At 39.4% G+C, this 144,179-nt stretch overlaps 5 protein-coding genes across 5 annotated transcripts; all 5 read left to right on the top strand.

Moving 5' to 3' along the window:
* The first annotated feature begins 8,010 nt into the window (after nt 1-8,010).
* LOC139733297 (tripartite motif containing 13-like) lies at nt 8,011-8,901 on the top strand. Its single transcript, XM_071644133.1, has one exon. It carries the CDS (start codon nt 8,011-8,013, stop codon nt 8,899-8,901), a length of 891 nt encoding a protein of 296 aa, XP_071500234.1.
* A 29,501-nt stretch (nt 8,902-38,402) lies between these two features.
* Nucleotides 38,403-61,880, top strand: LOC139733307 (beta-galactosidase-like). Its single transcript, XM_071644143.1, has 14 exons — nt 38,403-38,533; nt 39,854-40,026; nt 40,765-40,915; nt 42,070-42,130; nt 46,895-46,989; nt 47,632-47,812; nt 48,684-48,742; nt 50,249-50,370; nt 51,824-51,980; nt 53,167-53,331; nt 55,439-55,546; nt 56,372-56,503; nt 57,133-57,390; nt 58,188-61,880. Exons 1-14 carry the CDS (start codon nt 38,462-38,464, stop codon nt 58,497-58,499), a joined length of 2,046 nt encoding a protein of 681 aa, XP_071500244.1. The 5' UTR covers nt 38,403-38,461; the 3' UTR covers nt 58,500-61,880.
* A 17,732-nt stretch (nt 61,881-79,612) lies between these two features.
* LOC139733285 (uncharacterized) lies at nt 79,613-93,825 on the top strand. The gene is made up of 7 exons (XM_071644119.1): nt 79,613-79,901; nt 82,220-83,236; nt 84,247-84,385; nt 84,994-85,158; nt 86,785-86,936; nt 89,775-89,881; nt 91,770-93,825. The coding sequence occupies exons 1-7, from the start codon at nt 79,778-79,780 to the stop codon at nt 91,986-91,988; spliced, it is 1,923 nt and encodes a 640-aa protein (XP_071500220.1). The 5' UTR covers nt 79,613-79,777; the 3' UTR covers nt 91,989-93,825.
* A 722-nt stretch (nt 93,826-94,547) lies between these two features.
* On the top strand, nt 94,548-120,262 carry LOC139733295 (uncharacterized). The gene is made up of 7 exons (XM_071644132.1): nt 94,548-94,671; nt 101,349-102,365; nt 103,020-103,158; nt 112,374-112,538; nt 113,294-113,445; nt 118,633-118,739; nt 120,068-120,262. Exons 1-7 carry the CDS (start codon nt 94,548-94,550, stop codon nt 120,260-120,262), a joined length of 1,899 nt encoding a protein of 632 aa, XP_071500233.1.
* A 14,392-nt stretch (nt 120,263-134,654) lies between these two features.
* On the top strand, nt 134,655-143,634 carry LOC139733294 (GH3 domain-containing protein-like). Its single transcript, XM_071644131.1, has 6 exons — nt 134,655-135,084; nt 135,883-136,021; nt 136,907-137,062; nt 141,762-141,913; nt 142,195-142,301; nt 143,416-143,634. The coding sequence occupies exons 1-6, from the start codon at nt 134,655-134,657 to the stop codon at nt 143,632-143,634; spliced, it is 1,203 nt and encodes a 400-aa protein (XP_071500232.1).
* Nucleotides 143,635-144,179: the final 545 nt, after the last annotated feature.

The following is a 144,179-nucleotide window of genomic DNA, read 5'->3' as shown; positions in this document are numbered from 1 at the left end:
TAAAAAGAAAAGTAACAAAGCTGCAACAAAGTTCATGCTGTATTCACCAACGGTTTATTTCTTCACACAAATTTTCGAGCGTCTCGCCGCCCTTTCTCAAGTGTTGATACTTTTAAGTATCAACACTTGAGAAAGGGCGGCGAGACGCTCGAACATTTGTGTGAAGAAATAAACCGTTGGTGAATACAGCATGAACTTTGTTGCAGCTTTGTTACTTTTCTTTATATATATATATATATATATATATATATATATATATATATAATTATATATAATAATTATAATATAGAAAAAGGATGTTGCCATGGGAATGCACTGTTTGATATTGACGAAAGAAATACTTTGAGCAATTGAATTTGTATTGGTATTATGTGTCAAATCTCAAGTCAAATCCTACAAACTGCTGGGTTTAGCTATTAAAAATCAACTAACAATTTGTATGATGTTTAATTAAAAAAAAATGCTGTTATCACGTCAATACATTGACCACCAATGACAAGAGATGAAATTTGCATGTCTTCACTTTACAGTAGCAGCCACATATATGCGACATTTCAATTCTAATGCTCAATAAGTGAGGGAGTTAGATAAATCCACATAATTCTGTAATTGTAAGATAATACTCATGTCATGGCAACAGACAGACTGAAAAAAAAAAAAAAACACACACACACACACAACTGTCTTGCTAAAATGAAATAGTAGGCCCTATTAACATGCAAGAGTGATCATTATAGTCTCTCAACTTGCAAATTAATTGTTCAAAAAGTGAGCAGTTTGTTCCACAAAATTTTGTATGTTTTTTTTTATGAAAATGCTGCTACCATGGCAAACACTGTTGACAATGACAAAAGCTAAAATTCTACAATGGCGGCCTCAATGTCATGTGCCAAATTTCAAGTCTAATGCTCAAAAATCGAGGGAGATACAAAGTGTAGGTCAGTTCATGTGATTTTGTATTTATCCATAAAAATATTGTTTAATGGAAAGAGGCATATTGAAAATTCTATATGTATCATATCTAAGTGGTTGTGAAAAATAACATTAGGCCTACTATAGAGTGGTCATAATTCCCAAATTGCAACTCAAATCCAAAAATACAACTGAGCAAAAAGTTTGATCCACAAAATTGTAAATGATTCAAAAAAATATGAATGATGTTGTAAATCATGGCAAAACATTGGACGACAGTGACAAATATTACGTTGTTGCCAACATACTGCAGGTTCATTTCCAAAAAGCACTTAATTAGATTATTACAGCTATGACACAGTAAATTCAACTCATTTTGAGTGAACACATAACAACTAAGTATTAGCTCTTTCAGTGTTTTGCACTTAATAAAGATGGAAAAAAAATTGATGGCAACCAGCAAATGATTTTAACTAGTATAGAATAGAGAATTGCAATCAATTGCAAGTTATGATCAACTGCAGCATCCAGGAGATTTTACATTGATATCTATCAGTATCACAAGTTTTAAAAGACGTATGGATACATACATTCACTCTGGAAATGTATTGTTTTATCAGACCAATGAATAGGGAGGAATTTACAGTGAATTTGAAACACTGTCGGAACTTACTAGGAGAGAGATCAAACTAGGGAGAGAAGTTATACAGAAGACCATCTCTGATTCCACTTATTAAAAATTCCTCCTGGAAGTAGAAAACCTCTTAGAAGTAAAATGTTTTTCTGGGTCTGGTTCCTGCATAGGCACAAGAACTGTTCTTTGCTTTTCAGCATTGATTTTCTCAAAATTAAGGTTTCATTCAGAACCTACACATAATGAAATTCAAGGGTATCAATTTTAGATTGTCATATACACTAGGTTGGTATACACTTACAATGAACCTAGGTTTGTGTTTATTTAAGGGCCCATGAGTACACAGTATACCAGCGAGAAAAAGAAAACAAGTAGGTGTTAAAGGATGGTAATTTTGGTTGAGATGATGATTCAGCTTTTGACATTTTGCAAGATAGAAACTACTCGAGATACTATTATCAAACAGAAGTTAAAATTCTATTTGATGAAAGTCGGATTTGGAAATATCCAAAAACAAAGTAAAGCAAGGTGGTCCATATAAAAGAAATTTCCCACATTTCATTAGGACCACTCTGTTTTGGGATATCTCGACCATCTCAAATTTGATTTTCGTCTCTTAGAATAATATGTATGCTCTTTTGATAGTCATATAAGGGGAATCTCATGAATTGTTGCAAAAAGTTATAACATGCCTTGAAATCTTGTTCAGAATAGTAAATAATGCCCCCAAAATATCTCATTACATTTTAGTCATTTCATGGTTTACACGTGAATGAATCCACATATATCTGCATAATATGTTACTCCATGGTTTACAGAAGAGCCAGATTAAGGGGGAAAGATGACAATACGGACTACTGTGCAGAGTAGGAAGAAAAGGTCACCTGATACACCCCTTGGAATTTGGTGCACTGGTATAAGGGTTGTCTGACCAGGGAGGTCACCTCCCTGGTCTGACCAGTGTTGTTTTTATTTCACCCATGGACTGGTGATATCTGCCTAATCTGCCTTTCTAATTATCCAGTTACTGGGTGCTGCCAGACAAGTCCCAAGAGATGGTGATGGACATTGGAAAGCAACCAATCACATGGGTGGAGTTTGATTTTCACCGTGAGAAACTGATTTTAGAAGTCTGTACAAACCCTTGTTGGGAGAGGCTATCAGTGTGCTGGCTGGTTTTTGTACGCATGCGCGTGGACTTTCTTAGGTTCCTCGCGAAACGTGTATTGAGTACATTGCAGGCTAGTAAATTATTCATCTCAGTAGTAGCTATATATTGTACATGAATCATATTTTTGTGCATATGTTTCAACCTTTTTTGTGCATTTAACCGTTTACATACATTAGTACGTGGCAGACAGAATAAAGAATACTGATAATGTACTTCTAAAGTGTTCATTTTCATTTTTACCATACTTATGATTGTGTATCAAAGTTGAATGGATGGAGTGTTGGAGTTTGGACATATAAATGCTGCATGATTGCTTCTGATATAAATTACACATCCACCACAAAAATAACACAGCAAGTTTTTCACACTGTGACATTATCTTTTTTTTCCTAAAAAAGTGTCATAATTAGAACATAAAAATTTAAAATTCAAACGGGGCACCAAGAGTGTTCAACCTATTTCACTGGGAAAAAAGAAACTGGATGAAGTAGACTTAAATAACAAAAAAAAAAAAACTATAACTAGTAGTAGACCAGTTGGGAGTAGACTAGTTGGCAGTAGACGAGTTGGCAGTAGACTAGTTGGCAGTAGACGAGTTGGGTGTAGACGAGTTGGGTGTAGACTAGTTGGGAGTAGACGAGTTGGGAGTAGACCAATTGGGAGTAGACGAGTTGGGAGTAGACCAATTGGGAGTAGACGAGTTGGGAGTAGACCAATTGGGTGTAGACCAGTTGGGAGTAGACCAATTGGGAGTAGACTGACTGGTTATTAGACTAATTGACTATTAGACAAGGTGGTTGTAGACTAATTGGCTATTAGACAAAATGAACTGTAGACTATTTTATTCATAGACCTAATGATTAATAGACGAAATGGTCAATAGACATAATGGGTGTTAGACGAAATGTGACTTAGACAAATTGGACATTAGATAAAATGGCTAGTAGACGAAATGACAATTAGACTAATTGGCATATAGACAAAATGGTTGGTAGACGAGTTGGTAGTAGACGAAGTGAGTTTAGACGAGATGGCATTAGACTAGGTGGACAGTGGACAGGGTGGGTGTAGACGAGGTGCCAATTTACCGGAAGCACGGTAAGGTGCCCCGAATGCCGCCAGGAAACGATAATAGACGTGACCTGCGGAGCGGCGGCTTTGAATCCGAACAGCATAGTTAACAGGATGGCAAAAACACTGAAAAATAAGAATTCCAGAGTAAATGACTCTGTGTGCGACAAGCATCAACCTAACCTGAGAAAGTATTTCTGTCTAAATTGCGAGGAGCTCATCTGCAGCGAATGCACCATGGAAAATCATCAAGCACACTCCAACCAAGTTATTCTCGCAAAAACAGTTGTCTTCCAGATAATCGAAACAATGCGGCAAATGTTCGAAAACTGTGAGACAGCACTTAAAATCAGAGAAAAAATAATGATGACATTAGATAGGGAATGTCAAAAAGGTATCGCTATCTTCGATCTATCAACACAAAACTCTCTTGAAAAAATCAACGATCTTTTTGCATCGCTGAAGTTTCGTAAAAGTAACTTAAACGACCAAATGCAGAAAGTAGTCAATGCTCAGAGAGAACAGGTTGCACATTACAAGGACATGACCCAACTTGGAAAGGAGTTGCTTAGCAACGGGACGGATGAGGACATCATCGTTACTTTTGACCAGTGGTTCAACACCATTGCTATGATTGAATCTTCCACAGACTCCCAGATCCCGGTCAGCGATCTTTGCGAGGTCAAAGGAATATCTGACATTGCACAAAAATGTTTGACCCACCTTCAGCAACTTAAATCAATATTGGAAGGTAAGCGCCAGAATTGAATAATGATCCAGTGAACTAATCCTTAGATATCATAAATAAGATATTAGATATTATTAATAACTTTTCAAGACTGTCTTGATAAAGGGCAGGGCCCGAAAGCTCGAAGTAAAATCAAATTTTGAGCCCTTCTTTACTCTCGTTTATATGTATATGTATATATATAATTATATATATATATATATTATATATATATATATATATGTGACAGTGCACCTCAAAACAAACAAAAAGTCGCCAGACATGAATTTTTAGTTAAGTCCACATTCTGAAAGTGCAGACTTTAAGCTTTAAAATGATGTATAACTCAAATCAAATGGACTCTCCTAACCTATCTAAATATTGGAAAGAAAGCACAAACTCAGGAAAAGTGTGAACTGAGAAAAGAGGCTCTGAAGTACAGTGTCTATTCAAGCACTTAATCTTTACTAAACCGTGCTGGCTGTGCGATGAATGGGACAAAAAACAGGAAGTAAACCACCAGAGTAACAACAATGAAGGGATTATCAGATTGAACTGAAATTGAGCATGCCTCATTAACACATTCTGTCCATAATCAATGTCAACTTTCAAAGCAGTAGCACTATCCTTTCAAAAGTTACTAGAGTTGAAAGTGAAGAGTGTGGACAAGGTTTTTTAGAAATGAAAAAGGGATTCTAAAGACACACATAACCACACTATTCTACCAAAAATGTTCCAGATAAACTGCTAAAAAAACACACTTTCCTGCCCGTTTTATGATACCAAATTTTAGCATAATGTAAAAGAAGACCCGCTCTTTCAGAAAATATGAAAAAGTAAAGTTCGGCTAGATTGACCCATTTCACTTATTTTCAGTCCTCACGCAAAATCAGTGTGTGCGACTTTATGTTCGTTTTGAGGTGCACGGTCACATATATATATATATATATAGGTATATATAATCTTACGCTGTATTTTGAATTCACAACCAGTATTATCCTTTGTTATCACGCCAACATCTGTGAATGTCAGTGAACATGAAAAGGATGACGTTCTTGGATCATTCGGACCTGTCGGCTCCTCTTTCTAATTCTCCTCGACTCTCCTCTCTTCGTCATTCTCATCCTTCCATTCTCTCTGAACTTGCTCTTAATAATATCCCTTGTCGCCCTTCCTCTGTAAATTATAAATTCAATTCAAAGCAATTATACTCTCTCTTTTTTTCAAACAAAACTTAACGTACAATAAGTCAGGAATTGCGTCACATGCGTACATTCGTCTGTTTGAGAAATAAATGATAGTTAACAAATATCACAATGTATGCATACCAGCAAAGTACAAACTTTTGTTTCGAGGAAAAAAAAAAGAACTGAGAGGTCCTCTAAAAAGCATGCTTGTATACTTTAAATTACTTTAAAAATCATATGAAAATATTTCATTACAAATACTTAACACAAAAATAACTAAAACAAGACGGAACAAAACAAGGGAAACACAACAACATAACACGCAATAATTTGAAAGGCATGAGGGCAAGACAGAATAAAGGGAAAGAGAGAGAATCTATACCTATCGACATGCTGAACAAAGGAAATGGAAGATGGAATTGAGGAGGTGCTTTGGACAGTTGATGGCTTGACGCAGCTGAACAAGGATTGTGCAGATAAGATTGCGTATTTCATTTCTTTAATGACTAATTAATGATGTATTCTATTAAATGATAATGATGGTGGTGATGAACCTTGAAGTTGTTCTTACTTAGCTACTGAAAATGAATATCCCAGAGGGAATTTAACAGAAAACATTTAAATCTTATTTCAAACATATCCATCCTCAACATCTCGTACTGTCTATTTCTGTCTCCTCCTCCTTTCTCAAGAACTGTTTTCCTCTCATTTCTTCGTCCCTCGTCCCCCCTCTAGTTGTCCTTCCTTGTTACCCCGCACCTTCCTACCCCATCCCCAACAAGAACCGCACGTACCCAGTACTCCAGATTTTCCTACACCATGTACACAGAGAGTGTATTAGGGAGCTTTGGATTTTCGCGACGGGCACGTACAGAGAGAGAGAGAGAGAGAGAAAGAAAATGTTCTGAGCATGCGCTAAACGCGTTTTTCACGACGCGTTCTGGGATATTTTTACGTCCGCTCAATTCACGACGGAGAGAGCTACTTGATGCACCGATCCTACGGGGGCGCCATTTTATTTTTTATAAGTTGCGTCCCAGCGTAATCTAAAGCTACTTTTCAACACGACGCAGGGGAGAGGAGAACGTCCAGCTTAAGCGTCGTCTCAAGCGTCTGCATTGCAAATCTAAAGCTCTCTAATAAGAGAAACGAGAAGACGCAACCTTTAATGTCACCCATAATCCTCATTATCATCTCTTTAGAGAGGAACCATTACATAGGGGTTGTCCAGGGGCTATGACACTTTTGTATACGATGATCACTACAAATGTGCGACATTCTATCTTAATTTTTGATAATGTCACTTTACTATAAGTATGTTAACCTAATCTGTGATGTAACCGAAAAGGGGAAAAGAACTCTGCAAACCATCAAAATGAGAAAAGGACGAAAGAGACGCAATGCCCGTATGTGTTGACTTTCGTTATCACGGGTTTAAATATTGCTCGATATAGGTATCTGCTAACGTATGATTGAATTAAACTTAATTCTTAATTAAACTTAATACTGGCTTTCATTTTCAAAAAAAACTGCTTAAATTAGATGTAATGAAACCATGAAGTTAGAACAGCTACTATATTCTTAGTGTCTATTGTCTGTTGTATCTGAATAATTAATCCTATAAACAGTCCTGTACTCTGGATGGTGTCTTTTACGCAATATAAACATACATGATATGTAACGTCTATATTCCGTTTGAATCATTAATGATTATAAACATTCCTATACTCCGAAGGGTGTGCTCTATTAATGCAAACCATACATAGTTATAACGACTTCCAATCCATCCAATCTAAAACACAACATGTTCATGTTGCATGTTCACATACTTACGATCAAGATTGTACAACATAAGTGCAAAATTCAAGTATTTATGCAAACATTTATTGACATTCAAAGCTTGTTGACATTACGCCCAATAAGCTTTGAGTGTTTTAATAAATGTTAGGAAGTGGAAGGGGGAAATGTAACGTGGTGGTCCTCATGGTTCTAGAGAAACGGAACAGTAAGTGCCTACACTCAGAAATCAAGTTGAATAGGCAACCTTTGATCGACCATTTGAGCTTTGTGCAATTTGTCCTAACCATAAAGCCATTAATGATATCAGTGAGTATAGGGAAAATCACATCAAAATCTATTCGGCGGTGAGTCGCTGGGAGGAACGCCGTGTTGCATATAGACTGTATAGAAACAGAGTATTTACCTATTCTTCGATCACAAGTACAATTCTTCAGTCGTGTATAAGTATAGTTTAGTGAGTCTTCTCATCTATTTTGGAGACCGGACTCCAAAGTTGTATTATCACAATATGGCGACGAAGGACGGCGCAATGGAGCATCATCTCGAGTGTCCCATCTGTATGGATATCTTTGATGACCCTCGATGTCTGTCGTGTTCGCACACATTTTGTTCGAGTTGCATCGACGACTTGGTCGACGGTGGAACCACGGTAAGGTGCCCCGAATGCCGTCAGGAGACGATAATAGATGTGACCCGTGGAGCGGCGGCGTTGAATCCGAACAGCATAGTTAACAGGATGGCAGAAACGCTGAAAAATAAGAATTCTAAAGTAGATGACTCTGTGTGCGACAAGCATCAGCCAAACTTGAAAAAGTACTTCTGTACGAAATGCGAGGAGTTCATTTGCAGCGAATGCACCATGGAAAATCATCAGGAACACTCTTCACAAGTACGTCTAGCAAAGACAGTTGCCCTCGAGATAGCCGAAACAATGCGCCAAATTTTTGAAAAAAGTGAGACATCACTCGGAATCAAAGAAAGAGTAATGAATGCATGTGATGAGGAATGTAAAAGAGGCATCGCGATCTTCGAACCATCAGCGCTTATTGCTCTTGAAAGATTAAACGATCTCTTTGCTTCGCTAAAGTCTCGCAAAAGTACCTTGAATGAGCAACTGCAGGATATGATAGCCTTTGAGAGGGAACAGGTGGCACAATGTAACGATATGACTCAACTTGGAAAGGAAATACTAGACAACGGCACGGATGAAGACATCATCGCAACTTTTGAGCAATGGTCCAACGCGATGTCAAAGATTGACTTTTCCACCAACTTCAAACTCCCGGCCATTGTTCAAGAAGGGGTCAAAGGAATATCGGACACGGCACAAGAATGTCTTGACCACCTTCGACAACTTGAAGTGATCTTGTCGGGTAAGCACCTGAGAAGCCAACATTGATCCAGTAAAGACCAAGCCCCAGACATCATAACTATAGAGAGCATTATGTTTATGTTATATTGACCGGCACAGAGCACTACATGCGTAGCCTATAGTAGAACTGAGCATTCCTTATATGTTCATTTCTGTTAGTTGCTATACGTTTGAATTCGTTGTTATGTATTTCATTTGTTACTGTAACTGGAGGAAAATCATAATGCTTGATACGAACAAAAAAAAAACAACCAAAGTGCCTCATACCCATCAAGATTGGTAAAGAGAAGTGAAATGACTGCTTGAAATTATCACACATTATCAGAATCCTTACTTTTTTCATCCACTCTTGGTTGCTTATTTTTCATTAAGGCATGACTGGTGTATCACCCTAAACGTAATATCAACGCTAAATGTAATATCGACCCTAAATGTAATACACTTTAACGCTAACCGGAGACAACCCTAAATGTAATACATGTTAACCCTAAATGTAATACCAACACTAAATGTAATACATGGCAACCCTAATATCGACCCTAAATATAACACGTTTCAACCCTAAATGTAATATCGACCCTAAATGTAATACATCTTAACCCTACACGTAATAACGACCCTAAATGTAGTACATGTCAACCCTAGATGTTATAACAACCCTAAATGTAATAACGACGGTAAATGTTATACATCTTTACCCTTACTGTAATAACAACGCTATTACACGCTAATTGTAATAACCTGAAACAACCCTTACTGTAATACATTTTAACCCTAAATGTAATAATCGGAGAAAGCCTTAGTGTAGTACGTGTCAACACGTACATGTTTCATATTAGATTCGACTATGTCACAAAACTGTGTGCTCTTTAATCGGGCTCTCAGACGTAAGTGTTCCGGAAGGACAACAATGTCTTTTCCGACTTGCTGGAATCCTGCACTATCTGATAAAACCTGTATTGCTGTATTCTTTTTAATACCCGACCGAATACCTTTTGACCTCAAATAATCATTGTTATCAATACCAAACTCTTCTAGTAAAACTCGAAAATCTTTAAGATAACCTTCAGGGTTAATCAATGGTGTAACAGACATAACTATATCCTTGTACAACATTTTCTGTAAAAAAAAAAGAAATCATCTTTTTATCAGTCTTTAAAGCGGCATTTTTCCATATTATATGTAATCTGAAAGCTTACATCGAGGTGTTGTATACCAGAGAGGTGGTAGCGAGAGTGGAAAGATGATGAGGGCAACGAATGTCCGGAATGCGGAGTAACAAAAAAGAAAAGAGAAAAGAACAAGAAAAAGACAAGTATATTAGAAGTGCCAGTCGATGGTTGGAAAGGAAACACAATAATCAAGATTGACATGAGTTAGAAAGTCAGCTCATGCAGATGGTTCAAAATGAACATAAGAAAATGGTTTTACACAGAGAGAGCATTATAAATTTGCAGAGTATATTCCTCCACTGGTTTAAAGACAATGCAAACCGCACAGAAGATGAATTGTCACTAAAAATATGAGCTCACAATCGTTACAGTTTAATGGATTGTTGTCATGAATCATATGGGGAGAACTCTCTTTTGCATGTTCTCACAGGGCGCTGCCGCCGCACCGCCCCGTAACTGGATCAAAGGCTTTCTCTTCTGAGAGTCTACAAAGTAGGCGAAACAAAATAATGCTTCTTCAGTTCAATAATTGCGTGGTTTATTGTACTGGATTTTGAAACGTATTTACAACATTGGAATAAAAATGGCGATTAACAATCATTGACAAAACTGTTGCCAATTAAGAGATACATTTAAATGTTATCGCTAAAGTCAGTTGGTTCTTGTTCTCGGGATGAGATCATCTGTCCTCTCCCATCAGTTTCATCAAACTTGAGTCCCCTCTAGACGGAGTCCCCTCGATCCCTCTCTAGTAGACTCTGCAGTCCAATACAGTTGGAGCTTCCTCCAGCCTAAAACTCCTTGCTCCCACCTTAAACTCGGATCCTTGCTCCGACATTAACCGCCCTGTCAATTACAACGAGTGACATACACTTATAAGTTCAGCAATCTTAACAAAACACTAGTTTATACAATTGCTCAATGAAATTGTTCCTTCATGAATGAAATACCTACATTTCATGAGTTTAAGCAGGGAGCACCTCCCTGGTTTAAGACAGGTTTTGGCTGGTATGTTTACGTCAACAAATCTGTCAACGCTGGGTCAGCCAGCGAGGATTAACTGTCATGGAAACTGTGTTCCCAGTTATGGCCCTAGGCCTCTGGTGCAATAAATCTTTATGGCCTTTTAGCTCAGTATTCTGAAATGGCTTGTAGTAGTACTGGCTAAACTATTAAACATTCCCTCACTCTTACACTGATGCATGTAACAAAATACTGTGAGGCAATAATGACATTAAAATATTATATCTTGACTCTTCATCTTATGAAGGATTACATGATTACATGAAAATTACAGTGAGAAAGATTGGTCAACTTATACAACTTTCGTTGGCGTTTCTGCCCTTTCTGTGCAAGTTACTTTCTCCCTGGCCCCTGCCGCAACCTCCTTCGGGTTGATGAGAGATTTCTCTAGTGCTCGGACTGTCAAACGTACACTGAATGTGGCCTTTTGCCACCACAACCTCTTTCTCCTTGTTCCAAACCCATCTACCAAAGGGTAGACCAGTATGTCGGCGACACTGATGTACACCGAACCCTCCCAACGAACTGGATACAAACGTAGTGATTTCACAAACAATTTTGTGCTCTGGTCTGAAGAATTTTGGGTTTTGCATCCCGCTCAGAAAACTTTCTACCAATGGTCAGAATGGACACACCCCTATGAGTGACTTTTCCTCAATTTCAAAGAATTGTTTTGGAACATGATTTCCAAAGAAGGAGGATATTCCTCTGACATTAGCTGACCACTGCAGCTGGGTGTGACTATCAATTTCTTAACATATGCCTCTTCTGGGCTGTCCTCCCACTGGTGGACATTTGGCAGGTTTATGACCCTCGCTCCTGGTAGCGGTCCCCACTTGGTGTGAGTCACCCTCTCCCTTTATGTTACGCTTTATTACACTCGTGCCCCTGACGTAATGAAGGGCTGAGGGGTTACTGCCCTCTTGCTTCCTGTGCAGTGTAAACTCATTTTTAGTGAATGCCTTGCACATAAACATAACTTTGATGCAAAAGGGCTGCTGAGATTATCAGTAAGACTTTCACATGGACAATGTAACCTACCATGTCGTGACACATGTATTATTGTAAAAAGCAATGTCTCAAACTTAGTTTTCGCACAGGGAGTCTAAACAATATTACAGTAGGAACAATACAGCAAGGAATGTATCGCATAATTATCCTTCCCCCCCCCAAAAAAAAAAAAAAATCGTATATATGATATTCCATAACCTCTGTGCTTATTCTAATCGATTTTGATCAATTCGGACTCCTAAATACTTTGTACAGGGTGCTTCAGTTGGGGTCATACGGACCGTAATGGTAAAGCAAAGTACAGCAAAGTACAAAGTTTTGTTTCGAGAAAAAAAAAAAGAACTGAGAGGTCCTCTAAAAAGCATGCTTGCATACTTTAAATTACTCAAAGAATTGTATTAAAATATCTCATTACCAATACTTAGCACAAAAATAACTAAAACAAGACTAAACAAAACAAGGGAAACACAACAACATAACACGCAATAAATTGAAAGGAATGGGGGCAAGACAGAATAAAAGGAAAGAATCTATACCTATCGACATGATGAACAAAGGATACGGAAGATGGAATTGATGAGGTGCTTTGGACAGTTGATGGCTTGACGCAACTGAGCAAGGATTGTGCAGATAAGATTGCGTATTTCATTTCTTCAATGACTAAATGATGTATTCCATTAAATGATAATGATGATGGTGATGAACCTTGAAGTAGTTGTTACTTAGCTACTGAAAATGAATATCCCAGAGGAAATGTAAGTGAATTTAACTCTGAATGATGTGTAAATGCAAACCATACATATATACCGGGTGTCCCAAAAAAAAAAGAGGAACGGTGGATTTTCAGTACCTTTTGTTCTAAGAGTGATATATTTTTTGACATCATTAGAAAGAGCATCTTCCCAAAAAGACCATGATGCCAAAATCATTAAATTTGGTTCAGTACTTTTTATTCTACGCAAATTTCTGTAAATGCAGTCAATTTCAATTTTTTGCAACTTATGAGATTATAATTTGGGTGCGACACGCGTTCCATACGGTGAATTGTGTAAGCTCGTTGATCCATGCAACAAAAGATAACGATTTCATATTGGGCGCACACACACACACACACACACACACACTCTGTTTTTTTCCTGGCCCGTGCCCAATGTGAAAGCTGTATCTTTTGTTGACATGGATCACCGAGCTTACACAATATTCACCGTATGGATCGCGTGTCGCGCCCAAATTATTATCTCATAAGTCGCAAAAATCCGGCGAAATTTGAAAATGACTGCATTTATAGAAATTGGCGTAGAATAAAAAGTACTGCACCGAATTTAATGATTTTGGTATCATTGTCTTTTGCGGAAGATGCTCTTTCTAATGATGTCAAAAAATGTATCACTTTTAGAACACAAGGTACTGAAAATCCACCCTTCCTCTTTTTTTGGGACACCCGGTATAACAACTTCTAATCCAAAACACACCAGCACAAAAACGTTTTTGTTACGTGAACACATACTTACGAACATGATTCTACAAACATGAGTGCAAAATTCAAGTATTTATGCAAACATTTATTAACATACAACGCTCGTTGACACAAGGCCCAATAAGCATTGAGTGTTTTAATAAATTTAAGGAAGCGGAAGGGAATAAATGTAATGTGGTGGTCCTCATGGTTCTAGAGAAACAGAACAGTATATCTATACTCAGAAATCTTAAGTAGGCAACCTTTGATCTACCATTTGTGCTTTGTGCAATTTGTCCTTACCAGAAATCCATTAATGATATCAGTGAGTATAGGGAAAATCATTTCAAAATCTATTCTGGGGTGAGTTGCTGAGAGGCACGCCGTGCTGCATATAGACGGTATAGAAACAGAGTATTTACCTATTATTCGATCACAAGTACAATATTCGTCAGTAGGTATAGGCTAGTGAGTTTTTTTTTTTTTTTTGAGACGGTACTCCAAAGCTATAATATCACAATATGGCGACGAAGGACGGAGCAATGGAGCATCATCTCGAGTGTCCCATCTGTATGGATATCTTCGATGACCCTCGATGTCTGTCGTGTTCGCATACATTTTGTGCGAGTTGCATCGACGACTTGGCCGACGGTGGAAGCACGGTAAGGTGCCCCGAATGCCGCCAGGAAACGATGATAGACGTGACCCGTGGAGCGGCGGCGTTGATTCCAAACAGCATAGTTAACAGGATGGCAGAAACACTTAAAAATAAGAACTCCAAAGTAGATGAATCTGTGTGCGACAAGCATCAGCCCATCCTAAAAAAGTATTTCTGTATGAATTGCGAGGAATTCATTTGCAGCGAATGCACCATGGAAAATCATCACGAACACTCTTCACAAGTACGTCTAGCAAAGACAGTTGCCCTCGAGATAGCCGAAACAATGCGCCAAATTTTTGAAAAAAGTGAGACATCACTCGGAATCAAAGAAAGAGTAATGAATGCATGTGATGAGGAATGTAAAAGAGGCATCGCGATCTTCGAACCATCAGCGCTTATTGCTCTTGAAAGATTAAACGATCTCTTTGCTTCGCTAAAGTCTCGCAAAAGTACCTTGAATGAGCAACTGCAGGATATGATAGCCTTTGAGAGGGAACAGGTGGCACAATGTAACGATATGACTCAACGTGGAAAGGAAATACTAGACACCGGTACGGATGAAGAAATCATCACAACTTTTGAGCAATGGTTCAACGCGATGTCAAAGATGAATTTTTCCACCAACTTCAAACTCCCGGCCATTGTTCAAGAAGGGGTCAAAGGAATATCGGACACGGCACAAGAGTGTCTGGACCACTTTCGACAACTTGAAATAATCTTGTCGGGTAAGCACCTATGAGAAGCCAATATTGATCCAGTAAAGGCCAAGTCTCAGGCATCATAACTTGAAGAGAACATTATGTTATGTTGAGCAGCAATGGGCACTGCGTAGTACAACTGAGCATTCCTGTATTGTTTATTGCATGTTTGAATTCTTTAAATGTCATTTATTTCATTTTGTTACTGTAACGGGAGGAAATAATGTATCAAGTGAGCAGACACTAAGGAAAACATGCCAAAAAGAAGCGTTCCAATTCAGGCCACTTTTGTTCTGTATAGATTGCCTTTGCTGAGGGCACAAGGTCTGCCAAACTTTGCCTCATACCCATTAATATTGATGGAGAGTGTATGTATTGCCCATATGCCCTGTAACCACATAGCAGAAATGGAAGCACATGAAATAGGGGCACAAACCCTGGGAATACTGGAGGGGGCTGACCACTGCCAGACAGCACCTGTCCCCCATATTTCATTCTGACCAGGGACCACTCCTGGCACTCATGAGGACGAAGCCATGTGCTTCTGGTAGAAAAATATTCAGTCTGTTTCTGTACTCCATACGATAAACATGAAGGTTGGTTCCACTCCACATTATAGTAGTCTTTGTTGAGTACTTCGGTATTTTCTACACTGGCGACGAGGATTATGCGGACATACGCAGGACTATGGCTTTGATCGGGAAAGTGGATGAATTTCGTCCCGACCAGGAGGGGTGGGACCAATAAACTGAGAGACTTGAGCACTATTTTGGTGCTAATGGTATTACAGACTCCGGTAAGCAGCGGGCCATCCTGCTTACCGTCATCGGCGCAAAGGCCTACAGCCTTTTAAGGAATCTCGTGTCTCCCGCGAAACCAGGAGATAAATCATTTGACAAACTCTGTGCCCTTATGAAAAGGCACTATACCCGGTCCCGAGTGAAATTGTTCAACGCTGTAAGTTCAACAGCCGTTTTCGGAGCGAGGGGGAGTCTGTGGTTGACTTCGTGGCATCCCTCCGTTCGTTAGCCGAGCACTGCAATTATGGCCAGCAGCTCGACATGATGCTAAGGGATCGCCTCGTTTGCGGCATAAATGATGACAATATTCAGCGTCGCCTCCTCTCCGAACAGAAGTTGGATCTCAAGGGAGCGATCGACATCGCTCAGGGGATCGAAACGGCCAACGCCAATGTCAAAGACCTGAAGCGTGCGCAGGCGTCTTCGGCAGCTGGGCAGGGGGAAGTACACAAATTCCAATCGACATCGAGTTCGCCGAAGTCCAGTACTGGGCGTGCCCCGGCGCAACAGCCCCGCGGAAGGCATGTTACCGATGTGGTGCTAATCACTCTCCTGACACCTGCAGGTTCAGAAACAACATATGCGGGAAGACAGGCCACATCGTACGAGTGTGCCGTAGTCGCCGAAACGACAATGTGCGCATGGCTGATGAGGAAGACGCACCAACCAGCGAGGACTGTGTGGACCGTCCTGAGAAGGAGGGTACTTCGCAAACATATCCGCTTTTTAATGTGAAGACTGGGTCTAACCCTCCAATGACAGTGACAGTACTGATCGATGACGTCGAGACGGAAATGAAGGTTGACACAGGGGCGTCGCTGTCCCTGGTTCCCGCCAGCAAATTTGAGAAATGTTGGCCCGGAAAAGCCCTCAGGCCGTCGTCAACAAAACTTCGCATATATACGGGAGAACTTCTCGACATCAAAGGGGAGATCCACGTCGCAGTCGAATATGGTCAGAAAACATACAATCTGACGCTGATAGTAGTAAATGCTGTCGGACCGTGTCTTCTCGGCAGGGACTGGCTGAGACAAATTAAGTTGGACTGGGCCCAGATCCACGCTGTTCGTGCTACCGACGTCAACGACCTCCTCCATAGGCATGAGAACGTCTTTAGAGAGGAGCTGGGCTGCCTGCAGGGGAGCGTGGCGAAGCTACATGTGGAGGCTGATGCACAGCCTCGATTCTACAAAGCGAGAGTGGTCCCTACGCGATGAGATCACTGGTGGAAAAGGAGCTTCAAAAACTCGAGAACGATGGCATCATCGAGGCAATACAATTTTCAGAGTGGGCAGCGCCCATTGTACCGGTACTAAAAGCAGATAAGAAGTCTGTGCGCATATGTGGTGATTTCAAACAAACAGTGAATCGTGCGGCAAAGTTGGATAGATATCCAATACCAAAGATTGAAGATTTGTTCGCTTCATTGAGTGGGGGACAGAAATTTTCGAAATTGGATCTGTCCCAGGCCTACAATCAAATCGTGCTTGACGAGGAATCGCGAAAATATGTGGTAATAAATACACACAAAGGCCTGTGTCGTTTCAACCGGCTACCGTTTGGAGTAGCATCAGCACCGCGAATCTTCCTGCGAGTGATGGAAAATCTTCTTCGTGACATTCCACGCGTCACCGTGTACCTCGATGACGTGTTGGTGACAGGCAAGGATGACCACGAACACCTGGCCACCCTCGATATGGTACTCAACCGGCTGGAGCAGGCCGGGCTGCGCCTGAAAAAGGCAAAGTGTCAATTTACGCAGCGTTCTGTCGAGTACCTCGGACACGTGATCGATGAGCAGGGGTTGCACCCAACCGCGAGCAGAGTGCGAGCTATCCAAGAACCTCGTGCTCCGGGAAATGTGACTGAGCTGCGTTCCTTCCTCGGTCTCTTGACATACTATGGGAAGTTTCTGCCCAAGCTATCGACGACGCTCGCACCCCTTCATGCCTTATTGAGAAAAGGCAGTGCGTGGAAATGGGGAGCTGATGAACAAGCAGCTTTCACGGAAGCGAAAGAGCTACTTCTCAGCTCTCAAGTGTTGGCCCACTTCGACCCGACCAAGGAATTAGTTGTATCCTGCGATGCGTCCCAGTATGGGATAGGTGCCGTGCTCGCGCACCGCATGGACGACGGTGCGGAGAAGCCGATCGCATTTGCCTCCCGCACATTAGCCCCTGCTGAACGGAAGTACGCACAGATTGAGAAGGAGGGCTTGGCGTGCGTGTTTGGGGTGACGCGTTTCCACTCTTTTCTTTGCGGTCGAAAGTTCACCCTTGTAACCGACCACAAGCCGCTCCTCGGTCTGTTCAATGAAAATCGACCCATTCCCGCTCAGGCATCAGCACGAATCCAACGGTGGGCCCTCACACTTGCGAGTTACGAGTACACGCTGCGTTTCAAACCGACGGCAGCACACGCCAATGCCGATGCACTCAGCCGGTTGCCACTGCCATCGGCTCCATCGTCGATTCCGATGCCGGCTGAAACAGTACTCCTGATGGAAACGCTCGAGGCCTCCCCAATCACCGCGGCAGATATTCGCCAGTGGACGCGTCGCGACCCAGTATTGTCGCGTGTGTATCGCTATGTGGAAGGTGGGTGGCACGACGTCCATCAAGATATTGACGATGATTTTGAAACCATTTCGGCAGCGGAGAGATGAGCTCTCCCTTCAGGATGGATGTCTGATGTGGGGAAATCGCCTCGTCATCCCCAAACAAGGGCAGCAACGCGTGCTGTCCGCACTTCATGATAGTCACCCGGGGACCGCACGAATGAAAAGCTTCGCACGAGCATTTGCATGGTGGCCGAAAATGGATAGCGACATCGAAGGCGTTTCGAAAACATGTACGAGCTGCCAAGAAAATCAAGCGATGCCAGCAAAAGAGCCGCTTCATCCATGGTCATGGCCCTCGTGTACGAGGTCACGTTTTCACATCGACCATGCAGGTCCGTTTATGGGGAAATTCTTCCTCATCGTGGTCGACGCCCACTCGAAGTGGATGGAGGTAGTTCCAGTCGCCTCAATGAATGCGACGACTACAGTTGATGAATTGCGCAACATGTTCGCAACGCACGGCCTGCCGGATAAAATTGTGTCGGACGACGGTCCGGCATTTGTGAGCGAGGCATTTGGAGAGTTTTTGAGGAAGAATGGAATTTCGCACACGACATCGTCCCCGTACCATCCCGCATCAAATGGCCTCGCCGAACACGCCGTCCGGAGTTTCAAAGACGCGATGGGGCGCATGACAGAGGGATCCATCGAGACTCGAATCGCGCGATTTCTCCTCAAATATCCACAACGGGCGTGTCACCATCACAGCTGCTAATGGGACGCCGGTTGACAACGGCCCTCGATCGCATGATACCCGATGTCGCTTGGTGCGTTCACGACCGGCAGTTGAAACAGAAAGCAGGGCATGATCACGGCACAAAGCAGCGTTACTTCGTGGTGGGACAGGAAGTGTGTGCCAAAAACTTCTCGTCAGCTACGCCAAAATGGCTGAGAGGAAAGATAGTGGGCTGTAGAGGCCCCGTGTCCTTCGACATCGAGCTGGAAGACCACCGAGTTGTCCGTCGGCACACAGATCACCTACAGCAGAGAACGACGAAGCTTAGCGATGACCGCGTGACCAGCGACGACGCCGGGGGGATTGACATCGGCCATGCTACCCCCACAGTACCGACAACCCCACCATTGCCACCGCTGGGGGTTGGACGCGAAGTAGCAAATGATCCACGAGAGGAGGAAAGCCCTTCTCTGAGAAAAAACATATCCTATTCGTGACCGGCGACCCCCAAATCGATATGGGTTTCCGCTATGTCACTAAATAATAATAGTGATAATAAACAAGACTCATGAACGGATTGGTATATTGACACACACACACACACACACACACAAGTGACTCATGGACTTATTTGTCAAGAACATTGTTCATGAGGAATTCATCAATGATGTACAACTAATGTTAAAATGTTAAAGCTGGTTTCTGTCTTATTTACATGTACACAAATCCAAACTAGAGAGGGGCCGTCAAAGGCGGCAGACCCACGCCTAAGTACAAAGTCGGGGTAAACATAATGTGCATTCGGTCATCTACCAGAATTCGGCCACTTAATTGCCAGTGTGCTTTATCACCAGCCAGTGAGTTCTACCAAAGATCGTACACTGAAGTGTACGATCTTTGGTTCTACAGTCACATCACACGCAAATCACATCATTACACATACGGTATTAACACTCATTCACGTACAGGAAAGTCCTTAAGTCTCCTCCAAAAATCCATCGAAAATCCCAAATTCCACCGTCAAAAGTGCAGAATCGGAACTTTTCCAAGCGCGCGCGAATTAAGTCCAGTTTTAAGAGTATTGTCTACGCGACGGGTCGCGGAAAAAGCGCTAAAAATCGAGAAATACGCCGTTTTCTTGCGGGATATTTTGATTATAGCAAGCCGAGAGTGTGATGATATCAAAGGTCGTATGAGTGTACGATCTTTGATGGTATCCACAAAAGCAAAAAAGAAAAACAAAATTTACGTACCCCCTAGGCAATTACCCCTATGATTAGTGTCTACGGGAATTATTCAATGCAAGGGTTGAATGCAAATGTCTACTGCACCAGTATTCGGCCACCAACGAGCGCCGCAACGTCCCCGGTGCAATTTTGCACCAACAGTGTAGAGCGCGATGCATTTTCAGCGGCCTTGCACACGCATTGACATTGAGCACGCATACCGTGCAGTGTGACTGCGACCGAGCAAAATGCTCCTCCAACGAAAAAAACAATCAATGTTAATTTGAAAAATCATCAAAATACGGGCCAGTTTGTGATGACGGAGAACGAACTTTCATAAATCTAGAAGGACATAGTCCCTCAAATAGGCCTAAACGTAAATTTCGGAATTCTTACGAACATTTGAGCAGCGAAGTCGGATCGTTGGGGAGTTTATGTTTTCGTATGGTAGCGGAAAATCGCAAAGTGAGAAACGGGAAATTTTCGGAATGGTCACTATACCATGGGGTCAAAACTTCAAGGTCACACAGAATTTGCAAGGGTCAACCGATTATCACCAAAATCTAGTCGATTCTTTCCTGCCATTATCCAAACATCCCCATAACATTTCGTGCAAATCCGTTTACCCGTTCTCTTGTTATCTTGTACACAAACAAACAAACAAACGAACAAACAAAAAAAAAAACAAACAAACAAACATACGGAACCCTTTACATAACCCCCTGCCGATTTTCATCGGCGTGGGTAATGAGGTGTAATTTGGTAATGTGGTGTAGCCTATACACCAGGGTGGTTCAGAACTGGATAATGTGAAGTCAGAATAATACAATTCCAGAACATTGAACACTAACAGTGTTAAACAAAACAAAAAACAAAAAACAAAAAACAATACTTTTGGAGTTTTACAGTTATGATATCGGTTGTTGGGTAATGTCTGACTCCACTCACTCATTCTAAATTCCATTTGATCATTCGTTATATTATAATTTATTATTCTGATGTCACACTTGTCGTTGTATACATGTATTATATTGTTCAAACATTTGTTTAGCCAACTGTAGATAAGTATGTACGCCTTGTACGGTGTGTTGTAGTTACATGTAATACCAGTTACATTATGGATGTTGCTATGTTTGTATACTGTTCAGGCTCCTATACTATTCAGGCTATTAAGTGTAGGTTGACTGTATGTCTATTATTCGGTGACACTGCCTGAGAGTTAGGGGGGAAGGAATGTAATGTATTGCCCATATGCCCTGTAACCACATAGCAGAAATGGAAGCACATGAAATAGGGGCATAAACCCTGGGAATACTGGAGGGGGGCTGACCACTGCCAGACAGTACCTGTCCCCCATATTTCATTCTGACCAGGGACCACTCCTGGCACTCATGAGGACGAAGCCATGTGCTTCTGGTAGAAAAATATTCAGTCTGTTTCTGTACCACTGTGTACTCCATACGATAAACATGAAGGTTGGTTCCACTCCACATTATAGTAGTTTTTGTTGAGTACTTCGGTATTTTCTACAGAGAGATTTGAAATGACTGTTTGAAATGATAACACAATATCATTATCCTTACATTTTGTCATCCATCCCTTGATGTTTTTTGTTTGTGTTTGTGTGTGTGTGTGTGTTTATGTGTGTGTGTGTGTGTTTGTGGTCATTAAGGCACGACTATTTTCAAGCAAAGGGCTCTTTAGCTCTGAAAACAATTGTTCATCAAATTTTGCCAAAACAGATCATTTGGAATCACGTAACCAAATTTAGAAATCAATTAGTGTTAAATGTAAGAGGTAAAATTATGAGAAGTAATCAGCATTACAAATGAAATATCAGTGACGAAGACTGTACCATCGATAAAGATAGAGTTATTTTACGGAAGAGATAAAGCAGTCAGGTGTAGATACAATGTTTGGTTAGTATGCTCAATTTACTTTACCTCTCTTTCTTCAACCTTTTATAATGATAATCTTAGTTGTGATACTTTTCCTGTGGCATTTGTAGTCTTGACATACAATGTATTAGTATGACACATTCTCTTTTGATTTAAAGTGTATGTATTTGACACCGGGAATTAACCTTTTTTATTTGCAATACTCTCAGTATCAAATGAACCCAACATGACAGAAAATGCTTTGAGTTAAAAAATAAATAACATCAACAACAACAGAAAACATAATCTTAATTCTGCACCCTCATGTTTGTGTTTTAGGAAATTTGCTTACTTTTTAAAATTTTCTATATAAATTGTAAGCCTCTGGTGTTCTGTAAACGATTATCTGCCTTTGTTATCATTAATTATTTTGAAAGTCATACCTTTATAATCTTACCGTTGTGTCACCCCTGAAGTGATTTCTTTTTCTATATTCATTGTTCAATGATGTTCATGTATTCTTAAACCATTTCTTCACAGTGTTTTTTTTTCTCTGTCCAACTGTTAGTGAAGTGTATAAACATGAAACATGAAAGCATAACTTCCATTGAATCTGCATGAATAGGGGTGTTATAGTAATATTCATAATCTGATGAGAAAGTAATGCTACCTCATAAAATCGCACATTTAATGCTGCAAGGCCCTTTTCATCTTTTGAATTCTCTTTCTTTCTAGCTATAAGGTGATTCAAGTTTCTTGAGTCATAAGACAAATCATTTCGTATTGATATATAACTTATGTTAACTTCAGACGGACAATATTCTACCCCAGTGAAAGTTTTTTTTATACATATATACATCCGCAAATACTCTTAAATTTGCATACAAACCCACAACATCTTTATGATCTCTCTCTCTCTCTCTCTCTCTCTCTATATATATATATATATATATACACACACATATACATATGTAAATGTTATATATACATATTATGTAGATAGATAATAGTATATAGATAGATAAAATATTATATATATATATATACATATATATGTATATAATTCTAATACATACCATATCTTCTCAACTCTACTCTTTATATTATCACAGAGATGACTACATGAAAATCATTTCTCTTGATGTCTTTCAGAATTGGCCAGCCAACCCAACTTCGATACCATGGCACCATCCCTTCATATCGGTGACCATGGAAACGAAGATGTTCTTGAATCACATAGCGACGCGGACCAGTCAGATGCCTCATCTCGCCCCCAAGCTGCCTCCCACTCTTCTCCTTCAGCAACAGATTCTAGTTCTCCGTTTCGTCGTCGTTCTTCATTTTTCTCGTCACTATTTCGAAGGCGTCGTCCCACTTCTTCAGGAGATCCTCCCTCCTTAACATCTCCTTCTTCCTCCTCCACCACTTCTTCTTCTTTTTCTCCTCCTCCGCCTCCGATTGCCTCTTCATCATCATCTCCACCTCCCCCTCCTCCATCTCCTCCTCCTCCTACAGCTGCTGCAGCTGTGCAAACCTCTCGTTCCATGTCCTATCCTTCTCCAGATGCCAGTTCAACCAAGCGTAATCCCCAGTCTCGTGCACAATAAGCAAACAGGAAGAGAGGGCGTGACCTTAGAGTGACCCCATATCATCATCTCAGAAAGAGTTGAATCATCGCATGTGTCTCGAAGAAGCAGGAGTCTTGGTATACTTTCATAGCATAAAGCGATGGCTATCATAATTAAGCCACATGACGTCTGTTTTTACGATAATGCATGTCCCCAAGCCAACTGACCTAATAATCTATACGTTACACCCGGATTGAAGAAAACGAACTGGGCTGGTGATGCCGACCTCTCTCGATGACTTGCGCCAGGTGACTGGCAGGGGTCAATAAATCATATCAACTCTGCACATCATTTGATCATTCGAGATGAAGAAGAACATCCAAACAGGAAGGATCAGTACAGAATACAAACGAATGATATAGAATAAAACGGAAAAGAATAGAAGATTATGGAGGAGGTATTGACCTTCGTTATCGTGGGCAAATATTGCTATGGTTATGAAAAGGTAACTATTCTATGTAACGGGTGACGAGACGAAAGGAATGCATAAAGTTAAAGCAGCTCCGTCGAACTTGCATATCACCCATATCTATTGTCCATATAGACCATGGCCCTTTGTTAGTTTTGCCTTCAATTTGTAGCAAGCATTCTATGCCATTATGTGATAAAAACAGCCTGTGCGCAAATACTGTTAGGCAAAGTGTAATGCATTCTATGACAGAAGGGGATAGTGCTCTGGGAATGTTTATAGACCCCTATAAGCCCTTTGATACCATTATCACGTCATTTTTGACAATTAATTTTATTGCATAATGGCCTTGTTTTGTTTTTGTTTTTTTGTTTTTTTTTATTGTTCCATATTCCACATTTCAACAAATACATAAAACATAAACATCACAATACAAAAGCCTGGATGAATTGTCAAGTACAGCTTATAAGACAATAAAACATGTGAAATATGAGGAATCTACATAGAAGCATTGCTTGTAGAGTGTAGATTCCCAGATGTGGATGTGAGATTATTTCTTACTTGGTATATGTAATTAAAGGAATGACAATTTGTGAATTGGAGAAATATAAACGCCAAAAAGTAAAAAGAAAAAGAAAAAACAAAGAAAACAATGTCCGCGGCACAAGACTTCTTGAGAGTTGCGTGATCACCCGAGCGAGGTACAAGTCAGATGCAGTGTACAATAGCAGAGATACCAAATGTGTACAAAGGAAGTTCAGGAGATAATACAGAAATCACGAGCGAGGCACATGTTACAAAATCGATAATGTCAGTAATGTGAAGTATGAACAGAGAATGTCGAGGAAGATTGAAGAATAGCTATAGATATGAATTCAGAAAAACTAGTCTAAGTTGATGCTTAAATGAATAAAAAGACTGAGATTGGATTATTTCTCTATCCTTTAAGTCGTTCACTGCATAACTGTTTGAGGGGAAACTCCAGTTGGTTGAAGTCAGATTTAACAGGTAAGGTCACGCAAACAGACCTAATGGCAAAAAAAAAAAGAGTTATATTTGTCATCGTATCAAAATCAAGCGGAGTTAAATTGTTTATTCTGGCGTCGACTGTCTTTAGTATTTAACATTAATTTCATGTGAATGATGTACCAGGATGACTTCATCTATAAAGATCATATAAAAAAGTAAATATGAAACTGTGTGCGCAAGAGAAGCAAAGAGTTAAGTGTACCATGCCATGCGAAATACCCCTGTTTTTCAAAATTGCATAATCGTAAACCTTCAGCCTATGTTCGGCAATGTCTTTACACTCATTGATTGTCCAATGGTGTAATAGAAAATCAATACATTTTCTCATTATTTCACTGATGGTAGTGTAAATCAATGTAAACATGCAAAAACGAAAACAACGAATCTTACTTAAGGGCTCAAATTTTCAATTCAATTACTTTATTTTCATCGGATAAAAAGCGAAACATAACATAAAGTATACAAACAAAAACGTAAAGAAGTAATTGTTATAAAGTATAGTACAAAATGTATGTACGAATGAATGTCTAATGATATAAGACAAACATAAATGTATACTTTGCAGGAATGATATCTAAAGAAGTAAATAAAGCGATGGAAACAAGTGATCCACGAAAAAGCAGAGCTTGTTGACGTCGATCACTCGGTTAATGATATACAAGCAACATCGAATTATGTATCCAGATTTGTCTACGTTGAATAAAAATAGGCCTATTTATTAACTGTTATCATAAGTACATATTGTCAACAGTACTTAGTACAGAAGAAGTAGAATAACATGTCAATATTGCACACAGACAATATCCATTGATATGTGTTTACAAGGAAGACATGCTGACTAGAAACAATACATACATAATACTTACATGCACAGTGGTCACGCAAAAACAAAGTAGGCAAAATGCAAATATTTGTAAACAAAAGATACAATATTATGGCAAGAATGAAGAAACAATGACATTACAACAAAACGAAAAACAAAGAGAAGGGAGGATGAGCGGAAAAGAAGAAGAAGGAAAGAAGAGAAAAAAAGAGATGTCTGTGAACATCCCATTTCTTCGTCAGGACAGGAGAATGTACGAAAGTCATGACATAAACAATTCGATTATCAAGTATTGCTAAATCCAAAGTATCGCTAGATCATGTTGTGAATACACGGTTTAGTCATGTTGTTCAAACAGGATTGAAAAAGTGGATTCTTTTCAATTTGCTCTTACCCAGCTGTATGCAAATGCTGCTTAATGCCAAATGCTATCCATGCAAAACAAAAAAGATAGGTCTAGTTTTAAAGAAGAAAGACAAACATAGCAGTACACATTCATATCATTATAAAGAGATGTCTTGCATTATTAAGATTCATTTGCTTCATAAGGTGGTGTTATGATCACGACCATAAAGGTGAAACCAGCTGATACAATCTCCCAACAACTCCCATTTTTTGGTTTGTGCATGTAACAATTACTGCATAGAATTATTACAAATTTCAGAAATTGTTCAAGCCATTGGTGCTGAATTGGTCAAAGCATAATAATCCATTTTCAGATGAAACAAAAATCCAGCCAAAGTGCTTCAAAATAGTTCTAAAATATGAGATATATGGATAGAAACAACCAGTGTAAAAATTTGAATCAATATAATTAATGTTAAGTATTGTTAGATATACAAATTGTGAACAATACTTATAATGAAAATGTTTCTGGACTAAACCGTCTACATTTAATGGTCTATTGAGAAAAATAGCGATAACTCCTTATATTCTAGGGTGTTTTTTTTTTTTTTTTTGGGGGGGGGGCAAAATTATACATGGTAGGATGTTTTGTTGTACAACTGGCCTACTCATATGCGTCAAATGTGATATTTCAAACACTGCTCCCAATGGTAAACAGTACCTTTACGTTTCAATCACTTAATGCTGAATGATTCAAACTGTTTATTTTCTCATGAAGAGGAGAATTAAGGAATACTCGTGTCATTGGGATGCCCTCACTGCAAATAGTCCGGTGTTGAATAGTGAACACCGAGCTGGTGTTAAATTTTCGGTGCTCATTTATGGTGTTAAATTAACACCTCCGGGTGTCATTGTTTTTTGAAGAGTTTCTTAGTAACTGCACTTCTTGTTGATTTTTAATTTAAACAAGACAATCATGAATTTTACATTAAAATACTAGATTTTTGAAAAAAATGTGAAAATAAATTTACACCAAAGTAACACCAGCTGATGTGGTCTCTTATTGAAGCTGGACGGGTGTTAAACCATTGATATTAACACCAACAAATATCAAATCAACACCATGTGGTGTCATATTTGAATTAACACCAGTACAGTGTCAAAATAACACCAGGTACAGTGTCAAATTAACACCACACCATCACAGTGCATTTTCAGCACCTGTGGGTGTGGTCCTCTATTGAACTTTGATCGGTGTAAGATTTAACACCCGTGGTGTTAAATCTAACACCGATGTTTTTACAGTGCTAAAACAATGACATTATTACCTGACGTAATTTGAGAATGCTTTGATGACATGACCAATATTGCTGTGTTTAGACTTATACTTCAGTCTTTCCGCATCTTTCATAAGTATATTGTACGTTCGATCGGTTTTCCGAAAGGATGGATTGTCGTTTGTTTGTTTTTTCAGTAGTCATTTGATGTTATGCAATATATTGTAATACGTTTACCTTGTATAGCATGAAAATACTGAGCAACAAAATAATCCGGTACCACTTTGCGAGCAGAACGTATTCGTGTGAGAGAACAGATGATGTTCCCCAGCTGGCTTCAAAACTCGTCACGCCTTTCTTGGGTCAGAGCATGATGTGGTCATGCTTACGTGTGCGTGCACGGTTTACACTGCGCAAGAGAAAAGAAAGAACTACTTGTAGCACACTCTGGTGTTGAGCAAAATAGAGTTAACGAGGACCATTTGGTGGTTTGTTGCGTCCCTGTGGTTATCGCGTGCCCGTTGCTAAACTGAACTCCTTTCTAGGTAAGATGACAACGGTATATTGGTACTTTCTTCTTGTTCAAACGTTAAATTTTTTAATCAAGTCTGGAAGCTGAAAATCCATAGTTGTGTTGAAGTTGTATTGTTTTATGTGGTCCTTAAAACTTGTGATCTTCATTCTCAGTGCTATAGCACTGTATTAAATCAAGGTAAAACGGTAACAGAGCAGTTTCGTTTATCTGTTTATAAATCTATGTATTTCCTTGACATTTATTTCTACATCAAGAGTTCCTTTTGCTTATTCGTTTGTCAGCCGATAGAGACACATAATTATTTTGCAACCGACGTAAGCTCTCTTGAAACTATCTTAAAAGATTTGACTTGTTCAATTATTAGTCACAACCTTTTAGACGGTTCATGTCATGTTTGATTGCTCTGTTCCACAGGTTCCGCTGTATTATTTTGATACATAATGATATAGATAATGAATGATATGATAATAATACAATGAATAGATAACAATGACGCAAATAGAATCAGCCGCTAGTGGTATCTCTAACTTTTTCGATCACGTCGGTCTTGTAGAGTATATTTAGTTTGAATAAAATCTGAGATTTTCAGATATAAAGTGCTGCTTATCCGTCAAGAAGTTTTGCACTTTTTTTTCATTCACACGTAATACTATGTCCTGTGCATTTTCCTCCCCCCCCCAAAAAAAAAATATATATATATACTGTATATATATTTCCAATTTGGGGAGATAACTTTAGAATATATACCAGTCCTTTCCATGCTTAGTATTTAGCCCTTTGATATACGTACATAGACATTTTCCGAGTATGTCCCCCCCCCCCAAAAAAAAAAAGAAAAAAGAAAAAAGAAGAAGAAATGTTATGGAAATTGCAAACTCCTATACAGGATGTTATCGAGAAAAATCGTCCAAGTTGTATACCTACACAGCAGAGTACTACAACAGTAGGTGTTTATAGTGTTATTCTCCCCTTTGTTTTACTCTCAAACGCTCGAACTCTCCTTCTGGCTAACCCCACACAGTAAGGAGAGCATCATAATTGATTTTAAGTAAAAAAATGAGAGAAATCGAAAACTAGTGCAAAGTGTCAGTAATGCATACAATTTAGTTGACTGTAATCATGTGAGAATAGAAGTATACTCATGGCTAACATACATCATTACTCATTATATTCTATGAATGATTTTCATACAACCATTTCGTTGAACTGAGCGTCGACTTCTACCCAACAAATACGCGATGTATAGGTCTATACATGTCATGCCTATAATCACTTTACTAATATCGTGCATTATTATTTTTATCTTCTTGTCTTGCACATCAACTTTTATCCTCAAAGTAACGTGACACTGCAAAATTACATATTTGTGTTTGGCTATGGGTTTTTTGCAACTATTATACGCAGTTTATATTGTAGTACGCATCGTAGGTGCAGAAAATAATGGTTGGTTCCTAAGTTAAAGATGTCTCTATGCTTTTGTAGTATGCAACAGACATGTAAAAAGGGATGTAATTATTAGATACATATTCCTACAGAGAAAAAAAATATGCACTTCGGTTATTCTTTTTTGTTGTTACGGTTGCCATAAGAATGTATTCTCTTGTTTCCAGCAGATACTTGCCACAAAGGCATAAACCCTCTGAAAACGAGACTTCAAACGCTTCATATACTACAAGGGACTCTGATTTGCAGCATACTGTGTTAAAAAGAAACGTTTAAAAAGAGGGAATTTTTATTTTTCCAGCTAACAATCAATCGATGCAATGAAGGCCACTCTCACCCATGTGTTGCTCCTGCTGGGCGTGGTGTGTTTCCATGCATCTGTTCGCGCCACAGACAGCCAAGGCAATCCAACCGTAGTCCATACTGGAGACCCTGAAATAGGTGAGAAGTAAATTGATTTACACTAATATGTTCTAGAAAATCTACTAGAAATGCATTACAATTCAATTCAAATGAATTTATTGGGAATTTTCTGCATTGAATATATATTACAAATAAAATGCAGTCATTTCTTTTTGTTTTCGAGACAATAAAACATACAGTGTGTACATCCGAACATAACTGAGATATACGTGTACAGATTAAAGAAAAGGATAACAGAACACGTCAATTGGGAACCACTCGGGATAAAGTGAACCAAATGATCTGACTGAAGTATGGCGCATGTATTGGGAGTGTGATTGCAGAAGAATGTCGTCAAATAAGCATATAGCTTGAAGATACGATAGCCTTTAAAAAATTACCAAGAACCCCCGGAAAAAGTAGGCCTATATACAACTTTGTTTTTCGTTTGTTGTTGTTGTTGTTGTTGTTGTATTCTTCAACTTTCTTTATGCTGACATGTTGTTTGTTTTTAATTCTAGGTCGTTGTTGAGACATCATTCAAACCCGGAGTTCAAACTCCTTTTTCCAATACGTTTGTTCGTCTGGCATAGGTGTCATGGAGAATATTGCCTCACTCCAAAGAAAAATGATCGTGCGCTGTAAACATCGACAAAGTAGACACTTCTAAAGACAAAGTTTGAAAGCTCCACGTACCTATATCAGTGAGGTCTAGTCCATAACACATTTCAAATAGCGAGGCCGCATTGAATAATCAGTATTATCATGTCGTCACCCTATTTAAAATCTTGAATGGCGTTCTAGACTATGACAATAACCTACAATTTGTTTACCTAGCAAAGTTCAAAGAAATAATATCAAATTTCAGTCACGTGTAAGAGAATTTCAAAGATCTTGATGATATCATTATCAGATAATAAACTTTTCCTCACTAAAAGTAGTATTCCATGACTTGGTAAAGTCGTCCGTCACGCAAGCGTCCTGAAAATGATAGCAATATTCAGTAACCTGTATCAGCTTGGATAATCATGCCACTTGGATTTAAATATGAATAAAAACGCGTCATGCAGAGTCAAAAAAGGGGGATTGGGAGTATAAACAGAAGCTTGTATTAAACAATGTTTGCACTGGTATAATAGGGAGTTTTGGATTTGCAACGCGAACATTAAGACGACGGTTGCGTTGACCGTGTGCGTTGACCGTGTGACCGTGTGTCATGGACCCCCTTCTTTTATTGCATTAACGTATTGTATTAACGGTTGCCAAAGGGTCAAGCTTATAGCTTATTATTGGTAACTGTTCTGTAGGGTAATTCATAACACATGTATTGTAATTTTGTCTTAAATGTATTTGTAATCAAAATTGTTGAAATTGTTGAAACTAGCTATAATGAGTTTCATATTTGTATATCATTATGTTTGATTATGTTGAAAACAAATGTAAATGTTGCCATACGGAGAAAGAATAAATCAAATCAAATCAAATCAAATGTTGCAAAGTTAGCTTTGGATTTCGCTGAGACACAGCTTACTCAAAATAAAGTAGCATATTACGTCGTCATAAAGGCAACAAGTAGCTCTCTGCCTTGTGAATTTGAACGGACACTAAACTGTCACAAAACTGTCAGCTGACCGTCCTGGAAACTCCGACGACGGGAGATCAATTTTGATTAGCAGTCGTGAGCATGCGTAGAACATGTTATTGTTTTTGTTTTGTGTTTCCTCTTAACGTCTGCGTCGCAAATCTAAAGCTCCCTAATCAATCATAAGGGTGTGCTTTTGGCACCCCCACGTAACAACCGAAGTGACTGTAACGTTTCTTAAAGAGAAAATCTCATCGCTGACATCTTGACTGAAGTAGTTGATGAGCTATGCAAAACATATCGAAGGACCCTGGTAAGAGGAGCAGCACATGGAGGAGACTGAGTTTTACTGCTATGAGGTTTTCTTTTATAACGTTTCCAACAACAACAACAAAAAAAACCTGAGGTGCATGCTCCTATTAGACTTTCTGGTATCATGTAATGACATAAACTTTTAAGATTTGCCTTTAATTTTTCCAAAAAAAGTGCAGTCACGGCAGTAGGTGGTCATGACATTTGCTACTGCGGCCTTATTGCTTCAGTCTTATTTTCTTTAAGGGCGGAAATGGTTTGCAATTATTGTGGTTATGCTTTAGGTTAAGTTTGATATGAAGGTTCGGATTAGGGCTAGGTTTAGGTCAGTGGGTATAATTTTTGTTTGGATTAGCGTACAGTTATATTTCATGGGAGTAGTTGTCGCAGGAGCAAATGTCATGGAACCACAGTAGGTAAATAAATCGTCAAAAATAATTTTGTTTGCCTCCTTTTGTTTGCAGTCCCTCTCGACTCCTTCCCGAGGTTACGAGACCTGAATTCCGGGTCTTCCCCTCATTCCGTGTACATCAGGACCGACATACTGAAAGGAAACCCGCCAAGTGGAGAAGGAATTTTCCGCATGGGACAAAATGGAGGGACCATCGTGAACATTAAGAACGCCAAAGGAAAATAGCGAGCAAACTTCTCCGGTGTGCCTTATAGGGACTAATATTCATACTGGCTGGGAGCCTAGACATGATATGTGTTGACTAAACCCCCCAAATATACCATACTATTAATTATCAAATCAGTCATATTTACCCATGTTTCTGGAGCAAGGAATGTACTCATTCATCTTAATGTGTAAGAGACGGTAAACAGCTTTCACTCGTCTATCACAAGTGTTGTTTTCTCATAGAAATTAAAATTGTCCCCAGTATATAGGCATGTTTGTACTTGACGACGGATAATCTGATCACGGAAATAATATCAGTTTTTATCTCGTGGTTACAGGGCCCGCATAGCTTTGTTCCTAAGTTCTCACCATGCTAACGTCTTTCTTTCCCCCAAGATAGTATAAAGCACGTAACAGAATATCTATAGTTTGAATAACACCACTTCACAGTTTATCAAATTATGAGTAATATTTTGTTTTGAAATAGTGTTGTTTATTAATTTTAAGGTATTATAACAAATGCAGGTCACTGTCACATAAATAACTGATTTATTTGTTGTTTCTTTTGTATGAAGAATTCTGTTTCATAATGATCTTTAATTGACTATATTATGCAATTACTAAACGACTGGATCTGAATTCTTGCTAAGATAAATCAGGACCCTATTTCTATCATGTACCAAAATCGAATGCATAATTACATCTACAATATCATCGTCCTTTTTCAGACGCTCAGTATCATTTGCTGTGGAAATATATATAGATAAGCTAAAAATTATCTGAAACCAATATTTTTGTTTACGAAATTGCTGAATCCTATAATTCACATGTATCAGTTGTATTTGTATTGATGGATCAAAATCCTGGTGAAGGAGGTTATTAAGGTGAAGGGAAAAAAATGAGGTATCAACAAAAGCAACCATTTAGAATAATCCGCTTTTAGGAATGATCATGATTTAATCTCGTGTATAAATTCTAGATCACTCAATTAAAAACACTAATTAACTCCAGGCGATGACAAAATATGCTTCACGTATGCTTCATTCATGCTGCTCCAAAATAAGAGTCTCCTTTTCACAGACAGTAGAGTTACTAGTAGTAACTGGAATATGATATGATGAATATTTATATACATATATACATATATATATGATTGATATATATATTTTACACATATATGATATACAACATGTATATATATATATATATATATATATATATATATATATATATGTGTGTGTGTGTGTGTGTGTTATGTTGATCTCCCGTAAGATATATATATATATATATATATACATATGTATATATATATATATATGTGTGTGTGTGTGTGTGTGTGTGTGTGTGTGTGTTTGTGTGTGTGTGTGTTATGTTGATCTCCCGTAAGACTCGTAAAAAGGTAGAAAGCTCGATATTGATATTGAAGGCATTAAAGTGAACGACTGCAACATTCGCTGGCTCTTCGTTCCTGTCACAACTATATGACCTTCCATCACAAAAGCATAAACTCGCAAGACGTGGATTTTTTTCTTCTTTTTTTTTGGTTTTTTTTTGTTAAGAGCAGATACTGAAACAGCAGACTTTAAGCTTTAAAATGATGCACAGTGTGTAACTCAATTCAAATTGACTATCCTAACCTATCTAGGTATTGGAAAGAAAGCACACACTCTGGAAAATGTTAACTGAGAAAAAGGCTCTGAAGTGTGGGATCTTTTCAAGCACTTAATCTTTACCGATCCGTGCTAGCTGTCTGATGAATGAAACAAAAAATATGATGTAAACTACTGGGGCAACAACAATGAAGAGATTATCAGATTAAGCTAAAATTTAGCACGCTTTATTAACACATTCTGTTATGTAGTAATGATAAATGTAAACTTTCAAAGCAGTAGCATCATCCTTTCCAAAGTTACTAGAGTTGAAAGTGAAGATTGTGGACAGGGGTTTTATCAAATGAAAGGGGGGCTCTACAGAAACACCTACTCACACTGTTCTTCAAAAAAAAGTGTTTCAGAAAAATTATTTAAAACACAATATTCTCTTCGTTAGTGTAAATGTTAGTGTAATGTGGAAGATTTCTCTTTCAGAAAATATAAAAAACTCAATATTGGCTGGGTTGAACCTTTTCACCGATTTTCAGTCGTCACACAAAATTAGTGCGTGCGTGCAACTTTTTGTTGGTTTTGTGATGCACGGTCACAAGTTCAGTTGAAAAGATCGAAAGTGAGGAACAATGAATGGAGAGAAAGCTTACTCTTACATCAGAAAAAATAAAACCTTGGTTAACCGAGTTGCTACGCGAACAGACAAGACGGCATCAATTCTTTCAGGAGAATGTTTCAGACAAGTTAAATGAAAACGACACCTAAACAGTAGGAGACATCAAGAGTGAAATTTTGCATTGTGATAGAATAATGTTGAATATTGGAATTAATAATTTATCTGTTTTAACTGTCATGACTGTCAGATTCAAATAATTCTGTTCTTAATTAGTACGTTCAATTGACTTCGTATTACATTTATGTATGAAAAAGAAATTCAGAAATCAATTCAAATCAAATCAAATCAAATTAAAACATGATCTTTCTCTATCTCCTCCCTCCTCTCTCTCTCTCTCTCTCTCTCTCTCTCTCATCTTTCTGTCTCTGACTTTCTTTCTCATTGGAAATTCAACATAAAGTTCATGTTTTCTCCATTAAACCAGGGTTACAGGAGAATGAAACCCAAATATTCTATGTGGATAAAAAAAAATAATGAATGCAGAAATGATTAGAACAAATTAGTGAAGCTTAAGCACAACAAACAAACAAACAAACAAACAAACAAAAAACAGACAATCCGTTCAAAAGTTATGACTCTTAAAATTTGGTACCGCGATCGCTGAATAGTCACATGCCTGCAATAATAGACCTATTCTTGATGTCACATCAGGAAAGCAATATGAACGAAATAAAAGAAAATTCCTCAAATTTTGATGTTTTATGAAAGTACAAATTCCTTCCAACTTATCATTTTTATGGTTGAGGGCAATGTTATACCACCTGCCTTCTGAAAGAGGCAAATGAGCGCCTTTTTATCATGCTGTATAGAAAAAATTTACATCGTTGTCCATGTTTGACATCACAAAATTACGGGAAGCATGTTATGTCTAATATTGCATATTTTGATAACTAACTTCGGTGCACGTGCAAAGAAGTGAAGGAACGCAAGGCACACAGATGATGAAATAAGCTAGGAATGATATCCCACTACACATGACTACAATATCTTCGAAAAATATTACATACCATTTTATAGTATACCAAAAATCAAAAATGTTATTTTTGCATTTTTTATACAATTAAATGATTTACATTGTCTTGTTTGATATCAGGTCTATCCAATCTATTTATTTATACGAAACATTTCAAGTTGGCCTATAAGATGACAATTTTGATACACAAATAATTGTGCAAAGCTTGCTCCCCCATCCCCTCCCCCATCTTCATTCAACTCTCGTGACGTGTCTGCTGTCAACGCTATCATTGACCTTACTGGTGTGCTGCATGAGCTCACCTTGAGCCCATCTGAATTAATCCTAATCCCACCGGGTTTTTTGAGGGACTTGAAACCAGGGGGGGCTTTTTGTCCCCCCCCCCCCCCCCCCCTTCAGACCTCGGTCGTGGATCGCGAAAATTTGCACTATTAAGAAGGTAGAGGCCAATGTAATCTACAAGACTGTACAGTTATATTTTTCAAATGTTAATTTATGTATTTTATATTGATTAATCTATGCTAATTTATGCAAAAATATGTTTTTTGCCTATGAATACAGAAATAAAGCTCCAAGACTTCTAATTTTTGGTGAACATATTCTTTCCAATATCCTCAACAATAGTATTGAAGCAAAAAATCGTCTTCATAATCATTTCTTATGTATTAAATTGTTTATTGAATTTCTTATGTATTTCTTTGTTTTTTACTTTTTATTTTGTTGTTTTTTGTCTAAATTTGTCGCAGAAACTTTTTAAAGCATAATCAGGCTAAAATAAATCATTATCAGCCATTAAAAGTTAAAATATTTATTTGTATATATACGAATTCATTGCAAAAACACAATTTACATTGGATTTGTACACAAAATCATGTTTTTGAGCAATTTTTGGGTCGACAATTTTTTTTTCAAAGGGGAGTGGCTTCAAAACGGTATGCTCGGGAGCAACAAATTTGGTCTCAAAAGTTGCGCGATACTTGATCCCAAGGAAAAAAGTCATAAAATGTCGCGGCGAGCATCACGCATTGCGGAATAATCACGTGAAACGACGAGGGGGGGGGGGGGGGTGGCCAAAATGCCACCCCCCCCCCCTCCGTGAGAGTAGGGTTAAAGCCCAAACTACCAAAAAGAAAGAAAGAAAGAAAAGAAAATGTAATTAAATAATCTATTTTTATAAAAGACATTCATTTTGCCTTCGATCATCAGTCTATAAACACGCCTAAGTGGGAGTTGCAGCCTAAGGGAAGTTGCGCAATCAATAATTGCAAATTCCCCCAAATCAGCTGGAACTCTTGTAAGTTGATTGCAAGCTCGCGCTTCTCGCTATGGAAACCTGCCATTGCACTATTACAAGATTTGCAATTCAGTAGATGGCAATGTGCAATCGATTTCAACTGATCGACTCTCTTTCAACGCCCCATTAGTTATTATGAAATCCCATATAAGGCCCTACATCACACGATAGGCCTATATAGTTCTTAGAGTGCTGTATAAGGAAAACAAAACCCGACAGAAAATTGGACAAATAGCTTATTCAAACATGATATCTTATGATAGGCTCGTAGGCCTACTAGCTGGCAAGGGGAACAAGATAGATCTAAAGATTAAAGGTATTAGCCCACATTTGTAAACCTGCAGCAATTGGTCTCATAGTTAGCATGGAGTTTGGGTATGACTGCAGTAACACCTGTGCAAAATTTCGTTCCAATTACTAGTAGTCCATTACTTTCATAAAAATAAATGAAAATGCACCGTATGCATGCGTATAACGCTCGCTAGCTCCGGTCCACGTACGTACTACATGCATGCGATATCTAATGTGTAAGTTAGATGTACGTAGCTAGCCCGCGCTCGTAATTCGATTTTGGGTCGGGTTGACCCGGTTTGAAAATTGATTTTAAAACGATGATTTTCTCTTTTATCGAATGGTATAGACAAAGAGCAACAGGTGAGGTATGTTACTGTTATAACTTGTACTTGAAGTCATATTGGACCTGTTTTATGCAGTTTTGATTTTCGTGGTTTGCAAATGTGGGCTAATACCTTTAATGTTTGATATGACCTCAAAGGCTCATGAGCAATCATAATACATTGTATGTATATGTATAGGCCTATATATATTTTTTTTTTCATTCAAGGCATTTATATATGACAGAAACATTTCTCATCGTTTCCAGGGCTGCCAACTCTCACGCATTGAGCGTGAGACTCACGCATTTTGGTCCTTTCTCACTCTAAAACTTTATTTCATTTGCATGCATTTCTATTGATCTCACTCATTTTGACTCCTAAATTATAGCATTGGCCTATGGGAGTCTCACTCTCAACTAGTTTCCAGTGTTGGCAGCCCTGCGTTTCTGCACATCGCAACCATAACGGACAAAGTTGCCCGTAATTTCAAGGCAATGTATCTTTGAAATTAACTCGGTTCTGAATTCTATTTAGTCTAACGAAGCCCCGCGATTTCTTGAAACCCTATGGCTATGCATTTTTTTTACTGCCTTATCGAAACAGACTTTGGGAGTAACTGTTGCAAGCAAATCTCAGTGCAGTGAAGTCTCTCACTCGGTGTTGGTGACTGTTATTGTCATCACGTGACATGCATAACCATCATGTGATTTACTCACTCTTTGCATGGTGAACCCACCCACCGAAACACATCAGCTGGCATCGACTCCTACGTTACTAAACTTAAACTCTGAAGGGCAGCATGGGTGCAGCAAGGTCACATATTCCGCAACTACTTATCTGCATCTTTATACTTGTTCTAGCTGTTAAACAGGTAAGAATGTCCTGAATATTTGTAGTTCTTTCGATCAAGGAGGAGCGCGTAGTCCTACCCCTTCAATAATGTGTACTGTATCCAGTAATGCTCACTCGAACTCATCACCCCCCACTGCTCATCGAGCCGCTGCCGCGCCCGCAGCTAGCACTGCAGCTGCACACTCCATTCTACTATAGCGCAGCAGCTGTGTGTCGTTTCCGCTACTAGATTCTAGTCCTACTGTGTAGAGTAAAATACCCAGTTTTTGGCAGGATGCCTAATTGTGACAGGGACACTTTCATTCATCAATTTGACAATATTAAAAATCAGCGAATGAACATTGATCATGTGTATGTTTGCTTATAATTTAATTCCCACTGACACTGTGTAGGAGTGTAGAACACAAGCAGGATCAGGAGTTACTCATAGGATGAGTCGTATCGCAAGTGTTATTTTACGGGAAGTGAAACGTTTCCTATATTGGGCCTTTTCATTAACTCTTTATGTGCCACGTTCGCACGTCCGACTCAGTCGACGGCATGCCAACTTTGCATATTCTGCTCAAACGTACCAATCCGCCCAATCTGATCGATAAATCGCCAAATGCCGCAGTACACACTACAATGAAAGCATTTCTCGCGCTTCCGTTCCTCTCACGTATAGCTTGCATTTCATGTAGTACGTGATTGACTATCACGAGATGTTCTCTAAGTACTGGATTTGAGAGGTGCAAGTTTCTGTCACTGTTTTGTGTGCAAAAGTCATGCCTTTGCAGTAATGTAGCTACTGGTCATGTGAAAGAAAAACAATCATAGATTTGTCATACAATGATACATCATAGCAAAGCTTGGCATTTTTCTCTACAACTTTACTCACTATTTGCCCAGCTGAATAGAAATCTTATAGAAGTTACATAGACTTGAAAAACAGAATGTTATCTCAAAGCATGAAACAGGTCGTGTCTCAGAATGATGTGGCACAAAGGGGGTTTCCACCATGGCACATGAAGAGTTAATGAGTGAAATGGCCCCTGCCACAAAATAGGCACCCTGTACAAAGCCTATGGCAAACAGGGTAAATTTATTTTACTCTATTGTTAGTAATCTACCTTAAGTGTTGCAATACGTCTAGGTCCTCCTACTTCTTCTTCTGAGCTTCTTCTTCTTCTTCTACTACTGCTACTATAGTACTACTACTGCTACTATAGTACTACTACTACTACTACTACTATTTATTTACTACTTATTCTATAAAATACTACTCTAAGTCTTTCCTGTTTGTTTGATTTTTGTATGTTTGTTTGTCATTTGTTTGTGTGCTTCTTTGTTTTTCTTGCAGGCCTCACCAGCTGGGCGATCTTTCACCATTGACTATGACACCAACACATTTCTGAAAGATGGACAACCATTTCGCTACATTTCGGGGAGCTTTCACTACAGCCGGGTTCCAGCATTTTACTGGCAAGACCGACTTGACAAAATGAAGATGGCAGGTCTCAATGCTGTGCAAACGTAAGAAAGCAAACCAAAAATGCATTGAAATAAATTGAGCTGAAAATTCTGCAAAATGAATGTTTTATTAGAGAATGTGATAGTGGGTGCTGTTGATATGTCTATCTTAATAGTGTTGATGTAGAGGGTCTATCTTTATATCTGTCAATAATTCGGATTGTGTATAGCTGCATCTATCTATCCATCTCATTTTCCCTTGTTCTCACTCCCTACCCCCCATCTCTGTTCTTTTTTTTTGTCACGTAGAAATTTTAGATATTCACATATTGACATTCATGCACAAAATTAAATGATGTATAAAACAAATAATATGGGCCGTGACGCGAGAAAAGGGCCCTTAGCACCGCTTCGTGCAAACGCCAGAAAACAGCGCGGAAGTTAGACAAAGCAATACGCGCAAAATAGATCAACTAGAAAACTGCGCGCACATGCATAGACGCATTAAAAAGTGACAGGATTTGGGCCAAACATGCTGATTTGAATGTCGTAATTGGGGCATTTATGAGTGGAATTTCAGAAAAAGGTTTGCATATTTAAACGCGTTAGAGTTCCTTCTACAATGTGAAGGTGAAAACTCATTTTCGGTATTTAATGCCCCAAGGGCCCTTTTCTCACGTCACGGCCCATATGATTTGACAGGTAGCTACAAACAGTCTAAATATTCTGAATACGATTCCAGTTAATATTGGATATCCATCTCTGTTCTTCCCCTTTTATGTGTGGATGTGTGTGTACCAGGTACGTCATGTGGAACTACCATGAGCCCTCCCCTGGGGAGTACAATTTTACCGGGGACCGCGATCTCTTCGCCTTCTTGAAGATGGTCAACGACACTGGCCTGGCGGTCATTCTCAGGGCTGGACCATACATATGTGGAGAGTGGGATTTGGTAGGCTATACAGCTTAATTATAGAGATAGTTACCAAGAGGCCCCTACAATGTACTTGCAATTACCATCTACATAATACTTGCAGTGTATGTATCAAATGCCAGAGGCCATGCCAGCAGATTCTGGATCCCGCACTCCAGCTCACAAGTTTTCTCTTCATCTTTCTTTCCTTGTACCTGCAGAGAGTGGAACAACCTAAAGAAGAATCCTGCAATCTTCCTGCCACTCAATGTTTTTAATAAACAAAGCATTGAGGGAAGCCCTCATCTAACATCCAGTCATGCCAATAATATTTAGTGCCTCGGCACTTCACATTTACATATTACTGCACAACTTATTGTTCACATGTACATGTAGATATGATTTGCCCTAGAAGGTTTGTTAGTGCCATGACGGCATGCACACCACTCTGCAGGGCGCTGATCTTCTATGGAAGAAGAAGTATATTGTAGTGGTCTCTGGTCTATTGGCATGGCTTGGGAAAGACAGGGCCGGCCGAGCGTTTTCAAAAAGGGGGGGGGGGGGCACTTCCGGGTTTCATGAGCTAACAAGCAAAAAAAAAAAAGCCTACTAGTGCACTAGTGGCATGCTTGTCCATAACAAAGAACAATGTAATCATTTCGACGACATATTTAAAATGGACTAGTTTACCTTGATTATCATCTATTGATGGGCTTTTGAATCTCTGCAATCTGATTTCATTGTTAGTTATCGTGCATTGATTTGTACTGATCCACACTAAGCCATGTATCTGGTAAAATTTGAATGCATGGCCATGCATCTGGTAAAATCTGAACACATGGCTCAAGCCTTGTGTAGTATTGCAGGTGTACTGGGTGCATGATGGAGAAAAAGGTTGAATTTCATTAATTTACAGGCCCCTCTTATAAAATGAATCATGCACAGGCCTACATGCTGTATTTTGTGGTTCAGGAAGGACTGGACGCTGTCATTTAACTTTGGAAACAGTCTGGTATCTACTCGCTGCACTATAAACAGTTTAAACAGTCGCTCATCCAATTCTCACCAATCCACTCTGTCCTGTGGATCATTTGTACGATCGAGTTTGAACACATATTGGTAGAATAAAGATGGATGTTTTTCCACTCTCTTTTAATACCATTTGATTTCTCTCTTCTTTTTTTCCATCCCAGGGCGGTCTTCCCGCTTGGCTTCTGAAAATACCAGACGTTGTCTTACGCTCATCAAATGACTGTAAGTGGACAAAATACATATGAGTTCTATTTGAATATGATTGTCAATATTTTCTTGTAAAGGAGCAGTTTTGTTTGTTTTTTTAAATGTTTTTTTTTTGCCAATGGCATGTCAAGAATCTGAATTGAGTACGTGGACTTTGCTATGGTGTGATCAATAATGAATTTGATATTTGGTGATCTTTGACTTTCATATATCAAAAGCATCATCAAAATATTCACATCGATAGATGTGGACTGATTTACTATTGTATTCAAATCTGTGTGTATCTACTAGTAGACTGATAGTGTGATCTTTTACTTTATATTAAACACATCATCAAAATATTCACATGGATAGATGTGGACTGATTATCTTATGTATTCAAATATGTATATCACATATCTATGCTAGTAGACTGATAGTGAATACCCATTCAACTTAACTATTAAATAGTCAATAGTACAATCAGGGTATGCAATTGCATAACAGGGTAAAAATGAGAAAACTTAGTGAAAATGTGCTTTTTGCTGTTTGTTGTAGCTGAGTGTTCAAATTTTCATTTCATGTAAAGAAAGAGTCAAAATTTTGCATTTAACTGCATAAATTAGCATTTTAATTGGGGGTGTCAAATTACATTGAAATGACTAATATCTTGGAAAAATTCATTTAAAAAAAAGTGAATGTTTTTTTCATCTGAAATTGCTTTTAGATATTCCTAATAGATACCCCTTTCATTCACCACTAGCACAAAACCGTGACATATCACAAAATATGAATTAATGTCATATTTTCACTACTCAAAATGGATGATCAATTTTGTAGGCATTACTTTTAATTCATATAAAACCACTTTTATATATTTCATAATATTTCACTTTTGCAAAAGAGTGAAGAGGTGAAGCTTTCAGGAATAGGTGACAGACATATACTGGCCATTATCACAAAGTTTCATGAATTTAGGGCTGGTATTTTGAAAGATATGATATTTTTCATCAAAAAGTTATCTGTACAGTTTGACCTTGAATGTGCGCATAATGTTTGGATCCATTCTCATATTTGAAAACACAGATAGAAGAATGAATATATGATTTGTGATGACTTGAGTTGATATCCAAGCTGTGACACTCAAACAATGACATATTTAGCCAAAATACTATGTTTTTACTTATGATATCTTTAAAAATTGAAAAAGCATTGAAATGAGAACACTGAACACTTATCATATGACCTTAATGCAGTAGAACATTGGCGTGGATCAGTCTTATTTTTCCTCAGCAATTTGTAAAAATATAAAAGAATAAGTTCTTATTGCTCAAATTTGCTAAAATTTTCACACAATGGATTACTACATATATGTACAATTCATGGCTAAAAAAAGCAAGAATATTCAATAAGGGGAAAAGATTCTTTTAAGTAGTCAAATTAGGATATACCTCACTGAAAATGATAACAAAAATGGCTGCACTTATTCTCCTCAGCATTTGAAAATGGCTCAAAACTCAAAACTGGCTGAACATTTATTGGCAAACAGCACACCATATTGTAGTGTATCTGCAGTACTTCAAGGAAAAGCAGAAAAATAAGCTGTTTCTCCATGTAATGATGTATAGCTGTACAGCATGGGTTAAAAGGTCACAATGTCACAAAAATAAGCCAGCATTACACTCCTACCATGACGGGACCTCAGACCTCATATTTTTTATTGCATGCAAGCAATGCAGGGAAAAATCCATTAATTTGATACCTAACACATAGGGGTAGACTTAAAATTCGGACCTCAATTCTTGATTTTACATAAGTTGTAAATCACTTTTTTTGATGCGTTACATGGGTTTTTGGCCATTTTTTGGTAATTAATCTTTAATGATTAATAGTAAATGAGAAGAAATTAGCCATTGTATTACCACATGTGATTATTAATGTCTCAGCATGCTGCATGTGAATTTTGAAGTCAGTTGGTGCATTCTTTTAGAAGTTACAATTTTTTAAAGTGAGAAAGTTATGATTGCATACCCTGATTGCGCTTACCACCAAATGTGGACTGATTTTAATACTAATGTATTCAAATCTGTGTATATCTATGCTGGTAGACTGAGAGAGAATATCCATTCAACTTAACTACAGTGCATTAAATGTGGACTGATTTACTAAATGTATTCAAATCTGTGTGTATCTATGCTAGTAGACTGATAGTGAATATGCATTCAATTTAAAGGGATCGTATAGTTTTGGTTGAGACCTAATTTCAGGTTTCTAACATTTTTTGATGAGATAATGAGAAACCTCTCATGAAATATGAAAGAACATGTAATTCTTTGAGGAATTCAACGTTTGTTTGATGGTCAATAGCACAATCAGGGTATGCAATTGTGTAACAGGGCAAAAATGAAAAAACTTGGTGAAAATGCTTTTTTTGTTGTTTGTTGTAGCTGAGTGTTCAAATTTTCGTTTCATGTAAAGAAAGAGTCAAAATTTTGCATTAAACTGCACATAAATTAGCATTTAAATTAGGGGTGTCGAATTACATTGAAATGACTAATATATTGGAAAAATTCATTTAAAAAAAGGAGAATGTTTTTTTCATCTGATATTGCTGTTACACTGTAGATATTCCTGAGAAATATCCCTTTCATTCACCACCAGCACATAGCCATGACATATCACAAAATATGAATGATTTTCATATTTTCACTTCTCGAAATGGATGATCAATTTTGTAGGCATTATTTTGAATTCAAATAAAACCACTTTTACATATTTTATCATATTTCACTTTTGCCAAAGAGTGAAGAGGCCAAACTTTCAGGAATAGGTAACAGACATATAGTGGCCATTATTACAAATTTTTATGAAATGAGGGCTGGTACTTTGGAAGATATTATATTTTTCATCAAAAAATTATCTGTACAGTTTGACCTTGAATGTGCGCACAGTGTTTGGATCAATTCTCATATTTGTAAACACAGATAGAAGAATGAATGTGAGATTTATGATGACTTGAGTTGATATCCAAGCTGTGACACTCAAACAATGACATATTAAGCCAAAATACTATGTTTTTGCTTATGATATCTTTAGAAATTGAACAAGCATTGAAATATGAACACTGAACACTTATCATATGACCTTCATGCAGTATAACATGGGCGTGTATCGCACTTTTTTATGCTCAGCAATTTGTAAAAATAATAAAAAATAAGTTCCTATTGCTCAAATTTGCTAAAATTTTCACATAATAGATTTCTACATATGTACAATTCATGGTTAAAAAAACAAGGATATTCAATAAGGGGAAAACATTCTTTAATGTAGTCAAATTAGGATATACCTCACTGATAATACTGAAAAACGGCTGCACTTATTTTACTCAGCATTTGAAAATGGCTCAAAACTCAAAACTGGCTGAACATTTATTGGCAAACAGCGCACCATATTGTAGTGTGTCTTCAGTACTTTCAGGAAAAGCAGAAAAATAAGCTGTTTCTCCATGTATAGCTGTACAGCATGGGTTAAAAGGTCACAATGTCACAAAAATAAGCCAGCATTACACTCCTACCAGGATGGGACTTCAGACCTTATAACTTTCTCCAGCTGAAAGAACCACTGTTTTGTATTGCATGCAAGCAATGCCAGGAAAAAATCCGTTAATTTGATACCAAACACATAGGGGTAGACTTAAAATATGGACCTCAAATCTTGATTTTACGTAAGTTGTAAAACGCTTTTTTTGATGCATTACGTGGGTTTTGGGGGACTTTTTGGTAATTAATCTTTAATAATTAACAGTAAATGAGAAGAAATTAGCTATTGTCTTACCACATGTGATTACTGATGTCTTAGCATGCTGCATGTGAATTTTTAAGTCAGTTGGTGCATTCTTTTAGAAGTTACAATTTTTTAAAGTGAGAAAGTCATGATTGCATACCCTGATTGTGCTTATCACCTGATGAAAATTGGTTTTGAATTGGCTGAGATATCCAAAACAGAGCAATTCTAATAAAGTGTGGGACCCACACTTTATTACGATCGTTTTGTTTTACCTTGTTTTTGGATGTTTCAGTCATTCCAAACCCGATTTTCATCAAATAAACTTTGAATTCCCCTTAAAATGGTATGCTCTGCACTATATCATAAGTGTTTTCTTAGTATCTCGCAAGTTAAAAGCCCAATTTTCATCTCCACCAATACTGTACCATCCATCGGATTTGGAGAGTGTCGAGATAAGCCCACAGAACTGTGTAAGAGTTCTGTGGATAAGCCCCTCGATGTTCAAGCGGATCACAAAAACCTATGTACTTACGTTATTACTATACATGCTGCAACCAGCAGATGGCGCTCCACGTTTTACGTTTGAAATCAGATTGCTGTAACCGTCGGTGCTTGTGTTTCTCAAACCAGAGATCTCTCAAATGAAATAGGGGTTGGTTTTTCATTTCTCACTAAATAATTACAAAACATTTGACCATGATATTTACTACACATAATCAGTATAGTACAATGTTCATTCATGTAAAGTTTCATGAAGTTTCATGATGTCTGCAAATGGGATTCCATACCTTTAACTATTCCCTACTAACCAAACTGTGATGACGAGTTGAATTCAGTGTGCATTTCCGAGTCATGGCTGTGACTGTCACCTTAAGCTTGCTTTCTGGTTATGAAGAGCAACCATTGTTTATAATGTCATGAATAGAGTGTGAATATGTCAGTAAGCATGTAAGCATGTAAAACATATTGATTTTTTGTTCTCCATATCTCATATTTCATGTATGAAACGTGAAGTGTACATGTCGCAAGTCACCGTTTGGATGAATTACCTCCTACCAAAGTTGGTGCCATACCTGTATGCGAATGGAGGCCCTATCATTATGGTGCAGGTGTGTATAAATTTTAAAAGGATTTCTATCTTCCAAAATCTTTTCTGTGCTTTTCTTTTCTGTCCATTACCATCTTTACTACTACTACTTTACTACTACCTGTATGTGGGGCTGAAGAGAAAGCAAGAAACAGTGTTATCGGGTCCAATGTGTTGAGGCAAGCTCTCAAGCTGGGAAGATCGGTGACCACTGCTGAAGATTGATAACGATTAATATGTTACCCATGGGAGTAGCAGATCTGTAGGGTATGGGTTAAATCTTGGTTAAATCTTGTCATTTTTAGATGAAATATAACAGATTATAAAGAAAGTGATTATGATGCCACATGAGTTACCTTTTTTTTTTTTTTTTTTTTTTTTTTTTGGGGGGGGGAGGGAGAGCTGGGGTGTGGGGCCAATAGGGGGTCACCCCCACCCATTCAAGGAACCCCTGCTTTGATAGTCATTTGAAGGGTAGCTTTTTTTTGGGGGGGGGGGGTATGTATTTTTTCATTCTTCTATAATTTAGAGCCACAAAAGTTGGGGATGGGAGCTGCCGCCATGTTTCCACAGCTCCTAATTCATGCAGCTTCCGTGTATTTTCTCTGCTTTTTCATGGCAATGATAATTCTAAAGAAACTCCACCCGTCTGTTCTCTGTCCAGGTGGAGAATGAGTATGGCAGCTACGAGACTTGCGACCACGAGTACCAGCGCATGCTCTACCACCTCTTCCGCACCAACCTTGGTGACAGTGCTCTCCTCTTCACCACCGACGGACCGGGCGATCACATGCTGCAGTGCGGCACGCTGCAGGACATGTATGCCACCATAGACTTTGGCGCAGGTAACAATGATGATAGTAATAGGGAAGATGATAAAGATGATAATGATAAAAATAGTAATAATAATAATAATAATAACGATACTACTACTACTACTACTACTACTCCTACTAGTAGTAATAATGATAATAATAATAATGACAATGATAATGATGATGATGATAATAAAAATAATAATACTGATAATGTTGACTATAATAATAATAAAAGTAATAATAATACATTTATATTGCACATTTTCCATAAATGTACATGTTCAAATGCGCTTTACCTGTGGATTATTAACAGTAATGAAACAAGTGAGGTAAAAATAGCCTTGTTGTCTGTTGATGCTCATAAACACAAGTGTCGTTTCTGTATTATGGCTAACACTGTGTATGTGTATGTATTTCTCTGCTTTGTTTGCCAGTTGGCATGCACACAGGAATGCTTTCTTTGCAGATGAACAGATTACAGACAAATCGTCAATGAATAGCGATTACCTAATCCCCCCCCCCCCAAAAAAAAAAAAGAATTCCTGTTATGCCACCATGACCTTCATTTTGGACTATCGCTACTCCCGAGTGGGCTTGCTTACTTTACTATTAGGTCAAATTTCGATTGATTACTGAAAACAGATAAAAATGCTTGACACTAATGACAGTTTTAGTGCAGTCATTAAAAGTCATTGCCATCACTGTCACATATGTCATGATGTAAGCAATACATTTGGATAATTTGGGTTTTGTGGTACAAAGCTGTCATACAGTGTCATACAGTCTGTTTGAATTCATTTTGCTTAGTTTTCATACAAATTTATATTATCATGCATTCTCTAAGAAACCAGAGAACATGTAACAATTTTTAAAAATCTCTTTATTTTTTTCTTGTTAGGCACAAATGCATCTTCAGCTTTCAAAGAAATGAGGAAATTTGAGCCAAAGGGTCCTTTGGTAAGTGAAAATTCAGGTGTATTTCAAGTACGTCAAGGAATGGGTGTTTTAATTTAGTATTCCCATACATCTTGAATTTTGATTACATTTCTGCGTACAATTCACACTCCAACATTGCAAATTTCAGAGACTTCAATGCTCAACACAATGAGTAAACCTGCATAAAAACATTTTTGTGTTGTTTTGTTGTTTTTGTTGGGTTTTTTTTGCAACAGATGATGTGTGCAAAGTCTCACACAGCTGTAACAGTCTTGTGATCAGTATTGCCGAAATAAACATACATATCTAGTTTGAACAGTTCAGTTTACAGAACTGTAATTTTGAGACGGAAAAAACAAAAGACGAAGATTGGTCAAGTACCTTTCTCCATGAAGGAAGACAAGTTTCTTCATAGTGATAACATAAGTAAGGAGAAAAAATGATTATCCTGTTGAGGGCAAGTCCCGAGTATAGTTTGGCAGGTGTCTATGGGAAATGCGTGTTGTAGCAAAACCAGTCCATCAGACAAAGTAAACTAGAAAAGCACTCTGAAAGTGCAGACCTCCACCAAGCAGCTAATTCCTACCTATAGTGTATCATACACTCACGATGAAAATCGTCCAGTTTCCCATTATAGAAGCCTCTGTTTACATCATCAGCTTGCAGCTGCACGGTGCCTCCTACAAGTAGATCAGGCACTATGTAAAGAGCGCATATGCAAACCTCAAATACATGCAGCGTGACCTCTCAAGTTCATTGACCCTATCTGCAAAAAAGATACAAAATCCTTTGAAAATCCATGTAAATTCCCGAATCACTACCAACATCTAGTCATTTGTTTCTTTAGTCATTATAAACTTTTCGCACAAGTTTCAATCAAATCTGTTTAAAACAACTTTTTGAGTTATTTTGCAAACAGACAAACCAATGGCAATGATCACTTAAAGGGACTGTACAGTACTGGTTGAGGTAGGGATTCATGTTTTGAACATTCCTAAGTGAGATAATGAAAAGCCTCTTATGAAATATGAAAGAGCATGTAATTTTAAGAAGGATTCAACGTTTATTTGATGAAAATTGGTTTTCAAATTGCTGAGATATCAAAAAAAGTGCTAATAATAAAAGGCAACATGCCCCAACTTTATTAGTATCTCTTTGTTTCACCTTGTTTTTGGATATCTCAGCCATTTCAAAACCGATTTTCATCGAATAAACTTTTGATACCCCTTAGAACTGCATGCTCTTTGACATCTCATAGAGTGGTTTCTGAATATCTCACAAAACGTTAAAAGCTAAATCTTCACCTCGACCAGAACTGTACACACCCTTTAACCTCCTCCTTCCTTGGAGGAGGTAATAAATTTTCCACGCATCCATACTGTTTTCACTCGTGTGGTTTATATAGAATAGTAGAATATCTTTTTTGTGTGTCTTCAATAAGATTCTGGTCTATAATTTTGTTGTGTCAGTAAAATTGTAATGTTGTGTATTGACAGTTTGTTGTCTTACACCCTGCTGCTTTTCAAGGTCAATTCAGAGTATTACACTGGCTGGCTTGACCACTGGGAAGGCAAACACCAGACAGTCTCATCATCTGCAGTGGCCAAGTCACTGGACGCTCTCCTGAAGCTTGGAGCCAGTGTTAACATGTCAGTACTTATTATTATAACCAATGAGTAGAGGGGACTTTGCTGTGAATGATGGAAGAACGATATATTTCATTTTGATTATCTAAAAATTTTCTTATTAGCTCTAATTTCTACTAGTCATGATCAGTGTGAGAGAGAGGAAAAGATGATGTGTGTAGTTTTATTTGTGTAAAATCTGCAGATTCATTGTCTAATTACTTGACTGACACTTCTTAACCCTAACTAGGCCGGGGGGGGGGGCCTCCGAGGCCCCCCTCGACATTTCGCGCGATGTATCGCTATCGCGAGAAGATATCGCCGTGACGTTTCATAACTTTTTTCTTTCGAGTCTCCCGCATCTTTTGACACCAAATTTGCGATGCCGGGGCACGCGGTTCAGAAGTTGCGCATAAATATGCACATGCATGTCAGACCAAAAAATGCTCAAAAACGTGAATTCGTGTACAATTTCAATGCAAACTGTGTTTACAGGCAAATTTCATAAAAGCATGATTATTTTGGGGTTTTATTGATAAAAATCAATTAATAACATATTTTCTTGTTCGGAACAATGTCGCGGGCAAATTTCATCGAAAAAACAATGAAAAACATAAAGTAAAAAAACAATGAAATACATAAGAAATTCAAAAACAATAAAATACTTAGGAAATTTTTTCTGATCGCGCAATTTTTTTCTCTTACATTTGCTAAGGACACTAAAAAGAATATTTACACAAAAAATGTGCCTGTTTTGAGGTTTATTTAGTGATTTATACCAAATTATCTGATTTCATGCATCATTATGCATAAATTAGCATAATTTAGTGTAAATTATAATTTTTGAAAAAAATAACTTCATGGTACTTTAGATTACATCATAGGCAATGTGTGTGCCAATTTTCGTCGCAATCGCGCGGTAGACGGCAGAGATCTGGAGGGGGGGCCTGGGAGGCCCCCCCCCCCCCCCCCCCCCCTCCCCATCTACCTAAATAGCCGGCCTAGTTAGGGTTAACTGATGTGAGTACAACTGTATATTGTATACTTTGATACATGTGTATTCAAGTGCATTACATAACCCTAGCTCATGTACTTTATTTTCTGATATCCAATTCACTGTCAGTCAACTTGATAGAAAGAAAACTCTCAAAAGGAAGAACAGCATACCTAACATGTTGTGGCTTTACTACAGACGTTACATAGTGGGAGGGGCTTAGTGTGGCGAAAGTGAGTGGAACAACACAAGACATAATATGTGGTGCCATGGAATCATAAAGGCTACGGCAGTCATGGCAGGTTGTAACTCCTGACTAGTGAGAAGATTCTACTCGTGTATCAATACAAAGCTTTGCTGGACACTTTTGTTTGTGATTGATGCATATAATTTCTATGACTTTTGAGAGTATGACCATTTGCTGGGTAATCTGCAATGTAAATGCAGTCATTTGCTTTTATGATTCTGCTGCTTTTCGTACAGGTATATGTTTGAAGGTGGCACCAACTTCGGCTTTTGGAACGGCGCTAACTACCCGTCCTTCCGGCCCCAGCCCACTAGCTATGACTACGATGCCCCGCTGACGGAAGCAGGTGACCCCACAGAGAAATACATGGCCATCAGACAGGTCATCAGTAAGGTAGGATGCTACTCTGTGTATCATTCTTTACACCGTGTAACATTTCTCATGTAGACACCATGAGCTGGTGTTTTGTAAATTTGAATGAAAGTACAAATGCAACATGCTATTACACTGATAGCCACTGATTAGCTAAAGTTCAGTTATGCTCCTAGCCTGCACTTCTCAACCTTTTTTGACCTGCAGCCCACTTTCGCTCCTACAAAGTTTTTTAGGCCCAGTTACATGTGTATATTTGATAATGATCCTTTTATTTCTATTTTGCGAAGATATTGCTGTAAGCTTTGTGCGTTATGGTGTACCTAGAAATAAGGTGGACTTCTACCTATTTTACAAATTGAAAAATAAAAATAAATTCAGTTTTATACAGCTTTTATTACTTTTAACTCTTTATGTGCCACGTTCGCACCTCCGACTCAGTCGACGGCATGCCCACTTCGCATATTCTGCTCAACAAACAAAGCCGCCAAGACCGATCGATAAACCGCTAATCACTGCTAATCCCGCGGCACAATGAAAGCGTTTCTCGTGCTTTTGTTCCTCTCATATACGGCTTGCATTTTATGTGGTGATCAACTATCAAGCGATGTTTCCAACTAGATTTGCTCGTACATTCTAAGTTTCTGTCACCGTTTAATGTGCAAAAATCATGCATTTACAGTAATGTAGCAACTAGTCATTCAAAAAAAAATTGAAAATAGAGACGTCAAACAATTTATATCGAAACAAAGCTTGGCATTCCTCTTTAACTTTGCCTACTATTATGCCCATCTTAACAGAAATTTGTAGAAGTTATACAAATTGGAAAAACAGAATTCTTTCTCAAAGCATGACTACCTTCGTGTCTAAGAATAACGTGGCACACAGGGGGTTTCCACCATGGCACATAAAGAGTTAGTGAAAGAAGCTCGTATCTGTTTGTGATCGACCCCATGGTATTTTTTTTTTTTCTGTCTTCTTTGAAACATATTCTATTTCCTTGCACAGGTGTGAATGTGACTTTTGCATCTGAAACTCATAAGTTTTTTAATTTAACGATTTAATGTCATTGTAGTGTCTGTGATAAAATGAAGACAAAAAAAAGGTAGAATTTGTCAAAGCACACACATATTTTACATACATCGATGAAGCCAAAGTTGCAGGAACAGCTCAAATTTTACTCTATTGATGTCTTTTTACATTGCAGTACAGCCCCATACCGGTTGGACCCATACCACCGCCTACAAAGAAGTACGCCTACGGGATGATTGACATGCAGTTTACTGCAACCATTTTTGATGTTTTAGACCAGTTGTGTCCATACGGACCCATCTCGACTGACTACCCTATCACCATGGAGGAGATGCAACAAGTGAGGGCGCTTTTCTATTTCTTTTCTCTTTTTTTTTTTTTTTTTTGGGGGGGGGGGGGGGGGGGGTGCAGGGCTAATTTTCTTAACCCTAACCAGGCCGGGCTTTTTTGGGTGTTCTGTGGCCGGCCCCAACCCCCCCGAGATCTCGGCCATCGATCGCGCAATCGCCATGAAATTTGGCACGTGCTTTACCTGTGGCGTATTCTACCAAGCTATACAAAAAGAAATGAAAATTTTCGTCATAATAATTAATAATGCTAATATATGCATGAAATCATACATTTTGCTCTAAATCAGAAATTAAAGCTCCTAGAATCCTAATTTTTGGTGAAAACATTCTTTGTAGCATTCCTAACAATGTGCTTGAAAAAAGAATTGGTATCAAAATCAATTTCTTATCTATTTTATTGTTTTATGAATTTCTTATGTATTTCTCTATTTTTTCGACCTTTTGTTTTATCAATCTTTTTCTGCAAAATTTATGACAGAACCTATTTCAAGCATAATTATGCTAAACATAATTAGTTTCAGCCTATGAAAGTGAAAATAATCATATCTTTATGAATAAGAAGAGAAAACTCCATTTGCATAGACTTTTTACACAAAATCACATTTTTGAGCCATTTTCGGTCTGACAGGCATGAATAAAACATCATGCAGCGTCGTAACGGTATGCGGGATTTTCGTGAAAATGGTGTCAAAAGATGCGCGAGACCTGAAAGTAAAAAGTCAGCGAACGGCGCGGTCAAAAAATTTCGCGTGGCGGAGTAGTCATGAAAAATGTCGAGGGGGGGGGGGTTGATTCAACCCCCCTGCCTTTTTAGGGTTAAAGTCAAAAATATTTGTTTATGAATGTATATGCTCAACAAAAGTGTTTCCCTCTTAGTTCATACAGTGTACTCCCATTATAACAAGCACGCTACCACAAAATTCTTTTTGCGATGTAGTATTACGAAATCCAGGTTCCAAAGTTATCATCTACATGTAAATATGCTTTGCTGTTCGGCTATAATGAAATTGTGATATACTTAGAGAAAACTGCTGGTCCTGAGGATTTCGTTACAAAGGGGGTCCACCTGTATTGTATGTCTTTCTGGAGGCTCATTCATCAGACCAAAGAGAAAGAAAAGGAGGTGGAGGCATTGCAGTAAGGGTTCAGAGTTCATTGTGGATCACTACCACAAACTGGCTTTGACTCAGTTAAGTAGTAAAACTGGCTGGTACAAAGTAGGCGAAAAATCCAAAGCTGGTTCCTTCTCATTTGGTCTATTATGATATATAGCGATTCATGCAAACCTACAGTACACTATGTCCCCCAAAAAATTACAATCAGATTTTCGCATTAATAACACCCAATATGATTGAACTGTCTAAATGCTCCATGTACTTCAGGGTCTTAAAATATAGCATCTTAGCTCTAGTTTGCAGAAAACCCCATTCAATTTGGTTAAGCGGTCATAGAGAAATGTGGATTCTTGTAAAACATGTCATGAGTCTGATTCTTCCAAGTTTAGCACTTAGATGCTCCTGTGTGTGAACACAGCAGACAGAACTTGGAGGGAAGAGATTCCTGACATGCTCTACAAAATCCCTCATTTCTCTTTCACCACTGAAGCAAATCGAATGGGGTTTTCTGTAAGATGTGGGCCATGAGTTATAGTTTTGTACCCTAAAATTGTATATGGATTGATTCACAATTTTTAAAGTTATCATTGCGGAGGGTACCGGTGTAATTTTTTGGGGGGACATACAGTACATAGCTAAAGATAGAGAGAGAAAAAAACCCTGTGTAAAATTACTACCGTTCATTTTTCAAGACTAGGTCTCTTTTGTATGCATATGATCATAAGTGAACATATCTGGCTTTGCAGTGTATGTGTAACTGCCTTAAAACATTCTGTTAAAGAATCAGCACCTTTTTCTTTTTTAATAACAGCAAAATGTTCCGTGAAATGTCAACGACTGAGAACTGAGTTCTCACATGTAGCTAATCATTTGTACTCCAGAGTGACCATGAATTGCCAAGGATCAAGAATTCAATTCTCACACTTGGCGAATCCCTGAACTCAAAGCAACAACTGTACATCTCAAATCTTATCACTCCCAGTACCAAGGCTTCATGCTGTATCGGACTCAGCTCCAGCAGGACTACAACAACCCAACGAACCTGTCAATCGAAGGCATCAGAGACAGGGGTTATGTAATGGTGAATGGGGTAAGTGACCTTTCCCTCCCCCCTTTTAGTTTCCTTTTCTTGCCTTTTTCTTTCTGGTCTTTTTGCTTTTCTCTATCGTTGTCTGTTCATTCCCTTTGTATTTTTTCCCCATTCTCCTACTCTTGCTCTTCTACAGTGTACCTTAGGTATTCTCCTTTTTCTTTTACTTTGTCTTCTTTCTCCTGTTCATTTTTTGCGTCATGCTCTTGGACTTCTCTGTTTTCTTCTTCCATTTGTCTTCTTCTTTGTCTTCATATGTGCAATAATGCACGTCTGGCAAGTACTTGAAAATGTTGACTTGTGCATGTTACACAAACTGTTATACATCTCCAACGCGGACGCACGCACCTGCTTCATGTCATTTCATTTCATTTCATTCATTTCATTCCATTCCATTCCATTCCATTCCATTCCATTCCATTCCATTCCATTCCGTCCCGTTCCATTCCATTCCATTCTGTTCCATTTCATTTCATTTCACTTCACTTCACTTCACTTCACTTCACTTCACTTCATTTCATTTCATTTCATTTCATTTCATTTCATTTCATTTCATTTCATTTCATTTCATTTCATTTCATTTCATTTCATTTCATTTCATTTCATTTCATTTCATTTCATTTCATTTCATTTCATTTCATTTCATTTCATTTCATTTCCACATCTGCTTCAAATATACTTACACTTCCCAAGGAAAACATTTGCATAAGCATCTTTATATCTTTGTGTGATTATCTGTATATCTTTGTGTGTATATATATATCAGCAGTTTCCATGATGCTGACACCATATGTCCATCCTGTGTATTGACTTGTTTTATTGCAGACATGGCTTGGGACATTGAACAGAGTGAACTGCACAAGGATCACGATCACAGGAAGTACAGGCATGACCCTTGACATTCTTGTAGAGAACCAGGGACACGTCAACTATGGCTCAGGCTTGAATGACCCGAAGGTAGGAATACATGTATTAATAAAAAAAGAACTTGTAAAACCATGTTCATACCAACTCAGTATGTACAAGACATACATAGTCAAGTACCGTATATGCCAATAAACCATATTTTGTGAGTCTAAATTTTCGCGAATGGGGAATTCCTGACGATGTTGCGAGTGGTTAAATTAGCGATCGTGGAGTAGAGTACTGAACAGAGAAATGTACACGAGTACGTCACATCCACATCGAGATCAGAGTCAATATTTTCACATCTTTAATTTTGTGAATAGCACCCAACTCGTGAAATTCACGAAAGTAAAAACCTCACTAAATATTTGGTGTATACAGTAATCCTCTGCCCTCTATTGTGTGTAATTTTTTAAGGATACTGTGTGAATATGAGCAAAGAAAGATGTCTTTTGAAATAACAGGCAGCATTAGTGTCTTTCTTGTTGAAATGAACAGTGCTCTGTAAATATAAAATTTGGTAGGGTTCAAGTTAGAATTCCCCACATGGTCAAGTTGTTGAATTAAGATTTAGTTGAGGTCACACACACACACACACATACACGCAAAAAGAAAATCATACAATTTTGAAGTCCTTTATCTAACTGTATCCATGTATCTCCATGTGTGCTCCTTTGCAGGGCATTGTGGGTAATGTCACTCTCGACGGCGAAATCCTAAAATCGTGGAAAATCTACTCCCTTGATCTGGACAATGTGCTGCCCAAGCTTGTTAGCATATACGACCGAATACACCACAAGTCAGGAAATCTGGTGCAGGAAAGGATGCTGATTGGTAGTGACAATAACACCTTTGTCCCATCGTTTTATGTCGGGGCCTTTCCCAACGTGACGTCACCACCAATGGACACATTCATGAAGTCCAATGGGTGGACGAAGGTAAGATTGGATGGTACATTTTGTCTGCATAGCTATATATTTATTTTACTTTTTATATCTCTATTGGATGGATCGAAAGATAGACCGATAGATAGATAGATACATAGATAGATGGATATATAGATAGATAGATAGATAGATAAATAGATAGATAAATAGATAGATAGATAGATAGATAGATAGATAGATAGATAGATAGATAGATGGATAGATAGTGACAGATCGGTATACTGAGAAACACATGTGAAGTTTACTACATAGTCTGAATTTCTAGCTTTGAATGGTTTCCCAGACATCTGTGTGGTTCCCAGTTTCATACCCTCCAATATCTGGTCTACCTTTTGGTAAAATGTATGTAAGAATGTTGGCTTTTACTGTATTTTGCCTTAAAGATGTTAAATATTTCAATGGTGAAACAATATTGCAAAAGTACAAAATGGAATGTCTGCATCATAATCATTGCCTTGCCATGGCTTTACCTTTAATCTGTGGGTAACTCAGGGTCAAAATTTTAATTGAACTTTCACCACATGCATCTTTGGATGCAACTGCAAAATGACAGCTAGATGTGCATGTTGCATGATGTACCTTTCTGTGTTAAACACATTGGCTGTTTCGGTATCTACAAGATACCCATCCTTTCGCAAAATCTGCACCATACTTGTTCTAAACAAATATGATCAAATGCCCCGACCCCTGTACACAGTTTTCAACATTAACTAAAAGATCTTATATAGTTATTACAATAGTATTAACTCTCCTTTCTGTCTTGTGCATTCATAACTAAATACGATCAGGGCCAAGCTTTCATCAACAACTTCAACTTAGGCCGCTATTGGCCCCGAGCTGGCCCGCAAGTCACCCTCTTTGTCCCCGCAAATTTGCTCCAAGTGAGTCCCGCCACAAACCATGTGCTGCTGTTTGAGCTGGAGAGACCTCCCTGCCTCGGGCAGACCACCCCCTGCACCCTGGAGTTTATTGATAGAGCCGTCATCAATGGGACGGTCAGTGCAGAGCATGACACCTTGTGGGGTCACCATGGCAACGACCGCATCCACGAAGGTCACGCATACCAGGATCTAGAAAGGCCCGTCTTGTCAGTAGAGTGAATGGTCTTCATGTGCCAAAGGGTAATCATACATCAGTACTTAATAGCCCGCTAGGAGCAGCGAGTTAATGAGATTCTATTGGGTATCGTGAAGAGATGAGATTGTGGATGAGATTCCTGAAGTACACTTGTTACCTTCAAAAATTGGGCTTGTAACATATTGAATGTTACAGTTCCATATGAAGCACCTGAGGGAAAGACCTGTATCGATCACCTTGCCACAATTTGCAGTCTTGAGACCCAGTGGTGGGGATGAAAGATCACTGAAAGTGATAGCAAGAACATGTCATGGCACAGGTTGAAATTGCTGCAGGGGATGTGTTCTGAACTCAATCAATCATTTGCCTGCACCTGGCCAGCTGATTGCAAAGAGGCATGTACAATGTATAATCCTTTTATTTCACATGTCCTTCTTGTGCTTTCCCTTTTTACAGAAAATCACCAAAAGTTAGTGTAGTGTTACTGTGTTGGTATCCTGAGGCTTATTAAAAACTTCATCATTTCATTACATCTTTACATCCTGATACACATGTTCTACATTCACAAATCATCTATACTATTTGATATCCTTTCCATGTCAGATTGCTATTTTCTTGCAGTCAACCTACACAAAATTTTGAACCATTTTGAATCTTATCATTTGCTAACAGCAGACAAATTAGATAAAAAATGCATTTGAATTTCTAATGTTGCAATTTTGTTGTGTATCAAAGGTCGTAATATTGTAGAAATGTATTCTACCTGATTTTTTGTTTAAGTGAAATTGTGTCAGCTGTAAGTATCATGTTCATTTCTATAAAGAATTTTATGTTCATTTTGTTTCAAACAAATGTCATTCTTGTGTTAAAGTTGTTTATGAATAAGTTATGTTACACTTGAGCTGTTTGTGTTGCATCAATTATAAACACTGCAGTTTCAGTCAATGTTGGTGGAAATTACTTGTTTGCTAAGTTATTTGATGCAAAACAGAATTTCCACAGTATTGAATTTTATTTAAGAATATCAAAGATATCTGAGATTTTCTAATGTTGATTTGTGTATCTGGAAATTTGCATACATATGAAACTTTTGCAAATTTTGTGAAGAGCCAAGCTTTGCAAAAATTAGATGCACACGAACGTTTTCTCATCTTCACAATGCAGTGAATGCCAGCGGCAATTCAGGGAAGTTTAAGAAAAAAAATGCTTTCTCCTCCAACTTTTAAAAAGTTTTGTGCTGAGAATGACTTTGATTTTACTGTCTTTTGTTTCTACATTTGTCACTTTTCACTCAAAATAAAGCATTACAATCTGTCTCCTCTAGTTAACAAGATTTTTGTTTTCATTGTCATATTCAACAATTATTATGGTAGTACAGTGTAGTATCAAAATAGGCTCTTCCAGGTTATGAAAAATCAAACTCTTTGTTTCCTCTTTTCAAGTCATACATTTAACCTCTGAATCCTTAAAGTTGTTATTCTTGTTTCCTGTCGTGGTTTTTGATAGAACAGATATGCTGCTACATTAATTTTGGTAGTAACAGAAAAGACTGATGTCTCATGAAACAGTAATTGAGGCAATTCAATGACTTTTCTTTATTGCATTAAAGATTTTCAAGTGAAAAAGTTATAAGGCGATGCAAGTAATATCCTAGTCGTTCTTTTTTTTTCTCTTGTCATTTTTAGCAAAAACAAAACAAAACAAAACAAAACAAAAACTTGTGCATCTTTGTGTTATGTTGACCCTGTCATTTGCTAAGCATTAACCCCTCAAGGGAGTGAAGAATTTTGTGCTCCAACTCTTGTTTGAGATTCTAGTAAATGTTATTTGTGTAGCGACAACTTCTTCATCAGCTTTGCTACATTGTGTATTTTTGTTAACATTAATTTTGTCGTTTTGCCACATGAGAAAGTGTTTTGACATTGCTTCACTTCATTCTCATACTGTCAGGAATGTTTTTTTTTTTTTAATTTGTGCGGGCTTAGAGCCTGGTTTGTCTACATGGTTTCTTTAATGAACTACCATAATGTCAGGGGTTTTTTTTTTCCACATACAAGATCAGCATCTTCTTTATTTTTGCAGCTGCTCTGTGAAAATTGGCTGTAATTGTTTCAGATAACATGAAAAAAAAAAGACTGCTTGAAAGGTAATATTTAATTTATGCATGCTGAAGTGTAATGTTTATTACGGTAACAATTTGTACCCGTATGATGCATGACATTTACAAAAAAAAAGTTTCATGCCATTGCATATTGTAATCGTAGCGGCACACCCCTCCCTTCCCCTTAAAAAAAAAGAAAAACAGACAAACAAATGAACAAGCAAACTAAAAGGAATCAAATTCCATAATGACGTGTAGCCTGATTTTAGTTATGTAACAATGTTTCCTTGTCAGTAATCAGCGTGCAATATTTATGTTATTGAAGCCTGATTTCCCTGCAAGTGGTGGTGAGTAGAGTTACTATATGTTGAAGTTACAACTGCTTTTGAACAGAGCTGTTACATTATGGATTATATTGTTGGGTGTTAGGGGCAGGAATAAAGGCCTGATATATAAATCTAATTATTACTTTAAGAGTGACTGACAGATGTCATTGACAGAATCTTGGTTTGAAAGTTTGTTTGTTTGTTTTTGTAGGCATATTCATGTAATCTGACAAAAAAAATCTAAGAACGCTTTTCTAAAACATATAATGTCACATAATCCTTTATTTTATTTTGGCCACGTAAGTGATGAAGCATTATGAATATTAAAGTCAACATGCATTTGCAATGTAATACTTCATTTAAGCTGGTGCATTATGTATACATTATGTTACAAGATATTCTGAAGCTGAGAATAACATGTGCAGATGTACCTACATACATACTTTGCAGTGAAGAAGACAACTACAATGTATTCAACCTCCATTGCTGTATTATGTTATGCATGTAGATTTCAAAGCGTTTGGTATTGTTGAAATGCCTGAAAATCCATAAATCTTGTTGATTTTGACTAGATATAATTGACTACTTTATAAGCTTTCCTGTCAGACTCGACTTTCTTCAGCAAATGAACAAGCAAACAAAACGGAATCAAATTCCATGATGACGTGTAGCCCGAATTCCCATACTCTGGAATGTGTGAGATTTTGTTTAATCCAGCTTTTACCTCATATTCCCACTAATAGTGACTATTAGACTTCCGTATTAGACATAGGTATGGCCCTCATTTCATGTACAATCCAAATACATTTCCTAATGATATATTTTGTCAGCTGATCATAAGAAGTTAACACAAGATCACGGTGTTCTGTTTATGTATTTCCTGCACGGAAACTGGTAACAGATTGTAGCTAGAAGATAGAATCCAAGCGATGGGCAGCAAGCGAGAGAGAAAAGAGAAAGAAAGAGCTCTGTTTTAAAAGGACATTAATGAAATGTTTCAGGTACTCTATAGATTTCATTGTCGCACTGAAACCCACAGAAGCCTACCAGCCACATGCACTCTTAAATGTTTTACTGCTGCGATGTGATTGAAATGTTAATAATGTACACAGTACACACGTAGACATCTTTGTGAAAAAGGATGAGGGTTTGCAACTGATTGACAAATTGCCCTACATCGACGTAAATAAGCACTGCATTGATCAGTGTTTTAGTAGTAGCCATGATGAAAGAAATCATGGGCATACATACTCGAGCAGGATTCGAACCTACAACCTCCTGATCTCCGGACAGGCGTCTTCTCCACTAGACCACCGAGCCTCCGCCCAACAGCAAGTGTTGGACGAGAGTTTGTGGAGATGTTACTTGATATGGTGATACATGTATGACAGTCTCAGACGAATCAACTGTGTTATTCAGAAAGTGTAAATAAATCTATTTCAGCAACAAATACAATCTCTCTAATTGCTTGCAAGTACAGTGGTCCACCTTTTTTATTCATTTTTAAATACACCATCTCCATTAGTATTTGCTTACTTCTCTGATAAAAATGTTTGTCTTCATACGCGCTCAATGCAGTCACATAACATGTGGTAGTGGTAAAGTTAGTATTCCGTACAGCAGTGATAGGCCTACTCGTAATGGTAATAATGATGATGATAGTGATAAGAACAGTCAAAGATGAAGGCTGATGACAATGATAGTAATGAAAATGATTATAAAGTCAGATAATATAAAAGTTAGTCTGGAAAGAAAGTGGAATTCTGCAAGCATTACAATGAAAATTTTGATCAAAATCAGAGTAACAGTAAAAACATGAAATTTTACGGATTTGCTGATTTTTGCAGAACAGTTCTCAAACGCTTGTTATGGATATATAAAAGAGTGAACTAATGATGTCATCAGCTCACAATTTTCCGTCGTTAGTGTACCAAAAGGGGAAAAAATCTTGGCTGAATAACTTCAAAATGATGGTCTGTCAGACGCTGTATAATGATTTTGAACTGGGGCATAATTGTGTTTAAAAACAAAATGGAATTTTCAAAATGTTGTGTACAAACTATATTATGGCAAGTTGTTAGGTGATGTCATCATTAACTCACTATTTGCATATTCTTGACTGCTCTAGAACCGTTTTGTGAAAATTAGCGAAACTCCACGATTTCATGACTTCCCTAATTTATATCCAATTTTCATCAAAGTTAAGCTGTTGTGCTTGAAAAATTTTACTCTTCATTTTTTTCAGACTAACTTTCAACTGGTCCTGAATTCCCCCTTCTCCAACGATGATTCCATCCGCAATGCTGGATGTGAATGAGTAAACATGTTTTGTTTTGTCTTGGTTGTTTTTTTTTTCTTTTTCTGAAGTTAAACTCTTCTTCCTTTGTTCTTATCACTTTGTATAGCCGTATGTCTTTGTGAGTCTTTTTATTGTACTCCTGAAATGATTGTGAATATAGATTTTATCAAATAGAAAAAAAATGAATTAAAATTCGATTTTCGGTCTGCATCTTTTGTATGTTGATTGACACTGGGAAAAAAGTTAATCTTGTATCCATTCAGTTGGCCACCTTGACACCCCCCCCCCCCCCCCTCTTATACCACCCCTCCTCATCACCTCCATTTTCGGTATTTTTTAATCATTTTGTTCAGAAGTCGAATAGAGTGAGCAATGCGTCCCTACGTATATTACATATCCACAATGTCGTGTACACTGTATGTATAGTTTTATTTCTACGCTATTAAATAACATTCCTTACCTTGCTTCATTCATACACTTATTTTGGACATGACACCACAATAAATCACATACAAGTCGTATACACCATTTATTTACTTTTATTTCAATGCCGTATACCAGTATAGCCTTCTTAACGTTATCTTGCTTTATTCGTGCACCTATTTTGTCGTGACACCGAAATACTGAAAATAGCAAAGGGCCCTTAATATAATCTTGCCGAACTCCGGCCGAACACCGCGTATGATTTTTTTCTTAGCCCAAGGTATTGAATAATCAAAATTAAAGTATACCAGTGATATAGACATACAATTTTAGCGAATATCATACGACTCTTCCATATCTTCCAGCAACTTCAAATCCGAATTACCATTTGTGTAAAAATGTTCAACCGTATCTACTACTGCACAAGTGTTTTCTCCGATTCTTCGTTTTTCTCCAAACTCTGATGATTCATTACTTTTATATGAAACAGGGCAGAACTATTCTGAACGTCGAGGCAAGACATGTGAGCCAGTATTTTGTATCAAAGTTTTTAGATGGGAACTTGTAAAATTCAGCAGGAAAGCTATCAGTCAACGATCTCTGGACTTGTTCTTATAATAATAGTGTTTTCACATCGTGTCAGCGCTACTACATCATCGTTATACAACCTTCACATCGCTTGCAGTTTGTGAAAACTGACAATTTTAAAACTTGAATATTTTTGGATAGCATCTCTTCCTAAAGAACCTCGGGAGGGTCGATTGCGTGTATAATGCCCTATGATATTTTTCAACAGGCGTAAAGGTACTCTTAGTCGATCGAGCTTGTTATCCTTTTTCATCATAAATCCTTCTAATTTGTCTCTGATTTCGTTTTAATTCCAAACAGCATGTCATCTTTTACCATTTTCAATCAAATACTCTTAAATCAGGTGGTGGCACCGTCAGTTTTCTTTCATACACAGTATCATTTTCTAATTCATCGTTACATGAATGTAGTATTGAAGGGATGTAGTCCATGGGCCAAGACCCGAAAAATGGGTTGTTGGTACCATCTGAGGTGGCACAACCTTTTTGGTGTCATTTTGTTTGTCGGGCATAGATATGCTTATCAAGCTATGATAGCATTTCCAAATGAGTAGCTTAGTCATAATAAATGAATTTTTAACCAATTTGGTCTCGTATTTATATCCCTATACTTCTGAATCGAAACTAAACCGCTATACAAAGAAGAGCACTGCCTTCTGTATGTCCACAGGTGTTCTGTTGTAAACGCGGTGCGCTTAGTCTTTATTCAAGGCAGCGAAGGGAATATCCAAAGGGTTATGATGTCCACAGCTGTCACGCGGTGCGCTTAGTTCTTTATCTAGACCAATGTACCGTTATCATATCTAAAGTTCCTCATAAAAGGGATTATCTATACTGTTTTTATACCACCCTATCAACAAATACATCAGTTTTAAACAAAAATCACTCTGTTCATTTACAATGTTATTTATTATAATGTATTGTAGTGTACCGGTACATTGTTTTTGCATTATCTTTCATTGTTGGAGGGAAATAAAGCGACATTGGCGTGGTATCAGCGTTTTCACCGTAGCGTTTTCGCCGGAAAATTATAAATAATTGAAAGATACGGTAAAATTCACGAGGAATTGCTTTTGTTGTTGTTGTTTTTAGATAAAAGCATATACACTGTATCATACGCTTTGGACATTCCCTTCGCCGTCTAGAATAAAGACTAAGCGCTGTGGACATCATAACCTTTGGATATTCCCTTCGCTGCCTTGTATAAAGACTAAGCGCACCGCGTTTACAACAGAACACCTGTGAACATACCATAGAGCTGCATTTTACAGCTCTATGGAACATACAGAAGACAGTGCTCTTCTTTGTATGGCGGCTAGTTTCGATTCAGAAGTATAGGGATATAACAACGAGACCAAATTGGTTAAAAATTCATTTACTATGACTAAGCTACTCATTTGGAAATGCTATCATAGCTTGATAAGCATATCTATGCCCGACAAACAAAATGACACCAAAAAGGTTTTGCCACCTCAGATGGTACCAATATCTGGCCTGGCCCATGGACTAATGTAGTCAGATCGACCATAAGAGCATAATTGGATTCTGCTGTAATTTTTCAACCGATTTTCTTTCGTTTATTCTATTTGGCGTAAAATTCTGCAGAATGTCGTAATGTCTTTGACCTCCAGGTAGGATTGCACGGAATTCCCATAACATATTCGGATTCAACGATTCATAGTTATTTAATGCAGTCATCTTCTTCATTACACAAGGGAATTAAGTAACCCCACATTATATAATTCATCATCTATAAGAATGCATTATCAAACTTCCAGCTGTGCTTTATCTGTGCGACTGTAAATCACACGATGTAAGAACAAAAATCTGGTCTGCAATTCTGGAGTAACATGCAAACATGGACACAGGGTTTTTAGGTCTCCACAATACGGGATGTTTACGGGATTGTACTCTTTAGTTAGGCCTATGTCATATGGTGTGCGTTCACACTATTGCCATGAGTTTTATAAAGCCCTCCTCTTTTCTCAGGGTTTTTAGATTCATAAGCAGTTTAAATTTCCACCCTTATTAAATGGTTTTACAATAAAAGTTTGCGACGAAATTACTAAGAAAGGTAATCATCTGTATTTTGATCATACACGTGGCCTTTTGACTTCGAAAATTAGTATTGACACCAAGAAAACGCTATAGTTATTGACGTGATACAATTGTAAATTCGGATACCTGAACAGTCTATACGAACTGAAACACTGGGTGTAGAAGTAGTATTCTTTTTTACACAAAAACGAAACCCTAACATAATGTTCCTCTTTAAATACATGTTCTTAAGAGTGAAATTATCAATGTTTTCATTTTCAGCAGTTTAAGGTGATATACATTTGCTTTGAAAAACAACAACAGGACTGTCAATTTCATGAATGCGATCGGAATAATTAGAAGCAAATTCCGAGACTGCAATATGCTTTGCTTTACTTTGAGTTTTACAAGCTATACGATTAAAACGTTCTCTCACTTGACAGTACTTACATTGTCCCATACTCTGCAGGTACCTAATACATGGCGTTATTAAGGTGAGAGAGAGAGAGAAGAAAATACATAAATATAGTTAGTACCACCAAGTAAAGCAACATTGCCAAAAAATAGATTGAGAAGGAATTAATAACGTTTTATGACAAATAAACCGTGTACAATCATTGTGTATTATTTCTTGGATATGGTGGCGCCGATAAGGGCCGTCTAGTTTGGAGGAACCGAGAAGAGCCTCACTGGACATGCTGGAGCTAGCAATCTTCTTCTGCAGAAGCACGGCTTAGCTGTTGCCAGCAACACCACTCTTAAGCGATGGTCACCCCTCCAAGACGCTTGATTGGCTCTTCGTCGTCACGAACGCCAAGCTGCAGGTATTTCGGGATGATTTTCACGGTCTTGTTATATCGCGCGAAGCGTTTCCTGCGAGCTGCAGAATCTCGGCAGTCGGGTACCCCAGCACTGCAGCCGGTGGACCAGCGCCGACTCTCTGGGCATATTTGCCCTTGAGGTGGAAGCGATGAACACGGCCATCGGGGAACTTCAGGCCACTACCTGAAGATCGAGGAAACTTAGCCCTGGTGGGAGAGTTGGACTTGGTGGGAGTTATGCAAGATTTTCCTCGTCCAGACATGCTTGTTCGCCCGACCTGACAGTGGATTCGATTGAGAAACGTTACAATGGGTAGAGCCAATAATCGAAAAGAGAATCAACACAAAGTTCCAAGACACTCTCAGGAAGGAGTCCCTTGAGCTCCGACTTAAATTGGAAATCACTCTTCAATACCTAAAACAAGGGAGCATCTATATAGGCCTTACAGTCAGGGAAGAAAATTGACTTACAGATAACGGCACGGCGTTGTAACACGATAAGCTGGTGGATCTCTCGCTGACAACACACAGGCTGCTGTTCCTTGAGATGGTGAATGGTGTTGCGAACGTAAGATATGAATATATTTATATGATGCAGGATATTTCGTGGCGATATTTCCAGAGTGCAAGTGCCTTCACTGGGTGAATTATTGATGAGTTGAATGTCTCGAGCACCTCTTACTACGTAATTAAAGTTAAGCTCAGACGGTGATTAACTTCGAGGAAAGCTAGCCCGGGAGCTACTCAGTAACCGCTAGGATAAGTTCTATGAGGCGCCAAGTGTATAGCACGGTGCATTTCCATTTCGTCGAAGAGATTACTGATTTCGTAGCGAAGTCGGCCGTGCGACACTTTTATAGCGCCCAATAGAACTTGTCCTCGAGGTTAGTATCCTCGAGGTTAAGGGTCACTGTCTGACGTAACTATTAATACTTTTGATTTTGTGGCTTCTAAGGCATTAAAAAACGATAAACGTGGTGATAAGTGCCTTCCTCATACATTGCATTCTTTCTTGAAGAGTTCAGTGACCTCAGTTATTACGCGACATACAAGTATTATACATTAATACTTCACCCACAATATGCCCTACAGGCAAACAAAAAACGCAGACATGCCAGCACAACTGTCGACGTAAATCTGACATTAATTGCTACTTAAAAAGTACCTAGTGTGGAAATCATTATTTTTATGAAAATAATGTGAAGTATTTTCGTAATTTACTGCGAGCATTCTTCATGAGGTGAATGTCTCGCTCATCAGTCACAACATCTTTAAATATGGCACATACAAATTTATCTATCGTAAACACAAAATCCAGTCATGGAAGCACAAATCGTCGACGTATATTTTACATTAATTGATACTCGAAAATGTACCAGGTGTGCAAAACATTTCACCACAATAAGGCGAAGTGCTTTCATAATTCACAGCGTGCCCTTTCCATAGGGTGAATGTCTCCCTGTTCATCACTCACTAGGTGCTCACAATATACATAAATGTTGCTCTTTTTTTGGCGGTAAACACATAAACCTAGACATGGAAGTACATATCGCCGACGTTAATATGACATTAAGTAATTGTTCCCTTACTTCTTTTTTTTTTATTTCGCATAACATGCAAAGCATTTCACGACGATATCATATACGTAAAATGCCTTCATAATTTGCTGCTTGCATTCTTGGCTGACACGACATTTACTCCTGCGAAATTGATCGGCCCGGACCGGTCTTATTTCCTCCAAGGACTTGGGGTTAGGATTGTGATTGGGTTTTAGGTTTAGTTTGGTGTGAGGATAAGGATTAGGGCCAGGGTTGATGGAGTAGATACTACTATTACTCTAGTTGTTGTCGTTCGCCTGACTTCCGCCAGTTGACAGGGTTCACCACGGGAAGGTCGACAACTTGATGAATTTATAAATGCTTCCAGCGATGAAGAGAGTGCCTCCTTGGCCACAGAGCTGACAAACTGTCTAGACAAGAAGCGTGAGGAACGTTGGGAAGAGACTGTCCAAGGAATTGATTTCACTCATTCAAGTAGGACGGCCTGGACGACCCTCAACCATCTCACTGGTCGGAGCTCCCGCCCGAAGCACTGCCCTGTTACAGCAAACTCAGTCGCCCAACAGCTGCTTGCTAATGGTAACTTTAAGAATGCAGACAAAAACCACACCCGGTTCGTCAAACAAGAAACCTCAAGACTCTTGAATGCTCCAGGTGTGGATGGCTTCCTCTCCAAACCATTCACCTCTGAAGAGCTCGCTCTAGGTGTCTCCCAACTGAAATGTGGGAAAGCACAGGGCCCAGACAACATCCCACCCGAATTTCTGAAGAACTGTGGTCCCAAGAGCCTGGATTAGCTCCGTGAATTCTACTCAACCTGCCTCACTGGGCTGCGCATCCCGAAGATCTGGAGGAAATCCACCGTTGTTGCCCTTCTAAAACCCAACAAGCCTGCAGACAATCCCAAGAGCTACAGACCAATCTCACTCCTGTGCGTGCCTTTCAAGCTTCTCGAAAGGCTCCTGTTGGCCCGACTCAACCCACTTGTCGATCCTCAGCTCCCGGATGAGCAAGCTGGCTTCCGGCATGGTTGCTGTACTGTATACATGAGATCGTCAAGCTGACTGATGACATAGAGGACAGTTTCGAAGAAGGCAGCAAGGCAGGTGCTGTTCTGGTGGACTTGACTGCGGCCTATGACACAGTGTGGCATCATGGCTTAACACCAAAGCTTCTTCGCACCATCCCTGACCGCCACCTAGTCCGCTTTCTTGCAACAATCATCGCAAACCGTAGTTTCATAACCAAAACTAGGGATGGACAAACTAGTCGACTACGCCGCTTGCGGAATGGGGTCCCCTTCAACAGTCACCGGCGTGCATTTGCGGAGCAGACGAGCAGACAGCAGACCACGTCATCTACAACTGCCCTGTTCTTCAACCCCCTGATGGGATGACCGACCTGACAAGTCCAAACGATGCCCAAGCCAACTGGCTCGCCCGGCTTCAAGAAATAGCCTGATACTACTGTCTCATACGAAAGAAGAAGAAGGGCCAGGGTTAGGCTTATGTTTGAGGGTAGAATCATGTATTATATTTGGCTTAGCGTGCAGATGTTTCATGGGAGCTATTGTCGCAGGAGCAAATGTCATAGAACCGTATTTTGATTTGAATGTCTGAAGAAACAGTCGGAACATAATATATCAACAAACGTATCTACAAGAAAACGCAAACCCCAGACCCGAAAGAACAAATGATCGACGTATATTTGACATTAATTGATACTTGAAATGTTACACGGTGCACCAAGCATTTCAAGATGATTAATGCCAAGTGCCGCAGGGTGCATTCTCGATGAGTTTCATGCCTGAAGCCTGAATTTTGAAATCAATGTTAAATCTTTGAAACAACGAACCTTCGGAATAACGAACCGTAGCCAAAATAATGTATTGACCCTGCACACAGCACAAAACTCAGACAAGAAAGTAGAAAGCGTCGGCGTAAATCTGATATAAATACTGATACTTGAAATTTCACGTGACATGCAATTCATCTCATGACAACAAGTACCTTCGTAAGTTACTGCGTGCACTCTTGATTCAATGTCTCGCTCATTAAACAGTGTAGTATAATAAATATTACGTCTACAAATGTATCTACCGGTAGACGCAAAACCCACATATGTAAGTCCAAAACATTGATCATCGACGCGAAGGTATTTCATGGCAAGGTGTCCGAGCTGTAGTGGACGTTAGCTCTTTAGGGCTTTAAATGCTTGCAAAGAGCAGATTATATGAAAAAAAAATCAAATTTCTAAACAGAAAATAAACTTCGCAGAGGGTGAAAGGGTGTGCTACTTCCTCCTCGTAGAAACTGTGGACCCAAAAAAATAATACAATCTTCGACTTTACTTTGGGCCCCGCCTCGGGCCCAGGGGACCGTTGACATTTACCAGTTCATCCTCAGAGAAAGAGATTTTCAGCTGCAGGATAGGATCCTTTTCCTCTCCTCCCCCGCCCCCTTCTTGACTTCTTGTATTCTATTGGTATTTGAAGCAGAATTTCATTTAGAGGTTAAATCCATCCAATATGGAACGTGCAAATTCTCCCGTGTCTTTTTAAAAATCTATTTTAACATTAAACACTTCGATTATAAACATCCAAAGTGGATTCATGTCGATGCAAGAATCTATGGCAGAGGTGGAATAAAGACAAAGCATTTATTTTGGTTTTACATATAAATGTCGATAAGGAGCATTTGAGAGAAATAAGAGTTGAACAACAGCTATTGATGTACAGTTTCTTCCCAATCAATGACTTGCTTATTCAAAATAGAGTCCCATTTCCTTCGAGAAAGTGGAGACTTTTAATAATTAACGTACACAAATTCAATGAATGTATATGGATACCTTAGATACTTTTCTTGTAACACCTAAAGATTCCTCCTTAAAATTCAAATTTGTAATCGGTGGCCTTTAACAATGTATTACGATCATGATGGAATGGATGATATTATCAAAAGAAATAGATTGAATACACTCGATCTGTTATTTATTCTTATTCTTTGTGGATAAAAAAAAACCAATTATTTCCAATCATATACTAAACAAACAAATATTTGGAACTTCGAATATTTTCAATGTCATCTGAAGGAAAACACAAAGGGAATGTAACAAAGCAGATGAATATGAGGGGATATAGAAAGGGGAATACCTAGATTGGGAGATGTGGAGAGGAACTAGGGATAGTAACAGTGCTTAGTAGTTCGGAGCGTTAATGTACTGAGAAAAAAAAAATTACCTGAAGCTCATAAACTTTAAAAAGTATACGACCGACAAAAAGTATTAGTAATGATATGAAAGTGGATTAGTGAGCAAAAGTGCTTACCCTAGTGATACATTGCGAGAAGAATTCTTTTTGAAGGAGGAATTAAAACATCAAAGAGAAGAACCAGATCATTAGACAAAGAGTTCCACACATCAGGTCCAGGGTGTCCAATAGATTAGGATTTTCTCATTAAGTCTGTTGCATGACGGATATGATATGAATGGATGCTAAAGTTTGAAATGAGGTTATCGTTGAACATAACAGGGAATTATATTACAGTAGAATATTTCAACATGAATACTGCGGTTTGCATAAATAGTAACACGTAAAGCTATCAGAAGCACCGATGTGTATTTACCGGCACACAATCATGAAACGCATATATACCAAGCACAATCAAAGAGAGAGAGAGAGAGAGAGAGAGAGGGAGAGAGGGAGGGGGACCAAAAGGGAACACCAATGAACGCAATGAACATACCGTAATCACGTAAATAAATGAAGTTCGCCGTTTGTACAGCAGCCTTCTCCAAATCTCACATACTTGCATAAACAAATATCACATACTTACATGACCTGCATGAATGTTGGCACTCATCCATTAACACACTTCGTATCTATCCCGTGGCTGACTCATATTTTCTTGTTATGCATTTTATAGCTCTTTATTCTGTTTAGCACGAGCATGCATAATAATCGGTTTGCTTCCACGGACCGCCATCAAGACCAAGCTGTTGCAAAGAAAGCGATCTTCTGCTCTGTGCAACTGACTTTTTTCCCTTTATAGAATAGGGCCTACATGTGTTTTAAAATGTATTGATATGTGCTGATGTATGTATGATTATCGGTCGTATTTCAATTCAATGTTTTATTTCATTTTTCGACAGGAACATAAAAACATCACTTCTTTTTTGGTAACAGAAAATAAGGTGCGTAAAACTATGTATGAATGAATGAAAAGAATATACAATGATTGTAGCACCTTGCAATAATTACACATTATCATAAAACTCAAGTGATTTGAAGTAAGTAAACATTGTGGATAATTCGAAAAATGGAGGGACCCACTAAAAAGACAAAGCTTGTAGAATGTGAGCCCCTCAGAGAAAAACATCAGTTGAAAGCAAAGAGAAGGTCTCTTTGCTTTCAAATCGTTTATCAAGATATTCTTATACGCGTATATTCTTTGAAAAAAAGGTAAGAATAAGAAATAAATATCACAGTGAGGCATGTATACTTGTGACAAACAGTGAATGTGAAACGCATTTTTAATCCTTACCATAATGTCAATAAAACTTACCGACTAGTTTTCGTTTTTATTGTTGCTATCATTCACCAAGGTACTACTTTGACTGCTTGCCACCGTCTGTTTGCATACCCTCTCACCCACTTTAATCGTCACTCCCTTTTTCCCCCAGGCTGTCTACCTTTATAGTTTCATCATTTCTTTAGTTAGCATATTTCCAGCAACACTTTGAAGGAAGGTTCAGAATCGCCATTACATTATTAAGCACTTTAGACTACTGTCAGTACGTTGTTGATCTATAGTAAAGTGAACAAACTCGCATATCCAACAAATGGCAAGCGACTTTAACTTTGTGGGCTATACTGAATAATTTTTTAAAGGGAAACGATTACTTTTACGTGTTACTGCGCTACGAAAATAGGGTTAATATTGTGTTTGTCTGGACACTTTGAAAGAAACACCAGAACTTTGTTGCATCATTTTGTGCTTACATCGTCTGACTACTGTGGGAAGTTCCGTTTAATATACAGGGCACTCTAAGTCGTCACTGTTATCGACCATATTATATGGTGTGTGTTTTTTTGTTGCGCATTTGCGTTTTTTTTTGTTTTTTTTGCCAAGGCAGCCTAACCCCATTTCATGAACAAGTAGTTATGATAGAAGCTCTTGTCTGAATGCCAAGTGTCATAGTAACGACAAGAATTGAGCTTCCTCATTGGCTGTTGCTACAAAAAGTTGTTGTCCTTACAAGAAGTTGGTATCCTATACATCTTTGATGAAATGGGACCCTGGTCTGGCAGAGTCCTGGAGCGTTTATACATGTAAGTTTCGGCAAAGAGGACAATCTTTGTCCTTGCCTATACAGTACTCATTCCCTTTCTTTAACCCTATAAAGCCCAATGGGGGGGGGGGCACATTGTGCCCCCCCCCCACCAGATTTTCATTCGCCACTCCTTCGCCCCTAATCCAATTTTAACCAAATTTGGTGACCTTTTCCTAAAATCTTATTCCAAACATTTTGATATATAATTTAGCTATATTTGATATTGCTGGTTGCCATGGCAACCATAAACTGACAACCATGTCAGTCAGATTTTGCGTATTTTTCGGTTCCAATTCCAATTAACAATATTATAATATATGAAATGGGCGTTTCTTGGCTGAAATTTGCTGAAGAAGCAAAATGTGAAGTAATTATGGCCCTGAAATGTTTTTCCTATTATTTCCTCTGTTTTTCTGTGACAACGGCATAAACAATAGATATAATAGAGATACTTGAAAATAACAGTATTTTCCAAAGATCGCCATTCTATTTTGTGTCATTTTGATTCCTTCCCCGAAGTTATACCTCTAATATAATTTGTTTATCACATTATCAATCTGCAAACTTAAAATTCCAATATTATGGGAATATGAAATATGATAACTATGCATGTACCTATCCCAAACAATACATCACAGGTTTCATAATGTAGTTCTTTATTTTGTTGTGAATAGCGCCCCCATGTGGTGACCTTGAGAAATTTCAACCATAACAAATAATGAGCTTTGACTTGCACATAATTTGTGGCAAATATGAAAAATATTGGTCCATGATAAGACATATACAGTGTATACTGGGGATAAAAAAATTATACAGAAAAATCATGATTTTAGCATATTTCCTATGTATTTCTTTATATTTTGGTAAATAGCGCCCTCTAGGGTGACCTTGAAAAAAGTCAAGTATGCGGTCACGTAGAGTACGAGTTGCTCTACCCATGTGCCAAATATGACGATGAAACATCAAACAATAACAAAGTTATATTGGGGGCACAATGTGCCCCCCCCCCCCCCCCCCTTGGGCCTGGGAAGGGTCAAAATAGCTTGGGCTGTATAGGGTTAAACCCGACACTCTCCCTTGTATCGTTGGCTGACTCCTGATGAAGAAAATGTTTGTCTTGAGCCATGATCAATGCAGTATAGGTGGTAGTAATAGAATGAGTTCTCTCTATACTAGTACTTGCAGGAGTATACAATATGGAGAATACAATGATGACGTAGACGATGATGATAATGGAAAGAATAGTAATGATAAATAATGATATTCATGTATTCATTCTATCATTATCTTAAGGATATTTCTCACTGATAGGATTGTTATTGTTAATAATTACAAGTAATATCACCATCACGATTATCATCAGTAAAAGTGGTTACAGCAGTAATAGTGACATGTAGATGTAGGGGGCAGGGTGGTGTTGATGGTAATGAAAATAAATTTTCATGTAGTACAGCATTTGTGGAAGATGTGAGATAAAGACGGATCATTTATTCTATGACACTCTTGAACTCAATCTTTACCCCCTCACACTTCCTATAATTCAACTCGCATGAAAGATAGGATGTGCGAATATGATTTTTATTACTGTTGTCATTAACCTAGGTAGCTCTTCATGTTTGGCTTGATGACGTTGAATCTCATAAAATGATAGGTTGGATGTATAGATCCGGCGTAAACCTCGAATAATGTTCTGACTGTGTAAAGCAAAGTTCAGACCGTAGATCTGTAGATGTTCGGGGGAAACTTTCAAGTCTGTGAGATTGGACTCGCCAAAGCAGAGCCGTTTTACTTATATTCTCATGCTCTGCGTTTTCTTTGCTTATTTCCCAGACTTCCTAAGAGACATATACTTGGTTATTTTGCGTCACTTCATTATACGTGTTTTGTAAAAAGTGATTCTGCGACACAAACACAGATCAGATATTGCAACTGATTGGCAAATTGCCCCATATCAACGTACATAACAACTGCATTTTGAATAATTACGCAGTACCCGCTGCATGCTATCAGGATCAGAAACAACACTTGCTGTCGGGCGGAAGCTCGATCGTCGGTCTGGTGGAGATGACGTCTGTCCGAAGATCAGGAGGTCGTGGGTTCGAATCCTGCTACAGTGCTTATTTACGTCGATGTAGGACAATTTGTCGATTAGTTGCAATGAAAACATCTCGACGGAATTCATGAATTTGAATAAAGATCAGATATGCCAAACTTTAAGCAAATACGCGATGACACCAATGATGTTGCGTGTGATTCTGATTTAAAAACAAGCGTGATTTTATCGATAAGGCACAATTTTGAAAAGAATGATGTACATTTTATTCCAATCAATGATTTTCTCATTTTTAGATAGAGTCCCGTTTCCTGCGTGAAATTGTAAACTTATCCTACAGATTTTAAGTAAACAAAATATGAATATGTATTGGTATATATATACATCTGGTAAATTTATAGATTGTATCACCTACGAATTCCTCTTGAAAATTAATAATCGGGGACCCTTAGCAATGAGTTGTCATGATAGAGTGGCTGATATAATTGCTAAAAAATCTAGAAAATTACACCGAGTCAACATAGTACAACTGATTAAACCAACTTATTAAAACGAATACCTAGGCAGAGCAGCTCCTTTGATTGACTATATGTATCTAAACGTCGGTGCTTGTTAAATTTCAGCTGGAACCACATTAGCTGATGTGTCAGAACATTTACCTGTTTTGTTATGTTGTTGTTGTAGTTGTAGTAGTAGTTGTTGTTGTTGTTGTTGTTGTTGTTGTTGTTTAGGTATTACTTCTCTTCCCCCCCCCCCCCCAAAAAAAAGAAAAAAAAAAGAAAAAAGACTAACACCTCATACTCAGGGGGGGGGGGGGAAAGAAGTTCCGCGGATACTTAAACTACTCCCTAGTAGCATTAAAGACTGGCTTAGATTTTATCTCATAGGGAAGAATACGGCTGTACTGATGTAAATGATGCATACGATTCTTTTCTATTCATTTCATCTCACCTTTGTGATATTTATCCTTATCATATCTCCTTTATATCGCAAAAGAAAGAAAAAAAAAACATTGTGTACAAAAGCCATAGATAACATCTGCAATAGCAAAATCTATTTTTAACAAGTATGAATTGTATGAGCAGATACCAACTTCAGCTGGTAAATCCGTTATAGCAGCACCTTAAAGGGGCTGTACAGTTCTGGTTGAGGTGAAGATTTAGCTTTTAACGTTTTGCGAGATATTCAGAAACCACTCTATGAGATGTCAAAGAGCACGCAATTCTAAGGGGTATCAAAAGTGTATTTGATGAAAATCGGTTTTGAAATGGCTGGGATATCCAAAAACAAGGTGAAACAAAGATATCCTAATAAAAGGCGTGCCCTGTCGCCTTTAATCATGATCACTTTTGTGGATATCTCAGCCATTTGAACACCAATTTTCATCAAATAAACGTTGAATCCTTCTTAAAATTACATGCTCTTTCATATTTCACAAGAGGTTTCTCATCTCACTTAGGAATGTCATAAACTCAGAGCTACCAAGTCTCACGCATTCTGCGTGAGACTCAAGCATTTAGGGGCCATCTCACGATCTCACGCATGGCACCCATTTTTCTCACGCATGGGGCGAAGTCTGCAACTTGGGCCTATGATAATGAGCACAGCTCAAAAAATTAAAGTGATAGGTACAAATGAAGGTATATTTCCCTTTTGTCTTTCAAAATACTAGTAAGTAAAAAATAGTCACTTAAGTATGCACCTGATCGCACCATTAAGAGCTAAAAATTGAAAAAGCTCCCTACCGTGGGAGGCCACAGGGGGGAAAAACCCCTCCCACACCCTCGCTCGCGTGCACATTCGCATGCCGAGATGCCGAGGCATGAAAATCTCACTCATAAAATTTTGTTGAACTTGGCATCACTGTAAACTTGAATCAGCAAAGGTTCACAGAAAGCAAAGTCAAAGCATTATTTTTCATGGAGATAAGGATGTAAGGAAAACATGGAATCATAAATATTGAATAACATGGATGGTCGATCGTTTGTAGAGAAATTTCGGATTAATCAAAATGGCATTAGTAGGGATTTCACCTCGAGAACAAAATTAAGAGTTTAAATATTGTTTTTTCTTTTAAAACTGGAGAAGATTCAACTAAAAAATCAAAATCGTAAGAATCTGCCTCGAAATCGATCAAGATAAATGGAGTTAGGTAATCCCTATGATCGATTCAAATTATTCCACTACGTTCTGTTGTTGTTCTTTTAAAAGGTAGAGTGATTATAGATTGTGTTATCTTATATACTAGCCGAATGAGAAGTTATTTTGGTTGGTATAAATATTTGAGGTCAATATAAGAGTACGAAGTAAAATTATAAAATCATGAAGATATTAACATAATATAGATTGGACTCCTGTTATAAGGAAGTCTTCGAGACCAGCAGTTCCCTTTCGTTATATTGAAATTACGTTATAACCGAACAAATAAACAAGAGACAAAAACATAGAGCGGATAATGGTGCGTTGTAACTAGAATTTCCTTACAACCATGTTCGTTATAACGAGAGTTCACTGTATTCATTTTCATCAACTCTCCTATTATGATGCCTCCTTTAATTTCATTCGATATGATGTTTACGAAACGTATCTATAACTTATAACTTCATGTTGTCTGTGAAACGTTCACATCTCTGCTCAAGTAGTATATACATTATTACAATTACATTATTTTTTCATCCTGTTGTATACTTTAACGAAAATAATTTCGACGGCATCACTGACTTATCTAAGTCCGCTCTTCTTTTGGCTTTAGTGTCTTGATGAATAAGAACCGACTCCTTCTCCTCTTTCGCCTTGTCGAACATCGTCAAAAATCATTTTTTTTTTTAAAGTTCCCGGTGGAAGAAAAGAACAGTATGTCCTCCCCCCCCCTTCCAAAAAGGACTTTCATTGACAACTCTCAAAATAGCTGCGCTATCTAGATATTATTTTAGGATATGAAAGTATAATTTGTTACCTATACATCTTGCAAAAAAAGCAAAAACAAAAACATTCAATTTGGTGCAGCGGTCACAGAAAATTTGGATCTTTGCAAAGCATGTCATGGATCAGTTTCTTCCAGGTTTAGCCCTTGGATGCTCTTGGCATCCATATGAATGAAAATATTTTGCTCGCAACTGGCAAGACAACTACATGTAACAAATTAATTCAAATTATGTGCATTACATTATATTTATATGTGAATATACGAATATTTGAATATGTAAATATTTATTGTTCATGATCATCTTAAGGAAAAAAAGCACAAATAGAAAGAAAGAAAGAAAGAAAGAAAGAAAGAAAGCCAAAAAAAAAAAGGAAGAGCTTAATCCAGTCTTCCCTGAGTTAATAATTTAACATCCTTCAAAAAAAAAGTTATTTTCACTCAGAAATCTGCTTCCTTTAAGATGTAATAAATCATTCTTCTTGTTGTTTTAAAGAAAGAAAGAAGAGAGAGAGAAAAATGGGGCCCTATACAAATAATCTATTGTTTACTCGCAGAGTAAACAAATTGAACAATATAATCGCACAGTCAACATAGCACAGTCGCAAAGTCAGCAATTTCCACTCTTAACTTATAGGCTACTAGCTGTGACTTCAGAAAAGCGAGTGCTCAGCGAGCGTCGTGTGTCACTGAGGTGCGAATGTGGTGTTCAATGTATTACATGTAGTTGCTTTGTGATTCCCCGGGCCACCAAATAGAAACGATTTTGTACCTTGGTGAATTATCGATGCTTCCATCTAGAAATTAAAGAGGGCCTACTGCTGAAAGCATTGTATCAAATATGGCGCTCCTGAATCTTCACACGAAGTTGTCGCTGTTGTCGACAATCTGTCTGGTCGTGGCGGTGCTACTTGCCCGGGAAGCTAGTCTGGCGGAGTCTGTGAGAATTGCACGCATCATTTTCGGTGAGTTTCAGAGTACACGCGTGTATGTCCCCTAAATGCTAAATGTAACATCGGCTCTAAAGGCCTACATCTTATCCTTAAATGATTTATCAAATCCACCGTATATGTACGGTTTAACCTTCAATGGAATATCTACCCTCCGTTATCACATTTTAATCCTAAATGTAATATTTAGCATTTTAATAGTACCCCCCCCCCCCCATTGTAATATTCACACTAAATCTAATCCCCCAATCCCGTCCCCAGATATCCCAAAGATTTCACGGAATTCTTGTGGTCCTTTACATCTACTAGTCGGTATTGTGTTTCATTGATGCACCTAATGAAAAGATGAAACGACGTAGGCTATATATCTGCCTCAAAACAGATCACTGACCGACATTTCAGCCCCAATTTTGGCAAGTTGATTAATACCAACTGCATCCACAAAATCCCCTTAGAAGCTAGCAGGTCTTGTGTATTCTTTACTCTATCCCCCTGTCTCATTTTGTGTCATTGTTTTGAGACATAATATGTGGCACTTTTTACCCAGCACGTGCGGTCATATGTCGGGGTGGTCCTTACATTTACAGTTTTTGCAACCACCTTGCGTTTTTAAGCTGTTCCTCACCTCCTGTCCGTTCCTGCTCCGTCTTACCTCCGAACCTTGCTATCTGGGCGATTTTTGCTTGTACGGCTTGTGAACGTTCTGACTTTGATTTTCATGTTCTGGAGTCATTGCTTTGAAATCGTATTCTTCTGTCCTATGATGCAATACAACGGGGTGGGTGAGAGGTTATAGAGTGATAATATAGGTTGATATCTAAGCTGCGGATCTATGCAGTTGGGGGGGGGGGGGGCATTTCATGAAGCGTTTTGGTCGGATAGTTCTCTGACAAACTGTTACAAGCTACTGAAATCCTTGCATCTGATCGGTTGAGAGCAAATTTGTCCGACAACTTCGTCGGACAAAACATTTGTGTAGACGGTGGCCTGTCCTTGCATGGAGGGTTCGGATGCGGTTTAGGGTGAGCATGCACCTGTAGGTCCATGGGGTGAGCCACTGTTTCCGAGGGAGGTTGACCTCCTCTAGCTTTGCTGTCGGGTCAGTGATGGTGTTGCGTGTGACTTGAGTTGTGTTGGAGACAGAATCAGACCAGCATCTGCGCCATATACTTTTGGGGTCAAAGTGTTCCAGTGATGAAGGGACATCCAGACTGGCTGGAGTCTTATTGCGCATCTGCGATGCATCTGCTGCGGGGAACACTTTCTGAAGGGTCAGATCGGGTTCAAGTAATTATCGCTCGCGTGTCCCGGGGTTAATACACGCTTCAACAACCTGGTGACGAATCATTATTTCATCTTTCAGCTAGGTTCCCGAATGCACAGTGTTTGACCAGCTCCTCTACGGCGGTATAACATAATTGCAAACAGTCTCATCAGCCGTCTCCTTTCGTCATGTGATTCTATATCTCTCGGCGACCACTTAATGCAAGGGAACAAAATAGGCTTCAATCGTTGCTAACGTCATCTGATATGCGTTTCCAGTATCAGGGCGCAACTGCGAGGATGTCATTGTACCAGTGTTCATGAGGAGTAGAAAATTCTCTGTCCCTTTGCTCCCAAGCAATGTAACAGAAGCGCCTTTTTCCTCTCAGGCTAGAATGTATCGCCCCGTTAAGCCAGTAAAGTTTTCAAATTGCTCCTTCTATAATGGCCATGGAGTTGGTGGTTGACCGGGTTTTTGTAAGAAAAAAGGAGGATGGAGGCATCAAAGATAATTAATTGGTTGAGACAGGACCACCAAGGAACGAAATTCAACAGACATGAAGGGGACAGTTTCATCCTTGTCGGCAGAAATTATGTTGTACTATGAGGTCCATGAACAAAAAATATGGCGACTGACAAAATAAGGGAGGAACGGGACTGAACTGTGGTTGTCTTCGATGTTTATTACCGATTGTGTCATGAGTGGCATGTACCTATGTAATGAGCATACATTTTCTAAAGACGATTGTTGGAATGCCTTCGGAATACGGTGAGGCTGTTTGCATAATTACATGAAGAATTTACCAATAGCATGTAGCTGTATTGGACGTCAGAAAATATGATTCTAGTCGTCTAGACACAATTTGAATGCCTACACCCAATGTCCTTAGAATATATTGACACAAATAATGAGAACTCCTCGATTAGCAACTGTATTTCCTGTAGGCGTATGAGGGGTAGATCGATGAATCTTACAAGAAAATCGACTGAACTAATGAAACTGTTCATTTGACTGTTATTCCATCAGTATTTTGCTCTCTCTCTCTCTCTCTCTTTCTCGCTCTTTTCAGGGCTCATTGCTGTTGTGGCTTTCTGCCTGTCTCTGCTATTTTTGAGTCTCCTTGCTCTTGGCCCTGCGCCCAATGACGGGATAAAGTCCATCCTGCGTTGCTTCTTATCGTCCACGGTGGCGCTCTTGCAAGGGAAGATCGCCCTCTATCGTCTGGAGAAACACTGGAGGAATCCTCGCCGAGCCCAGGATCGCCTCCTCAGACACATTCTCCTTGAGAATGGCGACACGGAGTACGGCCGACGATACCGACTTCGAGACATCAAGGACAGAGAAGAGTTCAGGGCTCGCCATCCACTTACAACATACGAGCACTATCGTCCTTTCGTCGAACGGGAGATGAACGGAGAAAGAAATGTTATGACCCGGAAATTTCATTCCAGTTACGTCAGTACTTCCGGTACGACTGGTCGTAGCAAGATGATCCCTCAGACAGATAGACTCAAAATTATAATAGACTATCTCGATCTTCTTTACGCCATCGTTCGAATGAAATTTCCTCATACGGGCATAGTTCAAAAGCAACTTTTTGTCTACATAGCCCCTGTAGTTTCTAGAACTAAAAATGGCGGGCTTGTCGAGAGTGCCCTGACTATAGGAGATGACACAAGGTTGTATTACACCACACCTCCGGCTGGTTTTCGCATCAATTCCTACGAGGTTGCGAATTACATCCATCTCCTTTTTGCCCTGCGTGACAGGAATATCGGCTCTATATGCGTCTTCTTTCTGAGCACGCTCGAGAGCATGATGAAACAACTCGAACAGTGGTGGGAAGACATCGTCCACGATATCGAGTACGGAACCATCAGTGAGCGACTCGATCTCCCAGACGACGTACGTTCGGCACTGACAAGTGAACTTCGAGACGGCGACCGGCAAAGGGCGCTGGAATTACGTCAACATTTTGTGGTCGGACTGGACAACATTTTTCCAAGGGTTTGGCCAAAGCTGAGAGTCATCTTGTCCGTGGACAGCACTGGAATCTGGCCCCAAATAAGAGAGAAATACGCAAGAGGTACGGGGTTCTTCAGCACACACACACACACTCACATTCTGTAACGCCAGATCAAAAATATCTTTGTGTATTGCGCAATGCGCGCACACAATTTATTCTACGCTGCTTTCCTATAAAGCATCATACAACACCTTCATATATCCTTGTCATTATTGATTAGTAGTTTGATACTGATTATTTTGCCCAATTTTACTGTTACGTCATCATTTGTGTAATTGTGGATCCACTGGATCCATGGATTTATTTCAGTTGAGTCACAATCCCCGACACGATATTGCAGTGTGTGACATATCGTAGAATCAAAGCATTGTGTTACTAGACCTAAGGGAATCTTGAGAAACGAAGTTTTTTTCAGTCGTTGTAAAATGCCCATCGTTATTTTTTTTTATCCTAGTCAGTATTTCTAAGTCCTTTTGACAGTAAAATCCCTAAGAGCTTTTTATATCGTTGACATGTATAAGAAACAGCAAAGGATCAGGGATCTATTCCTGACGAATGCCGCACACAATAATAGATTTCTGGGATGTGAAGAAGATTTGAATATCACATAATACCTTCTGCTGGATAAGTAATCAATATCCATGAAAATTTAAAACCGCTTACGTTATATCTTTTCAACATGTAGTCAAAATGAATAATGACCTATTGTGGCAATCGATTCCAAAAGATCCATATATTCCAATAACATCTTCATTAATTGCAAATAATTCAGTAATTTTATCTAATAATTATTGCCAGGTCGGTGGAATATCCCTTCTTAAAAAAAAGATATGAGTTGATCATTCATAACTATGTAAACTGAAAAATTTATAAAAGTGACCAAAATTTAAGAATAATTCGTCAAGGGTATCTCGAGAGATATTAATGGAGTGGTTACACTTAGTCACTGGATTTAAGCACTGGACGGAATATCTTGTTGAAAAGCCGAAAGCACTGTCGCCTATTTCACATGTCACAGTGCTCCCTGGGTTTGTAGCTTGAAATAAACTCTATATACATATTACCTCCAGGTATCACCTTGGTTTCCAGTGGCTACGGATGTTCAGAGGGGCTGGTAATGGGGATCTCCATTTGGGCGTGGGACGAACAACAGGATTTGCTCTTTTTTCCTACTATAAACTTTTTCGAGTTTATCAGGCTGCAGAACACGTAAGTTTGTATCACCTGCTGCTCTATGAGTACATCGCATGTGGCAGTTTATCAAACAGTATGAGCTTTGCTAACATCGAGTTAAAGTTAGTTAAAGTAGAGAAAGTCTGGCTGCGGGCTGCTGTAATATTTCGCCGATTATGACATTTCACTGCCGAAAGATGTTATCAGAAATCACTGTAATTACTTCATAGTAATCAGGTGCAAAAACTACAGAATGACAATGCGACGAATTAAAGTGACGAGAACACATTAACAAGCGAAGGGATAATTGGAATATCATTGTAGTGATGGATGGCAATAGGATAGAATCTGGGTACGTTTGTTGATGTAATGCGTAAAATACTTCCCCTGTTCACGTACATGCCTTTATTTTTCATCGAGAAGAAAAAATCCTGTATTGATTTCCTCGAGAAATGATAATTGAAACTAAACTGACATCAATTATATGTTGATTGGCTGATTGAGGCTTCACGATTGCGATGCTTCATTTAGAATTGAAGAGATGAAAACTGAATGTCTACAGAAGCTTAGATGAGGATTTTAGTTTCGTGGAAAATGACTACGTATGATTGTGTTATGTGCTGTTTTTCTTCTACTTAAATCAGTCATGAGAGTCAGCCTGAAACGCTGTTCCTCGACGAGCTCGAGATTGGCCAGGAGTACGAGGTCGTGATCACCCAGGCCTGTGGACTCTATCGATACAGACTGGGAGACATCATTCGAGTCACTGGTTTCCATGACAACTGTCCTTCATTTCAGTTCTTGTACCGGTGAGTGCAAATATTTATGTAGCCTTTGTCACTGTGTGACATGCGCGACGCGTCGCACATTTCAAGCCGTCACGACGGTTTGCAAGATCGAAATCTTTTACCTTCAACTGTTTTACCACTTGCACATAAAACAGAACGCACTAAACAGTCATCCTATAAACATGATCCATCAAGGCCGTGATTTTCCAGCAAGCAGGAGAATTTTCCGCGGGTTGACAATGATGCTTGCGAGTTTTGCACTTGTTTCTTACCACTAGACGCGTGCTACTTACTTCTACTTGCGTGTATTCCGTGTGACCTGCGTGAGAGCTTTGAAACCGATCCGTTTTCTGTTAGGAGCGACTTATAGATACTGAGAAGTACCTGCGTTGGAGTTGCCGGGGAGGTGCTGCCGGTAAGAGTTTCCTACTGGTGTTCTGCGTGTACCTCTGCGAGCGAACTCCAACGACTCACTAGGAACACAGAACAAGTTTTGAGCATGCTCAAAGCCTTTTCACACCGTATCTGGGAAGTTTTGCGGCTTGACTTGCGGGGGAAACATATTTATTTGCTACCCGGAGCTCTCCGCACCTGACAGTACCTAGTGCGTATCTTGCTTGTAGTTGCCCGGAGATGCACACGCAAGTCCGAATTAACCGCAGCCCAGTTTTGAGCATGACCAAACTTTTTCCGGGTGAGTCGCGGGGATGGCGGAGAGGTCCACGCAGAACGCCAGTAGGAGGTCCTAGCAGCATCACTTCGCAGACAACTCCCACGCATCCACATTGTACTTCGCAGTCCCCGTATGCAGCCAATATAATGACATTCTGTGGGACTTTTGCCATTCCTTCAGAGGAATTCCTTCACTGAGTTGTCAGCCCTAACGCACCTGGCACACAGGTCACACAGTATACCCGCAAGTAGATTTAAGAAGAACGCGTCCAGCAAGTAAGACACATGCACCGACTCGCCAAAATCCTTGTCTGCCATCAGAAATTGGCCGGTGTGCTGAAAAATCCCTACACGCAACAAGCCCGCGTAGCTTGCCCGGAAAGGTGTGACAGGGCCTAAACATGGTTGCCGGTTAAAAGATTTGCGTGCGCACCTCGGGCGACTACGGGTGAGATACGTACCAGGTGCTGTCATCTGCGGGTCATCTGCGGGGACCTCCGGGTAGAAAAAATTGTTCTTCGCAAGTCGCACGCAAGGCTTGCCCGGAAAGGTGTGATACTGCCTCATGTGCATTCTCGACACAAGCGGTTACGTGGAAGCTTTGATTTCAGCTTTGCGATATATTTCATGGTTAAATCAAAGTTGTTGATGGAATTGTTTGTCTGCTTGTTTGTTTTTCTTAGGTTTAATTCAGTGTTTTTTGTGCTAGTGTGAGCTTGTCTGTGATCTTTATCGTGTTTTCATTTAATAGCACATTCTGGCAAATTACAATCGTATAAGATGAGTCTTGTAAATATGAATTCGGGACATGCTCATGATTACAGTATATAGTGCCGAGAAAATTTGATTATCTGCGACGTACATCTACAGCCAAGGAACAAATACAGTAGCTTTAACCAGAGCTATGACCGTGATGTACCATTCTCATATCGACTTGACCCTTTCTCTGTTACTTTCACTTTGTGCCATTTTCAGTCTTGGCCTGATGTTGAATTTACGATACGAGAAGATAGACCAAGGCGTCGCACTCCAGGCAATTCAGGCCGCCGTGAAGCGCTGGCCGGACCGGGTCAAACTGACTGAGTTTGCTGCCGCCGAAAGTACCTTGCTTTCAGAAACATGCACTGGTGAGTATGCAAAGAATACACCAAGTTGCACTAAAACTGATTTATAGGGATATTGTATGCCCTAATGAGTCGAATCAGTTGGTGATAACTGTAGAATGCTATTGATAAACCATTTAAAATTGAGAGCTGCATTTAAGCGTGGGTCAAGGCGACTAAACTCCGATTAATGATAAATCGTGACTGGATTGTGACGAGTCCTGTATCGAACGCACTGCATGGAAAAAGGCACCTTAATTCAGTTTTCTGCTCCTCCCTTTCTGATCCCCTCCCCTCTCCCCTTCTTTCTCCTTATTTCCCCTCCCGGCGCTCCTTCCCCTTTCCCACTCTCCATTCCACTCCCCTCTCCCTTTACCCATCCATTCCCTCTTTTCTCTTTTCTCACCTCCCCTTCTATCCTTCTCCTTCTCTTTCCTTTCCTTTCTGTCATCCTCTATTTCTTTTTCCATTTCCCTTTCTTATCCTCTCCCTTCCCCTGTCTTTCCCCCTCCACTCTCCCCTCCCTTTCACCTCCTTTCCAACTCCATTTCTCCCTTCCCTTTACCATCTTCATTTACCCTGCCTTCCACCTCCCCATTCCTCACACCCTTTGCCATAGGACATAACTCATATTTTTAAAGCATATCAGTAACCAGTGGTTTAGTTTCTTTCTTTGCTATGGAATCTTTGGAAATACTGGACTTACTGGTTCAGTGACCTTAAATTAACATAGCAGATGAATGATTTTCATCGTGCTTCAAGATTCTTCTGTTGTATATTGCAAAACAAATCGGAGGGGGTCATGCTTGCCTCATAGGTTTATATCCAAGCTGCTGATCCAGTTCAGTTGAGCATCATTTAGTTTGCCAAGTTCTGTAATGCCTCCTGGAAACTTTTAAGGGTGGCAGTCCTCCACGATATGACGCAGGGTTTGGTCGGGATGGCGGCATTCACACGTCGGAGAGTTATCTGTTGTTAACTTGGAGGGTTCGCTGATGCGGTGTAGCAGGGTAAGCAACTGTTTCCGAAGAAGGTTAAAACCTTTTGGTTCTGTTGTCGGGTTAGTGATAGCGTTGCAGCTATAAGTTGGATTGGAGACGGCATCAGACCAGCATAAGTTTTGAAGTCGAGGTTTTCCCGTGACGGAAGGGACATCCACAATAGTTTTAGGGATTTCCAAGATTTCATACGCATTGACGGGAGGTCGTTCAGGTACTGTGGATTACAAGGTCAGTTTCTAACTGCATTGATGTCACTGGTAAAACTTGCCATCCTTTCCTTCTGGCGTAGGGAGGTGGAATTATATATGCCAAAGGAGATAGCCAGTGAAGGGCGGGCACTTGAGTGTGCCTAAGACTACCTGTATGAATGAGTTCAGGACCGTCGTATCAACACGTTTCATGTGGCAGCTGTTGACACATGATGATGAGCAGTACTCTGCAGTCGAGTAGATGATGGTTATGGTAGCAGTAGGCCTATGAGAAGTAGGGTCTACTTGCTTTTCAATTCCAATTGTTGCTTGTGAATTTCGAGATGATGTAACGCCGCGGTTTCAATCTGTCTGCAACTCTCTTCAGTATGTAAGAGTGCGGTCTAACGTACCCCCAAGGCACTATCCTCGTTCTTGACAGGCATTATACCACCCACATAATTATGAAAAGGAACGGAGCCAACATAGAATCCAGGGGAAGTCCTAACATAGCTCGTCTGGACACCCATACTGATCTTGAATCTGCGATTTAATTGCTGACGATTACAGACAAGCAGCGCAAATTTGTCTGGCAATTAAGGATCATGGACATTTTCGCAGAAGCAGACCATGCAAGATCCCTTTTTTTTTGAAGCCTTGTTGGATGCCGGCTTTGATGCTACTGATTATGCCTGTGACTTGGTCAGCACAACTCTTGCCTGGTCTAAAACCTTTCTGTTCCTTCGGCAGGATTGGCTCGTCCAAAGGAGAGTGATTGACAAGGAGGAGTCGTTCAGAAAGTTGTACACAACGGCGAGATAGGTCTGTAGCTGGCAGGGTCTTGCTTGGCGTCATGAAGAAGGAAGCGGTCATTGATAGGCGCCCAATCATCCAGAACTACGCCGTTGTTGTCGTTGGCAGAATAGCCCTGAGAAGAGTGGTGACTGTTGAAATCTCCTGCGTATACCTCTGGGTGTAAGAAAATTGGCAGCACTGGGACAGGTCATGTGCCCCCCCCCCCCCCCTCCCGTGACGTTGATGTCACCAACCTGACAGATGCGACAAGTACATCAAGAAAGCTAGACTCCTGGGGACAGAAAATCTTCCAGACAATGCCTAAAGTATAGGTAGCAATGTCATATTTTTCATGGCTAACACACGCAATAAGCTTGAAACCAACAATGTGTCTGCGATATGCGTCTCTTGGAGGTCGGAGAACATCAACATCAAGATCTTTGACAATTCGAGAAATATTGACATTCTTTGTAGAGAAATCCTCCACATTCTGCCGGAGGATAATGTAGGGATTTCCTGACATTACGGGTGTGTTGGCCCTGAGAAGGGCCGCTTGAGTTGATGGTCACAGTCGCCATGGCAAGGGTGACGTAAGAAAGTAAAATCTAAGTTGTATACTTAGTATGCTTTCTACAGAGAAGAGTACAAAGTTGTATTGCATCGTGTAAGTTGCATCAGCAAACAACAGGGTGGACCACGAGAAGGTTGAAGTCTCCCATTCCGCTTCAAGATGGGATTAATGGAATGGGAACGATGTCATTTCCTTTTTTTCTTTGTCCATAAGACATTTAGAAAGCGAGCGTCTCTAGGATGTCGTTTGCCGATACAATGCTTTATATTTTCTGGTTTTTAACTTACTCCTTTTTTCCCTCATCCAGCCTTCGAGAGGAACGAAATTATGCCATACTACTTGCTCTTCGTAGAGTTGGAGTTCACATCTGGAAACGAGTCATGTGAAGAGATCACACAAGAACACAAGGCACTGGTAAATGTCCGCTTAACGTCTTTCTATTATCGACTTTTGTTCCCCTTTTTATAATCAAAGTCAAAATTTCGTCAGTCGCACACCATACCCTAACTTAGTACAAGAGTGGAACTTTCCCCTTTTATACAGTGCTCTCCCATTATAACGAACATGGTTATAACGAAATTCCGGTTGCAATGAAGTGAAAATTCAGGCCGCAAAGTATCTGTGTTGGAGTTGCCTGGGAGGTGCTTCCGGTAGGGGTCTCCTACTGGTGTTCTGCGTCCACCTCTGCGGGCGAGCCCCCGCAACTCACTCAGAACAAGTTTTAAGCATGCTCAAAGGCTTGTCATCTGTATCTGGGGTAGTTTTGCGGGTTGACTAATACTGGGAAACAAATTTGCTACCCGGAGCTCCCCGCAGTTGATAAGCACCTGGCAGTACCTAGGCGCGTATAAATCATCTCGCCCGTAGTTGCCCGGAGGTGCTCATGCAAGTCCGATATACCCGCAGCCAAGTTTTGAGCATGACCAAATTATTTTTTCCGGGTGATTGCCCGCAGAGGTCCACGCAGAACGCCAGTAGAAGACCCTAATAGCGGCAGCACCTCGCAGGCAACTCCCACGCAGGTACTTCGCAGTCCCCTTATGCAGCCAAGATAATGACATTCTGTGGGACTTCTGCCATTCCTACAGAGGAATTCCTTCACTGAGTTGTCAGCCCCCACGCGCCTGGCACGCAGGTCACACAGAATACTGAATACATGCATTCAGTTTTTACTTGGTTGTTCATTCATTTGAGGCCGTGTCACTCCTTTCCGGGCAAGCCTTGCGTGCGACTTGCAAAGAACAATTTTTACTACCCGGAAGTCCTCGTAGATGAGCCGCACATGACAGTACCTACCACGTATCTCACCCGTAGTCACCAGGAGGTGTGCACGCAAATCATTTCACCTGCAACCAACCTTAGGCCCTGTCACACCTTTCCGGGCAAGCTACGCAGGCTTGTTGCGTGTAGGGATTTTCCAGCATAACGGACAATTTCTGAGGGCGAACAAGGATTTGGGCGAGTCAGTGCATGTGTCTTACTTGCTGGACGCGTTCTACTTAAATTCTACTTGCGGGTATACAGTGATACCTTTGTACCAGTCGCATGGGGGCTGACAACTCAGTGAAGGAATTCCTCTGAAGGAATGGCAAAAGTACCACGGAATGTCATTATCTTGGCTGCATTTGGGGACTGCGAAGTACCTGCGTGGGAGTTGCCTGCGAAGTGAAGCCGCTAAGGGCCTCCTACTGGCGTTCTGCGTGGACCTCTCCGGGCATCCCCGCGACTCACCCGGAAAAAATTTTGGTCATGCTCAAAAACTTGGCTGAGCACCTCCGGGCAACTACAGGCGAGATACGCGCTAGGTACTGTCAGGTGCGGAGCAACTGCGGAGAGCTCCGGGTAGCAAATTTGTTTCCCCGCAAGTCAAACCGCAAAACTTCCCCGGATACGGTATGACAAGGCCTTGAGCATGCGCAAAACTTGTTCCGAGTGAGTCGTGGGGGTTCGTGAGGTACTCGTCGCAGAACACCAGTAGGAGACCCTTGCCGGCAGCACCTCGCAGGCAACTCCAACGCAAGTACTTCTCAGTACCCATAAGTCGCTCGTAACAGAAAACGGATTGGTTTCAAAGCTCTCACGCAAGTCACACTGAATGCACGCAAGTACAAGCTAAGTAGTACGCGTCTAGTAGGTAAGAAACAAGTGCGAAACTTGCAAACATTCTTGTTCGCCCTCGGAAAATCTTCTGCGTGCTGGAAACTACCTCCTCGCCACAAGTCCGCGTAGCTTGCCCGGAAACGTGTGACACGGCCTTTACAGTTTTATTGGTCTATTCATGTACTGTTTCTTTTACCATCAGCTTGATCGGGAACTGCGCGACCGCAATAGCGACTACGACCGGCTGCGCCGGGAAGGTGCCATTGCGCCCCCTCGAGTTCACATCGTGAAACCTGGAGCGTTCGAGGCACTGAAGGCTCACATTCTGGCCAACACCAGCACAACCGCTAACCAGTACAAAGTACCGCGCAAATTGCGGACCGAAAGCCTGGTCGAGTTTTTACTTCATCAAGTCATGTAATTGTATGGACCACAAGATGGCTCAGATGAATTATGTACCAGCACCTCTCTTATTCTGATGACGATAATATAATAGTAATACGCACCAAATGGGTAGCTGTGACATGGATGGATAACTATGATTATGTTCCCATTAATTAAAGCTCTGTGGACATCAAGAGGTGAATTTTTGTGGTATACAGTATTGTAAGTCGTGTGCATATTTTGGATAGTGATGATGCTGATACTGATACTAATGAATACCACTACTATACCATAAACAGATAACACGCCTTTGTGTGCACATTAACATGATATCTTTTAATTGATAACAAAATCGTATGTGCAGTCAAGTGCATTATTTATTAGAGTGCACTGGCACGCAATCCTTTGAAGAGAAACTATGCTTTGCTTCCCACGAGATATGGTAGCTCAAAGCAAGGAGCTTCAAAGCAGGTTCTGATAATCATCCGCTCATGCGGAATCAAACAGAAGCTTTTCAAAACATTTCAAGAGGCATTCCGTCCTTTTGAATTGAAGGTTGACAACAATAAGTCTAATGTGAAAAGCAATTCAAAGGCCGACAACAATATACCCTCACATTTCTCGACATCCCAGCATTTTGATAAACACATTCCATATTTTCTCATGATGGAGAAGGTAAAAAGGGGGATATAAAAATAGATCCAGCATTTCAAGAATGATTGTAATATCTGCCTTGACAACACACTGGAGCTGCATGATTCCATGTGAAATTAATTATAAATATATATATATATATATTCTATTTTTCCTATATGAGCATAAAGTTTAAAATGTGGAATATGCTGAAAATTATGGGTGCACGTCACGAGACCGACACCCACGAGTCATACAGCTCAAAAGCCATACAGCCCACGAGTTATGCAGCTCACGATTCATACAGCCCATCAGTTCGACACTAAGCTAACAAGGTCCACGAGACCGACACATTAAACCCCGTGCTGTATATATCGAACTCGTGGGCTGTTTTCTCCTAGTGTCGAACTCGTGGGCTTTATTTGTCTATTGTCGAACTCGTGAGCTGTATGACTCATGGACCTTATTTCATTGTCGAACTCGTGGGCTGTATGACTCGTGGATATCGGGCTAGTGGGAAGACCACAAAATTATCATGTTCTTAACTTGTCTGCTGAGAATAACGAGGGGGGTAAGTTGCCTCAAGCACTGAGTGGCAACTTAACGCTCTTATCATTCTCACCTGACGAACTGTAAACCTCTTGTAGCATACATTTTGACTGGAGAGACTTTAGATATAAATTGAGCGTAAAATGTTTATTTAATTGGATTTGTCTGTTTTCTGATTTGCTTTGATTTGCATGAGGCTAATTTCAGTACTAGCGAATAAAATGTTTGGGTAAGAGGCTACTGTTTGTATCTTTATCTATTTGAATTCAATTGTACGCTACTACACAATCGAAGGGGCGTGCCTAACAGGTTAGGCTACTCAATGCAATCATGTACAATGTCATTACAAATATATGTCTTCTAATCTAAAGTAATTACTTTCGTATTCCTAGACAGAACACAACTGTTTCATAACTTCATGCCTTTATTAAATCACGATTACACAGTAAGCGTTGTTTTTTTTTCATGTTGATCTTGGTTTGAATAGAAACAGGGAAAAATGTTGTTTGTCAGCTGCTAATAGAGAAGTTGTGCTTAGCTCTCGCTGGTTTGTTTCCCAAGCTGTTGGGGGCGGGCAATGATGCTGGGGGCCATCATTTCACGCCGTCGCTGCGTTTTAAAAGTGGGTGAGGGGCAGTATAAATTTTTGGTACCACTTCCGGGTTTCGATCATTAGCTGAAATATTTGACACGCCCCGCAACAAAAAGAAAAAAAATAGAAAGCCCTTCAGCGTAAGCTTTTTATTTCATTTATTTTTTTATTTATTCTTTTTTGTGGGGGGTTCATTAGCTGACCCCCCCCCCCCCCCAAAAAAAAAAAAAAAAAAAAAACTGGTGCAACTTCCTTGATAGAGAAAATGAGGGCCCCAAAATGGTTTGACCGTGTGTATTTCTATGTTTTATGCCCCCCAAAAAGTTCCCCAGTGCCCCCTCCCCCGGTCGCGCCGGGCCTGCATCAATGTCATTTAACAAAGTTCCTTTATAAGCAAGTGTTGACTATTTACAGGGCAGCGATGCGATTGGAACAGACAATTGTTTTCTTATAGCTATGGTCAGAATATGTATAACAAAAGTGATTTGGGGTCACATTGCAATTTATGTTTGTAATAAACTGTTTGGTCATCGCTGAATCTCGTAACGAAACTACGATTGTCCCGACTGCTTTGATATAACAGGAGTAGCAGATTATGATAGTGTGTGTGTGTGTGTGTGTGTGTGTGTGTGTGTGTTCTTGTTTGTCTTGTCTGAAAGAGTTTGCTTCATGATCGTCATGTGTCACCGCGCTGCAAAAATGCATGGTGCTCGTACTGATTTGTGTTTCTCCGAGCCCATGAACAGAAACGCCATACCTTAATTGCAGTTATTGATGCTCATATCGTCTGACTTGCATACTGCTGAAAGATCGGCTTTGAATATGGCGCTCCTGAATCTTCACACAAAGTTGTCGCTATTGTCGACGATCTGTCTGGTCGTGTCGCTGCTGCTTGCCCAGGCGACTGGTCTGGCGGAATCTGGGAGAATAGCGTACTTGAGTTTCGGTGAGCTGTAAAGTAGTACAATAATAAGCTGCACATTAATCTCCGCGGAATGCCAAGCCATTTAGTCGCAGAGAATAAATCACATTAATAATGATCAAAATCAACAACTAAGCTTCTATAATTGTCTTTCTTAGTGTCATGTTGAAGTTCAGGTGATATCTTTTTATTTATTTTTTTCACGTAGCCATGGTCTTAAATAAACCTATCTCCCGGCCTCCCCCGGTGAAGATCAGGACGACTATGTTCGCAAATGTACCGAAGATATTTATTTTCTGTTAGAAATTCAGAATGTTTATTGGCCCTACGTGTAACGCTGTTGACAAGAAACATGGAGGGCTTACTGACATACTTAATAACTGTTACAACTATTACATAATTCAGTCGGTAGAAATCTTATCGTGAAAACAGCATGATATTAAGGAATTTGCAGTGTTTGGAATTGCACGATGTAAAGATTTTAATTTTCCTCCACCTTTTTCTTTTTCATGATGTAAAGAATGCAAAGATTTTCCTCTATATTTTTTGTACGATCACGATGAATGCAACTGCTTGCTTACACAAAATTCTTTAGGAATTGGAGCCTACCGATAATCAACTTTTGTAGTGAAACAGTTCAGTTTTTATCAACGGCCAACCGTGTATGCAGTCGTATTATAATTCATACGGTGGAGTTTGTTCTCTCATAATACTTACACCTGTTCATAGGTAGGCACGCGTCGGCTTGACAGAAAATTGTCCATAAGCTTTGGTCTGCATGAGTCTGTTTGGTGTCTCACCAGTATTGCTGAATTCTAATGAAGAGGCCATGATCTCATTCCACACACACATAACCACCACCACCACAACAACAACAACACACACCACCACACACAATCACTCCTAAGCAACTAAAAGGTATCAATATCATAAAGGAGAAGTCCAGGTGATTTTCATAATTTCACATCATGTAGTACATTATAAATTGACAGCTACACACTCTATAGATTTGTGGAATTTATTGTGGTCCTAAATCGGAGAAACTTATACTCTGGAAAACTCAATACAAGTTGCACTAAACAAAGATGATGACATAGGAGATTCACATATTTTATCATCCTTGTTCATTGCAATTTGTTTTAAAATTGTGAAAACATTCATATTCCTCGTTCCAATCATGGTAAATTCTTAGACTCTGTACCGGGTGTCACGACTTTATTGTTGTAGGCCTAAACGTAAAAGTCTGAAAATCATCCTGAGTTTTCTCCTATTGTAATCAATGAGACTATGTAAACATAGACTTGTAGAAGGGCCTATACCATCGTCCACCGCGGAGAATGCACTTTTTTCCCGTAAGACCCCGCTTCATAGAGATTTCTTTTCTTATTTGTCATTCGTCGTGAACGAAGTTAGTTGCTTCCGGCCACCCACCGAAGTGTATCGGATCGCAGTCTAATGAATCCGACTTGATTGGTCCACTGTCAGATGAGTGTCAGACATATCGCTCGTGTTCCTTATCGGATCACGCTCAAAATGTCTGACACTGACCTGATAGTCGATCCAAGCTAAAGCTGATCCACTGGACTGCGATTCGATACACTTCGGTGAGTGGCCGGCAGCGATGAATTAGCTTCCGATGAGTGACCGATGAGAAAAAATCTCTGTGGAATGAGCGTACACCGTATTCAGAATGATACATCCTCCAGCAGTGTTCTTATGCCAGGGAGCCACGGCATGCTTTTGTCTCTGTTTAGCTTTGCTTTGTAAGTCTCAATGGCAAAGCCCGGCTCTGATGTTCTCTACCCGCTGAAAGCTTTACATTTTACAGAAACACAAAACATTTACAACAAAGTTCAAAAGTGAACAAATAACAGAGAGGACACAATTATGATAGAACCTGAAGTTCTATTTCATTGTTTGCGTTGTAACAAAGAGCATTATCTACACACACATACACACACATATACAATAACTGATAATCATGACGCACGAATGGCGATACCGAAAGAAGAGGAACCCAGCAAACACAGAACGTTTTCAAAACGTTTCCTAAACGTTTGTTTGAGGTTCCGTACGTCTTTGTATAAAATGGACGCTTTTAAAACGTACATACAACGTCAAATTGGGGACTTAGCATTTACTGCAAAGCACATGTTTTTGGAAAACGTTTTAGAAACGTCAATGGACGTTACAATACGTTGTTATTATGTCTGCAATGTCTTCATCCTTTGTAAACGTCCACAAAACGTTTTTATTAAGTCTGCTACGTCGACTTCGTCTTTAATGAACGTCTAAAAAAACGTATTTATTTCGTCCTCTGTACGTCTCTTTATTATGAATATTCATGCCTACTTATGAATATTTAAATTAAGGTGTGTGCGATCTGGCTTACTTCGTTTCATCGGGTGATCGCGTTCGGGTCGGGTGGTCGCGATACACGACCTTTCGTAGATCATATGCCCTGATATACGAAGGGTCGGGTGGAGCATTTGAGAATTAGACCCCTATTATTTACGAAGTATCGGGTACAGCTTACCCGAATCTTCGAGAAAAAGTCAGTGCAAATTTATGAACGATCGCGTGTTTTATGTCCGAATACGCGATTGTATTCCTACATTTTTACTCTGAAAAAATTATCACGAGCGTTTGTATACAAGGCTAGCAGCACATAATGCTCGCCGTGCATAACTATGGCAAAGCGATACGCTCGCGTGCGATAGAGTGATGATGCAGGTTTCAATGGACGGTCATTCATATTGTACAGTATTATGTGCGACGAAAGTTTTTAAATAATCGTCTCGACTCGTGGATTACAACGATCTGGTCCTTCCTGTACTATCTGAAAGTCTTGACAACATTGTTATCGGCATTATCGTGGTTTCTGTCTCCACTCCTTTCTTCACTGCTGGTGACAGCTAGCTCATACCACCTCCATGGACTTTATCGGGCTGTAATCGTGATATCGATCCCCTCTAGCACAGGTGCGAGTGTCTGCCATGTGCAAAGTTTCGAGGTTGATAGCAGTCACCGGCAGGCGGCTGCACTATGACGAAATACAAATTACATGTATATACGTGTAACTGAATGGCGGTGAATGGAGTGGGGACCTATTTCAGGATAAACATCCTTTATTGTACAAAACCACATAGTATCATTCATGGAGACATTCTTTCAGATCACTGCGAATACTTGTGTTGTTTGGCTGAAAAGATGGAATTCTTTTCAGATATGATCAGAATCTAGTTACCGGTGTCCCGATCGAGCCACACACAAAAAAAGTCGGATGTTTGCCTTTTACTTTTGGAAATGGACAGCGGTAACAATCTGCTCCGTAAGATGCCCAAATAAATATCAGATGCTTGCTTTTATTTTGGAAATGAATAAAGGTAATATTCCACTCCGTATGATACTAAAATAAAATTAATGTCGGATGTTTGCTTGTACTTTTAGAAATGAATAACGGTAAGATTCGGCTCCGGAAGATGCTGAAATGAATGTCGAATGTTTGCTTTGACGTTTTATTCGGAATAGCAGTAACATTCTTCTCCATACAATGTTAAAATAAATGTCGGATATTTGCTATTACATTTCGAAATAACAGTAACATTCAGCGGCGTTTGATGGTAAAATAAAAGTCTGATGTCTGCCTTGACGTTCAAAAATGAAAAACAGTAACATTCGGTTTCGTGCGATGCTAAAATAATCGTCAGATGATTCAATTCACTTTCGGAAATGGACAGCAATAACATTCGGCTCCGTACGATGATAAAACAAATGTTGGATGTTTGCTCTTAAATTTGGAAATGAATAACGGTAATGTTCTGCTCCGGACGATGCTAAAATAAATAACAAACTGTTGCTTTTACATTTGTGACCCTGCACCTCAAAACAAACAAAAAGTCGCCAGACATGACATTTCAGTTAAGACCATATTCTGAAAGAGCAGACTTTAAGCTTTAAAATGATGTATAACTCAAATCAAATGGACTCTCCTAACCTATCTAAATATTGGAAAGAAAGCACAAACTCAGAAAAAGTGTGAACTGAGAAATGAGGCTTTGAATTACAGTGTCCATTCAAGCGCTTAATCCTTACAAAACCGTGCTGGCTGTGCGATGAATGGGATAAAAAAATAGGAAGTAAACCACCAGAGTAACAACAATGAAGAGATTATTAGATTAAATTGAAATTAAGCATGCCTCATTAACACATTCTGTCCATAATTGATGCCAACTTTCAAAGCAGTAGCACTATCCTTTCAAAAGTTATTAGAGTTGAAAGTGAAGAGTGTGGACAAGGTTTTTCAGAAATGAAAAAGGGATTCTAAAGACACACCTAATCACACTATTCTACCAAAAATGTTCGAGATAAACTGCTAATAAAACACACTTTCCTGCCCGTTTTAAGATACCAAATTTTAGCATAATGTAAAAGAAGACCCGCTCTTTCAGAAAATATGAAAACGTCAAGATCGGTTAGATTGCCCCTGTTCACTTATTTTCAGTCCTCACGCAAAATCAGTGTGTGCGACTTTATATTCGTTTTGAGGTGCACGGTCACATTTGGAAATAATCAACGGTATTAATCGACTCAGTTAGATGCTAAAATAAAAAGTGGATAGGCCCTATTTGCTTTCACGTTCGGGAATGAATAAGGATAACATTCAGCTCCGTATGATGCTAAAATGAAATTTCAGTTATTTGCTTTTACATTTGAAATGATTAACGGTACAGCATTCGGCTGCCGTAAGGTGTTAAGATACTTGTAAATGTTGGATGATTGCTTTTACAAGCAGAAATGAATAACGGTAACTTTCGGCTCTTTACAATGGCAAAACAAAATGTCGAATGTTAACCAATATCTGCAATGCTCCCATTTTATCATTTCAAATGTAAGTTTTGACCACTTAATATAGGCATCAACTTCTATAATAATCTATAAGCCCATTTGCTAAATCTTAGAACTCAGAATAAAGGTAATATGATTGAATTTTTTATTCATTTATTTCAGACATGCCATGGGTACCTGTATCACTTCAGTAATACTTAATATCTCTTTTTCTATATGTTAAGTAGGACCGATTTAGTTTTTCTTGATTTTTTTTTTTCGGGCCACCAGATTTTACTTTCGAGCCACCAAATAATAAAAATTCAATCGATCGGGCCGCCAAAGATAAAAGTTAGTGTGGAGTCCTGCATATGCTATGGCCTATATATTGCATGTTATAGTATGAGTTAGTTTCATTCGTATTCTGTGATATATCTGTGGTGTATACCTGTGATGTATTTCATGTTTATTTTGCTGTGATATCCGATGTACACAGAATTTCCAGATTGGACAATAATTAGTCAGTCAATCAATCAATCAATCAATCAATCAAATTAACAAGAATGGAGTTAGCGCGCGTTTTGCAATAAAACTCTTAATTATCTTAACGCTTTAGATTTGCTGTTTTGATGGGAAGTTTAAATATTCATGATTATTCCCCATCCTGTAATGCTATTGTTTTATTTAACCCTAGAATTATGTTTCTGAAGATATTTTATACTCTTGTATTTGTTATTGCCATTTTTGTGCTATTTTGTGGCCTGTTTAATGTCTTTTGCTTTGATTTATTCACTGGTTTCGCCGTCCCTGATTCACCCGATACTTCGTCACTTGAATGACACTTTTTTACGTATAGTCGCGTTAAACGATCAGCCTTATGTCAAGGATTATTCTGTATTAAATTGAGATTATTTTACCCCTCCTTACCCGACCCTTCGTATATTAGGGCACCTAATCTACGAAATGTCGGGTAACACGACCACCCGACGCGAACGCGAACACCCGAAGGAACGAAGTAAGCCGTGTGGTCTAATTTTAGTGACCATGTCTTCATACATCACAACATTTTGGTGGTATATAAAAGAACGTGATACAGATTAATCATTGAGGAATAGGGTGTAGTATAGGTGGTAGGACATTAGGATTAGGTTAGGATAAGATTATATAGGATTAGGATACATTAATCTCAGATTGCGTCTATAATCTCATAACTACATTTTTTCTTGAATATCCTATAGAAAATAAACAGACATTCTTAAAAGGTTTTCTGGATGTTCTAGATCGACGGATATGGAAGGTTCTCTGAACGTTCTGGAAAGGGTCATAAGACTTTTTAGACGTTCTTAAAACGTTTTTTGAACGTTCTAGACAGGTTTCAAAGGTTTTCTGGACGTCCGCAAAACGTCCAAAGAACGTTTTGAATATTCTTAAAAGGTTTTACTGACGTCCACAACGTTCAAAAGGTTTTCTGTAAGTACTTCAAAATTCCGAAAGGTTTTTTATTGGTTTTAAACGTTTATAAAACGTTTTTATAACGTCCATTTGAAACGATTTAAATAAAAAGACGTTCTGAAAACATTTTTGACAAAACGTCCAAATAACGAACTTAGAATGTTTCAAGAACGTTCAGAAAACATCCAAGTTTTAGCTGGGAAGGGCCTGGACTGCAGCTCAGAGGGTTCTACCTAGGAGGTGCCATTTAGACGAGCCTATAGTTCCTCCTTGGTTCCGAGGGTTCTGCCACAGATTTTCTTCCCATCTTGTTGTTCTTTTGTCTCCCTCTCTCCCTCGCTCTCTCTCTCTCTCTCTCTCTCTCTCTCATTCCCTCTTTCTTGTTGGCTCTTTATTTCCCCTCTCTTTATTTTTCTTTCCAGTGCTCGTCGCTGTTGTTGCTACCTGTCTCTCTTTGCTATTTTTGACTCTCCTCGCTCTTGGACCTGCGCCCAATGACGGGATAAAGTCCACTCTGAGTTGTTTCTCATCGTCCACGGTGGCGCTCTTGCGAGGGAAGATCGCCCTCTATCGTCTGCAGAAGCACTGGAAGAATCCTCGTCGGGCCCAGGATCGCCTCCTCAGACACATTCTCCTCGAGAATGGCGACACGGAGTACGGCAGACGATACCGACTTCGAGACATCAGGGACAGAGAAGAGTTCAGGGCTCGCCATCCACTCACAACATACGAACACTACCGTCCTTATGTTGAACGGGAGATAAATGGCGAGAGAAACATTATGATCCGGAAGTTCCAATCCAGTTACGTCAGGACTTCCGGTACGACTGGTTGCGCCAAGTTGGTCCCTCGGAGGAATAGACTACGGAGAATAAGGAATTATTTGGATGTCCTTTACGCCATTGTTCACATGGTACATCCCGATATAGGAATAATTCAGAAACAGCTGTACCACTATGTAGCTCCTGTAGTCTCTAGAAGTAAAAATGGTGCGCTCATTGAAAGTGCCCTGACTATGGGAGATGATACAAGGTTATATTACACCACACATCCGGCTGGTTTTCGCATCCATTCCTACGAGGTTGCGAGTTACATCCATCTCCTTTTTGCCCTGCGTTACAGTAATCTTGGCTCAATCAGCGTCTTGTTTCTGAATATGCTAGAGAGCCTGATTAAACAACTCGCACAGTGGTGGGAAGACATCGTTCATGATATCGAGTACGGAACCATCAGTGAGCGACTCAACCTATCAGACGACATACGATCGGCACTGATAGCTGAACTTCCTGGAGGTGACCGGCAGAGGGCGCTGGAATTACGTCAACATTTTGTAGTGGGGTTGGACAATATCTTGCCAAGGGTGTGGCCAAAGCTCAGAGTCATTATATCCGCGGACAGCACTGGAATCTGGCCAAGACTAAGAGAGAAATACTCAAGAGGTATGGTGTCGATAATGAATTCATACTCATAATAAACCCTATTAATCCGCAGTGCTTACCCTTGCAAACTTTGCTTGAGGCTGCTTCCCTATATCACATTTTCATAGGAATCTCATGCAATCTTCCACTTAGTTTTTTACCTCCAATGAATCCTCTAGGCATAGGCGGATTGCTTGTAGTCTGTCCCACCGTAGTTGCAGCCGTGTGGATTTTTAGAGAACATTCCCCATGCATCATAAACGATTGTTTTTATTGTGATGACTACGTAATTAGTTTTAAGAGCACTCCAGAAGTATACAAAATGTACACAGCACAGGATTATGCACGCTACCCGCACACTCCGTCCCTACAGCATTTAAAATCATTTGGGTGGAGCGTTACATTGTCCTACACCTCTCCCACCCCAAATTCCTGATCATCATTCCAACATCAGTCTTAAATCACTCCCGATAGCCCACAGCACTGCTCTTCCATAATTATTTCCTCCCATCATTGTAACGCCTGCATCGTGTTGGCGTGCAGTTACTGTTACTTTAAATCATGAAGGGTAACCACTACGCAGGATATCTTGTCAAGAGCACCAAGCATTTCCGATGATGTATGTGAGAGTGTTTCCTGCGTTTAAAGAATGAAATCCACTCCACCTACCGCCAGGTATCACTTTGGTATCCAGTGGCTACGAATGTTCGGAGGGACTTACCATGGGGATCTCCATTTGGGGGTTGGACGAGCGACCGGATATGCTCTTCCTTCCTACCACAAACTTCTTTAAGTTCATCAGACTGCAGAACACGTAAGTTTGAACCACTTGTTACTCTTTGAGCACAGTACAGGACCTACAGGACTGGTGGCAATCGATCACACAGTTATGCGCTTGACAGTGAAAGCAGAGGATGTTTGGCTCCGGCTGCTGTAATGTCGCGCCCTCTGTAATGTTTTGTCTCTTCTGAAAAATGGTGTCGGAATTCATCGTAACCGCGGTGTAGTAGGTGACGAGGCTAAGAAAAAAAAAAGTAGTCCGATGCGATAATGTTTGATATGAGCTCACTCGTGGAGGCGTTATGAGCTCCCTCGTGGAGACATCATTTTGGTATATCTGATATTCTTGTTTGATATTCTTAAGATTTATTATGCTTGATATTTATGTCAGTATTGTCTAGGGCAAATTATTTGTTGTATAGGGGCCCCATTTTTTCTCTTTCTTTTCTTTCTTTAAAACACAACAACACGTTTAAGATGACGTACCCAAAGGGGAAGGGTATGGGAGGAGGTATCAATACCAAGTCGTACCACAAATTTATTGGGTCATAGTAGGGGTTTATAGTCACCTCGTCTACAGCCACTTTGTCTATTTTCCAATTGGTCTACTGGCATATCGTCTATTACCGAATAGTCTAATACCCATTTGGTCTACAACTCGTTTTGTCCAGTACCCATATTGTCTAATAGTCACTTTGCCCACTACCCGTATTGTCTAATACCCAACTCGTCTAAGGAGCATTTCGTCTACAAAACAATTGATCTAATAGCCAAATCGTCTACACTCACAATGTCTATTTGCCATGTCGTCTAATATCTATTTTGTCTACTACTAGTTAGTCTACTCCCACCTCGTCTACAAGTCAATTAGTCTACATTCACTTTGTCTAGTTATCATATCGTCCAACCCTTAGTTTGTCCATACCCAATATGGTCTATACCCATCTGGTCTACTCCCAACTCGTCTACTCCCAATTGGTCTACTCCCAACTGGTCTACTCACAACTGGTCTACTCCCAATTGGTCTACTCTCTACTCGTCTACTTCCAATTGGTCTACTCCCAACTGGTCTACTCCCAATTGGTCTACTCTCTACTCGTCTACTCCCAACTGGTCTACTCCCAACTGGTCTACTCCCAATTGGTCTACTCCCAACTCGTCTACTCCCAACTCGTCTCCTCCCAATTGGTCTACTCCCAGCAACTCGTCTACTCCCAATTGGTGTACTCCCAACTGATATAGTTTTACTCTCAACAATTTACTCAAACTGATCATTTCCATCTGGTCATACTAATAATGAATATACCACTTTGTCTAGTGTCCAGTCCGTCTCACTGTTATGAACTATTCATATTAAACCTGCCCTTGATTAGCACAAAAATCAATATTACTATTAGACTATTCTAGTTGTTAATTATTTCGCACATGCTGAATATAAAGACATACTAATCAATGGTGAGACATGACTATCCAGTCTACATTCTGGCCGTAAAATAACTAAATAATGATAAACTAGCTCAGTTACAATCCTCCATCACAAACGAATTGTCAGTCATACGTAACAGAATCACATTTCGACCGACCACCCCAGTCCACCCGTACCTCCATGTAGTTTGCAGGCACAAACCCTTGTTGGTCGTAGAGGAGTCTGCGCCAAGACTACTATATGCACCACTTCGGCACTGTCCCATAGGCCCTGTGTTGTAGCTTCTCCCAACAACCTTCGAGTCCAGAAACACCTTTTCATGTTTATTAGGCAGAGCTTCATTCTGAGAGGATTGTCATGGTAACCGTGATTGACATGTCCTATGGGGGCCTGTCTGGCTAACCCCCACTGAGATAAAGGTCAACCTGAGTAGAAAGCCAGATGGTGGTTTGAACTGTTATGTAACACCTCGGAATGTACTTTCTAGAGCAAGAAATGCTCCATTCTGTCTGCAATGAGAGACCACCTCCTTGCATGAGGAACCAAGGAACTATCCCAGCCATTCCCTTTCTGTTTATTCGTTTTCTTCTTTTCTCTCTTTTCAAGCTCTCACTAGATCTTTTTTCTTTCTGTCCGTCTGTCTACTCTTCATAATTACTGAATCATGTCAAGACCAACATGATTTTTCCCTCTATTTTCACCTTTCTCTCAATAAATCTCTTTATGAAAGAAATACTACAAAAGGCCTAAATCATTCTCTGTTTTTGTACATTGAAAATTCACTCCCCATTTGCATTAATAGCTGAACAAGTTTGTAGGTTTTTGTTGTGTTTTTTTTATATCAGTCTACCTTACATGTATAGTTTTCTTGGCCTCTGGCCGACATACTTATCCAATGTGTCATATAACTCCTTCTTTCATATTTCTATAATATTTCATGAAGGGCTATACAAGATTGTACAAAACTACTGATATGTCTATACGGGCCTAACCTTTATCTGTTTAAGAAAAAAAGATAATAGCTGTAATAAGCTTTTACATTGTATGTGACATTCTGATTTAATTGTGAATGCGAGTTTACATATATATAAAAACCCAAGTTAATTCACCTATTTATGCATGGTGCCTGCTTATCATGCATTTTATCAAATTCGCCTTCTTGGAAGTTTGAGATAAAACTACTAAGGCTTATTCATCTACAGTAATAGATTACTATACTTAATGATTTGGTGACTTTTCCCTTCAGGCCTACGTAATGTCTTGTCGTGCTATTGCTAATGCGTTGTACGTGTACCAAAGCAAAATCTCAACGAAATAGTTTGCCAATAGGCCCATAGGAGCTGAGATATAAGATTAGCTAACCTGGATCAATCCATTCAAGTAAAAATCTGACACCAATGTCAAATTTATAATTGTCATGCATTCAAACTGTTTTAGCTGAATTAGTCAATAAATATAGGCGTTCATGTAGTCCTATCTTACGAATAATGTGGATAATATTATAGAGCCTAATAACAAAGTTATGAATTTTTGAAGTTATAACTTGCTCTTTATCTAACTTTCCTCAAACGATCACTGATATGTTTATTGTTCTAATAATGTTGCTGAATTCTCTCAATCCACATGTATATTTCAATGTGAACTTGACTTTTACGATATCATCAAAATATTTTTTGCGATTGTTTGATATTTCAATTAAACAGTTTTATGTTGTCATAAAGCCATGACCCTGATAACTGTAGTATTATATATGTTGTAATGCTTTTGGCTAATTTGGGGAGTAACAGAAAAGAGATTAGATATGTTTTGATGATATCGTAAAAGTAAGTACTGCGCAAGTTCACGTTGAAATCATGTGGATTGAGAGAATTCAGCAACATATTAGAACATATCAGTGACAGTTTGAGCAAAATTAGAAAAAGAAAAAGTTATGAATTTTTGAAGTTTCTATAGCCAGGTCAAAATATCAAGGTCCCACACATAATGTGGGCTACATTGCCAAGGAATATACGCCCATTTTTTTTATTTTTTAACAGAGAATATTACAGTTTAAAGAACAATAGCCTACCTACATTTCTTTCAAAAACAACAACAGAAGTTCATTGAAATGTAAACAAACAAGCAAAAATGTGTTGCTCAGAAAATAATAAGAATGTACCACAGAGGACTGGCAGCAACAATACATGCAATACAGACTAGAACTATCACTAAATGTGATTAATACCCCATGGACCTCAAACTGAGGGAGTTAGCTCAATACACAATGTTTCTGTATGCTTTTTATCAGAAATAAAAAGTTGCTACCATGGCAATGCATTATTTAACATTGACAAAGATGTGTTTTTCAATATGCATATCTAAAATCTATTATGGTTTACCAAAATGTGCTAAATCTAAAGCTATAACAACATTCTCAAAACTGAGGAAAATAGCGTAAGCAATAATGTTTTTGTTTGATTGATTTTTATTCAAAAAGTTAATTATTTCTGTGGCAAATACTGTCTGTCCCTGACGAAAGAAGTGAATATTTTTTAATGAAAAATGCCGTTACAATGGCAACACGGATTTTCCATACTCCAAAGATTGAATTTAAGTATCAACATGCTATATAGTGGTCACATGTACCGAATATCAAGTCAAACGTTCAAAGACTGAGGGAGTAAGCTCTATTATATATATATATATATATATATATATATATATATATATATATATAATTATATATAATAATTATAATATAGAAAAAGGATGTTGCCATGGGAACGCATTGTTTGATATTGACGAAAGAAATACTTTGAGCAATTGAATTTGTATTGGTATTATGTGTCAAATCTCAAGTCAAATCCTACAAACTGCTGGGTTTAGCTATTAAAAATCAACTAACAATTTGTATGATGTTTAATTTTTAAAAAATGCTGTTATCACGTCAATACATTGACCAGCAATGACAAGAGATGAAGTTTGCATGTCTTCACTTTACAGTAGCGGCCACATATATGCGACATTTCAATTCTAATGCTCAATAAGTGAGGGAGTTAGATCAATCCACATAATTCTGTAATTGTAAGATAATACTCATGTCATGGCAACAGACAGACTGAAAACCACACACACACACACACACACACACACACACAACTGTCTTGCTAAAATGAAATAGTAGGCCCTATTAACATGCAAGAGTGATCATTATAGTCTCTCAACTTGAAAATCAATTGTTCAAAAAGTGAGCAGTTTGTTCCACAAAATTTTGTACATGTATGTTTTTTTAATGAAAATGCTGCTACCATGGCAAACACTGTTGACAATGACAAAAGCTAAAATTCTACAATGGCGGCCTCAATGTCATGTGCCAAATTTCAAGCCTAATGCTCAAAAATCGAGGGAGATACAAAGTGTAGGTCAGTTCATGTGATTTTGTATTTATCCATAAAAATATTGTTTAATGGAAAGAGGCATATTGAAAATTCTATATGTATCATATCTAAGTGTTGTGAAAAATAACATTAGGCCTACTATAGAGTGGTCATAATTCCCAAATTGCAACTCAAATCCAAAAATACAACTGAGCAAAAAGTTTGATCCACAAAATTGTAAATGATTCAAACAAATATGAATGATGTTGTAAATCATGGCAAAACATTGGACGACAGTGACAAATATTACGTTGTTGCCAACATACTGCACGTTCATTTCCAAAAAGCACTTAATTAGATTATTACAGCTATGACACAGTAGATTCAACTCATTTTGAGTGAACACATAACAACTAAGTATTAGCTCTTTCAGTGTTTTGCAATTAATAAAGATGGGAAAAAAATTGATGGCAACCAGCAAATGATTTTAACTAGTATAGAATAGAGAATTGCAATCAATTGCAAGTTATGATCAACTGCAGCATCCAGGAGATTTTACATTGATATCTATCAGTATCACAAGTTTTAAAAGACGTATGGATACATACATTCACTCTGGAAATGTATTATTTTATCAGACCAATGAATAGGGAGGAATTTACAGTGAATTTGAAACACTGTCGGAACTTACTAGGAGAGAGATCAAACTAGGGAGAGAAGTTATACAGAAGACCATCTCTGACTCCACTTATTAAAAATTCCTCCTGGAAGTAGAAAACCTCTTAGAAGTAAAATGTTTTTCTGGGTCTGGTTCCTGCATAGGCACAAGAACTGTTCTTTGCTTTTCAGCATTGATTTTCTCATAATTAAGGTTTCATTCAGAACCTACACATAATGAAATTCAAGGGTATCAATTTTAGATTGTCATATACACTAGGTTGGTATACACTTACAATGAACCTAGGTTTGTGTTTATTCAAGGGCCCATGAGTACACAGTATACCAGCGAGAAAAAGAAAACAAGTAGGTGTTAAAGGATGGTAATTTTGGTTGAGATGGTGATTCAGCTTTTGACATTTTGCAAGATAGAAACTACTCGAGATATTATTATCAAACAGAAGTTAAAATTCTATTTGATGAAAGTCGGATTTGGAAATATCCAAAAACAAAGTAAAGCAAGGTGGTCCATATAAAAGAAATTTCCCAAATTTCATTAGGACCACTTTGTTTTGGGATATCTCGACCATCTCAAATTTGATTTTCGTCTCTTAGAATAATATGTATGCTCTTTTGATAGTCATATAAGGGGAATCTCATGAATTAATTGTTGCAAAAAGTTATAACATGCCTTGAAATCTTGTTCAGAATAGTAACTAATGCCCCCAAAATATCTCATTACATTTTAGTCATTTCATGGTTTACACGTGAATGAATCCACATATATCTGCATAATATGTTACTCCATGGTTTACAGAAGAGCCAGATTAAGGGGGAAAGATGACAATACGGACTACTGTGCAGAGTAGGAAGAAAAGGTCACCTGATACACCCCTTGGAATTTGGTGCACTGGTACAGTATAAGGGTTGTCTGACCAGGGAGGTCACCTCCCTGGTCTGACAAGTGTTGTTTTTATTTCACCCATGGACTTCTAATTATCCAGTTACTGGGTGCTGCCAGACAAGTCCCAAGAGATGGTGATGGACATTGGAAAGCAACCAATCACATGGGTGGAGTTTGATTTTCACCGTGAGTTTGATTTTAGAAGTCTGTACAAACCCTTGTTGGGAGAGGCTGCAGTGCAGTGGTACGTGTATTAGTCTTGGCACATGCAGACTCCTATTACGACCAACAAGGGTTTGTGCCTGCAAACTAACCTCCATGCGCGTGCATGCATGCATGCAGCGATCTTGGCGGGATGCGATTTTTTTTTCCGTTAATGTAACCCTAACGCGTCGAAATTGCCAATTGTGTCACTTGAGCAAAGACTATCAGTGTGCTGGCTGGTTTTTGTACGCATGCGCGTGGACTTCGTTAGGTTCCTCGCGAAACGTGTATTGAGTACATTGCAGGCTAGTAAATTATTCATCTCAGTGGTAGCTATACATGTATATATTGTACATGAATCATATTTTTGTGCATATGTTTCAACCTTTTTTTGTGCATTTAACCGTTTACATACATCAGTACGTGGCAGACAGAATAAAGAATACTGATAATGTACTTCTAAAGTGTTCATTTTCATTTTTACCATACTTATGATTGTGTATCAAAGTTGAATGGATGGAGTGTTGGAGTTTGGACATATAAATGCTGCATGATTGCTTCTGATATAAATTACACATCCACCACAAAAATAATGCAGCAAGTTTTTCACACTGTGACATTATCTTTTTTTCCTAAAAAAGTGTCATAATTAGAACATAAAAATTTGAAATTCAAATGGGGCACCAAGAGTGTTCAACCTATTTCACTGGGAAAAAAGAAAATGGATGAAGTAGACTTAAATAACAAAAAAAAAACTATAACTAGTAGTAGACCAGTTGGGAGTAGACTAGTTGGTAGTAGACGAGTTGGGTGTAGACCAGTTGGGTGTAGACTAGTTGGGAGTAGACGAGTTGGGAGTAGACCAATTGGGAGTAGACGAGTTGGGAGTAGACCAATTGGGAGTAGACGAGTTGGGTGTAGACGAGTTGGGAGTAGACCAATTGGGAGTAGACGAGTTGGGAGTAGACCAATTGGGTGTAGACCAGTTGGGAGTAGACTGACTGGTTATTAGACTAATTGACTATTAGACAAGGTGGGTGTAGACTAATTGGCTATTAGACAAAATGAACTGTAGACTATTTCATTCATAGACCTAATGATTAATAGACGAAATGGTCAATAGACATAATGGGTGTTAGACGAAATGTGACTTAGACAAATTGGACATTAGATAAAATGGCTAGTAGACGAAATGACAATTAGACTAATTGGCATATAGACAAAATGGTTGGTAGACGAGTTGGTTGTAGACAAAGTGAGTTTAGACGAGATGGCATTAGACTAGGTGGACAGTGGACAGGGTGGGTGTAGACGAGGTGCCAATTTACCATAGTAGGACCTTCTGTTCCCATGACTATCCTATAGATGCTCTCCCAACCAAGGGTAAGTATCTCTTTCGTGGATGAATGAGTGTATAGGTTTCGTTTTTGAAGGAATGATCCCTTGATAGCGATCTTCAACAAAATTTTCTCGAAAACAGGCTGTAAAGGACAGTGCTTGCGTACATATAGACACAATCAAAACACACATACGAACACACAACATTATATTATAGACAAAGTGCAGGTTACAGATGTCATAATCACATTCAAATGATTATCACTATCTCAACATTTGTCCTTTCCTGTTGGAAAGAACGCAGTGTCCCACAGTGTGAACATATTGTGAACGCAATGTCAAATTTCTTCGCACTGTTAAATTCAAGCATTTTAGCAATGTGAACTCATTCAATGACTCGTCAATCCACACATGATTCACAGTGTGAAACAGAACATAACAATGTGAACTCTCTGTGAAAAACCACAATAATGACAGTGTGAAATCAAATTTGCGTTTTTACGTGGTCGACTATGTGAACACATTGTGTGAGACACTGCGTTCTTTCAGCAGAGCTTCTCTCATTCGGCCTGTTTCTTCTTGTTTTATATCTTGTGTTTAAAGGGGATGGCTAGTAACCGATCAGTAGGAATCAGTGGGAATGCTGAGGGATGATTGTTCCAATCCTTGTGGGATTCATTTAAGAGTACATTATATTTCTACTATTGTATGAAAATTATTTGCTTCAGAATGGTCTCATATTCAAGTAATGTGCAGATTAATGCCCTGTCACTGACCAGGCACGCTAACCTGGAAATATTAATCTGCACATTACTTGAATATGAGACCATTCTGAAGCAAATAATTTTCACATAACAATATGTATATAATGTACTCTTAAATGAATCCCACAAGGATTGGAACAATCATCCTCCAGCATTCCCACTGATCAGTTATTAGCCACCCCCTTTAATATGATATTCATGGGGAATTCATCAATTTTAACAGTACATCTTTCAATTTCTCTTTGTACTGCGACAGGCCGCAAAAACAGCGTGGTGGACTTTGTCCACTGATGAAGACGGGTTTAGGCCTACTTCTCCTGTGTCGGTAAAGCCCTCTATTTCTCAGCAAGCCTGCTCATGCCATATTGTTTTCCTAGTGGATAGAAAGAGAAAGAACTAGAAATAAAATGACATCAGTTTGTTTGTTAATTGGTTAATTAAGGCTTCAGAAATGGGATGATTTATTTCAAATCGACGAGATGATAATTGAATACTTTCTGAAGTTTTTATTAAGTGTTTTTGTCTTTTGTTTTTTGCCCCGTGGATAACAGGTATACGTATTATTGCTTTATATGCTGTTTTCTTCTCTGCCTAAATCAGTCAAGATAGTCAGCCTGAAACAATGTTCCTCGACGAGCTCGAGATCGGCCAGGAGTACGAGGTCGTGATTACCCAGGCCTGTGGACTCTATCGATACAGACTGGGAGACATCATTCGAGTCACTGGTTTCCATGACAACTGTCCTTCATTTCAGTTCTTGTACCGGTCTGTGCAAAACAGCCATGCACTTTTTGTATTAAACTGTGTGACGAGTATGACCGTCTGCAAAATAAATACCTTTCACATTAATGTATATCAGGGCTCTATTTCATAAAAAAAGTTGATATGATAGCAACTCTTGCTGGGATGGCAAGTGTCATGGTAACAATAGGAATTCAAGTTCCTGATTTACTGTAGCTACGAGAAGCAACTATGCTAACGAGAGTTGCTATCCTAACATTTTTTTTTAATGAAATGGGACCGAGATAAATTCTTAATTTACAATTTTCAGTGATTATGCCACTTGCACAGAACGAACTATACGGCCTCCCTGTAATCATGCTCTTTCAAAGATTCTTACTTTTGCAAGATTAATTTTTTGTTAATAAATGGTATGGGCATTTAAGCAGAAACACTGCGATATTTCTTTGTAATAACCTAATTTGTTTGTTTTTCGTCTGTTTGAGTCAGCTTTCTTTGTACCAGAAAAACTTGTTAAATTTCTGATATTTAGGCCCATCATCGGGTTTCATAGATCAAATAAGATATACCATCGTGTAAGTATTGTCAATATTAACATGTAGGCCCTACACGTAAGTTGATTGGTTAGCTCAATCATGCTATAATCGGGGCCTAGATAGTCTTAATCAATGGCGGCACCATAATTACTGTAGTCGATGGGATGTTAGATTTGCTCGGAGCTATGACAGACTCCCATATCAACTTGTCCCTCTGCAACTTTTATTTTCTGTTGTTTTCAGTCTGGGTTTGATTTTGAACTTGCGATATGAGAAGATCGATCAAGACGTCGCACTCCAGGCATTTCAGGCCGCCGTGGATCGCTTGCCGGGCAGGGTCAAACTGACTGAGTTTGCTGCTGCCGAGAGTACTTTGCTTTCAGAAACATGCACTGGTGAGTATGCAAAGAATACACCAAGTTGCACTTTAAATGATATATGTGGTCCTAAACAGTCGAACCAATACAAAGAATGATTATAGAATGATAAAATGATTAAGATACGTTAACAAATGACAGCTGCACCTAAGCGTTTGACAAGATGAATAAACTCTGATTAATGATAGACCATGTGATCCAGACTAGCTTGCGGGACTTAATACTCATTTAACCCGTTTCATACGGGGACCTAGTGATCTATGTATTAACCCTATGGGGATTTCGGAATTCAGTATGGAATGGGTTAAGGGAGGTTCTTCAGGCATCGTGGATTGAAAGGCCAGTGTCTCCATTGATGACAATGGCGAACTTTGCCATCCTTCCCTTCCTGCGTAGGGATCGGGAGAGTAATGCGTACAAAAACGGCCCTAGGTTGTTTCTTATGGCGGCTGTTGACCCATGATGATGAGCAGTACTCTGCAGTCGGGTAGATGAGAGCTATGGTAGCAGTAGACCTACAGAAGGTACTGGCTTTTGAATTCCAATTGTTGCTTGCGAATTTCCTGATGATGTAACCCCGTGATTTTAGTTTGTATGTAACTCTCATCAGGTGTTCTCGGTTTATGTGAGATGCGGTCTAACGTACCTCCAATGCACTTAAGGAACTTCTCGTGCTTGACAGGCATACCACTCGTATAGTTAAAAAGGAATGGAGCCAATACAGAATCCTGGGGGAGGCCATTATTCAGAATCCTAACAGAGTTGGTCTGGTTACCCAGAGTGATCCTGAATTTGCAACTGCTGACGATTAAAGACAATAAGCAGCGCAAAGTTGTCTGGCAATTGAGGATCATGGACGTTTTCAGAAGCAGACTATGTCTCCACACTATGCCATATGCTTATGAAAGGTTTACGAGTGCAACGCCTGTGTTTTAAAGCCTCTTTGGATGTCAGCCTCGATGCTATTGAGCAGGAATATGAATTGGTCAGCACATTTCTTGCCTTGTCTGAAACCTTCCTGTTCTCTCGGTAGGATGAGCTTTTCCAAAGGAGAGGGCTTGACAAGGAGGAGTAGTTCAAATAACTTGAAAGTTGTACACAGCAGCGAGATATGTCTGTAGGGTGCCAGGTAAAATGGCAGAGGTAAAAATGGCAGAGGTAAAAATGGCAGGGGTAAAAATGGCAGAGGTAAAAATGGCAGAGGTAAAAATGGCATAGGTAAAAATGGCAGAGGTAAAAATGGCAGAGGTAAAAATGGCAGGGGTAAAAATGGCAGGGGTAAAAATGGCAGGGGTAAAAATGGCAGAGGTAAAAATGGCAGGGGTAAAAATGGCAGGGGTAGAAATGGCAGAGGTAAAAATGGCAGAGGTAAAAATGGCAGAGATAAAAATGGCAGAGGTAATAATGGCAGAGGTAAAAATGGCAGAGGTAAAAATGGCAGAGGTAAAAATGGCGGAGGTAAAAATGGCAGAAGTAAAATGTCAGAAGTAATGAGAGCGATTTCGTCAGATATAAACGTATGAAGAGGTCTTGAATGATATCCTAGTCAGAGCAAACTATTTATCGAATTAACAAATCCAAATTGCAGATTTGAAGAATATTGATTTAATTATGTTTTAAAAAGATTAGAGCACTCTCATTATTCTGAGTTTGATTCAAGTGCAGTGGCGTAATCTGTCTGTGTGCAGAGAAATAATAAACCAGCTAAGAGCCTAGTAGGCCTATGGTAAATTATTTCTATTATTCAGTATTATTATTATTATTATTAGTATTATTATTATTATCATTATTATTATTATTTATCATTATAAGGGGTTCCAACAATGCTGCAAAGCCCTTAAACAATATAATCCTACGTTGTTTCGCCCAATGAAGTTATCACACACACACACACACACACACACACACACGAACCCACTTTTGGTATAAACATATACGCAGATACATACTCTCACATACACGCTCTTACACAAACGAATTCCGCTCACGTCCAGGCTAGTATATTGTCATTACTTTTCATTTTTTGAACTGTTTAGTGTAAAGAAGTGAAGGAGACATAGTCGAAGCAAACCGCTAATTTTACACCTGTCCAACATCATTTTCTCACATTCAGGTTTCGTAGGAGCCTATTTATCTCACAAGGCCTGATCACGACATAATGTAGAAGTAAAAATACAAAACGCAAAAAACAAACTACAGCAGATGTATCGGCAGACATAAGTATAAGCTCTTGCAAAACATTTTATTACATTGTTCAAGTATCACATGGCGCAAAAACAAATATCTCGAAGTTTAATGAACACTTTGTGGTCACTTTACGAACTTATGCCTATTAAAACTGGAGACGAACTTTAGCAATAAACTGTTCTAGTGAGAGTAAAAACTGACAGTTTGCCATGGGGTTTCTTTCAATCATTGTTGAACGAATCCGCAGGCGAAAAAAAAATGTAAATGTTTGATGCCTTTCAAACTTAGCTGTTGCTCCAAAGTCAGATTCCATTATGTTATCAACATGGTGTGTTGCTAAAGATTGGTAGATTCAGCCACCGAAAATGACGTTGTTCCCTCGTTATACAACAACAGTAAGAAAATCCAATCCAATCCCATCCAGGTAGATTGAAATCACCGCCTTTGACTACCATATTATGATCGCGATTCAATTTACACAGGGATCGCTGAAGCTCTGCAAGACTCTCTTTACATGTGCCGCGGGGAGAAATGTAACACTGCCCTTTTAAATTTCTCCCAGTGGTAACAGAAACAGTAAAAGATCCCTAACCATTTTTCGGGTGCTGTTCGTTATTCCGAAGGTTTGCTACTCCGAAGGTTCGTTATTCCGAAGGGTCGTTAATCCGAAACACGCAAATTCCCTATACCTAGAGGTTCGTTAATCCGAAAATGAAAAAGGGTTTGTTAATCCGAAAATTTGTGGCGTTATTCCGAAGGTTCGTTATTCCGAAGATTGGTTAATTCGAAAATGAAATTCGGAACAATGAACCTTCGGAATAACGAATCTTAGGAATAAAGAGCCTTCGGAATTACGAACCTTCGGAATAACGAGCTGTAACCAATTTTTCATACCTGCATGTCTGTTATCAAGCAATTTTATTTTCAGAAGTTTGCACACTTTTTAAAATACTTATTAACATAGTATAGGACCTACCAGATCTAAAGTAAGTTTGATATTTTACTGACAAGATACATGTAGAGCTGTATAGTGGTTAATATGTCCATTTTCAGGTGTACCGAGGCTCATCTTTTTACTGATATAATTGGATTGTTGACTGGCCGAGCATTTTTCAAGTTATGAGTGTCCCATATTTCTCCCCGTGTCCCATTTCTCCCCGGTCTCCCCCGTGCTTTATTTCAGGAGAAGGCACGAAAAGCGCGTATTGCGAGAAAGGTGTCAGAAACATGAAGAAAAAAAAATCTCTGTCACTTTTACCTCGTCCTCTTGCATTTCAACGACTGAATTTTTATCAATGGCATTTTTTATCTCTAGCATTTTGACCACTGACATTTCGACCACTGACAACTTTACCTCTGACATTTTTACCACATAATTATCTACCTCTGCCATTTTTACCGCTGCCATTTTTACCTCTGCCATTTTTATCTCTGCCGTTTTTACCTCTGCCATTTTTACCTCTACCATTTTTACCCCTTCCATTTTTACCCCTGCCATTTTTACCTCTGCTATTTTTACCTCTGCCATTTTTACCCCTGCCATTTTTACCCCTGCCATTTTTACCCCTGCCATTTTTACCTCTGCCATTTTTACCTCTGCCATTTTTACCTCTGCCATTTTTACCCCTGCCATTTTTACCTCTGCCATTTTTACCTCTGCCATTTTTACCTCTGCCATTTTTACCTCTGCCATTTTTACCCCTGCCATTTTTACACCGAACCGTCTGTAGCTGGCGGGGTCTTCAACAGTTAGCAAAGGCTTTCCCCTGCTCCTTTCCGAGCTTTGTGAGTAGTTCCAGTTGAGTGGACACGGGGAGACGAGATGCCATCCGTATACGGCCCTTGCGTTCAAGGTTCTTCAGGAACACTTCGTAGATATCATATCATTGATTCCGACCGCTTTGCCTGACTTGATGGCGTACAGGCCTATATCCATCTTTGCATGGGATTAGAGACGGCAGAGACCACTCGTCAGTTGCGAGGACAAGTAGGATTCTCTCAAGCCCTTTGTAGCAACATTCTTTCGAGCTTCCTCAGAAGAGAAGACCATTGATTTGGCAACCAAACGGAAGGCATCTTCGTTGTCAGATACCTTACGAGGCTGATGCTGGGCTAGTGGGGCTGAACCGTGGTGACGGAGGAGGTGCCATTTCTTTGTGCTGGAGTAAATGAAATTCATATCATCAACCGGTTTTTGCTACCGTTGGCGTCTTGCTGTGTCTAGTCTCTGGCGATGTCGGGTGTCCCGTAGATTCGTAAAGCTCCAGTAGTTCTGCAGACTCGATCGGATTACCAGCATAATAAATGTGGAGTGTAGGTCTATCTCAAAAATCCAGAGATGTGCTTCCTTGACGCTTTTTCAGGATACTTCAGAAATATATAGTTCCTTGAGACTGGTCAGCAATCGATTCTTCCACCTAGCTCTTATTTGTAATTTTCCCAGTCAGCTTTCCTGAAATTCCATCGTGAGTTGGGCTTGGATAGCAAAACTAGAATTTGCAGCCCAGTGTGGATTAGTGCTGGGCGATGTTGGCTGTGAGGGAAATGAGGGAGAATCGTGGGAGAAGCAAGAAGGTGGAGGTCATTTGCTGGTCTTTGAAGTGAAACAAAGGTCTAGTTTGAGTTTCTTCTCCGTTTGCCGGAGTGGAAAGTGCCAGGTTGCTTGGCATCATGAAGAAGGAAGCGGTCGTTGATAGACGCCCAATCATCCAGGACTTCGCTATTGTTGTCATGGGCAGAATAGCCCCGGGAGGAGTGGTGACTGTTGAAATCTCCTGCATGTAACTCTGGGTGGAGGAAGATCGGCAGCGCTGGGAAAGGCCATGTTGCGCCATAAGGGGGTTGTACATAATTAGTGACGTTGATGTCACCAACCCTGAGAGATGCGACAAAAACATCACCAAAGCTAGGCTCTCTGATGCGTTTCTTTTTAGACATGCCCCTGTTTTATTAGGAGTCTCTGTAAATGCTTGATATTTTCTGGTTTTTAACCAATTGTTTTTTTTTTCTCTGATCCAGCCTTCGAGAGGGACGAAATTATGCCATACTACTTGCTCTTTGTGGAGTTGGATTTCCCATGTGGAAATGAGTCGTGTGAGGAGATGACACAAGAACACAAGGCACTGGTAAATGTCCGCCTAACGTCTTTCTATTATCGACTTTTGTTCTCCTTTTTTTGATATCTAACAAGGTCAAAGTTTCGTTAGTTACACACCATACCCAAACTAAGCACAACAATGGAACTTTCCCCTTTAATACAGTGCACTCCCGTTATAACGAACACGGATATTACGAAATTCCGGTTACAACGAAGTAAAAATTCAGGCGCAACATTATCCACTCTATGTATTTTCTTATACATTTGCTCGGTTATTACAAAAGAAAACTGCCGGTTCGGAGGACTCCGTTAATACTACGGGAGTCCACTGGATATGTAACGATTTCCAAACTGTAATTCCCAAGTCATCCCCGCACTGCTTTGATAAAAGTTTTCCTTCGAAACAGAAGAGCTCGTGTAACGATTCTCAAGGCATATACCGTACTATTAAATGCCATCGTAGACAACTCGTGCCACTGAGAGAAAGGGATGATACAGCTAGCACACATCAAGGGGCAACATCGGCCGCAAACATCAACAACTTTTAAACACGTTGGTACACACATGCCATGCAGTACAGGCTATCCCGAGGGCGCACTTTACACAGAATGGAATGATTTAAACCTCCTCTTCACTGTAGGCGGGTTTCATGTAAACCCTTTTACAACATGTAATCTGACTGCATTCGTCAATATCTATACCCACCTTTGAATGTCGTCCAAAGCTCTACAGTCGTACGTCAGATTCTTTATTGCACTCAGTATATACAATGTATTTCTCAAAAAGCTCTTTTCCACGCTGTTTGCGTGCCCCAAGGACATATTGAATTCTCCTGTTTTTCAATAGGTCATATTGATGGTATTTACTAGTATACGACTTGCATACCATTTTGAATAATCGGTTGTTACTATAATAATTTTCCTTAACGTAAAAAAAAAAATGTGATATGGATAAATCCCTCTGTTCCCTCCTGTGCAGTTTGGGAAAAGTCTGCTTAGAAATTTTGATACTAGATATGAGTCCTAAGGAGCTTCACATTCTCTAAAAAAATAAATAAAATGAGATATATAATATATAAATTGCCTCTAGAAGCGTTGCTCCTGCTTTCTGTGGGTCCGTAATGAGCATCGACAGCTTTTCAAAGATTTTCGTTTGACGCATTAACTTACTCACCTATCAGCTAATTTCTAAACTGATCAATCAAACAACCAATCAATCCATTGTCCATTCGATTGGCGACTATTGCTAGCAAATTGATAGGTAATCAATGAATATACATGCATTCAGTTTTCACTTGGCTGTTCATTCATTTACAGTTTTATTGGTTTATTCATGTGCCGTTTATTTTACCATCAGCTCGATCAGGAACTGCGTGACCGCAATAGCGACTACGAACGGTTGCGCCGGGAAGGTGCCATTGCATCCCCTCGAGTTCACATCGTGAAACCTGGAGCGTTCGAGGCGTTGAAGGGCCATATTTTGGACAACACCAGCACCACTGCTAACCAGTACAAAGCACCGCGCAAACTGCAGTCGGAAAACCTGGTCTAGTTTTTACTTCATCATGTCATGTGATTGTATGGACCACGTACACGATGACTCCGATATAAATAACGTTGTTCTGATGACGATAGTAAATAAGAATAATGTGGACCCTAAAATACACATATTCATCAATTCAAATACGAACCAAATAAGTACCTATGACATTGTTAGATAACTATGATTATGTACCATGTCAGAGCTCGAGACATCAGAGGCGAATTTTTGTCGTCTAAAATTGTATATCGTAGGCATAATTATTCTTGACAGTGATGATGATAATAATGATAATAATGATAATAATGATACTGCTACTACTAAATACTACTACTACTACCATTACTACTACTACTACTTCTACCATTTCTTCTACTATCAATATTACTTCCATAAATTGTGGCTACCCTTGTACAATGCGCAGGTCAAAGGCCAAAGTCCATTGTGACTGATTTACCCATTTAATCACGAGAAGACGAATGGATTGGCATGATGCAGCAGCTTTATGTTTTTAACAGAGATTCGTACATGTCTACTTAACAAGTGCAAATTAAATTTAATGATATATATATATGTAGTATCAAAGTTGCTAAAGACAAGGGTCAGAAAAGGGCCTAGAAATAAAGTCAGGTGAAAAAAGAGAGTCCGGAAACAGTTGCAACAATTAGATATTTAGGTGTAATTTTAGACTCTGACTTAAGTTGGTCTAGTCACGTAGATCACATTGTAAAAGACAAAAATACCCAACACATATGCACGTCTCCCCAAAATTAATCCCTGTGTTACTCAGAAAATGTTAATTGATTTGTATTTTTCTCTAATTGTCCTCTATCTGGACTACTGCTGTCCGGTATGGGGTAACAAGACTAAAACAGGTACGCAAAGACTGCAGAGATGCCAGAATAAATTTGCTCGTCTGGCCTTAAATGTATAAGTTCTCATCTTCTTCTCCTCGGCTGAAAACGCTTTAGAGGCAATCAATTGAACAGAGAATTAAATACCAGCTATGAGTTATGGTATACAAGATCATAAATGACAGAGTGCCGTCTTACTAAAACCTCTCATTACCAATAGACCAGTATACTGCCATATCAGATACGCAATCAATAGCCGCCTCTTTGTGCATACGCCACGGACAGAATACATGTAAACTTCCTTTTCTTATCAGAGAAGTGACGGTTATATTCAACACTGTATTCAGCCGCTGTTATTGCAAATTTGCCCCCCTCTTGAAAGATTTAGAAAATGATGCCGTCGGTTGAGTTATACCTTCTATACAAATATTCATTATTGTCACACAGTGGTGTTAAATTGATAGTTTTTACATTTCTTTTTAACTGTCTGTTTATTTGTTAAATTATGATTCATATTTTTTTCTGTGTGTCAACAACCCTTTTTTTGTATTTTAAACTTTAAAGCTTTTACTTACGGTACGCCATTACAGTAATTACACATTAAATCTATGTATGTTTTTATGTTTGTATCTTTGTTTGAATAATTCACTTCGTCTATCATGTCTACGCTGATTTCGGTATGTCAGTGTCGTATCTTTTGCAAGCGTGTATTGTTTTGTGTATGTGTGTTTATACTTGTATGTGATTTTTATGAAGTCTATATTTTATTCCAGTGTTTTATCACGTATTTGTGCACAGGCTCCCCGGGAAAGCAGTTGCGAACCTAAGGTCACTTTCCTGTTTGAATATGACGGAAAAAAAAATGAAAGTATGAATGAGTGAAAAATAAATAAATGAATAAATACATATATACATAAATAAATAAACAAATAAATGAATAAGAGCTGGTGCTCATAGGCATGCCAGGCATTCTTACAGTCCCGCCATTGTGTTTCAACAACCTAATTATGATTGACCATGTCAATGAAGAACAATGAAGAAACTATTATGTGGACTGATCTTCGTCTGGCACTACATTTTTAGTAGAAAACGAAGTACATCGATAGACCTTTTTAACTGAATAAAAAGTGGGAAGTTTGACAGGCTGAGGAAAAGAGCATGACGTTTTAGCTCTCAGCAAACAAGGCTGTTGTCTTATTGACATTGGTGTTGTTCCTATATTTGTTCTTTTTTTCGCAGAGGAAATCTGCCTGAACGCTATTTCTGAGCTTAAGAATATATCATTTTACCTATATTTTATATAAAAATTCTATTCAGTATGGTTGAGTGGTCACAGAGGAATGTGGATCGTTGTAAAGCGTGTCATGGGTCGGTTTTCTTCGAAGTTTAGCTCTTGGATGCTCTTGGAACTGCTGTGTGAACACAATGGACAGAACTTGGAAGAAAGGAATTCCTGACATGCTCTACAAAAATCATCAATTCACTTTCATTCATTCATTCATTCATTCATTCATTCATTTTTCCACTTCCAACACAAACATATAAATATTTTACAGAAATTAAATACATAAATTTCATCATGATACAAAATAAAGGATAAGTTTACAAAATATTGTAAGTATACGGAAATGCTGGAAATGGGAAGGAATGCTAAAAAGCAGTGCTTGTAGGGTGCATTCCGCCCACACGTAATACAACAAATTATATCATTGATTGACTGATATACATAAAAAGTGGAAGAAACAAAAGAAACTAAGACATTGACATATATAACTAACCTAACTAATCCGAAAACTTGAAGACCGAAAACATGGAGACCTATAACAAACCTAACTAGCCAAACCCGACTAACTTTGACCACGGAAGCAAATTGGATGGGGTTTTCTGTAAGATGTGGGTAACAAGTTATAGTTTCATAGCCTGAAACAAGGACTACCAGCTTTTCCGTACCTTCTTTAAATGTTGTGCTGCTGACCTCACAGAGATAGAATGTTTTTACCAACTCACTCAAGCCATGATTAATGCACGCGAACGTAACATGATCAAGGGCTGCATTAATGTACAGAGGGCTTGGCAAGTACTTGATGGGAAGTACGGAGACCAGGACAGAGTTGTCGACAGTCTTCTTCGTGACTTGGAGAATCTGAAGTCGTACGAAATCAAGGGCAAGATTAGTCTAAGCGCCATGAATGGATTTGTTCAAACCTTACAGGTGTTTGAGGTGTAGGCCGAAACGATCGGTCTCTCCGGGGAGTTGAATAATACAATTATGCTGAGTCAGATCAAGCAAAAGATGCCTGAGGGACATCGCATTGCCTACTACAAAAGTGTCAGAGACGAGCATATCAGTGACTCCCTCGGAGGCTTGGTCAAATGGCTCCATAGTTGTGGCGATGATTCCTACTTCTCTGCTATCTGCCCTGTTGTGTTATGGAGAAAGAGATCGAGGCTCTTCATTTCCCCTGGATCGCAATGCACCACCAACACGTTCCAACACCACTTCAGCGAGTGTGAAGACGGTCGCGAACAAGGATGCAGGCACACTACAGAGCGTCGTACCTACTGTCATGGGATATCTGCGACATGGAAATAACCGTCAGCTGGTGCGGATTCTCTTAGATGGTGGAAGTCAGGCCACCCTGGTAAGAGAGGGAATATTCTCCAAGACAGAGAAAGACATCTACCAGGATCATGATCTAAGTCTGGTAGGCGGTACCAGGATCAGGAGAAAACTTCGACAGTTGCATTGCTACATCGAAGACATCGAGGGAAACTTGTCTCACCCAGTGACCGTCGCAGAAATATACAAGCCTTGTGGAGAAGCCCCTGTTGTGCAAGCAGACGACCTCCAGCAGTATCACCACCTACATGAACTTGTTATTCATGCTGCCTCTTCTGAAACTGTCGGCATGTTGCTGGGCGTTGACAACACTCATATGATGATATGGGAGGAATACATCCTTAGATAAACACCTGACGAGCCAGTAGCGGCGAGATGCTCCTTGGGATGGTTCATCCAAAGAGGACGGTCAGGAGGCTCTGCAGCGCTGCTTAACTATGTCAACATGTCGGCAATCGGTCCCCTGGAGGAGTTCCTCGGCCTGGAAACAGCAGCCTTGCAGCCGAGAAGATGTAAACGCTCATCAAAGCTCTTGGACAGAGGAGCAACTGAAGCAATGGAGCAAAGTGTTACTCAGGGTCAGGACGTCGGCTCGTAGGAAATCAGGTTGCCGTGGAAGAAGTCCCCTTAAAGTCTTCCGGACAACTACAACTACACCTTGAAGAGACTGTATAGCTTAGAGAGCCAGTTCAGAGACAGGCCTGAGGAGTGGGATGTGTACTGCAAGCAGATGAGGAATCTGCAGCACAGAGGTGTCTTACGTCGTGTCAGTGACGCAGAGATTTGACAAGACAGAGAAGCTGGAAGAAACATGTGGTTCTTGCCACATTTTGCTGCAAGGAAATATTCAGAAACCGCCCCAGTCAGGATCGTCTACAACTCAAAGGCGAGATTTCAAGGTCACTCTTTGAATGACTACCTCGTGAAGGGTGAAGACCTGACTTCTGACCTGTTCAATGTGGCTCTGCGTTTCAGAGAGAACGAAGTAGGCGTCATCGCTGATATTCGGAAAATGTTCCATGCAATCAAGATGAAAGGTTTCATCAGTATGTTTTTCGCGAAAACCCGAACCAACCCATTCAAGTCTATGAACTCACCACTATGACATTCAGAGACAGGCCGCCTCCAACGGCGGCAATTGTCACCCTCAGGCACGTCACAGATCAACATGCACCTGGTGATGAGCAGCTGAAGAAAGTTGTCTCCGAACAGTTCTACATGGACGACCTGAGTGAATCCGTCACCAATGTCGAGGAAGCCGTCAACCTGAAAGCCAAGCCCAAGAAGGACGTTGTCCTGACCAAACGCAAGTTGTTTGCCCACACCGCATCATACTGTGATGTGTTTGGTATGCTTTCTGGAATCTTAATCTGGCCAAAGATTCTACTCCAGCAACTGTGGCAGTTAAAGGTCGACTTGGATACGCCACTCAACGACAGACCTGAGCTCTGTCGAATCGTCAGTGAGATCAAGGTAAATCTGAAAGCAGCATCTGCCATTGAGATTCCACGATATCTCATTCCTCAGACGTTGCGAGGGAAAAGGCCAAGGAGATCTTCCGAGCCCTGATCTTCCTTGTGCGCCGTACAATAGAGATTTCAGGAAGCGGAGAGAGCTGCATGTGTATCGCAATGATCGACAAGTTCTGGGCGCGTTGGATGGACTGCATTCAAAAGCTCTCACCAACCAACGTGCAGCAGAGAATTTAGAAGCGGTTGACGTTGTGCTAGTCATCGGAGAAGACAATGAGGCGCGGCATTTGGCGGATGGCAGAAATCGTGAGGACCTTCCGTGGAGACGATGAGCAGGTTCGCGTCGCCGAGCTTCGATACGCAGATCAGACATGCGCAAACGACCTGTGACCAAACTGATTCTCCTCATGAAGAGGACAGAGAGAGAGAATGGACATTTAATGTGTGACTGCAGGACTGAGTAAATAATTGCATTCATCTGAGGAAAGGACGTAGTGTAGCATTTTGACTTTCTCGTCTGCTTAGAATATTTTCGGATACTTGATTTGGGCTATTGAGTCGAATAAACGAATTCTTGCCATTTGTGTGGAAACAATGAAACTCAGTCTTAGTTTGTTTGGACATTTGAAATCATTCCATTCGAGTGTTCGTTTGCTGGTTTGCATCTAAGCTTTGGATCTATCAAGGTCTCAACCTTTGAGTAGTTATCTATTTGTTGTTGTGTAAATAACCGCATTGGTACATGTTTGAGCGTTTATAAGAGTGACTTCCGTCACGTTGAAGGGGGCAGGATGTCATAGAATGATACAATTTAGTAGGAGTTGCGAAATTAGGGTCTGAATTGAAGACTGTCAGCAAAAAGTTCTGGTCAGTCGTCCCAAAATAGCAGCAGTTAGCTGCAACCGTATCAGGACAACTCCCCCGGAGGACGTCTCCCCCGGAGGACTACTCCCCCGGAGGACGTCTCCCCCGGGGGACAACTCCCCCGGGGGACTACTCCCCCGGGGGACAACTCCCCCGTGGGACAACTCCCCCGGGGGACAACTACCCCGGGGGACAACTCCCCCGAGGGACCACTCCCCCGGAGGACCACTCCCCCGGAGGACCTCTCCCCCGGGGGGCAACTCCCCCGGGGGACAACTCTCCCGGGGGACAACTCCCACGGGGGACCACTCCCCCGGAGGACAACTCCCACCTGACAACTGCCCCGGGGACGTCTCCTGGGGGACAATCCCATAACTGAACAGAGATGTTTCTTATTCGTGTCCTAGAAATTAAAATTGAATTCATCTGTGTAAAAACAGTATTCTTTTTATACAGAATTTAAATTAAAATTAACGTTACCTAAGACACGTCCATCTTTATAACAAAGTTTTTGAAATCTCAGCACAAAGTTTTTGCTTTTGTACACGCTACATGTAATGTCGAAAAAAGTAGAAACGCAGGTCCATTTTATCACTGAAAGCTGGTCAAGAGATAAACACATTGACGGAAACACGCTTTTGAGGGGAGAGTTCATTCCTTAGCATGTACCTGTTATTCTTCATTATTTTATAATATTTTAAGAAGTCCATTCTTTGATGATTTTCCTTTTCTTTTTGCAATTCATGATTATGATAAGGAATATGTTAAATGAAAGAAAGATATTATTCAGAGGGCTCAAATTTTTGAGTTTCTTCAGTTTGTCTCCCTCTACAAAGGAATATGTTGTTAGAAATACCCTTTTAATGGGGTTATGATTTTCATCTTAGATTCTTATAATAGTTACTATCCTATATGTCACTGTCAGTAATACTTTATTGTGCAATTTTCGTTTGTTATGTTGACTGTGAATTTATCTGAACATCATTACAATTCTTAATGTCGGAGAAATAATTGACAGAAAAAATATGAATATTCTGTGCCTGAAAAGACTTGAACGTGTAAAAAGGTAATATCTTCCAACAGCCCTGGGAAAGCACACCCGCACGACCAACACAAATCTCTCAACCACAAAGATGGGATGATTCGAGTTTCAATTAATTGAAAATTAAGTTTTGTTTCACACAGTTTTATTTGATAACGTTTGAACATGGAAAACAAAAACAAAAAAAATGTCTAGCGTAAGAGTAATTGAAGTTAGTATGCAAACAACGCTTTTGCACGTAATGGTATACCGGAGATTGTGGTATCAGATAATGGTACACAGTTTACAAGTGACCAGTTCAAAGAGTTTGCTTGTCAGTACCAATTCAAGCATGTCACGTCTTCATCACTTTCTACATAGCAATGGGAAAGTTGAAAAGACAGTACAAATCGCAATGTCTAATGAAAAATGCAATGAGAGATGGAACAGATCCAGGTTTGGCATTTCTTGACTATCGGAACACACCGATCGATGGGCTAGATGCTAGTCCTGCACAATTGTTGATGCAGAGGAGGACAAGGACCACCCTGCCAACAGCTAGTCAGCTGCTGAAACCAAAAGTAATAAAGAATGTGCAAACAAAGCTGACCAAGAAACAAAAGTGCATTAAAATTACTTTGATCGAAGCGAAAAGCGTTGCTGTTTCAAAGACAAAATTTCCAAGAAGTTGCATAGTGGAATGTGAAGGAAAAATGCTCCTGTCAAAACAGAATTGACATCAGAAAAGGTACAGCGGAAAACAATCCTTAATGCAACAAAGCTGGATGACTCAACATAATATCGTATCACAAGATCAGGTCAAAAATATGGACCAGTGTAAAAACTTATCTATTTTATAGGATAGATACCGGAATTTGACGGGAAATGAATTGACAATGATCACGGGATTTTGATAAAATGTTTAGATGTTGAACTATTCATCTGGAGAGTAGAGTTGGTTACATTTTGAGTGCAATAAAAGTGTTTCATCTAACTTATCAAAAGTAACAGCTTTGTCGATTATTATAAGAGAAACAATAATTGACGTTTCTTCAAAGACAAAAATAACACATTTCTAAAAGTGAACAAAAGTACAGTTTACAAAACAATCACAAGTATTCCTCCAAGTGTGAAGAGCGAGATTGAACTTACGTCGTTATAAGAGTGCGTTGTAATGTGTCATACAAAGCCGTGATATCTCAATATTGAAGTGAAGTGTTACTCACTTTACAAGTATCAGTAATGTTTGTGTTTATAAGATGTGTTGCTATGATTACACATGTAGTAAAGTTGAATGTAAGATATAAGATATGGCAAGTCAAACACGCCCATACAAGACGTATTTCCATTATTACTCAAATAGGACAAGTATATTGTGTGAACAACGTATCAAATAATTGCCATGATAATCCTAAAGAGACAATGGCTTATTAATTAAGTTTCAGTGGTAGTTGATAAATGAAAAAATCTGTGTGAAAAAGAGAAACTTTACTTTTCTAAAAAAAGGGAGATGCCAAATGTTTGAAATTAGTACAGTACTAGTGCCTAGCTATGCAGCACCAACCAATCCCCACAGAGATGATGCTGTTGCTATGCTCTATAGTTACCCCTCTCGAGAAACCCCGGAGGTAGATGTACTACCTCAGCAAACTTCCTTACTTGCACCCAAGACCTAGAAGAATAAAAACATATCAACATATCACCTGCGTGTTAACAAAATGTGCACATATACTTTTTGACCAGTTTCCGTTTCTTCCCTTGGGCATCCGATGCAATCGATATCGCTAAAGCATTTGCATTGTTCAAACTCGTCATGATTGTAATACAACAAATTACTGCCAAGATCGTGTGCTTATTCTGACTGATTAAAGAAACAACTAAGGAACTCTCTAAATCTAAATAACAGGCTAAATATTACAGTCGCCATCCCTTGATATCTCTTAGAGATGGGCTAAAGAGGATGACATTTTCAGAACATGCTCATCACACCTTAGTTTGATGACTTTGTGCCTACTGACACCATTTTTGAAAAAAAAAGAACGAAAAATGCGAAATCCAGGGTGCCCCGGCCGAAAAGCTGGTCGCCGTTTCGGCTTTAAAAAGACATTTCTGGTTATAACTCGGCTATTTTTTGATCAATTGTGATGGTTTTGGTGTCTAACCCCATGTTTTGGGGGTCAAGGAAATGGATTATAATGATAATTTTAGTGTAAAACCTAATCTTCCACATGATACTAACCTTTTGCCCATATTTAGGCATAAAATTTCCTTGCCTTTTACCCCTACCCCAACTGCCATTTTTTGCATTTTTTCTGTATTTTTTCAAGTAGTATTGACTACCATACTCTTAATAACAAGTTCTAGCTATCAATCTGGTGTTTTCTACCAACAATAGTACAGCAAGGGTTATGTTATACGTGTGTCATGCAGATACCGGTATGTGGCTGGTGCATTCAGGATGCATGGTAACTGTGCAACCAGTGCTAATACTGCTTCTGCATTATAGTGCCTAATGCCGGTTGGAAGATATTACCTCTTTACACGTTCAAGTCTTTTCAGGAACAGAATATTCATATTTTTTTCTGTCAATTATTTCTCCGACATTAAGAATTGTAATGATGTTCAGATAAATTCACAGTCAACATAACAAACGAAAATTGCACAATGAAATTACTGACAGTGACATATAGGATAGTAACTATCATAAGAATCTAAGATAAAAATCATAACCCCATTAAAAGGGTATTTCTAACAACATATTCCTTTGTAGAGGGAGACAAACTGAAGAAACTCAAAAACTTGAGCCTTCACCCCTCTGAATGATATCTTTCTTTCATTTAACATATTCCTTATCATAATCATGAATTGCAAAAAGAAAAAGAAAATCATCAAAGAATGGACTTCTTAAAATATTATAAAATAATGAAGAATAACAGGTACATGCTAAGGAATGAAATCTCCCCTCAAAAGCGTGTATCCGTCAATGTGTTTATCTCTTGACCAATTTTCAGTGATAAAATGGACCTGCGTTTCTACTTTTTTCGACATTACACGTAGCGTGTACAATAGTAAAAACTTTTTGCTGAGATTTCAAAAACTTTGTTATAAAGATGGACGTGTCTTAGGTAACGCCAACTTTAATTTAAATTTTATTTAAAAAGAATACTGTTTTTACACAGATGAATTTAATTCTAATTTCTAGGACACACACACACACACAAAAAAAAAATCTCTGTTCAGTATGGGATTGTCCCCCAGGAGACGTCCCCGGGGCAGTGGTCCTCCGGGGGAGTGGTCCTCCGGGGGAGTGGTCCCCCGGGGGAGTGGTCCTCCGGGGGAGTTGTCCCCCGGGGGAGTTGTCCTCCGGGGGAGTTGTCCCCCGGGGCAGTTGTCCCCCGGGGGAGTCCTCCTCCGGGGGAGTCGTCCTCCGGGGGAGACATCCTCCGGGGGAGTAGTCCTCCGGGGGAGACGTCCTCCGGGGGAGTTGTCAGGTGGGAGTAGTCCCCGGGGGAGTTGTCCTCCGGGGGACAAGTCCTAGACCCAGCTGCAGCAGCTTGCTTGTAGTTTGGTTTTCTTGGACAATCTAATGCTGTGCAACAATCCAAGGAACTACTCATTCCTACACAGCTGTTGAATAGACTAGACTAAACTAACTAACGCAAGTTTGCAGTACACACGGTATATTATCGCCGATATATACTGTGTAACAGAATAAAGATCCACATCAAGTTAAACCAAGGATTTCTTTGTTCCTTTTTTTTTGCAACAACGTGTCCAGATAGCGTTTGAAAGGATTGCATACAAATCCATCACATGCCCCCGTTATAATTATGGGGTGGACATAAACTGGGGACCTACGGTATTGTTTCTTTTCTCTCTGTGCGTCTGCGGAGGTCAGCGTGTGTGTGTATGCGTGCAATTAAGTGATAAGGTTTATATACATTGAAATGGTTTATATTTGTGTGTGTGTGTGTGTGTGTGTGTGTGTGTTCTTGTCTGCCTTATCTGAAAGAGTTTGCTTCATGATCGTCATGTGTCACTGCGCCGCGAAATTGGTGTTCATGCTGATTTGTGTTTCTCCGAGCCCATGACCAGAGACGCCATACCTTAATTGCAGTTATTGATGCTCATATCGTCTGACTTACTGTTGAAAGATCGGCTTTGAATATGGCGCTCCTGAATCTTTACACGAAGTTGTCGCTATTGTCGACGATCTGTCTGGTCGTGGCGCTGCTGCTCGCCCAGGCAACTGGTCTGGCAGAATTTGGGAGAAAGGCGTACATGAGTTTCGGTGAACTTTACAGTACAATTAGGCTGCTCAATCATTTCAGTCTGTCCTCTGCGGAATGCCCAGTTGTAGGCCTAATTGCAGGGATGTCACTTTTGTAATGAAATGAACAACTCGGCTTCTACTTTTCTTTCTTAAGTGTCATGTTGAAATTCAGGTGATATCATTTTTTGTCAGATGTAGCCACAATCCTGAATATTCCCATCCCCCGGCCTCCCCCATCGAAGATCAGGACGACTATGTTCTTGACTGCTTGACTGTCGATGATATTTTTTTTTCTGTTAGAAATTCAGTACGTTAATGCGTGCAGCGCTATGGACACGAAACATGGAGGGCCTATTGAAGAATGTTAAGGGGATTCAATACATCTGTACTTGCAATCGGTAGGAATATTATCGTAAAAACAGCATTACGTTATGGAATTTGTAGTATTTTCCCCCATTTTTCTTTTTCACGATGTAAAGAACGTTAAGATTTTTCCTCCATCTTTTAAACCATCACGAATGAATACGAGGATATGTTACACAAATATCTTTACAAATACAAATATAATTCAACGTTTAGCTTAATAGTGAAACGTTTCCGCTTAAAATCAAATACCAACTGTGCATACAGCTGTATTATACTTTACACGGTCGAATTTGTGCACTCGGGCAATACTTAAACTTGTTCATAGGTAGGCACACAACGGCTATTGAAAGAAAATTGTCAATGAGCTTTGGTCTGCATGAATTCTGTTTGGTGTAACACCTTTAACCGAATGTTAAGAAGCCATGATCACATTTCACACACACATACACACACCACCACCACCACGATAAGTACCACACCACACACACAATCAATCGTACGCAACTAAATGGTATCAATGGAGTTCATAGGCGATTTTCATAATTTTACATCATACTTAGGGTCTATAACATAAATCGACAGCTCCATGTACAGATTTGTGGAACAAGTTGTTGTCCCTGAGCAGAGAAATTATTACCCTGAAAAAAAAAAATCAAACAAATTTCACTGAACACGGATGATGACATAGGAGATTCACACATTTCAGAAATGTGGCAATGTAATTCCATTGTAATACCGCTTACTTGACAAGTTCACCTGTGTAGAATTAATGGAAGCTTTCTTGTTTATTTTTGCTTCCTTTAGCCCCCATAAACAATGCATCCTTATGGTGAAGCTGATATGTCATCATCCTTGTTCATTGTGATTGGTTAAAAAAAACCGCAAACGTTCATATTCCTCATCCCAATCACTATAAATTACAAAACTCTGTACCCAGTGTCACCACTTCACAGATGTTCAAAGGTAAAAGTCTGAAAATCGCGTGATATACATATTCAGACTGTAGAAGGGCCAATACCAGATCGTCCACCGCGGAGACTGCGTTTGTTTGTTTATCCCGATTCTACAGAGATTTTCTCTCATCGGAAGCAAAGGTTATCGCTTCCGGCCACCCACCAAAGTGTATCGGATCACAGTCCGATGAATCTAACTTGTATTGGACGACTATCAGGTCAGTGTCAGACATATCGGGCGGTGATCCGATGAGGCAAGATCGTCCGATGAGGATCACGCGCGACATGTCTGACACTCACCTGATAAATGACCGATCAAGTAGGATACATCAGACTGCGATCCAATATAATTTGGTTGATGTCCGGAATCAACAAACTTTGTTTCCGATGAATGACCGATGAGAAAAAGTTTCTGTGGAATGGGGGATATAATACAATTCCACATAGGCCACTCAGCGGGAACAAAGTTTGTTACTTCCGGCCACCCATTGAAGTGTATCGGATGGCAGTCTGATAAATCTGACTTGTGTTGGTCGACTATCAGGCCAGTGTCAAACACGTCGAGCGTGATCCTCATCGGACGATCTTGCCAAGTCGGATTACGCCTCTCTTGCGCGCCTTGCACTGACCTGATAGTCGACCAACACAAGTCAGGTTCATCTGACTGGAGTGCGATCCCATACACTGGTTAATGGCCTGAACAAAAAACAAGACAAAACAAAGCTTTGCTTCCGACAAGTTAGACCGATGGGAGAGAGAAAGAAAGAAAAAATCACTTGAACGGCTGTATTACCCTACATCAGAAAGATACAACCTCCCGCAATGTAATACCATGGAGCTACTGCATGTTTTTGCCTCTGTTTAGCTTTGCTTTGTAAGTAAAACCTGGCTCTGATATTCTCTACCCGCGGAAAGCTTTCATTTTGAAGGAGCACAAAACATCCACAACAAAATTTAAGGTGAAAAAAAAAATGATAGGACAAAATTATGATGGATCACGAAACTTGCTTCCAATATTTCCATTATCTGTGTTGCAACTAAGGGTATTACCTACACACACACACACACACACACACACACACACACACAAGAATGATAATCATGAACTGTAATGCAAAGGCCACGAAACCGAAAGGAGAGGAAGGGCCTGGGCTGCAGCTCAGAGGGTTCTACAAAGGAGGTACTAGGCGAGCCTTTTACCTCCTTGGTTCCCGAACTACCACTTCCGAAGGTTCTAGTTGTCGTGGTATTATACTATCGGGTTCTACCACAGATTCATCCAATCTTTTTGTTGTTGTTTTATTTTCTCTTTCACTCCCTCTTTCTCTCCATCTCTCTCTCTCTCTCTCTCTCTCTTTCGCTCTTTGTTATCTCCTCTCTCTTTTTCTTTCCAGCGCTCATTGCTCTTTTTTCTACCTGTCTCTCTTTGCTATTTTTGATTCTCCTCGCTCTTGGCCCTGCACCAAATGATGGGATAAAGTCCACTCTGTGTTGTTTCTTGTCGTCCACGGTTGCGCTCTTGCGAGGGAAGACCGCTCTCTATCGTCTGCAGAAGCACTGGAAGAGTCCTCGCCAAGCACAGGATCGCCTCCTCAGACACATTCTCCTCGAGAATGGCGACACGGAGTACGGCAGACGATACCGACTTCGAGACATCAAGGACAGAGAAGAGTTTAGGGCTCGCCATCCACTCACAACATACGAGCACTATCGTCCTTTCGTTGAAAGGGAGATTAATGGCGAGAGAAACATTATGACCCGGAAGTTCCAATCCAGTTACGTCAGGACTTCCGGTACGACTGGTCACGGCAAGATGATCCCTCACACAGATAGATTCGGGTTGTTCGTGAATTATATGGATATTCTTTACGCCACTGCTCGAATGGAATGCCCTAAACTGGGGATATATAATAAGCAGCTATACCACTATGTAGCCCCTGTAGTCTCTGCAACTAAAAATGGAGTACTCGTCGAAAGTATCATGACTATAAGAGAGGACACAAGGCTGTATTACACCACACCTCCAGCTGGTTTTCACATACATTCCTACGAGGTTGCGAACTACATTCACCTTCTGTTTGCACTTAGTGACGAGAACCTCGGCTCTATTTTCGTCGTGTTTCTGAGCACGCTAGAGAGCCTGATGAAACAACTCGAACAGTGGTGGGAAGACATCGTCCACGACATCGAGTACGGAACCATCCGTGAGGAACTCGATCTCCCTGACGACATACGGTCGGCACTGACAGCAGAGCTTCCTGGAGGCGACAGACAGAGGGCGCTAGAATTACGGCAACAGATCGTAGTCGGACTGGACAACATCTTGCCAAGGGTTTGGCCAAAGCTGAGAGTCATCATATCCGCGGACAGCACTGGAATCTGGCCCAAAATAAGAGAGAAATATGCAAGAGGTACAGTGATGCATCTTTAAAATGACTTTCCCGAATCATTTGCTATATATTGGTCATTATATATTGTTTGGTATCTGCAAATACTACCGAATGTGGCTATGTTGGTCGTTTTTCAGTCCATCCTATACCGGTCATTCAATATCGTTGTCACGACTGAAAAAAAAAAATATTGTGCAGTAGTCTGTTAATGTCTGGCCAAGCGTGATTTTCAAGTTGTATGTATACTATCGACTGAATTCTGTGCCAAATTTCCGAGTATCTTCAAGGTAAAGGTTGATCATGATCTTGAGTGAAACGTATAATGCCATTCAGTATGGCGAGCGTGATTTGTCGGTTGTTAAATGCACTATCTGAAGTTGGGCGAAATTCCCGTGGAAAAGTCTTTAAGGTAAAGGTTGATCATCTTGAGTGAATTGTAATGCCATTCCGTAAACAGGGGGTAAAAAATGTTCAAACATTTACCACAAGACAGGGCTTAAAGCCGAAAGTCAGGGAAAGACAGAAAAAAAAAACAGAAAAAAAAATCACGGATGTTGGGTTAAAAATGTCAAAGCTGTCATTGCCAACCGCAACTTCACAAAGAAAATTATGTTCTGCCCAACAAAGGGTTATGCGGGGGGTGAATGTTCAAAATTTGAGAATAATTCGTCAACTGTATCTCAGAAGTGTTAACACGTTGTTCATGAATATAAGCAATGATTAGGGTATCTTGTTTAAAATCCAAAAACATATAACATTTTTCACAGTAGCTACTTTAACATCTACAGCTTCAAAATTCACTTTGACTACCACTGTTAGACATTACCTTAGTTTCCAATGGATACGGAAGCTCAGAGTCGATTTTTATGGGAATCTCCATTTGGGCGTGGGACGAGCGACCGGATCTGCTCTTCACTCCTACCACAAACTTCTTCGAGTTCATCAAACTGCAGAACACGTACGTATACTATGTACCCCTTGTTGTTGTTCCGTGAGCAGAGCACAGGTGGCAGTAGATCAGACGGTATGAGCTTGGTTAGAGATGGGGTAAAAGTAGAGAAAATTTGGTTGTGGACTGCTGTAATGTTTTGCAGTGTATGATAATTCACTTCCGAAAAAAAAAAACCCCAGTGGTATTTCAATTCTAGTAAAGTACGTGACGAGTGCAGTAACCAAGATAAAACAGAAAGACGATACGACGAATTAAAGTGGAGGGCCCCTAAACACAACACAACAAACACACGTGCACACACAAACGCACATACACAAACGGCAGGATAGATGATATCCACGTTTCAATTGTCATAACAGTCTAAACATTCGTCCTTTTTGTGCGAGACGGCTATCACTGATCCTTGCAAAAAACAAAAACAAAGCAAAAACAAAAACAAAAACAAAAACAAAAAACCGAGAATAAAAAGTTTTGTTACTTCATCTGTCAATATTTCCTTGTACCACAGAATGGCAGACTGCCCACAGTTCATGAAGACACACCTAAACTACTTCTCCTGTTATCACCTACAATCAAACTCCCCTATTTCTCAATGAAACTATGAAAATTATGCAACACGTTGTAAAAAAGTCAGAACTGAAACCAAAAATGACAAATTTATTTCATTGATTGGTTAATAAACAGCTGATGAAGGCTACAGACTTTCGGCGATTATTTCAAATTGATTACTTGATAAACAAAATGTGTATAGAAGTATGGATGAAGCCTTTTTGTTGTGTTTTCAAATAACGATTTAGTTTCAGAGTTTTGTAAAATATGTGTTTTTTGTTGTTGTTTGTTTGTTTGTTTGTTTGTTTGTTTGTTTGTTTATGCTTTACTCTGTCACGAGAGTCAGCCTGAAACGCTGTTCCTCGACGAGCTCGAGATTGGCCAGGAGTACGAGGTCGTGATTACCCAGGCCTGCGGACTCTATCGATATAGACTGGGAGATATCATTCGAGTCACCGGTTTCCATCACAACTGTCCTTCATTTCAGTTCTTGTACCGGTTAGTGCAAACATTTATGTAGCCTTTGTCACTATGTGACAAATGTAACCATCAGCGAGATAGAAATATCTCCCATTAGTTTGTATCAGGTATATAGGCTTATAGTCTTCAGTTTTCCTGAAAATAAAAACCCATCATGGTCATTTTGACATTAACTTTCACGATTTTTTCAAACGGTATGAGCTTCATGTTCAACATGATAGCCCGGCATTGTAGTCAAGGTGGTGGCCAGAAGCTGTGCCTCGATTTTTTTTTGCATCATCTGTAGCATGGTTTTTGATGGTTTAACTATTTCGAGGGTGCTGAGTCCGAATCTGGATGACTCAACTTTTTCAGCCCGGGAGGGTTTCCCGTCCGGATAGAAGAGTTCGGACTGTACTCAAGATGGCTGCCAAAGACTGACATTTCAGTGTGCTTTATTATAAATGGCAAAATATTTCATGGTTTTAACCTGTTTTGACAGTGCTGAATTGGAATCTGGATGAGGCAACTTTTGCTCTTAAATGAATCCCACAAGGATTGGAACAATCATCCCCCAGCATTCCTACTGATTCACACTGATCAGTTACTAGCCATCCCCTTTAGAATTAATTGATGGTTTACCCTTTTTCGTATGTATCTATTCGGGATCCAAATCTGGTTGATGCAACTCTAGCATCCTTGAGAGTATAAAGAGAGATCTTAAAAATCATGAATATCTTAAAACTCTGAACGAAGCCCAAGTTTCATCAACCAACCTAGCCTTTTGTCAAGGCCCTCTCGCTGTATGGTGAAGAGAGCCCAGCTGAGTGGGGTTGCGCGAGGGCCTTTTGAGATCTGCTTCGCATCCTTTTGTTAGCCCTTTGAATTACCGACTTTTGCTCCCCGATTTCGGGAGCAAAAGTCGACCAATCAACGTGTCTGTCTGCTCGAACCCGATTTGAATAGAGCGAATGCACGCCGCAGACCTCACAGTACACAGAGTACACAGACCCAGGGGGTGGGGTTCAGAGCAAGAGTACACAGACCCAGGGGGTCTGTGGTAAGACCTCTTGCGGGTGGTCAGTGATGCATGCGAACAGGCATGATCACACCAAGACTGAGGATACGGGGAGCGCGCCATTCCATTGGTTGACCGGAACCTGTTAAAATAAGTATTCACAAGGGTTCACGTGTCATGAATAATAATGTTGAAGCTGATCTCAAAAGGCCCTCGCTGATCTCAAAAGGCCCTCGCGCGGCGAGAGGGCTTTGACAAAAGGCTACAACCAACCTGGCATTCAGCGCCCTGGATATGTGGGTAAGCTCCTCAATTTCCTTTTAATGTATTCACCATTTACAAGGAAATACCGAAGTGGGCATTTCAATTTTTAGCGGCCATATGCACGTAACCACCCCCCCCCCCCCAATAAAGCCAGAAATGCATCAACCAGATTCAGATTCAGCACCCGGAAAGAAAAAAAAGATTATTCCTATTATCTTTATTTATCAATTTGTAACCATTAAGAAGGAAATGATTATTCAAATTTTAAATTTTGGCTGGCAGTTTGAATATCTCAGTTGCAAGGCCCTCAGAGTCGAGGGTGTAAGTGTTGCTTTATCCAGGTTCAGCTCGAAATAGGGTAAAACTATCAAATCCTTTCTTTTCACCAGATATGTAGAAAATAGAACCTACATGGAAATTTAAGTTTTTGGCGTCCATCATAATCATAATCATATTTATTTATTCATTTACTTATTTCTAATGTTTTGTCAGGGAAGCCCATTCATCAATAAATAGTAGTCTTCCATTGAGCCCTGAATAACATTGATGAACATAACGTACATTTAAATAAATAGCAAAACGTATATACAGAAAAAAAAGATACTGTACATTGCAACTGAACATTGAAAAAATGTGTTGAAGTTCATTGTCGAAGGATGCCGAGGGTCAGATAGAAATTACAGTCATCAGGAAGAAATCACGGTTAAAGAAGTTTATTATGGTAAATCACTCGAACACATTTACAGGGATGGATTTTGAGGATGTCTCGCCCGGCATGAGAGGTGCGATGCGGTGAAGGACTTATGAGTAACTAATGCAATAAGCTAACAAGACTAGAGACCGTTTCTAGACTGGTGGACTCTTTATCTCTTTCGTTGGTTACTCTCTCGCTGTTCAAACACGAGTTTTACTCTAAGCTGACAAACACTTCACTCCATCTCCCAAGTAAGTGAAGTGAACTCTAAGGTAAGCATGAAGTCGGTCTTATATACCGCTTTCAAACAAGCTCCTCTTGTTCGAGAGAGATAGAGAGGACCAGTCATGAAGGTCACGAGAAAGACGTTTATCGCGCTGCGGAGTATATAGGAGAAGGACGTCTTTGAGCACATAGATAAGGAGCTCAAAGTCATAGGCAAGGAGAGGATACAAGGACAGGAGAAAGTCAAGATAAGAAGCAAGCAGAAAGGGGCTGAAGGACAGTGAGAGTTAGGGCAAAAGGAGCAAGCACAAAGGGCTGAAGGACAGTGAGAGTCAAGGAAGTATAGGGAGCAGGCTGAAAAGGCTGAAGCTAGGGCAGTGAGAGGCAAGGGCGAAGGGTAAACACGGTAAGGGCGAGGACTCTGAAAGTCAAGACAAAGTTGAAGTTAGGAAAGCAAGGCAAGAGATCTGAAAAACAAAGCAAAGTCAAAGTGAGAAGGGACACAACGAAAGTACTGAAGGTGAGAGCAAGGTCAGAGGGAGGGAAGCACAGAATGACATGTGAAGGTCAGAAGAACAAGTGAACACAAGGTCAAAGTGGTGAGAGCATAGAATAGACTTGTGAAGGTCAGAAGAACAGAGGAAGATGGACAAAGAGAAGACCCCGCTGATGCAAAGCGATTGAGATTGGGATAGCTAATATAAATTTGCAATGGCGCTAGCGAGACATCCTTTACATAGAATTGTAGTGTACAATAATCACGAAAGCAAGGAAAAACATGTAATGCTTTATACATAATGTTACATCAAATATCTGAACCAAAATGCGTGACAATATTCCATATTCATCAAGAGTTGCATCATCCAGGTTTCGATTAAGCACCGTTGAAACACGTTAAAACTATTTCTTCCTTTTTCGATTTTTTTCACCATTTATGAGAAAATATTTCGAATTTTAGATTTTAAGTATAAAAAAATCATCAAGGAAATAAGATTTGCATGACCCAGATTTCGATTCAACACAGGCGACAGGTCTTCGAAGTAGGGTAACCCACCACTAAATGACTTCTAGGATTGTAAAACAAGGTTAGGCCCAAAATCTGACTTCGTCAACCAGACTGGTTTAGAATGTCCGGTTGTCTTCGTCCCCATACAATGCAATGTAATCAATGCATGTATTTTGTTCGCTTTGCTCTTATTCTTGATTTGAATTTGGAGTTAAAAGAGTTCACAGGTTTTCATTTTGACTGATTTCGGCTAATCAAAGTCATGGGTAATCACTGCGATTCTGCAATGGCGCTGACTGAAGATGATAAGCAAAATAAAAACAACAGCAGCAGCAACAACAACAACAATAAAAACATTTGAAAAAATACCACCTGATGAAAGACATTATCCTGGTTGGTTGGAATAATAATGCTTTTTCTTACCCTACCTATAAATCTTAATCACACGTAATATTTAAACGCTTCTTGTGCCCTGGTCTGAAATACGCCTGTGTCAAGATATAACGAACAAAAAGCCTAATACCCACTGTAAATATACACACTTGCAGTCCCCTTCACCATTTACAGCAGCGGTTCTTAGCTTGCCATTAACTCATCGGTAATTTTCCGTGCTGAAAAGCCTGTTTTCTTTTTTGTTTGTTTGCTGTATTTGTTTGTTTCGTTTTTCTGTTTGTTTTTGTTTTGTTTTGTTTTTACTAAGCAAATGAATGATTTGCCATTAGGACGCTAATGTTGAAAAAACAATGGCAAAGTCCAACATTCGGAAAAGTTTTTTCTCCGAATGTGTTTCCCACAATGAAGCCGATCAAACCATTCTTGATTGCACATTACCTTTGTGCGTAGTTCCCCCGACTTGTGTGAGAATGTCGATTGAACATTGCTATAGGCCAGTAACAAACACGAAGAATGGGGAATTAATCAAATGCGAACAACGCAAATATTCCAATAATCACGGGAGGAGGGGGGGGGGGTGTTTCTAAGGAGGGTTGAGGGTTGAGGGCTGCCTTGAGTTGGAGTCAAATTATTTTGTTATCTTTCCTATCTCCTTTCTTTCCCTTTCAATTCGCTTTGTGGACGCACGCACGATTGTGGTGTGTGTGTGTCTGTGTGTCTGTGTGTGTGTGTGAGTGTGTGTGTGTGTGTTGACTTCTTTTCTGAGGACCTACCCGCACTAGAATGCACACGTCTGTAGATTCCCACATCACACATTTTTTTAATGAATAAATATGGCGTACTTTCAAAAATTTCATTTTCTATACGGGTTTTTGAATTATTTTCTTATCGATCAATATGTAGATATTATGTAGTCCCTATGTTGCAATTTGATGGCTAGGAAATCTAATACTAGTAGGCCTATACGAAATTAAAAGCAAATTATAATAAAGGCAGACAACTCGGTCTTGCCCTTTATAGAGACCAGATGTCACGTGGTGCAGATTTCTAATCTAAATTATATACATTTGTAGATTTATTATTGACCATTCCCATCACCATGTGTCCCTCTGTAACTTTCACATTCTGTCATTTTCAGTCTGGGCCTAATACTGAATTTGCGATACGAGAAGATTGATCAGGGAGTCGCACTCCAGGCATTTCAGGCCGCCGTTGATCGCTTGCCGGGCAGGGTCAAACTGACTGAGTTTGCTGCTGCCGAGAGTACTTTGCTTTCAGAAACATGCACTGGTGAGTAGAATAACATATAGTTGGGTTTATTACCCTCTGACATGTTAATCTTTTTTTTTTTTTTTTTTTTTTTTTTTTGCTAACAACCATGAGTCAAGATGGGCTTTATGAAGTTGGTAAGGTGTCATTTACTCCTTTGTTGTGACTCTCTTGCGTGACTCTTAGACGCCACTTTTTTAATGCTAATAATCCTTTATTAGAGGACTCTCTTGTTTAAAAAGGAGTTTCTGTAAATGCTGAACATTTTCTGATTTTCAACTTGCCTTTTTACTCTGAACCAGTTTTTGAAAGGGACGAACTTATGCCTTACTATTTAATCTTCATGGAGTTGGAGTTCCCATCTGGAAATGAATTGTATGAAGAGATCACACAAGAACTCAAGGCAATGGTAAGTGTACTCCTGACGTCTTTTTCTCGTTTCTTTTAATATAATAGTCAAAGTTCAATAATACGCACAATTTACCCTCCTAGAACAAGAGTGAATTTCCCCTATCATACATATGTTTACTCACGGTAATCAATAGTCATTTCTGCACAGCCTTTAAATGTTTTCCTTTGTATCTAAAATAGCTCATGTAATGATTCTCATGGAATTTCCAATACTATCAAAAACCCATGTGGACAGTTAACCCTGTATACTGAAAGAAGACATGACACAGTTTAAATCACAATGGCTGAAAACATCGAAAAATGCCAAATTCATTGGTGCACATCATCTATATTGCCATTTTCATAGGCTATCCCGAGGTCACACTTTACACAATATGAATGGAATTAGAGAAATATAACAATAATAATTACTTACTGCACTTTACTGTGTTTCTTCAGCCTCACATGTGATCTTACTGCATCCGTCTACTGTATACTCTCTACGTTATATTTTGCAAGTCATCCAAGGTTGTACCATACTGTTGTCTACCTATTGCACAAATTGAATATCTATTTCGCTGCTCACCGTGTAAGATACATTAGATGCAATCTGGTATTCAAATGCTTGTATTCGTGCAACCTAGAATACCATTTCGAATAATTTCTAAGCACTTCCCTACTTTTACACAACGACTTCGAACTCCCTGAAACCGTAAAATACCGTTCATTATGGAAGAGTCAGAATGGGCTAATTTTTTACCATTGGTATTTGTATTTCTGTATATGGAGCTTCACATTATTATTAAGAATGAAATAAAATAAATAATGTAACTTTCTCTTTAGCAAAAATGCGGTTCCATCACTATCCCTGGTTCCAGAGAATGAATATTCTTTGATATAATAATTCATTCATCAATCTAGCAATGAATCAATCTATTGGATAATCAATCAGTTGATTGCCTATGACTGTCCGACATTTATTGCTTGGTCCATGAATATAATGAGTACATTTATCATGTTTATTCATTAACAATGTTTGTTTACTTCGCTGTTCACTCATTAAGTCATCCATCAGTTCATTGGTTTATCTATTTGCCGTTTCATCTTTGACTCGATGTGCTTTTTACCGACAGCTCGATCAGGAGCTGCGTGACCGCAATAGCGACTACGACCGGCTGCGCCGGGAAGGTGCCATTGCGCCCCCTCGAGTTCACCTCGTGCAACCTGGAGCATTCGAGGCGTTGAAGGGCCATATTTTGGCCAACACCAGCACCTCTGCTAACCAGTACAAAGTACCGCGCAAACTACAGTCAGAAAGCCTGGTCGAGTTCTTACTTCATGAAGTTATGTGATTGTATGGGCCACACAATGGCCCCGATAAATCATGTAGGCCTACCACCCTTGCTTTGATGACAACAGAAGATAAAAATCCAGCGGATCCTAAAATCTATTAATACAAGCTTTATTGTGTAGATATGGTATGGTTGAATATTCTCAAAGCATTCTACTGTCCTAAAACTGCCACTGTGGGTTCTTCGAACATAATCATGATAATGACCATGTCAATGAAGAACATAGTATTACAGTAATATATAGTATACTGACTTTTTTTTTTTTTTGAAATTCATTTTTAACCTGTTGGAGAAGTACTATTTTTTCCATAACACACTTCTCATTTACCTCAGCCTGAGAAATATTCGGGAGTAGTCTTTGATGGGTTAATCAGAAAGTTAATTTATATTGATAAGAAGACCTACATTGTACTATTATATTTGACATGTTGAGGAAAATAACATATGTTACTTGGCCCTTACCTCATAAAGCTTAAAGTAATATGGTGACCATAAAGTAATAAAGTAATGTGGTGACCATTAATAGTGTAATGTGGTGATGACGA

Source organism: Diadema antillarum, unplaced genomic scaffold (assembly GCF_040938485.1).
Source record: "Diadema antillarum isolate AM-2024a unplaced genomic scaffold, OU_Dant_1.0 seq00000467_RagTag, whole genome shotgun sequence".
Lineage (NCBI taxonomy): Eukaryota > Metazoa > Echinodermata > Echinoidea > Diadematoida > Diadematidae > Diadema > Diadema antillarum.
The sequence above is the reverse complement of the archived record's forward strand: the minus strand, read 5'-3'. Positions and strand labels throughout refer to the sequence as shown.

Coding starts and splice junctions, on each gene's coding strand:
- LOC139733294 (XM_071644131.1), top strand. CDS start 134,655: ATGACTATAAGAGAGGACACAAGGCTGTATTACACCACACCTCCAGCT. Junction 136,022..136,906: donor TTCATCAAACTGCAGAACAC/GTACGTATACTA, acceptor CTGTCACGAGAG/TCAGCCTGAAACGCTGTTCC. Junction 142,302..143,415: donor CACAAGAACTCAAGGCAATG/GTAAGTGTACTC, acceptor TTTTACCGACAG/CTCGATCAGGAGCTGCGTGA.
- LOC139733295 (XM_071644132.1), top strand. CDS start 94,548: ATGGCGCTCCTGAATCTTCACACAAAGTTGTCGCTATTGTCGACGATC. Junction 94,672..101,348: donor AATAGCGTACTTGAGTTTCG/GTGAGCTGTAAA, acceptor TTTTCTTTCCAG/TGCTCGTCGCTGTTGTTGCT. Junction 103,159..112,373: donor TTCATCAGACTGCAGAACAC/GTAAGTTTGAAC, acceptor TGCCTAAATCAG/TCAAGATAGTCAGCCTGAAA.
- LOC139733307 (XM_071644143.1), top strand. CDS start 38,462: ATGGGTGCAGCAAGGTCACATATTCCGCAACTACTTATCTGCATCTTT. Junction 40,027..40,764: donor GGTCTCAATGCTGTGCAAAC/GTAAGAAAGCAA, acceptor TGTGTGTACCAG/GTACGTCATGTGGAACTACC. Junction 46,990..47,631: donor GCCCTATCATTATGGTGCAG/GTGTGTATAAAT, acceptor TTCTCTGTCCAG/GTGGAGAATGAGTATGGCAG.
- LOC139733285 (XM_071644119.1), top strand. CDS start 79,778: ATGGCGCTCCTGAATCTTCACACGAAGTTGTCGCTGTTGTCGACAATC. Junction 79,902..82,219: donor AATTGCACGCATCATTTTCG/GTGAGTTTCAGA, acceptor CGCTCTTTTCAG/GGCTCATTGCTGTTGTGGCT. Junction 83,237..84,246: donor AAGAGAGAAATACGCAAGAG/GTACGGGGTTCT, acceptor TATTACCTCCAG/GTATCACCTTGGTTTCCAGT.
- LOC139733297 (XM_071644133.1), top strand. CDS start 8,011: ATGGCGACGAAGGACGGCGCAATGGAGCATCATCTCGAGTGTCCCATC.